We start from the raw sequence: 144,179 nt of genomic DNA on the forward strand, positions 1-144,179 counted from the left end.
GGCTTGGCGCTCTACAAAATGGGCTCTAAAGTACCATTTTACCATTGCCAGTTTATGCGTAAATGCTACAAAGTGGTCTTATCCTCTGTTTTTGTCACAGAAGGAACTTTTCTCTAGTTTCTGCTACAAGACTGACTTTTTTGTTGTGCAGTAAAACCTTCTACTGTGCAATAAAACTTTCTATTGCACAGTAAAGCTTTCTACTTTGCAATAAAGTTTTTTGCACTTTTCTGCAACGTGAATGACTACTCTTCATTTTTTACTGCAGAAATACTTTTCTACTTCCTGCATATAAACAAATCTAAGACCCAAAGAAAATACCCGTCAAGCAAATGTTAGTTTACATGGGTTATTCTCAAATATATACATACATATATTCGTATATGTACTTATACGTATTCACATATACATATATAAAATATATTTTGTAGAACATAAGATACAAGGTATATGTATATATACTTATGGCAGGATAATGATTAGTTCGTGTCAAGAGTAAAACATGTAATAACAAAGAAATAAGAAAGCTTCAACAGAAAAGGTTTAGCTAGTATAATAGCTAACATGGTAAATATAATAAAAATGTGCTACAGCAAAATAACTAATATGGTAAATAAAGATACCACAGCAGGACAACTGATGCAACGAACATGATATAAAACATGCTACAGCAAAATGACTAAATACAGCAAATATAATTTCTAACTAGAAAAATCAAATATATTTGCAATCGAAATTAAGTATTGAATCTTCCTGTAGAATATGTAAATCAAGAAGGAACCCAAACCCCAACTTGAACAACCTTGTCATAGGCTTTTGCCATCAAAGTTGTGCATTTTGAAAAATAGGCCTAAATAGCTACTAGCTATTACTTTTGGGGGACTTCAAAGAGTGGATTTGCTAAGAGAGAGAGAAAATATGGTCTATTGATGCATGAACCTATTTATGCCGTGTTTTCTCTCCTTTTTACTACTTTCTTTCTTTCTTTCTCTCCGTTCTTTTTACTCTTAGTTTCTGACTACTATCTTGTCTTGGGTTTTTTTTCTCCCTTGGGTCTTTTCCCTTTTGGATCCCCCTCTCCCTGGGTGCCTCTCCCCTTCTAAGTGCCTTCCTTAGGTGCTTACTACTCCCTTACCATAGGTTCCTCCCCTTAGGTACTTCTCCCTTTTCATCTATGGCTACCTCTTCCTTTTATAGTGAACTGATTCAATTGGATTTCTCATTTTTGCTCCTAGGGTTTCACCAACTATTTTTGGCTTGTTGTGTACATTCCTTTAGGACTACCCACCAACTCATTAGTTGCCCAGCCACTACCTCTGCTCAAAATACGTTTGCTGCATCACTACTCATTTCATGACAAAATTTCATTTTGTTTGCTCTTGCTATATACCTCTACCTCTAGGTTCAAATGGATAAGGATTGGGCTACCTCACCACCTACCTCTATGGCATGCATCAAATGGTCCCAGCCATCTACTACCTCTTGTGTGCTTGCTCCACTATTTTCTGTTTTTGTCTTCTTTCGTTCCCACACTGTTTCTGCCGTAGTAGATTAGCTTTGTTTCGTTCAACTGCGTGTCTGTGTCTTATTTCTTCATGTGTTTCCTGTGTTTGTCATTTCCTTTATTTTGGCTTTTCTTTTCTTTACTCAATTCCTGCTGTTGACACTTCCTGCTGTTCCTTGTTTCTTTTCATTGTGCTTTTTCATATTAGTTTTCACACCTATCCTTTTATATAAAAGGATTTGGGCTTTTTGTGGGCCAAATAATGTTGACTGGATTTAAAGAGTCTTAGGCCCAATTTGCCTTCATTTGTCAAAGCCATTTTGTTGAAGAATTATATTTTGCGGCAGATCTGTATTCTGTTGCAGATTTGTATTTTGTTGCAGATATGCATTCTGCTGCAGATATGCATTCTACTGCAGATCACTGTATTGGGCCTTTCTTGCTTTTTGGTCTTCTTGGTGGGCTTTTGGGCCTTGTTTTTCATTGGGCTTTCCTCCGTATGGGCTTTTGGGTAGAGATTTGCAAAAATGGGCATCAACAATTTCTTTGCTCTGCCTATTAAAATCATAAATATTTTTTAAAATATTTTTTCAAAAGCATTGCCATGATCTGTAATTTCATTATTTAGTTGAGTATTTTAAACTTTTCAAAAATAATAATATTTCAAGTTCCATTATATTAACTGAATGAAAGTATTTGCTCATGTCCAAAACATAGAGGAAACATTGCTTGAGTGGGAGAATTGTGAATTACACTAAACATAAAGGGAGATTTTTTTATTTTTATTTTCACAATAAGAAATAAAAACACAATTATATAAGACACAAAACCAAAGAAAATTTTGAAATTTGATGCAATTTATTGTGAATCTCCACTTTGACTCAAATTCCACCAGATAATCTCTTTCTTTTTGGATCAACTCCACCTTAATCCAAATAAACATTCTTTGAACATGTTAATCATGGTTTCCACTAACGCCAAACTTGTATGTGCCTAAATCAAAATAAGTGCAAACTTATACCTTTTACTATTATTATTATTATTTTCCATATTGCGGATTCATAGTAGAATAATCTATTTCCCACTCTAGTCACCTCAACCCAAAAAAGGAAAAACCCTGCACCCTGCCCATCACCAATCCAACCACCTCTACTCTAAACCCACGAAGCCAAGTCAGAACAACAAAGAAATAAGATGGAGTGATAGTAGCAATTCAGAAGCTTGGCAAGATGATGAAGATATAAGTGATACACAAAATCTCAACAATGATGACATCCTTACCAATACCATCTTTCGTAGGGGACTGTTATTCAACTAGATAGTGTTTCCCTAGAAAGGAACAGAGCATTATGGAGGTAGGATATCTTCTTGACAGAAGACGTTTCTCTGTAAGAAGAATACAGTCCATTCTAAACTCTGTCTGAAGGCTTAGAGGTAGCATTCGAATAGTAGGTTGGCAAGAGAGTTTCTACATCATCCACTTTGAATATCCAACAAACCAGGAATATATCCTCCGTGAGGGACCTTGGTCCGTTGATGGTGCTTTGTTTGTAGTGGAGCAGTGGACTCCCAATCAAGCCCTAAACCGAATCCAATTAACTTTCTTTACTGCTTGGGTTCAAGTGCACAATCTACTATTGGAGTATCATGACATTGAATTGGCACATTTTATGGGTGATTTAATTGGAGAATATGTCTCTATGAATTGGCAGCCCACTTTCCCTCGAAACATCCGTTTCTTAAGATTGGAAGTGAGGATTGATCCATGGCTCCCACTAGTCGCTGGGTTCATTCTAAAATGCGACGATGGCCAATACATATGGATAGAGTGTTGTTATGAATGCATTTTCAAAATCTGCAAAAAGTGTGGATTGATTGGGCATTCTCATAGCCAATGTCACATGGACATTGTGGACATGGAAGAACTACTTAGAGATCAAGCATATCGAACACGATCTCGCTGCCTTATTAAGTTTGCCCCTGATATCACATAAGTCTTGTACACTGATGACATAAGAGCCTTCAGACGCCATCCTAGCAGAAGAACAACTCAACTCAGATACGAAGCTGAGTCACAGCCTAGCCCAGCAGACCTCCCTAACAACCAACAACCTAGTGTTCCTTGATCTCCAAACAACCAACATCAAACCAATCGTCATCAACAACCCAACAATCAGCCACTTCTAAACAACAACCAACCTTATCCAGGTGAAGACAGTAGGAACAATTCTCAAAGTCAGAGGACAACACTAGGGCACTCGAGTTTTGGCAGGTTCATGGTAAGGGATTTAAGTGATCTGAAAGCTCATAATCCTCATAGCCTTACAAATGACAGCCTCTAGGAAACAAATATCCTTGCTGATACTGATGATGAAAATGATCCTCCAAATGCTGCTTTTAATACTACTACCCAACTAACCTCAGATCAGACTAATAATAGACAAAACCAATCATGGGACCCTCCTGAAGGCTCAAATATCAAATTGGTGGAAGTAGAAGAAGGCTTATGTGGGTTGACTAATGCAGAACTAGTCTTCATGGATTGGGAGGCATCCTACTCCAGCTACCAAAGGGCTATAGGCGAAGAGTTTTTAAGCTTTGATTTTGGGGTGATTTTTGTAGAAAGCCTTGAAGTCACCATGGTTGAGACTTTACTAGAAGAATCAAAATTTTCAAACTTTGAAATAGGAGAAAGCAGTGGGACAACTCATGACAATAAAGATTTACAAGTTATTGGGGGTACTCTCACTAGAATGATTCCTAGGGAGGCTCAATATGAGAATAAAAGCATGAACCATAATCTCACTTGCAACATGTAGACAACACTGTGGGAAACCTAGAGTTTAGCACACACACTTGGGAGATCAGTCCACAACTAGCAGTATCGATCTTACTTTCCCTTTGCTACAAAACTCAAAGCCCTACCTCCCTTCTAAATCACCTTCAAGGGCTAACACAAAGTTTCATGCAGTTAAATGGTCTCTCTATGAGGCAACTAAATGATCCCAGGATTCATTATGATGCTGCTCTGTCCAACCAGCATGCAAGCACAGAGGTCATGTTCTACGACCCCAACTTGTCCTTCAACAAGCTGCAATACCAACAGCCAAAAAAGCCTTCACCCAAATGACAAAGATGTGATGAAGTACAAGGTATAAGCAGTCCACGCCGAAGAAGAATTGATCAACATCAATGGATTCCTAGTACTAAAACTCAGAGGGAATTTTATAACCAAGCAGAGGCAGTGTCTAATGTAGTAGCATGTCTACAACACTCTGGCATTGAAAATAATGAGCTTATAATTAGAATCAGAATTCCAGACAATCCTAGTCAACACAGGGAACCAAACTTCAATTGGAACAGACCACACTCTCAGCAACTATAAGCAAGTTTGATGTTATCACAAATTTTGCACCTTTTGTCCAACCTGGGGCTATCAAAGGCAGCCCATGAAAGGCCTCTGCAGCAACCATGAGGATTTTGGCATGGAACTGTAGGGGTCTAGGCAATCCCTCTACAGTTTCTCTATGCTCAAAGATTGTCCAAGTACAAAGACCATCCATTATGTTTTTGGTGGAAACAAAGCAAAAGGAAGGTAAAGGCAAATATTGGACACATAGATGATCTTTTGAGAATTTTGAAGAAGTGGGTAGGGTGGGTATGTTAGGGGGACTTCTATTATGTTGGTCAAATATTCACCTTGCTGTACTGGATGCATCATAAAATATTATCCACACTAGAATAAAAATGCCAAATGTTGGTTTTGTCTATTACACTTTCATATATGGTCATCCAACCACACAAAAGGAAACATGTCTGGAATCACCTCTTATCTTTTCGCAGCATAGTAACAGGCCCTTGGGTATGGATTGGAGATTTTAACCAAGTCCTTAACCAAGAAGATAACTTTTCTCTTAGGAATCAAGCATGCCTAGGTGCAACAAAATTATACAATTGTCTCCAAGAAGCAAGCATGATCCCCATGAATGCCACAGGAGTACAATACACATGGAAAAATAATAGGGAAGGTGAAGAATTTGTGTGTGAACGGCTTGACAGAGTTTTTGTTAACCTGGACCGGTTACACACTTACGAACATAGTAGTCGGAAAGCTAGGCCAATATCAATTTCAGATCATGCCCCTTTAATTTTAGAAACCCACAAAAAGCAAATCTTTCAAAAAAGACCTCAAAGATTTGAAGCTATGTGATTATTAAATCCAAGCTGCAAAAAACTCATTGAAGACACATTTTAGGAAAAAATATTAGGTTCAGTTACACATATATTGACAACAAAATTTAAGAGAGTGCAAAAGGTATGCAATGAATGGAATAAAAATGACTTGGGAAATATCCATAAACGTCTAGCATAACTGAAGAACCAATTGATGTACTTGCAAAACCAATATTACACCCTAGAGATAGCCAAACAAGAGAAAGAGAAAAGGTAGGAACTACAACTTCTGTTGGATATGGAAGAAACCTTTTGGGCACAAAAAGCAAGAAAAGACTGGATACAAAAAGGGGATAGAAATACAAAATACTTTCATGCCTTAGTAAAGCAAAGGAGAATAAATAATCGTGTAGTCCGCATTAGACAGGACTTGAGGCAATGGTTGGAAGAAGATGAATCTATCAGAACACTTATTAGAGAACACTTCGAAAAGCTTACCAAACGCTAGAAGAGGTGAGCAAGGAAGACATACTAAGGAAGCTGGACAATTACAATATTCCGGGGTTGTCCTTCCTTCATAGGCAAGATCTAGACAAAGACTTCACAGAAAAGGAAGTTAAGGATGCGGTTTTCCAGTTGGGAGCCTGGAAAGCACCTGGACCAAATGGTATCCCTGCTTTGGTTCCCCAAAAGTGTTGGAACACCATAGGACCCACAATTACACAAGCTACTCTTGGGTTTTTACGATCAAGCTTCATTCTCAAGGAACTCAATAATACTTTCATTACCTTGATCCCAAAGAGCCTAAGTTTGGAAATGGTTGGAGATTTTAGACCAATTAGCCTGTGTAACGTTGCCTACAAGGTAGCATCAAAAGTTCTGGCAAACAAATTAAAACCCATTATGGAAGACATCACTCCATACCAAAATGCTTTCATCAAAGGGCATCTTATTTCAGACAAACTTATCATAGCTCATGAATTACTCCATACAATAAAAGCCAAGAAAAAAGGTCGAGCTTGATTTGCAACTATAAAAGTCGACTTGAATAAAGCTTACGACCGCCTGAGTTGGAACTTCTTGGAAGCTGTTCTCCAAAAAATGGGATTCAACCAACTATGGATAAACTCAATTATGCAATGTGTAAGTATAGTAACTTACAGCATCCTAATCAATGGTGCACCAACTGAAAACATCAAACCAACAAGAGGCATCAGACAAGGTGATCCGTTATCCACTTACCTCTTTATTCTTTGTGCTAATATCTTATCTTGTATGCTACTAGATATAGAGGATAAAAGACTCATACAGGGAATCGCTCTACAAAAAGGAGAAATGCCTATATCACATTTATTTTTTGCTGACGACATCCTCTTATTCATGAAACTAAACAAACAAAACCTAGAGCGATTAAAAGAAGTCTTGGAAAGCTTTTGTAAAATGTCTGGGCAAAAAATAAATGATAGTAAATCCGTTATGATTGTCAGTCCAAACTGCAAATCTGAAGAAAGGGAAGATTTGCAACACAAGTTCAAGATTCAGATAAAAAACATGATTGGGAAATATTTGGGGATTGCCATTGACGCATGTACCAAAATGAAAGACATAGGAAATCAAATCATTGACTGAATTCAAAGTAATCTATAGAACTGGAAAGGTAAGTTACTGTCCCAAGTAGGCAAACTCACTTTGATCAAATCAGTCATGCAAGCGATGCCAATTTACACAATGTCAATACATCTTCTGCCAAAAGATACTTGCAATCGAATTGATAAAATAATGCAAGATTTTTGGTGGGGTGATAATATTGAAAAGAAAAAGATTCAAACAATCGCTTGGGAAAAGATTTGTCAAACAAGAAGCAATGGGGGACTTGGCATTAGGAAAACAGAGACTTTCAATAGAGCCTTAGTTGCAAAACATTTCTGGAGGATAGGGCAAAATCTGCAATCATTACTAGCCAAAACCTTGAGAAGCACATATTATCCCAAGACCAACCATATATGGGAAATAGATCGAGTCCCTGGAAACTCCCATAAGATTTGGAAAAACATATGGCAAACAAAGAATTCCTCACTATCTCAAGCAAAGTGGCAAGTGGGAAAGGGGGACAGCATTGGACTGAGAGACTCCCTTTGGCACAAGCCAAGGAATGTAGACAGCTTAGATCATCTTCAACTACAGCATGGTACAGTTAAAGATCTTATGGATCCAACATCAGGAAATTGGAATAGAGAATTGATAAACACTGTTTACAATAGGCCTAAAGCAGAAGCTATCCTAAGCACGACCTTCTCCAAATTTGGAAACATTGATAAGGTTATCTGGTCCTTCTCTAGCAGAGGTGAATACCAAGTGAAACAGGGCTAAAAAATATTAACGGCTATAATTCAAGAAAATGCTAATCATAATCATACAAGTAAAAAGTGCTGGCTTAATTTATGGAAACTAGGGATTCCTTTTAGGGTGTCTATATTCTTGCGGAAAATCCTCCACTATGGACTACCAACAAGAACTGAATTATCCAAGAAGCAAATTATCACGGATGAGAATTGTGCGGTTTGTGGAGAATACCAGGAAACTCTAGACCACCTGTTCATGTCATGTCACTTTGCTAGAGCTATATGGTATGGAGCTGTGCAAGGGCGAAGAACTCACTTGACTAACACAACAGATTTGGTTAACTGGATGAAGTCACAAATTGAAAAATGTAACATAAAAAATCATGGGGAAATAGAGATATTGACAGAATAAGGGGCGATTCTTTGGACAATTTGGAAGACAAGAAATAGAGCCATTTTTTTATAAACAAGAGCCAAACATCCATCAAGCTTCGCATACAGTCCAAAGATTAAAGGGTGAATGGATGCAAGCAATATGATATTCCAAGAGCAACACCACTACACCCCACCGGAGAAAAGACATTACAGAAATTACTCAAACTGTAAGGAATGGCAGATTTTAATTATCATAGGAAACAAAAACCATTGTGGTAAATCAAATTGGGATGGGGGAGCCTTTGTGATTAAAAATCACTTAGGACAATCCGTCAAGAAAGGATGTTTCTCATGGCATCTGAGGAATAAGAAGACCAGCAATCTTTTAGCTATTCGCGAGGCACTCTACACTACTTGGAAGGAAGGATATAGAAAAGCCATCTTACTTGTTAGCTCAGAAAACTTAGCGGAAGAGCTGGAGACTATAAATACAAACAAGAAGGAAGCAAAGATTCTCCTAGAAGATATCCGAATCCAAAAGAGAATGTTTCAAAGTCTACAAATCAAAGTTGCTCCTGAACCTTATTCCAAGAAGCCCAGAAATTGGTGAAGATGGCAACCCAGTCCTTTGTGCACACTCTTTGGCACTAATTTTTTTCATTGTTACCAAAAAAAAAAAAAAAACACCTTGAACTTTGGTACCAATTTATTAAAATTTAGAATTAGAATTTATACCCATGCCCAACTAATAAGAACCCCATGGGAAATTGAAGATTTGAATTCCTGCCAAAAGGGAAAGAGGAAAGAAAGTTCAGTGTTTAACAACAGAAATTGGGTCTAATGAAGTGTTTTGGCTAACTGCTGCTTTCTCGCAATTTAATAGTCTTAAAATAACATCAAATGGCAACTGCATTTTCAGTGATCTTCAGTCTTATGATGACTGTACACTGTATCATTGGCACAATTTTTTTCTTTTTCCCATTTTAGCTTTGCATCTGGCTACCACAACCCGCCAAGCAAAGGGGATCCAATCTGGATATTGCCCTGTAATTCTAGTGTGTATTGCCTATTACCATCCACAATGAAGTAAATAAGTAATCCTTCCAAAAAAAACTTCCCAAGTAATTAGTCACAAAATCAGCTTCTAGTAACATCCTGTCAGTAAGATTTAACATTCTATGTCTGAATCTCTGATGGAGTATTCTGTTGCTGGTGTTCTCTCTGTTCTACCTCTTCTTGTTGTTGCAATGGCTGCTGCTCTTGATGTTGTAGAGGCTGTTGTGGGTACAGCAGTTGCTGTTGTTGCTGCTGATAAGGTTGTTGCAGTGAAAGCTGCTGCTGCTGATTGTATTGTAACTGTTGTTGCTGAAGCTGTTGCAACTGCTGCTGCTGCTGAAAGGGATTTTGTTGCAGTTGATGGTAATGTTGTTGCAGTTGCTGCTGATACTGCTGTTGCTGGGGATATTGCTGCTGCTGTTGCAGTTGCAATTGTTGTTGTTGTAGAAGAAACTGCTGTTGCTGGTAGTAATAATATTGCCACATATGATTATTCTGAACAGGCCCATACTGCCCATCACTTTGTATTACATACTGAGAAGTCTGCGAAGCAATAGGTAGAGCAGGCAGCTGAGACTCGGATGCAGTGGCAATACTCTGTTGCTGCACATTTTGCACTTGCCAGGCATTGTTAGTTGTTAAATTAGTATGAGCAGCTGCTTCTTGAAACTGATTTTGTCCTTGACTGCTTTGCTGAACTTGTGCATTTTGAGAAGACTGATTGGAATAACATTGACTTGAAGGCATTTGAGCATCCATTTCAGCCCTTGGGTACTTTTGTGGAGGCTCCTGCCGATGTTGATGCATTTTTCGTTGTGAATGCCCTCGAGACCCAAATTTAAAATTTCTGCGAACTCTATCAGAATTATTTCTTTGCCGCCAATTTCCACCACTATTTGCAGTAAACTGTGGCTGCCTAATTGTCTGTGTTGGAATAGGATTTTGATGGCTTGCTGAAGCTGAGGGATTAACCACTTCAATTTTAGTTCTGGAAGAAGCTTGAGTACCTAATGGGCTGCACAATGAAGCATTGGGACTAGCACTACAACTGCTCTGTAGCATGCTTCTATTCAACATTTGGGTATCTTCAGAAGATTCACGCGTGTGAGATGTAGCGGGAACCGATTTAGGAGATCTATCATTCTGGGTGTCCAAGGAGAGATTCTCCAACAAAGGTGGCTTCAGGTCTTGTTCAGACTCATGGTCATACTGTTGCTGAACATCAGGTTCTTTCAAGCATTCTTTTGAAGATTGTAGAGATTCAGCTCCATTAGCAATATCACCAAGTCTGTCAACAGATGACACCATTGGTTCAGAAATATCTTCTCTAGGCTGCTTGGAACCTTCTGGAGCCACCTGTTTTACTTGTATCAAATTTAAAGATGACACATTTGGATCAGGAGTATCTCTTCTGAGCTGCTCAGGAACTTCTGGAGATACGTGTTCTTGTACTAAATCTACAGATGGCACACTTGGTTCGGGAGTCTGGTCTACAGAAGGCACACCTGGTTCAAGAGTACTGTCTACAGAAGCCACACCTGGTTCGAGAATATTGTCTACAGAAGGCACACCTGGTTCGAGAATATTGTCTACAGAAGGCACACCCGGTTCAAGAGTATTGTCTTGGGGCTGCTCAGAAACTTTTGGAGATGCCTGTACACTGTTGCCATCTTCTCTTGATTGGGTCTGGTCTACAGAAACCCGCTCAATTTGATTATCATTATTTTCAAAAGATGGAAGTTTCTGTTCTGATATGTTAGTTGGAGCCTGATCAGACTGGGTATCATACTTTTCTAAAGGTGACATTTTCTTGTCTTGTAAAGTGAGTTGGATCAAGAGGTTAGAACTCAAATCTCCATATTGCTGATGAGGCTTAGAGAGTGTCCTTAGAGAGTTTGGAAATAATCGTATGTGCCGGTTCCATGCCTTCCTCAAGTCATGGATGGTTCCACAGAGGTCAACAAACTGCTCCCATCATACATGAATTAGTAACAAGTGGATTCTGATAGAATTGCTGAGATTTTTTAGATAGGAATGCATGTAAATAGGAAATTGTACAATAAAGCATGAGTGTGGAGATGCAATTTCAATTAACTCATTAATACGCACCCGCGCGCCGGGGGGGGGGGGGGGGTGTGTGGTGTGGGGAAGAGGGATCCTTAGTCAACATATAGCATGAATGAGAAAAGGGCTTTCAAATGAAACACATTAAGCGACAGCATATGGAAGAGAAAGATACAGACTCACAAACCAGGAAGAAACGGAACTTCCTCACCAAAACTAGAAAAACAGAAAATGAAATGGGGAGAGAGAGAGAAAGAGAGAGATCATCACCACTTTATACTATATTGCCCAAGACCAGATTGATGGATACCACATCATCCACATTTAATATCCTCTACATCTTGAAATAAGAGTTTAAAGAGAATTTTTACCTCTATATATAAGTTTGAAATATCCTCCGCATCTTTCCCATTTAATCCCTGAGATATTCCTGGCCCTGGAGATATTGCATTAGCTATAACACAGTCTACCACATTTATGTGCCTTGGGCCTTCATGCATCATTGTGAAATTTACCAACTCCTGTAGAAATTAAAATAAAGCATCTGAAGCAACAACTAACTGTTTAATAGCAGTTAGAACACGATTATAATGCTGCAGAGTCAAGGGTTCATAATTTAAGAAACAAACTGACAATTTAGCATTAAAACTTGATTGTGACCATTTATGCAAGCCTGTGTATGTTGCAGAGACTGTCAATCATTTTTGCTTCAGGATTTCAGAAATGTAACAAATAAATTGAAAAATATAAATTTAAATTGATACAATTCAATGTTGACATATTGTCATTATTTTCGACAAGCATATAATGTGGGAAGCAATAATATGATTAGATGGAAAAAGGGCAGAAAACCTCTAATAGTAATTTGCAGTGAGGCAAATTTTTGATGCCATCTACCAAGACATTTATGGCAGCATCTGCACTACCAGAACTCTGTAGTGTAAACCAAAAAAAGAAAGGAAAAATCAGTAACCATATCTAATGTCAGCATTCAAATGTAGAACAAACACAGAAGGAATGACGAATTACCCAAAAGAGAAAAAGAAAAAGAGAGGAACAGTTCATATTTGCAAAACAAAGAAGCTACAATGAAGAAAAGGTGCTTCCTAAATGGCCAAACTGGGAACGCACATTTACTCTCCCTTACCAGTTTTATATCAAATCAACGGAATTCAGCTTTACTTGGTTCAATGTATAAGTATCTCAAACACAAACAAGCATAAAAGCACACAATAGCAAATAGAATGTTTTGAAAATTTTGAATATGATCTTTTCATGTTGAAGAAGAAAGACTAATTTTGGGAAAGCAGAAATAAAACAATAGTAAGACTCTCAAACAATTTAGCCCGAGAAATCAATCAATAAGTAATTGACAATTAAAATTTTAATTTTTTAAAATAAATCTGGATCTACAGACAGTGCATGTAAAAATTGATAAAATTGCAATGTTGAAAAGTTGGGTGTGGATATATCACCTACCATATATTTAAGCCGAGAAAAATGCACATATAAAATGGAAAGAGTATGCGTCATTTTCTTCATGGCAGCCATTTCTAGTGCTTCTTTGTACACATTGGAAGCTGCTTCAAGATTTCCCTGATAGTGTTGGAACACAAAAGCATATGTAATTTATTAAACTAATTATAGACAGTATAAAGTCAAATTAGCTTTCATTTTTGAATGATAAAAGAGAGGATCACACACCATACGTTTTTCCATGTTAGCTTTCATTTTAACATTTTCCACAAAGTTGGGACCAGATTCTGCCTCGCATTGAAGAAAAGCAGCCTGGGCCCCACACACATCTCCTATTTGCTCCTTAAACCTGGATTTGAAAAGATGGACCACTGGAACTCTCTGCAACGAACATATGAGGAGGGCCATAAACACCTCCAGTCATGTATAAAGCAATCGAGTCAAAGTATCCTATGAAAACCAGCAATCAAAAAAGTTTCAGAGTTCCATAAGCTTGTCTTGTAGTTAATTAGAGTACTGTAGATACAGGAGGGAATTCTGATTTAGTCCATCTGCATAATGTCATTCAAGTTTTCCTCGAGGGTATTCAGGACAGCTTAGCTAGTTCTTAGATAGCATTAAACAATATTCACACTGCCCAATATATGATATTGGTACAAAACATTATTTCGTGATAAAGCTATAATAATATCACTATGCTCAAGTAGTTTGAATGGTGCTAAGATGGTTTCACAGGCAGCATATTCCCACTATTACACAATGGGAAAATTATTTCCAGTAGTTCACTTTTTATGTATAAGGTAAACATAAGAAGGTAATACATCTATAGGAGTCAAGATTGTGGATACCTACAAGAATTGTCGTATGAGGAATTACCTTTTAATTCAAACAAAAATTGCAAAAGACATACTCTCCAATCATTTAACGTAATGTTATCTAACATATCCTCATAGGTGGTGCCGGGAGCAGGTCCATTATGACAGATCTAAAAAAATTAAGCTGTCAAACTTATAGTCTCTATAAAATACAAATATCTACGCAAATAAATAATAATTACTTTCTTGATCACTCTATTATGTAAACGAGGGTACCTATGCTCCAATCATTTGTGTACAAAAATTCAGTCATTTTTGTCCACTAGTAACCTCTATTTCTTCCACTTCTTTATCCATTCATATTTTGATTGTATTGCATGACACATATTATCTGCAGTAACCCTCCAATAAACTATAATCTTAGGACATAATTGAACTAAGATTTGATCCCAATTTATTGGAATTGGCTATTGATCCTCGTCAACTTGGGAATGGCCACGTATAACTTCTCTGCTATTCTATCCTATCAAAGTCATATTCTTTTTTACAACCCTAATTAACGCATCTTCACTACTTCTGTAAATGTTATTTTATGCCTCTCTATTTCTATTACTTCCTCAACTTAAATTAAATCACTCCTGACTAACATACTGATTAGTCTTCACTACAAATACTGCTTCTTGATAAGTCTTAAACACAAACATTTTTTCTTTGACAAAGACGGGGATCAAACTCTGGAAAAAGACCTCACAGAGGAGGTGACTATATCATCAAGCCATAAGCCAATGGACAATCTTATGCGACTTACCCCTATCTTCTCATCAATAAGAGCCAATAGCTTATGGGAGAACTAGAACATCCTGGTGATTCCAATGAAGACATCCAAGGTTCAAATCTCCCTTATAGCCAATAACCTATAGGAGTCACCCATACCTTTGAACAGACCATTTCATTTCTTATCAATCCTAGCATTCCAGTCCATCTTAATATTCACACCTTGGCTGCATTCATCATGTTTCTTTTTAACAACTTAAAAAATTTTGCACCATAGAGCATAGCTGGTCTTCCGATAATCCCATCAACCTATAATTTTAGGAGTAAATACAAAGCACACCCTCTAAGTTTGGGGTAATTTTGATTTTAGTCTCCAGTATTTAAAACTTCTGATTTTAGCCCTAAATATTTGAGTCTGTTTTTAACGCAGTCCTTCTGCCTAAACATGTTAATAATGAGGCAGTTAAATGCCACCTATGCCTGTAATTTGCGCTAGCTGGTACAATTAAAACGATATTAATAATAATAACAGTTCTTTAAAATCAAAGTATAAACTCAAAAATAATATAAAATAACTGGATCAATCTCTTTTTCTAGCATGTTTTCGACATCCAAACAAAGAGACTACAACCCAACCCTACCACCACACCATCAGCTCACCACCCATCACATATCATCAATGTGTGTACGATATACCCAATTGAGAAAAGACCAGATTCAAAGAATTTGCAATTTCAGAAAAAGAAAAAAAGTGAAAGTCAAAGAGGAGCTATTGAAGGGAGGAAGTGCCACTTGAGCTAGAGCTCATTGGCAACATGTTTTCAATTTATACGGAAACCAATGGGCAAAATTAAAACGATATTAACAAACAAAATCAGTGTACTTGAAATGGAAGAGAAAAAAAAAATTATTTATATATATATGAGGAAAATACCTTCAGAAAAATTAGTGTCGATCGGTCCAAAGCATTATTGGCTATTTCTCTTCCTCCCTTAGATTCCATAAACTCCACATAACGAATCCAAAATTCCGGGTAATTAGCACATGGAATCAAGCATCTCTCATAAAGTTTAACAGCCTACCATCAGGGAAAGAAAAGGGTAGGTATTAGAAATCCTAAGAGAAGGGAGTGAATGTAAAGGAGGAGAAGGGGGGGGGGGGGGGGGGGCAGGCATAGTCCACATAAGCACAAGGATAATATTTTACCCAGTCAAAATCCCCATGCATCTCAACAAAGTCCAGATAGTTATGCCAATTCTCCAATTGACTCGAATCTAGTGGCTTCACATGGAAATAAGACCTATGAATATTAGCTTCAAAATGACGAATTTGATCATCTAATTGGTGTGCTTCTTTATAGAACCATTCTCCCACAGACAGATATTTCTGCAGTGCTTTAGATCTAGCAAAGCCAGTGGATGGATCTAGCAGGTCTTTGATGATACAAGAAATCTCATCATCCTTAAAACATATTGGCTCTTTGCTTTCAAGCACAGGTTCTTTCTGTAATTTTTCAGTAGCAGAAATGCTCTTGCACTTTATCTCCTCTTCCCAAAAAGCAACCAACTTCTTAAAGCTGAGGAAAAACGGAACTAATAAGATACAATTTAGATGGAAAACAGAATCATGCTAAAACACTGTGGTAGTATCACAATAAAAGAGAATGCAATGGAAACAAAAATTAACTGCCTTAATAAATTATGGTTTTTTTTTTTTTTTTTGATAAGTAATAAGAATATATTAAAAAGAAGAGGGGTGTCACCTGAGTATACAGGAAGTATACATCAAGGACAAAACAAATCAAGTGCATAAAGTACAAAAGTCCATGAAACCATGGACTGAAGAAAAAGAACGAAAACCAAACACTGTAACCCAATCTAGAAGAGTCTTAAGGAAGAAGAGTTTAAGATCTGCAATTGATCTCTCTAAGTCCTCAAAATGCCGGTTATTCCTCTCCCTCCAAATGCACCACATCAAACAATGGGGCACAGCCATCCAAATAGCCGAATTCCGATGCCTCCCCAACTTTCCTTGCCAACAAGCCGACAGATCCACCACTGTTTTCGGCATAAACCAATGAATGCCAAAAAGAGTAAACACCATAGACCATAAATCAAAAGCAATAAGGCAATGGATAAGGAGGTGGTCAACAGATTCCCCATTTCTTTTACACATACAACACCAATCCAAAATCAAAATCTGCTGTTTCCTAAGATTATCAATAGTCAAAATATTCCCTAAAGCTGCAGTCCACACAAAAAAAGCAACTCTAGAGGGGACCTTAGACTTCCAAACAGTCTTCCAAGGGAAAGATTGATCGACACTATTAGTCAGCACCTGGTAATAGGAACGAACAGTAAAACCTTTACCCCTAGCAGGTTTCCAACACATCTTATCGTCCCCAACTCCTTTCAAAGAAACTCCATAAATCCTAGACATTAAACTATAGAAGGATTCCAAATCCCAATCTTTGCTGTATCTTCTAAAAGTTAGATCCCAAAAAAGAACACCATTTGGGAACTTCATCAACTCAGACACAGAGGCCTCCTTATTTCGACTTAACGAAAAATGTCTTGGGTAGAGCACACACAAAGAATCGTCCCCACACCAAATATCCTGCCAAAATCTAACAGTAAAACCGGCCCCAACCTCAAATTGGATGTGACGAACAAAAGATGGCCAACCACGACTAATAGACTTCCACAAGCTTACACCATGAGGGCCAATAACAGGAAGAGTGCACCAACCTCCCCCTTCACAACCATATTTTGCCCCTATCACTCTCCTCCACAAGGCCTGACGCTCATTCCCAAATCTCCATAACCACTTTCCAAACAAGGCTTTATTAAAAGTTCTCAGACTTCTAATAGCTAAACCTCCAGAATGAAGAGGAGTGCAAACCGTGGCCCATTTCACTAGGTGAGTTTTCTTAACATCCCCCATACCACTCCAGAGAAAATTCCCTTGAAGTTGCTCAATACGGTTCGCAACCTCCACTAGGATAGGAAACAGAGAGAGAAAATAAGTTGGAAGATTGGACAATGTACTCTTAATAAGAGTAACTTTACCTCCTTTTGAGAGATACATACATTTCCAACCTGCTAACCTCCTCTCCACCTTCTCCAAAATTAGATTCCAAACAGATCTATCTCTAACATTAGCACCCAACGGAAGACCTAGGTACTGCAATGGAAAGGAGCCTTGCTTGCACCCTAGCACATCCACCATATCTACTATGTTAGGAACCACACCCACGAGAACCAATTCAGATTTGCCCAAATTAATATTCAGCCCAAAAACTACTTCAAACCAAAACAGCACCAGTCGGAGAAACAGAATCTGACCGAGATCAGCATCACAAAAGACCAAGGTATCATCGGCAAATAGAAGATGGGACACCTGCAAAGAGTTCCCTGTAGGACCCACCCTAAAACCAGACATAAGCCCATCCCTCACTGCCTTATCCAACATTTTACCAAAAGCATTCGTAACAATGACAAACAATAACGGGGACAATGGATCACCTTGTCTTAAACCTCTAGAGCTATCAAAAAAACCACATGAAGATCCATTAATGAGAATGGAGAATTTAACAGTAGAGATGCAGAAGAAAACCCATCTTCTCCATTTATCATGAAAGCCACAACGATCCAACATATAAATGAGAAAGTCCCAATTTACATGATCATAAGCCTTCTCTACATCCAGCTTACACAACACCCCAAGAACTCCTGACTTTAGCCTACTATCCAAGCATTCATTGGCAATAAGAACATAATCTAAAATTTGTCTTCCTTTGACAAAAGCATTTTGAGATCGTGAACAATATCCTCAAGCACCATTTTCAACCTGTTAGCTAAAACTTTAGCAATAATTTTGTTCACCCCTCCAATTAAACTAATAGGCCGAAAATCCCTTACCTCCACTGCATCAACTTTTTTAGGAATTAAAGAGATGAAAGTAGCATTCAAGCTTTTCTCAAACTGAGCATTATCAAAAAAATACTGAAAAACCTCCAAAATATCAGTTTTGATAATGGCCCAACAAGCCTGAAAAAACGCCATAGGGAATCCATCAGGTCCAGGAGCTTTATCACCATCAAAATCCATGACCACTCCAAAAATCTCAGCTTCCTCAAAAGGTCTTTCCAACCAGCCAGCCTTATCCTCAGAAATCTTCGAAAAATTCAGCACATCTGGATGAAGGACGAATGTGCTTATCTTCCGAGTAAAGACTTTTATAGAACCGAACAGTACCCTCTTCAATAACTTTCTGATCTGATGTCAACACTCCACCAAAGATTAAACTGCCAATACTGTTACTCCTATTAGAATTAGCTATTTGGTGAAAGAATTTCATATTGTAGTCCCCCTCCTTTAACCATAGCACCCTTGATTTTTGTCTCCAACTAATCTCCTCCAACAACACCATCCTCTCAATCTCCAAGCGAATTCTCTCTTTATCGCGCTTCTCATCATCAGAAAGAGATACCCTCTCCTCTTTAGCATCCAGGGCATTCAAATCATTCCATAGATTAATTCTCTTAACGGAGACATTGCCAAACTCGGTTTCATTCCACTTTTTTAAGTCCCCCTTTAAAGCTTTCAATTTCATGGCAAACTTGTAACTAGGAGTTCCAAGAAAATGATACGAGTCCCACCAATTTTTCACCTTCTCCACAAAGTCATCCACTTGAAGCCACATGTTTTCAAAACGAAAAGGCCTACGACCCTTACGAATATCCCCGCCCTCCAAAGAAATGGGAAAGTGGTCTGATAGAACTCTACCCAACCTTTTTTGATGGATATTTGGATAATGCTCCTCCCATTCTGAAGAAAAGAGGAAGCGATCTATCCTAGAACCAGACAGAGAGTTTGACCAAGAGAAACTACCACCCTCCAAAGGGATATCCAATAACCCATTACAAGAGATGAAATCAAAAAAATTATACATATCCTGAGTGAAGTTCTCTGCCCCCAAACGTTCGGAAGGAAAACGAATTGCATTGAAGTCACCACCCACACACCAAGGCAAATTCCACCAATTAAAAAGACCCGCTAACTCCTCCCACATCAGCCTCTTCTCCCTATCAACATTAGGACCATACACTCCAGAGAAAGCCCATTCAAAATTATCTCCCACATTCCTAAATCTACAAGACACCGAAAAGTCACCCACAGCTTCTTCCAACTTCTCCACCACCCTCCTATCCCACATGACCAAAATCCCACCTGATGCGCCTACTGAGCTCAAGTAAACCCAATCAACATGATGACAACCCCAAATACTTTTAATAAAACCCCTACTGATAAGCTTCATCTTAGTCTCTTGCAAGCAAATGACATCAACCCTCCAAATTCTAATAAGGTTCCTAATTTGGAGTCTTTTATCCTTATCATTCAGCCCCCCCACATTCCAAGAGATTATCTTCAAATTCATTGGGACACAATCAGAGCACTTTTCCTATTGGAACCTCTAGCTTTACCAGATGCAAGATCATAATTAATAGAACTCACCAAGCTCCTCAACTCCCTTAAACCCTTACCTTCACCCTTTGTTTTTTTACTCAATGCATTCGCTGCAGCCCTTTGTCTAATTTTCTCCTCAACAGCTAAGAGAAAATTAGATGCAAGTTCTTCCAAACCTTCAACTAGAGTCTCCAAAAAAGAGCCAAACTCCTGAAACTTGCTCTGAAACCCTGGTGACAAACTAGAATGAATACTTTTCTGACCATCTTCCAAACAACCAAATATGTTATTGACTTCTTGGGTCTCATTAGATTTCGACATAGCTAACGGAGTCACATATAAAGGTTCTGAAAAATCCGAACCTCGTCGATCAAATTCAACCATCTCACCACCATCTGACCAACTCTCCGAGTCTACATCCTCCACCATCACCCCATCCCCCTCAGATTGTACCGTTAAAGGCCTCGAAGAATTTCCTGAATAATCCATGGCCACAAGCTCGTACAAAACAGAGCCCTTAAAAAAGCCTAAAGGCTGTCTCTCGATCCCCATCGGCACCACCACCCTCTTCCCATTACCAAGTTCTAATCCCCACTTGTCTGAGAAGCCCCTTGAAAAATTCGAGTCCACAGCATTATCAAGTAAAAGATGCTTGAACTGTTGCTGTACTAGCCCACTATCGACAGCGAAATTAGACTCCGAAGCCACCATAACGGAGCAAGAGGATATTTGTGGAGTGGAGACTAAATCAGCATGTGGGTTTTCAGATTTCTCAAAATTACGCACCTCGCTGATCAGAACTGGTTCCGAAAGAGGGGTGGGAGCAGGATTAAGCACTTGTGGTTTCAAAAAAACAAAACTAACCTTTGGGTTTTGGATTGCAGACTCAGATTTGCCAATATCAGAGCATGTAACAACATCGGCATCTGAAGAAGTCACCACCATGTTCATCGGCACCACTTCAGCAAGGATAAGAGACTTGGGGTCAACTTGGGAGTGAGATGATGTCACACGGCACAGATGAAAGCACATCTGAAGGACTACTCATGTGATTTTCTTGAAAATAAGAGGCTGGCTGCTGGGCTTTGGGCTTTTGAACAAACCCAATATGGCCCAAGAAGCTGCCACAGGGCTTCCAAGCAGGTTTAAATATGGGCCTGTTCTCTCTAGTAGGGGCTGGCACTTTAGTAGGAGCTTGCTGGCCATTGGGCTTTAAGCCCACTTCCTTGACCTCTGAAAAAATAATATCCCACTTCCCCTCAGACCCACGTTCCACACGGAGGCAAATATCCAAAGTCAGCTTACCTTTAATACCATTGGTAACGATGCCATTAATTATAGACGTGACTTCTGTCCCAAACCCAGCAGTTTCTTTTCCAAGAAGATCATTGCTGAGATCACAAAGATTACCACTGGAAATTGGGATTTTCAAATTTTGAAATTCCGTAAATTTCTCCTTCCCTTTATTCACAAACCCATAGTTCCTCTGCCACCCCTCTGGCACCACCACAGCAGGAAGCTTGTGTTCACCGTTTCTGATTCCAATGGTTCCAAAGTTTTTCTGCCGCCCCTCCTGAACCACCACAGCAAGATGCTTGGGTTCACTGTTAATCCTGGAATGTCCCTGCCGGAGAAGAGAATCTTCTAATGTCTTCCTTAGGTGAAGACCAAAACCACCCCACCCTCTCCCTAATTTTCCTTCCGGTATCAATAAGGACCCTCTTCGTCGTCCATGAATGAGTTCAGAAACAAGCAGAAAATTTCCACGAGCATTGGACCCCAACTGAATAATAAAAATCTTATTTCCTTCCCTAAATGTTCTAGAGAACTGCACAGGTGATTGCTTAGACGCCAACTCTTCCACGTTAAACAACAGCCTCTTGGCACTCTCCTTCCCCAAAGCGTGAAGAATCTCGACCTTTTTCAATAATACGTAATGAATAAAAAGTACCACCTTCTTCGACAGAAAATTCAAAAGCTTTGGACTCAACAAAGAAAAACGTGGACCCTCCCATAAATCTCTCTGTTTTAGCCTCCACAAAATAGAGCACAGTGCAACTACTGTAATTTCTACGCCCAAAACTTACTTTAAGATCTCAATACTTATGGTTTGTTGGTCACAAGAAATTCAAAATTCTTACACAAATACATAAAGGTACCACAAAAATAAATGTGTAGTCACTGAAGAACCAAACGTCCGATTGATAAAATCATATACGATTCAATTCAAGTAAAAATTTGGTGAATTGCTAACAAGAAAGTTCAAATATCAGATAAATCAATCAGCTCAGTTGTAATTGGTAGGATGGGCATGGTTTAGGTATCACAGATTTGCAGCTTGAAAACAACTAATAAACTCAAAATTACTGCATATAAGTGTAATTTTGGGAAGAGTTACTGAATATTAAAAACAAAATTTGAATAGTAAATTGAAATTTTTTTTTCTCTTCTTTTTCCCTTTTTTTTTTTTTGGGGTGTGTGTGTCATTGCATATAAGGTAGATGAAGACTAATAACATCAGTAGAAGTGATGCAGCACAAGTAGGAAATATGAATGATAAAAGAGCAACAAAAGGAACAACTGGACAAATCCTAGGCTTCACCACCTAGAACCTGCCTGCAAACCCTAGGCATCACCACCTAAGGGTGTTTGGCATCACCACCAAACAGAGGAAAACAAAGGAGGAGACATTTCTCAACTCATAATAATCATATTCTTATTCAAATTCAACTGCCTTTCACCATTACAAGAGTGCTAGTTAAATAGTTTTAGGGATTAAACTAATATGGAAAGCATCTAATCAAATCCCTAAAACTGTCTACATTAATAACCAAATTCAAAAACAAAATTGATTGCAAATTAGACAAAATCTCGGTTCCCTGCATCAAGAAGTAATACAGAAAAGAAAAGAATGTGCAACCTCTTTTTAGGTGAGGCATGCAATTTTTTTTTTTTTGAAAAGTAAGAAGAGAATATTATTAATAAAAGAAAAGCAAGAGAAACACAAAGAGTTCACGGTAGTGAACAATGGAAAAAAGAAACAGTAAGACAAAAACAGCCCCTAATCTATTCTAATAGAAGAAATAAAATCCCTAAGGGTAGAACAATCCGAGAAACCCCAACAACGAGACCAATCAAAGAGGGTCCTCTGGCAAAACTCTAATAACTGAACCACAGTTTTCTCCTCATCCTCAAAGGCCCGCCGATTCCGTTCAAACCAAATAGTTCACATTAAACAGCATGCAATCTTATTGGCCTATCACGTGAATAACAAAGATCTATATCCAGTATATTACTAATTTACTTGACTATCATTATAAGTTAAAATCACTGAAACTTCCAACGCTAATAGCTCTAATCAAAAGCCATCAATCAAATAACATGGTCAATTAAAATGAGTTCAATCTTAATGTTTCTCCTACTTAATAATTTCTTTTTATGATTTGGGTGTTTTTGTTTTCTTTTGATAAGAAAATTTCACTACTGAACGATACAAGTAATAAGAGATCCATGATGTATCATTTGTTCACACAACTTACTAGAAATGCATCAACCAGCCCATGTCACAGTTGGGACATCTATCATGTTTTCATCAAAATATGATCTAATATTTGCGATATCCTGACTTAGTCATCAATGTAGTTATATATTGGTCCATAATCTAACCCTATATTTGGATGGAGGATATAAGTATAACAGGAGAAGAGAAGAGTATATTCCTGCCACCCTTCCCCTCTCCCCCACTCCCTCCAGCACCCTCCATTCCAAACACACTTTAGATCAGAACAATGCCATGTGAAATAGGGTAATGCCTAAAGGTTAACAGGAAGAGGAGATGAACTATCTGGTTTTAAGCACTTTAATTAGTGTATTCCAGCCACCCTTATCCTCTCCTCTCCTCTCCTTCCATTTCCCACCATTTGAAACATACCTTTAGAAGCAGAACAGTGTCATGAGGAATACGGTGATGTCTAAGGTCAACTCAAAGAGAAGGTGGACTACTGCTGGTTTTGAGCTCTTTGGTTGATCATGGAAGAGTTCATATGAATAAGAGTGAGCAGTACATAACGTTGGAACAACTAGCGTATAAAAGGGAACATTTTGGTTGGTTTTCTAGTCATTCATAAAAAACGTAATGGGAATGAAATAAGAATCACATTTGTCATTAGGAACATTATTTTAAAGGGTTTATATAGCAACATTTTCTTTTTTTCATATCTCAAAAGTTTTAGTTTTTAAAACTACATTATGGAATTGGGAAAAGAGAAATCTTTTTTTTTGATAAGTAATAAGGATATATATTGAAGAACACTACCTTATGCAGAAAAACATAAGGCAGAGAGCAAAATACAGAAAGATAGGATAAAGAGGAAAGAAAAAAGAAAGGAAAGGGAAAAGAGAAATCTAGAAAAGCAAGACATACCAATTATAATAATGACGCAACTTTTTGGTTGGGAATCGTAGAGCTTTGATGTAAATGTGTGTTAGGGAACTCCACTGCTGTTGAGAAAGCTCAAATTCAATGTATTTGTCCCACAAAGTATGGCACATGTAATCTTTTCCAACAAAAGAGATACCTCTCTGAAACAATCTGTCAAAAAAATAAATAAGAAACCATTAATTGCCTTTTGAATGGCTACATGTGTTTCATCAATCAAGAAGATCCAAGGTATTGAAAAGTACTGAAATCTTTAAAATAAAAAATAACAGAATTAAATGAAATTTAGAATTTTTTTGATAAGTGAAATGAATTAGAATATGCACACTTAATCATTCAGCTTTCAGAAGAAGACATTCAATTGCTGAAGCATAGATTACTTCATCATAAAAATAAATTAAATGAAATTTAGAATATGCACACTTATTTACAGCTTTCATCAATAAGTATTGTTCAGATAGTTGTGAGCCAGAAGGTAAAAATCCTTCCGCGTTTATCACTCTGGCATTACTACTTTTTAGTATTACCATCAAGTAAATACCTAAAAATAATAATAAAAAACCCATAAAGTGAAACTGGCAATGGACATTAAACTAGACTCAATAATAAAAAACCCATTAAGTTATTTCTATTCTATATGATAACCAAGATTAAAACTAGAATATTACTCTCTAGCCAGGACTTCCACAAGTACAAAAATAACATGGCAAATCAAAACTCAATCCATTAAATACAGGGTTGTCCAGATCATACATTTAAAAGGGTGGTACCAAGTCTCTTGTTAATGTGTTTGACTACAGGAAATCGTGGAAGAAACAGTCCACACCAATGTTCACTTCCTCTAGCTTCCCAAATACTAAACAAAGCTTGATATCCAAAGAAGCTTCATTTTTTTAAAACCCACAGATGACCTAGTTTTACTCAAAATCACTTTTTCCAATAAGAAATGGAACATTCAACCTTTTCTGATTGGGTGTGTGTGTCTATAATATATATGGCATTCATACTTGGAGAGGAGGGACAGAGATGAAAACTGAGAAACCAAGATGATACAAAGTGTTTTTCTTTTTTTGTTCAAGTTTGTAGTTTTGTGTTTTCCTTTTATACTAGACTATCTTCATCTGAAGCAAATCAAGTTTGTTGTTTTACTTTTTCCCTGTTTATACCAGACTATCTTCATCTGAAACAATCAACTTTTTTGCGTGGAAATCTTTTAAATAATTGGACACCTAAGAAGGCAAGAACTTGTCCGTCTAAGTACAAATAAATCCTTTCACCAGAAATTAACTGCACCTGAATAACCAGGCTCCAAGGTGCATTGTTGAGATGATAGATAAAAACTGCACACAAGTTAGAAAATAAAACATCCCACTATAATAGTGTGATTAGTGTCTGAGAAGCAACATTTTCAATTAAATCCTTTCATATTTCTAAGTGGAAACTGTTGTAGCATGGTTCAATTTCCAAGAATATATCCATATAACTGAGAATTCTTACAATATATATACAGCAAGCAATTGTTGTGGAAGCTAAGTCAAATTTTCTAACTATTGATATTACCTACGGATATCAGATGAATCCTCAAAAACTGACATGCTGAATGTACAATAATCAACCCACACACCAACAGAGTATGTTGCTGACTGGACAGCTCGTTCAAAAATTTCAACAACCTTGTCAACAGTGCATAATCGTGTCTTATGATCAGCATACTTCCTCCAGTATCCATAGCACAAGGGGAACTCGGACAAGAAGGAGTCATACACTAAACATATTTTTTTAATGTCATCCTGCAGTAGTTGCACAAAATACCTTATTTGCAGTCAGCATACAAATTAATCTGTGAGCAGCAAAAATTAATAATTAAGATTTAACCAAGGCAATTGCAGTGAAGTAGACAGACTAAACAAAAAGTACCACTAGAGCTAACTCATCGAAGTAGATTTGTACAAACTTTCTTAATAAATCATAAACACATAAAGGAACTCCTTAGAAGAGCAGCATCCAAGTGCCCATGATGTGCAAAAGAACTCTACTCCTCAAGGGGCATTAGCAGATATAAGACAAAGTTAACAAATCAGGACAAAAATTAGAAGAAAAAAAACAAAGAGGGAGACAGAGAAAGAGATAAACATAAACATAAAGTTCCAGAAAAGGGAAAAAGGGTCCTAAGAAAGTCAAATTATATCCCCTGAATGCATCAGTGTCATTTCTGTCAAAAGCTTGCCTACTTCTCTCCATCCACTTAGTTCCAATCATGCATAGTGGCAATGTTCTAAGAATCATGCATCTTTATTCTCCAAATATCTGATTCCACCACATCACCTGATGCACAGTGAACATTATGAATTCAACCACCACATAATTCCATTTATGCATGTATGCATCAGTGTCATTTCTGTCAAAAGCTTGCCTATTTCTCTCCATCCACGTATTTCCATTCATGCATAGAGGCAGTGTTCTAAGAATAATGTGTCTTTATTCTCCAAATATCTGATTACACCACATCACCTGATGCACAGCGAACGATATGAAAGTCAACCACCGCATCTCCTTGCTAAACATTTTAATAGGAGATGGTCCACCAACTTGTCAGAGCTTCTATACATGCAAATCAAAACGTGGGTATCTCTATAAATCGAAAATTTTAATTTCAAGAATGCCACAGAGAAGTGATGGCTTTCCTTAAATATAAGTTCATTTTACAAAAATAGAATAGTGTTGTCAAACATACATGATATATACAAGAGGACCTCCTAAAAGAAACTCCAAAAAGGAAAATTATGGAAGACTGCTGAGAACAGTCATTCAGTCAACATAAAAGTGGTAAGCTCTATTATGTTAAAAGTTCAATTATTTAGTTTATATTAGAGTATCCACATTACATTATAATTGCCAATTTTCCATACACACTTTCAAGCAAAAGTGCAAAACTTAAGTAGGGATACCAGCACGTGACTTCAACTCAAACTGTCATCCCCTTTTAGAAGCATACAATTACAACTCTTGCATCTAGTGTGGCACCAACCCAATGTATCTCCTCAGAATTCACTTTTGCTTAATGTGGATAGTCTGGTATGAAAGACCAGTTACACTGTAGTGTTGAATTCAAGCTGTGGAGCTTTGTTTTTCATTCCGTTGGGTTTCAACAGGTGTTACCGAGCATGGTCACTGATCTCTTGTTTGGATGGTGTAATTGGATAGGCAAGCAGTCTTCAGATATTTGGATTTTGGTTACATTATGTTTGATGGGGACATTTTGGTTGGAATGTAACCGTTGTGTATTAAGGAGTTGGAAATTTCAGGGACACATTTGATAGAATTGTTTCCTAGATCATTGTTTGATTGGTCTTGGGCATGAGGTTTTACTAATTGTAACTTCTTTCTTGAGTTTTTAGCATCATCGTCTTTCGGTACATGACATTTTGAAATTCTTTAGACTCCTTTGTGTTCATTTCAATGTGCATAAAGTAGTCTCATTCAATAAATTATTATCTAGTTATCAATAAATAAATAACCACCACATCTAGCTCCTAGTTATTTTTTGATTGGTAAGTTATGCACGCACCTGGGGTCTTAAACCCACCATCTCACCCTCAACTTGCTCTTACAAGAGGAGGAGGTGCCATTTGAACCAGTGCTCATTGGCAAGTTCAGCTACAAGTCATGGAAGGCTCTCACAAACTTGGGAATCCAATGAATAACACACCCAAACCAACTCATATAACTCAAAACTACAACATTTTGCTATACTGAAATGTCAAACAAATCAGGGGGAAACCAACAGCAAAGGGCTCTTCTCTACACCAAACAACAAGCCAAAAAAGGGTCCAAATACCATCACCAAGAATCAAGAAGACATGCCAACCAAAATAATCCCTGCATCAAGATCCATATCCAAAACCTGACATCATGCAGCCTATTGACACATGAATGTACCTAATTATGAATTGTGTCTCACAACCACATGTTTCACACTTGCCACCAGTCCTGGTGAACCCCAAAACCACTTTCCTAAAAGAGCCTGACTAAACATAGACACTTGCCTAATGTCTCTCAACCACCAGTTTTAAAGGAAAGAAAGTCACCCCCCCAATAAAACAAGTGACACCTAAACTCCTCCCTGACATCACTCCAAAAGAAAATATTGAATAAGAGATTATATTTCAAAGATTTAATGACCTCTTTTTGGCAGGACGTTACTTTCATTGTAACTTGTGTCATTTTCATCATCAATGAATTAATTAACCAAAGAGGAGAGATATTTATAAAAAGGAAATTAAATAAAATTGAAAAAGTTGTTTTTCAATTCTTCCACGTGTTTTGCAACATGAGCCTCAGGAACCTACTGATTGCTTGGGTTGCAAATATTTATACAAGTGATCATGAGAACTATTCAGTGTTCAAAAGGAATAAGGACAACAGAAATTTAATAATGAAAAAAAAATAACAAAAATATAAACTGCTTTCTTCGTAATTTTTGACAAGTAAAAATATTGAGTTTTATGATTTCTCCTCCGGAGGTAAGAAAATTAGCCAACAAAAGTTCAAAGTATCCAGGAACCCTAGAAAGCTCATAGCAGAAAAAGAAAAAGAAGTCAAAGTCCAATCATAGAAAGTCTTCAAGAATAAGAACTTAAACTTTGATAAGTTCAAATCTTTCCCCTCGACGCAACAAGAATTTTTTTTCTCTCAAAATACACCACACTAATCACAAAGGAACAACTTTCCTAATCTCCCTATAGCTTCTCTTTTCGAAACATCCCTTCCAATACAATAAGAACAACACAGGATGCCAGTCATGTTGAACCTAAGATTGCATCTGATCTTAAAGATAAAGTCTGTGTTTGGAGGCCTGCCAGCTCAGATCAGCTAGTGGACATACAAAGCTAACTGCACCTGGTTGAATTGAAGGAAGAAGATAGAGTCTTTTGGTCCTCATCCCAGAAGTTTGTGAGCGCTGGAACATGGAATAAGGGAGCTAAGGTGGATTGGTTATTGTGGTTCAGTCTAGCTATTCCCACTTCCAGGCATTCTGTCATAGGCTGGATGGTTGTGCTAAACAAAATCCCAACCAAAGCTAGATTAATTCAATGGGGAATTAATGTAGACAGCTTATGTGGGTTTTGCAGGTCCGCAGGGACCATCTTTTCTTCCAATGCTCATTCACTAAAAGAGTGTGGGAATCCATCATAAGGTTATGCCTAATCTCTGATTTTAACACCAGCTGGCAAGAACTAGTTGATTGGAGTGTGGTTCACCTACAGAGGAAGGGCCTGAGAGCTAGACTCAGTAAAATAGCTTGGTGGGCAGCTATATATCACCTGTGGAGCCAAAGAAATGCCATCCTTCATGTTAAGAGGCTGTATTCTGAAGATCAACACTTTAGAATAATAAAAACAGATGTTAGAGGAAGAGTCGAAGGCAAGCAGATGTTCAAGAATTAAATTCTGAAATGTGTACTGTGCTGTAAATGGGGGATAAATGCATCACTGGGTTTGTAAGGACGCTTGACCTTGTCTATTTAGAGTCTTTAAGTTGGGGCTGATAGGTGTCCTTTTGGTGGCTGTTTGATTTGTATTTTGTTGGTTTGACCTCAGCTGAATCCTATATATGCTGGGGTTGGATATTTTGCATCTGATTGTAATCTTGCAGGCTTTGGTTTTTTGCTCTCAATTGGGCTGTATTCTTGTGCAAGTATTAACCAAACTAGGAAGCTCCCAACCTAGGAAGCACATATAACACCAATCAAGAAAATAAGAATCACTTGCACCATAGACATTAATCTATCTCAAGAGGTTGTTGACCTTCTTGGTCTTGGATATATAGCACTTAGCAGAAGCTCCCTCCCTTGAGTACCACTCTCGAATTAACTTTCTCTTAGCACCCTTGTATCAAGGTGAATAATTGATGACTTCTTGTCAATTAACTTAATGCCATGGTTCTTTGAAATTCAGGTTTTATGGAGTTATAAGTTCTTGCATATTAAATAAAAAATAATCCTAGATAGTTTCTAAAGCAATAAGTTCTAACGGATCTTAATCACAGATAAAGCTAGATATTTAACATGGTTGAAACATATATAGAGTTGGAGTAAAAAACTTTCCAATATGCAAAGTTTTTTTGGGGAGTAAGTAATAAAATGTTGTTAAAATGAGAAGCCATATCATGTACATAGGATGTGTACACAACAATCTCCACAGGCAAGGAAAAGTTTGTATCTAAATTGCTGGGTACAGCCAAGTCAACAATTAAAGATGACTTTTAGAGCACATTCAAAAAACCAATAATTGAAAGAGTCCAACAAGATTTTGAATTGTGGGAATGGAACTTACAGGATACTTTTTGTCAATCTCCGAAATAAGTGATGTCCATTCATGAAAATCTAATGGACCTTTAGAAATAACTTCATGAAGTTTGAGCTCATCAAAATCAACTGCAGAAAAAACAACATGCTTATGAGCTGCTTTATTTGGCTGGTGAATTGCTAGCATCACATGATGAAGAAATAAGCACCAAAAGCATTTGACTTATCCTATATAAGCAGATTTCTATATCTTAATCCAAAACAAATACTTTTTTTTGATAAGTCTGAAACAAATAACACTTTAAGTTTCTAGGAGTTGCTCAGGAAAAAATAACTACTTATTATTAAATTAATCAGCAGCTACGAGTCAACAAATGTAATAAAAGTCTCATTAATGACTACCAACTTTAAAATTTAAAATGCATAAACTTTCAACATTTTAAAATATATATATATATATATAACCTTTCAACTTATGTAAGGGAAGAAAGTTACAGAATAGGGTAATGCTTATATACCATTATTTACGTGTTATACATTAGGTTCCCCCAAAAAATAATTGGGGGTAAGACTGCCTACCATGGCCTCTCCCAAACCCCGCAAAAGTGAAAGTTTTGTGCACTTGGTACATCATTAGGTTACCCAATTAAATTCAAACACATGGTAGCATTGAACAATAAAGCATAAACATTGCTATCTTTTCCAAAGACAATTAAATTCAATGCAACTATGTGTTTTGAATTTAATTGAGAAATCTAATGTGCGCCTAAGGAATCGTATCTAAGTTTTACCCTACAAAATAAACATCTTGTGCCTCACAATTACAGTATACTTCTTGCAAAAACAATGGATATCTAAGAGCTCAATGAATGACATAGAAGCCTAAATTGAAATCATTATGCATGGCATAAACTCTATAGATACAATGAATTCCAAAGAAAATTAACCAACCTTAAATACATAAACTCTATGGATACAATGAACTCCTTAAAAACAATTTGAGCAATTTTATAGCTTGTTTGCTTTCAGCCTGGTGTAACATATCCATCCATTGTCTTCCTATGTCACCATAAAATTAGACCATTTCACACATCCATTTGAAGAACATATTCTTGTTGTCATCAGTACAATTTTGGACACCTACACCTATCCTGTCACAAGACTCACAACATACTTGCACAGAATGTCGAACAGGGAGTGGAAAATTCAAACCCATTCTTGAACATTACTTAAACATAGTCAGCATCGGGTTAACCCAACACGACTAGTTACACTAATACACCCACTGTTTACGGCCATATCCACTGGCACGACATACGCTAATAAATTAACACCCACCGGGAGTTTCGAACCAGCAATCATTTATAATCCTCTAATCAACCTAAACAATTACGCCTCTTAATTAGCAGGAGCTTTGTGCACTGAGTACAACCTTTTTAAGATGAAACTAAGCTACCCTCAAACACCACTCTTGTCATATCTACAGAAAAGCTAATTCAAGCTCATTTGCCAATTAAAGGCACAAGCCTCAAGATTAATTTTTAGCTCAAAAATTTCACTAGAAATTCCAGAGCAGTGCGGAGATGACAGTGACTCTAATTTTGCTTGCTTCTCAGTGGAAATAAGCATATTCCACCCAAGATTGAAAATTGCTATCTGGGCTAAAAACCTTAGCTCAACCAAGCCAATTGAATGCACAAAGCCCAAGCATTTTTTTTGAATTACTATACGTTGTGAAATTCTGATTTCTTTTCTTAATATCCGAAACTGAAATTGCATTACTAAGCAAAGGAATTAGGTACAGAAAGAAACTTCCAAGAGAGGGAAATTTACCTGAAGACTTTGATTCCATTGGGGCTGGCTGAGCACTGGAAATTAGGGTTTTGATTTGGGCGAATCGATGCCGTCAGGGAAAATTTTGCTATTTGGGTAATTTTTAATTTATGCCAAAATTTGAAAATGGTTATATTTTAACGAATAATATAAATATAGTACTTTTTTTTTTTTTTTAAGTGTCATGCCTTGCAAGGTTTTGTTCATGAACTTATATATAATATAATATTTTGCTCAAAAGAAATATATAATATAATTTATTTGAGAAATGATAAATAAATGAATAGTTATTACTTCCCTCATCATGATGAGACTTTTTTTTTTTTTTTTTTTGAGGTTTAGTTATATTTATAACCAATTTTTGTTTACGTAAGAGTTATCTATTCACAAAATATGTAGTTGAGAATGTAGAATAAATTTTGGTAAGAGGTTTACCAATTTTGACATGAAAACACTTAACTATTAAGAAGAATTCAATATATGAAACCGAGACTGCGAAAGAAAATAGTGTTAGATAGAAATAAGATGAAAGAATAGAGCAGAAACTAAAGGAATGTTGTGGATTTGTAGTTTAAGAGACCACACGTGAGAAAGGGGAAGAGAGGAACAAACGAAGGACGAAAATTTTTTTTAGGAAGTTACAAACTTACAATTGGTTTCAGTGGGGTTTTTTATTATTTATTTATTTATTAATTATTATTTCTATATGTTAAGAGAATTCAAAAAGTTAACATAGCCTTTTTGACTTACAAAAATATTCCTAATTTAGTTCACTTATTCTTATTCCGAAAACATAAGAAATGAGGTTAAAACCGTAAATAAACAAAAAAAAAACCTATAAGCTAAAAACTCTCCACTAAATAGTAGATAGATACAAAGTTGCTACCCAATGTTTATCACAAAAAAAAAAAAATGAGTAAATTGTAAATTACACACCTAAAATTTGAGGGTGTGGGGCCAGAGAACTTACGACCCAGCCCACTTTCCACTAAGGCCCAGGGCCCGTGCCGAGGAGGGTAGTTGCTGAGGACGAGTAGGGAAAGACCAAATAGCCTAGAGACGCAGCCGAGAATGACCCAGTTCTCGGCATCCCAAGACTTCAAAGGAAAGAGCGACATGTCGTCAAAGGCAGCCTCCAAAAGGTCCCCAGAAGAAGAGACGAGTAGAATAAGACTCACGTGGCGGTATGGAATGGAAGTGATTCAAGATAAATACATCTCCTCTGCATTGAATGTGCCCACAAATGTCTTAGCCATATTAATGAGAAAAGACGCCTAAACAGTGTGATTTCGGTTAGTGCAATTAACAAAAAGCAGGGGGAGGCGGCTGATGGGACAGGTATTTGAATAGGTACCTGCCGGATCAACAGGTGGAAGGTCAAGATCAACCGAGAGGGGCTATATAACGTGAAGACTTATGCGCCAAAAAGAGGAGGGGACAACCTGTCTCCCAAACCATGGAGTCCTAGAAAAAGGAGGATAAAAAGAGCACAAAGCTCCATACACTCCTCGGAGGAGGTTCAGTGACCGGAGCCACCCAAACCGTTGTCCGGTGACCAAGACTTAGCCTTTTAAACCCACGCTCTACAAATGATATTTTTTGGGCCCTTTACGTATGAACCCAACATTACTTTGGGGTCGTTACGAATTGAGTCCTTATAATTTGCGCCGTCTGTGGGAAGACTTGTGTGTTGGCACAGGCGGTGGGTCGAGAAAGTCCCCCCATCACTTCCAACAGCCTGTTGTAGTGCCCTAACATAAAGTTCCATTAAGGGCTACGCTTTTCCATCAGGGGCTACGCTTCGAAGCGTCAGTAGCGCAGATAGTTCTAAGGGCTTGGTCGAGGGGCTAATCCCCCCAACTACTTAAAAATCTAAGTTTTTGACAGAACCAAGGTATTGCATGGTCATCGGACTCAAACCTATAGGGAAACCAACTACTTAAAAATCTAAGTTTTGGACAGAACTAAGGTATTGCATGTTCCTCAGACTCAAACTTATGGGGAAACCAACTACTTAAAAATCTAAGTTTTAGACAGAATCAAGGTATTGCATGGTCCTCAGACTCAAACCTATGGGGAAACCAACTACTTAAAAATCTAAGTTTTGGACAAAACCAAGGTATTGCATGGTCCTCAGACTCAAACTTATGGAGAAACCAACTACTTAAAAATCTAAATTTTGGACAGAATCAAGGTATTGCATGGTCCTCGGACTCAAACCTATGAGGAAACCAACTACTTAAAAATCTAAGTTTTGGACAGAACCAAGGTATTGCATGGTCCTCGGACTCAAACCTATGGGGAAACCAACTACTTAAAAATCTAAGTTTTGGACAGAACCAAGGTATTGCAAGGTCCTCGGACTCAAACCTATGGGGAAACCAACGGGAAACCAACTACTTAAAAATCTAAGTTTTGGACAGAACCAAGGTATTGCATGGTCCTCAGACTCAAACCTATGGGGAAACCAACTACTTAAAAATCTAAATTTTGGACAGAACCAAGGTATTGCATGGTCCTCGGACTCAAACCTATGGGGAAACCAACTACTTAAAAATCTAAGTTTTGGACAGAACTAAGGTATTGCAAGGTCCTCGGACTCAAACCTATGGGGAAACCAACTACTTAAAAATCTAAGTTTTGGACAGAACCTTAAAAATCTAAGTTTTGGACAAAACCAAGGTATTGCATGGTCCTCGGACTCAAACCTATGGGGAAATCAACTACTTAAAAATCTAAGTTTTTGACAGAACCAAGGTATTGTATGGTCCTCGGACTCAAACCTATGGGGAAACCAACTACGTAAGGGAAACCTAGATACCAAGCTCGGCCTCACAATATGCATGACGTCTCGGGTGATGCTTGTACCTTCCTAGAAGTGTGTTTAGACACAAATGCAACGTCCTATGGGTGTGGGTAAGTTAGAATTCTGGGATATGATCCCAAATATATCATATGCACAACCATTCATACGTGTAAAGATAACTAGTTCAAAAATCAGGAGATCTGCAACAATAGTAAGCATCAGCAAGGGCAACTAACATGTGATTTAAAGAAAGAAAAGAATTTCATATATATGGTTAATAAGTTCAACTACAGTCAGACTATAAAGTTTTCAAAATAAAAGGGAAACGAGTTAAGTAATTAAACTGGAAAAAAATACAAAGGTCGGCCAGGGCTGCTACTTTTTCGATGTCGTCTTGTCCACGTCCTCGGAAGGCAGAGCAGGACTAGCATCGGGGCCCAAGGAGACATCCCCTTTTTGGGAAGGCTGAGCGGGATTGGTTTCGATGCTCTTGGGGACCTCAGTAAGGGGAATTGCCTGTAGGGGCTGAGCGAGGATGGGTGGCTCTTCGGCATCGGGGATCTGAGCTCTGACCGTAGGCTCGGCACCCTCCTTGGGCATCTCGGGATTCATATCTCTAGGTGCTTCCATCGCATCATGAGGCTCTCCCCTTTCAAGCGACTCGCCATGAGGGACGATGATTTGTGTAGCTTCTGACTGAGTAGCCCCTGCCTTGTGTTGATCGCTCACCGCCTCGGAGCTGGCAAAGGCGGTCTCACGGATGACTGGAGGATAAAATATGCTCTCTGCCTTCCACAAATCAGACAAAACATCCACCCCAGCTCATTTTAAGGCCTCTTCCCAAACCTGGGAGCAGTATAGTCTGCATACTCCAGGAATTTGAGTTTTAAGGGAGGCTTGAGTTTCAGCTATCCCTGTCTCGTAGCCCTCCTCCTCGGCCTTGTCCCTAGCAGCTTCGGCCTCATTTCTGGCAAACTCAGCATCCTGCTTGGCCCTCACGGTTTCGTCTCGGGCATACTCCGCCACGCCCTTAGCATTGTCTGCCATGATCAGTTTCTTCTTCAAGTCACTGATCTACTCCTTAGCTATCTGCAGCTGCTCCTCGGCGACGAGTAGGCACTTTGTCTGTTCCTCGGCTTGCGTTTGGGCGCCCTTTAAACCCGCTAGGCACTATCCCTGTCTCGTATTCTTCAAGTCCTCCCTAACCTTCCTGAGGTCAGTCTCGGAAATTTTGAGGGTCCGCGCGGCCTCTATGCGTTTGGCACGTTCACCCTCGACGACCTTACTCTGCTTATTAACTTCTTCCTCCATCCTATAGGTGGCCTGGAGAGCCTGTCAAGTGAGATAAATACATTGTGAGTGAAAGTCCGGGAGCAAAAGTTAATAGAGTTTTAGGTTTCAAGAGTCTTACCATACCCAAGTACCTCTTCGCGCTAAGGAAAACCTCTTGCATCCTCATGTTCTTTAACTCATCCACATCAGTGGGAAGCAGCATGATTCTCCCTAATGCGTCGGCCACATAACCGCCCTCGCCATCTCCAAGGTCCCTCATGGACGCGGTTTCTAGCAATGGCTCCCCGTGGAGCATGGGGGCGGGAAGCCAAGCACTCAGCGTGGATTGGTCTTCGATCCCTTTCCCCTTACCTTGGGCAAATTGGACCTCGATCCCTTTCTCTTTGCTTTGGTGCCCAATCTTTAGCTGTTTTTGGGCTCGCGAGGTATCATCCCTCTCTTGAGAGGATTGGGATTTTCCCCCTCCATGGGCTTCTTTCCCTTGGGACTCCTCTTTCTCTTTGAGTCCATGGGCTCTGGCCGAGGAAGCAGAGCTGATTGAGGAGGAACAGGAAGTTGGGGACGAGGAGACGATGGCTGCGACTTGGTAGATGAGGACCTAGTCTGGATGGGCTGAGGCTGAGGCGGGGGAGTTGGAACACTGGATTGTGGTTTTCCCTGTGCACCCTTCCCCGGTTGACCCTCAATAAGGTCGAATAGGCTGGTTGGGGGCTTTCTCTTAAGACCCATCTTGGCTCGGGAGGATGTTCCTACCGACGACAATTCCGCTTCGGACAAGGCGGGGTCCCCTAGATCACCAGAAGGATTCTCGGACGGATCGGCTTGTTCAAATGCCCCAAACCCCTCCTCGGACAAATCCAACTCACCCTCACCTTCCGCTGCCTGAGGAGATGGGGAGAGGTCCACCAATGGGATGCCCTCTGGGACAAGAGATCCCTCGGAGATCAGAAACCCTTGTTCGACTACGGTAATTTTCAGAAGCCGAGGATGGTTAGCACTAATCACGTGCCTCGGTTCGGTGAATGACTTTTGGAGGGGAATGTACCCTAAGATTTTGTGATCGGCTCTGACTTGACCATCCTCGTCATTAACAAAAATTGCCGCTTGAAGAACAGTCTCCAAGTCCACTCGATTAACTAGGTGAAAGTGTCGGTGAAAAGCGTTTGGGTCTGTGAGCAAAACAAAAAAGACATGTACATGGTTAGTAACCGAATCACATCGAATTAAAACGGCGCAAAGGGTTGACACCCTTCTACTCTCTATACCACACTTGGTTCTCCCTCCACCATTGGGCATGGAAGGCCATCGTGCCATTTCCAAGATACGATAAGAAAGTCTTTGTTCAACCCCTTGTTGGAGTCAGGGAGACACTGAATTAGCCGAACCCTTTCGTCTCTGGTCTTCATGTAATAGATTTTGCCCTTTAATTTTTGGAGATTGTAGTACCAATTCACGTCATGATGGGTTAATCTTAGCCCCATTTTCTTATTTAGGGCATCCACACAACCCAGAATCCTAAACATATTAGCGGCGCACTGGGTGGGAGCTAACCGGAAATGCCTAAGGTAATTCTTCATTACTGGCCCCATGGGGATTCTCATACCCCCCCTCTACGAAGACGAGAATAGGAATTACCACCTCGCCCGTCTTTCTTAGAAGATGCCACTCCCCCATCTTACAGTGCCTCAAACTCACGTTGGGGGGAATTCTATAATCGGCGATGGAAGTTCATCGCCTCTTCAGTATCAACCAATTTCCTCAGTCTCATTTTAACTATCTCTAAGAGTTACTAAACAAACTCAACCAACTACGGGAGAAGGAGATGAACAAGAGGAAAATAAACCCGGAAAAGAAAAAGTACGAGTTAGTGGAGGCAGGAAACTTACAGAAAAGAGGAAAGGTGCCTCGGACGGGTTTTTTGTGCTGGAGATAGACTTGAATGTGGATGAAATTTTGGATGAACCCAGAATATGTGTGCTAGAACTCTTAAGCGCAAAAGTGAAGAGACCAGTCAATTCCAAAAATCATTTATACCTTCCATCGACAGTAACTGCACCAATTTTCCCACTCATAAAGGCAAGGAAATCTCTACCGTTAGATCTCCATCGCGCCGTTGAACGTGGGGAGCACAGAGCCGCCCGCATTAAATGAGGACACGTTTCACCTTCCAAAGGCTCTAAGAACGTGTCTAGGGCAGACGAAGAGTCTTGGGAACCGATAGGTGACAAGGATTGACAAGCATTGACAAACGCCTGATGTCATCAAAACCCTCCTATCCGTCCGAGGAGTCGGATAGCAGGATTTTGAGGAGCTGTTATGGGGCCAGAGAACTTACGACCCGGCCCACTTTCCACTAGGGCCTAGGGCTCGTGCCGAGGAGGGTAGTTGCCGAGGACGAGTAGGGAAAGACCAAATAGCCTAAAGACGCAGCCGAGGATGACCCTGTCCTCGGCATCCTAAGACTTCAAAGGAAAGAGCGACATGTCGTCAAAGGCAGCCTCCAAAAGGTCCCCAGAAGAAGAGACGAGTAGAATAGGACCCACATGGGGGTACATAATGGAAGTGGTTCAAGATAAATACGTCTCCTCTGCATTGAATGCGCCCACAAACGTCTTAGCCATATTAATGAGAAAAGACGCCTGAACAGTGTGGCTTCGGTTAGTGCAACTAACAAAAAGCAGGGGGAGGCGGCTGATGGGACAGGTATTTGAATAGGTACCTACCGGATCAACAAGTGGAAGGTCAAGATCAACCGAGAGGGACTATATAACGTGAAGACTTATGCGCCAAAAAGAGGAGGGGACAACCCGTCTCCCAAACCATGGAATCCTAGAAAAAGGAGGATAAGAAGAGCACAAAGCTCCATACACTCCTCGAAGGAGGTTCAGTGACCGGAGCCACCCAAATCGCTGTCCGGTGACCAAGACCTAGCCTTTCAAACCCACGCTCTACAAATGATATTGTTTGGGCCCTTTACGTACGAGTTCAACATTATTTTGGGGTCGTTACGAATTGAGTCCTTACAGAGGGTGTTTGGATATTACGGGTCTGTTTGGATAGAACTTATTTTGCTGAAACTGAAAACTGAAAACTGAAAACACTGTAGCAAAATAATTTTTAAATGTGTAAATAGTATCGTGGGACCTATTTTTAATGAAAAAATTGTAAAAAAGTGAAGTTTGTGGGTCCATAAACAGTAAATGGGACCCACTAGTGTGCACTCACCATTTATTTTGCTGTGAACAGTATACAAGTTGATGAAAAGTGTACAGTAAATATGTTGAAAAGTCAAAAACTACGGCAGGGAAAAAAAAAATAAATAAATAAAGAAACACAAAAACGCAAACGCAGGGAATAAGCAGAAATAAGTTGGATCCAAACTCTCTCTACATCTTGAAATTTGGAGAGTAAAGATTCAAACACAAATAAAATTTAAGGAGTAAAATTTAAATTCTGAAACATTAGGGTATAAAATCAAAATACTCTCAAACTTCAGAAGGTTAAATCTAAATTTATAAACTTTATAGTGTAAAATCCAAACGCTCTCAAAATTTAGGAGTATAATTTGCTATTTACCAAAAAATATATTCCACCTTCTATCAAAAAAAAAACCACAGCATATTTTCTATTAAAAAAAAAAAAAATATCCCAATTTCTGTCAAATGAAAAACTACCCCATCTAGAGTGGTTTTTTTAGAAGGTGGGATAGTTTTTTCTTTTTGACAGAACTTGGGATAGATTTTTTTTTTTTTTTTTTTTAATAGGAAAAGGAACTTTGTATCTTTATACTATCTTGTGGATAGTTTTTGCCCTATAGATTTTTCACTTTTTGGTTTTTAATTTTTATCTATTCATGGTTTTAACCTCATTTCTTATATTTTAGGAATAGGGATAAGTTTTCAGTTTAAAAAAATAAATAAATAAAGATAAGTTAATTAAATTAGGGGTATTTTTATAAGTAAAAAATGTAATATCTAATTTTCTAAATTCTCTTAATATATAGTTTAAGGGCAAAATTTGGTTGCAAAGCCCAACAATGAAAAAGGCTAAGGCTCAAAGAGCCCAAAACAATGAATTTGTAGAGAGTGAGCTAGAAATTAAACTCCAGTGAGTTGGACAACAATTATAGTACGTTAAATGATGCTTAACAGTATGAATAAACAGTTTTGTGCAAAGAAAATCCTCCTCGGCAAAGTCTGAGAAAGGTAATTCTTATATATTTCTATTGGGCTTATACACATTAATGCGGTCAGAGAGTTAACTGTAGAGCATTCAATGCAGTGGTAGCAATTTTCTTCTTAGATATTTCTTAGTTTTCTTTTGTCTTATCCCAATCTAATGCTCATCCTTACCAGTATGTCTGTCTAGTGCCTTGTTCTTGATGAAAGGTCGAATCTTTGACCTCTACTCTATTTAGTCAAGGAGGTGTTTCTCATCGAATTATACTCCCAATCCCTCATGACTGGACTTCTTCCTTGGACTACTAGCTTGTATGCTCCCATTAGTATCCATCTGCCCACGGCCTAATATCCATTTCTGGGCCCTTTATCCCTACATATAGAAATCATGAAATTTTAGAATTCCCATCTAACGCATCAAATAACTACAATGAAGTAATTTCTCACTATTGTTTTAAATATTTTAATAATAATAAAGAAATTAAAGTAATACATCTATTATGTAAAATATAAAAATTGTGATTTTTTTCTTGATTAGTGCTTAACTAGCTAAAGTCTTGTGCGTTGCACTGTTACTCATCAACTTATATACCATATAATTTATTTGAGAAATATTAACTAAATGAATAATTGACACATATATATATATATATATATATATATATATAAATAGAGAGAGAGAGAGAGAGAGAGAGAGAGATTTCATATATAGTTTCAATTAATAATCACAATGATGTGATTAAATCTAAAATTAGGTTATACATGAAAAATTTGATCGTATTATCTTAATAAGGTTAAAAGAAATTAAAGTTGTACCTTGTGAAAGAGATTAACCAAAAAAAAAAAAAATTGTGATTTTGTAAGATATATCATATATAAGATACAGGAAAATACACTGGGCATAATAGTGAACCTCATAGTTTAAGCATTATAGAGAATAAACTGTAATAACTTAGTAGTGTGCAAATAATATTTTCTTGGGTGTGTCCGATACTTGTTTCAAGATTAAATATAGAGACAATGAGAGATAAATATTTGAAAACAATCCATGTAATGATTCTCAAAAAAAAAAAAAAAATCCATGTAATTGTTTTTGTTTATTGGATAGGTTGGAGGCTTTTTTTTTAGTGTGAGTATTGCTACAAAGTCGTTGATGCTATGCTTGCAAATTTACTAAGGGAAGCTATAGGTTAGTAGAATGAATTCTAAGTAAATAAATTAGCAGATATAGCAAAATAATCACTTGAAGAAAAAAAAAATATAGAAAAAGAAAGATAAAGGCGAAAACACCATTATGGCCCCTACATTTTGGGATTACAATCAATTTGATCCCTACATTTTGGTAACAGCCAATTTGGTCTTTACCTTTAGGTCACTAACAGATAATACTTACGTGGCAAATGGTATGTTTTGTTGGCACACTTGAAGCTGACATGGCAACTAAAATAATAATAAATTTTTTTTATTGACATTTGAAAAATGCCACCTCAAACTTATCAATATTTAAAAAAAAAAAAAAAAAACTATTAAAAACCAAAAAATAACATGAATTTAGATTTGAGAAGTGGGAACATAGATTGTACATGAACTCAAAGAACATAAGCCCCAAAAACTATATAATTAAATTTATTTTCAAATGGGAAGAACACAAATTTTTTTTTCCATTTCGCCTTAAATTTTTTAAAATTTCGTTAGTGGTGATTTTTGCAAAACAATGTGGAAAAATAGCATCTTGAGATAGAATTCGAGTCTTAAATGCTTGAGTTCTAGAGCTGGCAAACAAAAATTATCCAGGTGGAATCCACGTAGAACTCGAGTTTATAATACTCGAGTTCCTTTGTTTTTTAGTTCTTCATCTTCTTCAGTTCTGCATTCTTAACTCCAACTCCAAATCCAAATCTCTGTTCAAATTGTCAGCGCTTTCCAGTTCAGATTGTTCTACATTCTCCACTCCAAATCTTTGTTTTTCTTCTTCGAATCTGCGTTTTTAAGATCGTATCTTCTTCTTCCTTTGGATCTGTTTCTTCAGTTCTTCAGATCGGCTTCATCTTCATCTTCATTCTTCGGCATTTCAAGGTAATTAACCCTGATTTTCAAACATTATAATTAGTAGGTTACGTTTTCAAACTATATTTTTTACTAACATCTCGATTCTAAGAGACTCAATTTAGGGCCTATAAATCGAGTCTCAAAGACTCGATTTTCATGGGTTGATCACGTCTGATGTGGCATTTTTTCCACGTGGCAACCACCTGGAAATCGAGTCTTTAAGACTTGATTTATATAATGTTTTCTCTTTTCCAATTCCCAACACGTGTCTGATGGGTTCCGTTCCTTATTATTATCTTCATCATCTCACATTTTCTTACCCAGCAAAACATTTCTTGGTGCTACTATCAGAGCAGAAGCCGCCTTCCAAGAACATCAAGCCTTGGACGATGAGGTCTAGCCTAAACATCAAGCCTTCCAAGAGCAGGGCTGACGTGGGTCGCACAGGTTGCAGCAGCGCGACCCAGGTCTTTCTCTCTCTGATTTGATGGGTTCTTTCTCTCTCTGATTTGATGGGCTTTTGGGTTTTTATTTTTTTATTTTTTTTAATCTGGATTTTAGATGGTTGTTGGGGGTAGATTTGGTTGGATATTTTGTACTGGCTGATCTGTGTTTGTGTTTTGTACTTGCTGGAATTTCATGAATGATTTAAAGAACAAATTGAGTCTTTAAGCGTCGATATATAAATCAAGTTTCTAAGACTCGATTTCCAGGTGGACAAACTGCCACCTCGGACCCGATCAGAATATGAAAATTGACCCTCAAAGACTTGATTTATAGTTCAAAATCGAACCTCTTAGCCTTGAGATGCTAGTTAAAAATATAGTTTGAAAACATGATCTACTAATTATAATGTTTGAAAATTAGGGTTAATTACCTTGAAATGCCTCGTTCTTTAGATACTTCTCAAGTCTAAGAAACTCGAGTTCCATGTAGATAAATTACTCCATCTCAGCACTAAAACTCGAGTCTTTGAGACTCGATTTTGTCACCGAACTCGAGTTTCAAAGACTCGAGATGCTAGTTTTCTAAATGCTTTCAGAGCCTTCCTAACTAACGATATTCTATCCCCTCACTATGCTAGTCTCCAAATATCCCGAAGAACACAAACCAAGTACATACATATTTGAACAAAAATTTCTTTATAGGTTCAATCCAAAATTTTTATTTATAACAAAAGTTACAAAACAAGTCAGGTCAAACTCAGTTCATTCACAAAACAAAGGGATAATATCAAATAATTAAAAAAAAAAAAAAAAAAACAAGAAGCACAAAATGGTTTCTCTCCCTCTCTTTACGATTAAGACCCATCTCTACCCCACCTCCATGTTTCTCTCTTCCTCTCCCTCTCTTTGTCTCTACTCTATATCTCCGTCACACCTAGATCTCTGTCACTATCCATAGCTGCTGTCGAGACCAAGATTTGCTCATCTCTCAATCTCCCTTTTTCTCTCCCACTTCCGCTTCGTGTGTGTTTGTGCCATGGCCATGGCTCAAGTTCGTCACAATGAGCTTGTCATCTTGTCCCTAGCAACTAAGTTTAATGGAGGTGGTGGGGGAGAAGATGAAGTCGGGCAAGAGCACACCAAGTATTGTAAAAAAGCTGATTTTTTATTTGGGTGGGTTAGTTGAAAAGAAGTTAGAGATCAGAGGTTGATGTGCGAAGGAGAGGATTTGAAGAAAATTTAGTGATATTTTGAAGGGGTTTCAGTTTGATCTATGTTTTCCAACTTCCCAAATCTTAATTCATGTTTTTTTTTTTTTTTTTTTTTGGTTCTTAATATTTTTTTTCCTAATATTGATAAACTAATTTTTTTACTCAGATGCTGAGGTGTAATGACAATAAAAAATTTTATTATTATTTTAGTTGCTACATCAGCTTCAAGTGTGCCAACAAAGCACACTGTTTGCATGTAGGCATTTTTCGTTAGTGACTTAACAGTAAGGACCAAATTAATTGCAAATTGAAAATAACATAGACCAAATTGACTATAACCAAAATGTAGTTATCAAATTGAATGTGATCCCAAACTGTAGAAACCAAAATGGTGTTTTCGCCAAAAATATATATATATAGTTCTACGCCTGAGATCAAGAGAGGAAGAAAAAAGAGCAGGATAGAGATAACTAATGAAATACTAATGATAATATGGAGTAGAACTTTCAATGGATATAGCTTTCTCAAGGTATGGAGAAACAATTGAACTATAAAATTGTCTAAGAGGGCTGGGATCTTTCAATTTCGGTTTTTTTTTTTTTTTTTTGGTTGGAAAAATGGTTTTGTAGTTCAATTGCTCAATATATGTTTAGAAAATCTTAACCACAATTTATAATTTTCAAAATTAAAGTAGACTAGTTGCTAATTTGTGCAATGTACGGGATATATTTCACTTTGCTTGAAGGTACAATAACTTAAAAATGAAAAAACATAAATAATTCCAATATAAAAAAACTTGAAAATGAAAAACATAAATAATTCCAATACAAAATAAATGTTGAAGATAGATTAGAGACACTGATAAAATATACAATAATCTTTGCAAAATGTTATTTGAGAATAAAATGATCATCAAAATGACAAATAAAATTATTAAAAAAAAAAAAAATCATGTCCAAACAACTCATCAAAGTGGAATTTGGTTATTACTAAGATCCTATATGTAACTTACTGAAAAGATATCATGTCAGTCTTGATCTTCATTCTCTTTTGCATAGTAGTTATAACATTTAACTTGTATGTAAAATTTTGCTTTAACTCAATTGTCATTTTGGGATAAATCTATAATCATTTCACCTTCACTACTGGTACTCATCCCACGTCTTTCACCATTGTCATCCTTTCTTCCTTTCTTCGTTTAAAAACTTTTGCAAAATCTGAAAATTGAATAATCCTCTTTTTTTTTTCATTTGCCATCATCAATATTCCTAAAAGACCAAATTTTGCATGCTCCTGCAAGAAGTCATACTTATGCAAATAGTAATTTGTAGTAGAAAGAGAACTCAACATGCAAACACAATTATGGCTTGTAGGGACTACTAAATTGGTAGATCCATGGGAAGCTTTGAAATCTAAGGAGATCCAAGCAAGGCTCTTCTATCTTGAATTTTAAAGGTAAAAATATATCGTTTTATAACATTGATGTTTCAAGATCTTTTTTGGTAATAAATGATGCATTTAATTAAAATTTTAAATAACCAAAATAGAGTTCAGGACAGAGCCTGTCATAATTGTAATACAGACCCAAGGAATCATAGAAGACATAAAGACATCAGTAGGGGCCTATCAAAACACAATCTTGTTGTAGATGTCTATTTTCTTGCAAGAGCATCTGCACTCTGTAACTCCCCCCACCTTGATCAAAACTACAACTGTCTCTTTGAAATTCAAAAGCAGAGAGTAGCAGAAACATATTTGCTGATGCTGCATCATAAAAATTCCCACATGAGAATGAAACCCTTCCAGTACGAGAATTGTACCAGCTAATCTGAGTAAATAAACATAACCTTCTATACTCTAGCATAACTTTCTACTTCTTTCTAAGTATTAGGAAAAACAATAACCGAATAAACTTGAATATAGTCCCAAAAGTTGTTGGTTAGGACAGGTAATGAGAAAACAAAAAGAAAAAAGTTCCATCATTATACTACTTGTCACATACCTTCAAGAATTTAATACTTAATATTCCATATTAAAGAGGAATGTGAGGCATCAACTGCATACTTTAGTTGAGGTGGCAGTGGCACACTTGTAGGTATTGTATGTTCTAACTTATTCCTTAATGAAGATATCAACTGTTTATGCCGTGATTCTTTTCTCTTCAATACTTGTATATATGCATAAAATCCAAGCCACTCAACTTCTTCTTCCTCCAACTGAAGTATTGGCTGGACATCAGAATAATGGCATGCAGAATGCATCCGTTTCTTTATGAGCTTGTACATATACCTAACAAGTCAATCAATAAAGACAAAAGAACTGAAAAAATAGTAGAAAATAAGTAACTTTAAATTTGATAATTACATTTTATAGTTCTTAAAATTTAAAGATTGTGTATACTGCACATGGGGCTTCAACAATGCTAAAATATCAACTAAAATCAGCACAGAAAAACTGCTCTCAATAAACCAAGTTTATTAACCACATACACTGTAAGATAAACAAGAATTACATTCATACCTCAGAGATCTTTCAATAATGTGTAAATAGAATCCCGCATGAAGTTTGCATATGCACGATAAGTCACAAACATAGCAATGAAACTTCATTGCACATACCAAGAAAGCCTGATATATATTTAATCTGATAACAGCTGCAGAATTAATATTTGAATCAAAGAATATAGGGTGGCATTTAGGTCTCATAAAGCTACACAGCTTTGCCCTCAGATGGCGGCCTGGTTTACTTTGCCAGCTGACGGTAAGAGTCGAACTTAAATGATTATTCAGATACCTGTTTAGCATATGGAACAAGTTAATTGGGGAAGAAATTGAACTTTCACAAATTCTGGCTGGAAAATCAATAAGAATTAGAATTAATAAATAAAAATAAATCAAGCGACAGCCAAAAGGAAACTCTCAAGTATAATTGTTTGGAAGAAAGAAGATATACAGCCAAATAAGAATGCTAACATACGATTTTGAAAGTACCAAATGTTAAGGCCTTAAGGGCAGTACTTATACATCAATAATTTTTTGATAATTTGATAGTTGGGGAATCAGGGGATTTGAACCCTGGATGTTTAATGTTGGAAACACCACGAAATGCTAGTTAAGCACATGGCTCTTGGCAATATACATCAATAATATTTAGACTATAGACTACAGTCTGTGCAGTGTCATGTTATGTACACTTCATGAGTAGCCTGACAATGATTTGGAATGATTTCAAAGGTTCAAATGATTGTGTCCCAATCTTAGCATCTGAAGCTGAAGCCCACCAATAAAACAAAAATGTTGATTATCCATCAAGACACCACTAGGTAAATTCCAAAACAGAAGATCATAAGATATATCTGGCAAGTAGAATGACAACAAAGTAAGTAAAATGTATATACGAAAATTAACTTAGTGTAGTCTGCCTGAACTTCTAAAGTGCAACAGTTGAGAAGCAATCCACACCATCGAAGAAATGAAATGCCATCTTCACCCACATATGCCCTGCTTGATGGAATCCCTGATAACTGTCCAATATCAAAATTATGAGAAAATTTGCCATCATTCATGTAGCAGTTGTACTCACAAAATCCTCTTTGCAGCCTGGAAAAGTAGCTAGCAGCCTGCTTCTTTGAGGTTGAAATGAAGAGATGGTCATCAGTAAATCTAAGAAGTATATATCTATCCCCACTACTTTCCTCTGCAGAAGCATCCATAGAAATATGTCTTCTAGATATATCTTTACTGGCACCTTTACTAGTTTTTTCAAGAAATGGAATGATCAAATTCCTTTCCAGATGTCCATAGTATAATGAGCAAAGCAGAGGTGACAAAGCACTTCCTTGAGGAATACCTACACCTTGCACAAAAAACTTTTTATCGAATTGCAGTACATTGTACTTAACATGTTCCTTTAAAATGAAAAAGAACTCTTCTTTTTTCACATGCCTGCTCCACTCCTGTAAGAAGAAAAAATATTAAACAAAACTTAGCTTCCTCAAAAGAGATGATTTCTTTACAAGTATAACGATTCAGAACAGAGGCATTTCATTTTTCCACTTTAAAAGTATTCTGTCCCATTCGGTTGACATCTACTTGTGGAGTCCACTAGGATGATTTGACACTTAGTTTATTGAAATATTAAGTGATGTCTGTTGCTTCAAGCTAATAGGAATATCAATTGATAGGGAATGAAGTGGCATTTACCTTTTCAACTATAACAATCATTACATCTGCACAAGTGAATGAAAAAGATACATTCAGATTCAATTTCTTTTTAAAACATAATTCTCAGATATCATTGAATTATACTTCCACCTATACTTCACCAAATGCAGATTGGAGGATAAAGGGCATGAAAGATCCCCACTAGAGTTCCGTGTATAAGGGTGTGAAAGAAAAGTGCAGTGACATGAAATTGCATTTTATTAGTTCAGGCTCGATCAAATTAATCCCTATGCATAGGGAAGTAAACGATATATTTTCATTAAATGTAGAAATGATGAAAAAATCCTTAATTGTGTATGTTGGTAACATGTAGTGTGCTTAAGGAAATTCACAAGTCAAGGACCAAATTGAGAGAGGAGTTTGAATCAAAGAGCAGCTATGCTACGTAATGGGCAGAACTGACCAAACTGGAATAGAGGCATGGTGGCAGCTCTTCAACAAAATAGATCAATTTTCACTGTCAAAATTTTCTGGAAATGGGTAAATTTGCCACAGGAACTTCTGCATGGCAGCTGCTTTTAGTCTTGGGCTGTTAGTGATGCAAACAGCAAAGTTTTCAAAGAAAAAACAAGGTTAAATACCAAGAGATTCATGATTTGTGGTCAAGTTTTGATGTGGGCCTTCCTTGGCATCTTTCATCATAGGTTACTTTAATTATCATGGACTCTTAATATTAAGTATTTTTAGTTTAGAAAGTTGTTGGTTTAGTTTTGATAGTTTTACTTGAATAAGGGCAATTTGGTAATTTCCAGATTTAGAGAATGGGCTGTCCTTGGTTGTACTGAAGGCCCATGAGTCTTTTTTATGTTTTCAATCCTTTCCTATTTGGTTTAAACATTCTTAAGTCTTTTTTGTTTGTTATTAGTAATAATAGTAGAGGAATAGCTTATTTAAAGTCTCTAGGCAAGGATTTAACACTCACCAACATAAGGCTTTATTGTAGTAAATAATAATTACAGAGAGTTTGATTTTAATAAAATTTCAGCATCTTATTTGAAGCTTTGAGGGTGTGACTACCTTCTCATACCTAAGTGTGATTGCTAAGGAAAACCTATGAGTGGTTGTCCTAGTGTTTTTTTCATTCTTTATTTTAATGTTATTTTCATCTTTTTTTTTTAATAGCAAACAGCCATCAACCATTCAAGATCTAATCAAGAATCTAATTTAATATTGAATTTCTAAAGTCCCTACTACATCGGTTAGGATAAAAGCTTGATGACAGTAGTAATATGGAACAGAAAGAATACTACCTAGTCATCACAACATTGATGCATCCAATAATCTTATTACAGCACATAGATACACCACATGGGCTACAAATACTTTATTCTTTATCTTCTTTAATGTACATCAATGCATAGCTGACATAGGCTGCATATGCTTGGTGAACGAGAACAATTGGGGGACTGAGGAAAGTTGGTTCACTAGTCAAAGCATAACTGACCTAAGACTAAATCTAAATAACCCAAATACATTTTTTAAGACCAAAGTACCCTTTTGGCCCTTGAAGTTTTGGTTTGGTTTCATTTCAGCCATTTACATTTCAAAATTTTCATTTTGGCCCTCCATGTTTTATTTCATTTTCATATTGGCCTTACCATCCATTTCTGTTAGTAATCTTTTTCACTCTCTCTTTTTTTTTTTGGTAAGTATTAGTAATCTAACCATCCATAATATGTTATTTTTCCTACAATAAGGAAATTACTACATTCCACAACATTATAGAGCTAGTATTTCATGAATAGTTAAATACAAAGGACACTTAATGATTAGATTACTAATGGAAATGGATGGTAGGGTCAATATGAAAATAGAATCCAACATTAAAGACCAAAATAAAAATTTTGAAACTTATTAAAGGGTTAAAATGAAAACAACCCCAAACTTTAAAGACCAAAAGTTATCAGTAAGTAACACATGTATCCAACAAATCTTGAACCCACAACCTCACCCTCCACACTTTACCGTTACAAGGGAAGATGTGTCATTTGAGCTAGAGCTCATCGGCAACCCAAATACACTTTAGTTGACGACTAAATAAGAGTCACAACCAACTAACCAGTTCCCCAGCCATGACAAAATAGACAAGAATACCCTTGTCATTCAGTACAAAAACCAAATGAGTGCCCGTCAATCTCTACAAGTACCAAAATTACCCAAAGGGTAGCACAATCAGCTGGGCCTAGGAACCACTCAAAAATCTCTGCAAGTACCAAAATTATTTTCATTTGGCAGAGAGCTTCATTTGAACATCAAAACTTCTAGTACTAAAAGCTATGATTTGATCTAGAAAAAAAGGTAGTCCCCACTATTTTGCAAAATCAGTGACAAAAATATAAAGAATAAAAGTCCGACTCAATAAATTGCTTAAGGTGCTTACAGGATTCTAAAGACTATTTGTATATTGCAGGCACTATGCGTGAACGTGAAGGTAGTAGTTAGAACGGTAGTAAGAGCTGATACTATGTGACCTAGCTGATAAAAAGCAAAAGCAGTAATCCTTAAAATATTCAATGGAAATAGAAAAGATCTATAAGAAAACATATCACCAACTTTGATTGACTTTAAATAGTTACCTGGTTAACAAAGACAGTATGCAGTAAACGGTAAGGAACAGAGGATGTGACTTTTGGAGTGCTCATATTTTGATCCATCAAGACAAGGTTCTTATGAACCCACACAGATTTCTTTGTGCAGACTACTTGATGGGACTCTTTAAGAAGATATTCATCTTTCTGTATGATATCTTTCATTACAGTAAGCAGCTTATCCTGATCAATAGAATCAAATGCTTTTCGTACATCAGAAACAACAACAAATGCACCAGGCATGGTTGCCAACCTATTTTTCAGACCAATTAGAAATGGACATAACTTTCTGTAGACGTCATTGTAATCAAAAACTGATGATCCCAGCTTCTCAGGTTCTTCCAACATTCCTTTTAAGACAGCGTGTGTATCACGAAGAGCAATATTTACAGACTTGAATTGATTAAATTTAACTTTCTTTGGACAAGGTTTTCCTTTTCCATGCATTCCACATGATTGATTTTCCAAAGAGGATTTTTGTGTTGGCATTCTTGATGAGGCTTTTAGATTTGCCAGCATCCTCATATCATTTCCTTTGGGACGAAGCCTTAGCTTTGAGAAGCCAAATTTTCTGTTTTTCATAATATTTCTAACAGTCACATCATCCAAGTCACGATAGCCCTGATCTTTCAAGCAAGTGACGGTGTTATTTATCAACTTCTCCCAAACTGACTTCCTATAATAATATATATCTTGATTCCCATGCTCAGTTTCAGTGACATAGAAGTTTGCTTGCACCAGTGGTACTACTAGACATGAAAAGAGCCAAAAGATCCAGCTTTCTAGAAGTTTATGTCTCAAAGCATATGCAGCATCATCCAATCTTCTGGATCCCTTATGCATGTCAACACTCTCCCCTGTTGCATATTTTTGCTTTTGATTACTAAAGCAACATGAAATATTTTGAGTTGATAGAAATGGGAACTCTGATACTTTTAATTTATGCACGCATTTCTTTAATGAGAACTTCTCAAATCTTCGTAGTTGAATAAACCAGGTAATATTTCTTCTTAATATTCTCCAGTTAGAAGGAGTTCCTAGCAATTCTGTAGGAACTATACTCCTAATCATTGCCCATACAAATGACACTACCTGACTTCTCAAGCAATAGCAAGTATTTGCTTCAAACTGAGGTTCAGTTTCCTTGCAATATGCAGTATGAAAACCATGAGCTTTCTCAGGAACATTTTTCTTTGATTCAGCCTGAAATGAAAATTTCAGAAGTATTATATTTTTCTTAGAGGAAGCAAGACGTGATTAAATTAGAGTGATAGCTTAAAAGATGTGCAATGCAGTGTGCAATTCTATGATGAGCTCCCATTTAACAAACCCCCCTATCCCCTCAACTGAAAAATTCAGAAGTATTATATTTTTCTTAGAGGAAGCAAGAAGTGATTAAATTAGTGAGATAGCTTAAAAAATGTGCAATACAGTGTGCAATTCTATGATGAGCTCCCATTTAACAAACCCCCCTATCCCAACCCCACCCCGCGCGCCCAAAAAAAAAGGCCAACCACCCCCCACCCCCACTAAAAAGAAGAAAGAAAAAAGAAAATTGCATAGTCAATCTCAGTTTCCACAGTTATCAAGGCATGGATATTATGCACTACGGTGTTCAAAATGCATAGGAAACTGAGCAAGGTGTAACCTCATAATGTAAAATTGAGAATGCTAATTATGCATTCACACAACTTGTACATAACAAAATAGTCCCAATACTTAACTTAAAGTTGGTGCTAGATTTTCCAGTATCATTTAATTCTGGAACAGCACAATGCTTATCCAATAATCTCAGATGTTGGCAACACTGTGTCCTGCGTACGACCCTCTTAAACAACTTAACAAGTGAGTGGTACCTTCAGAACCAAAAACAAGCAGTTAAAGCAGAACCACCCACCAAAAATAAAAAACTGATGTATTGGCTTCAAGTGCAATTATTTAATGCCCTAATATGATCATAAACATGTCCATATTTTATACGTCAGTAAAAGTTTTCATGTATCTGTGCTCTAAGACACAGTATGGCTTCCATCTGAAGAAGCTCATTTTAATGATAACCATCATTTCATTCCAGACTTTAGTCTAAAGTACGAACATTGGCTATAACATTGTTGTCCCCTTTGACCTTAATCCCTTTCAGAGCCTTTAAACTGCAGTCCTGGTACTTGTTGAGCAAACATTGTCATTACTCATGATTGAAAGTTTGGAACTATCTCATGCATAAGTCTCCTATTCTATCTGGCAGAGGAGCTATTTAACGGTTCCATATCTAAGAGCTTATAAGAACTATGTAATCAATATTATACAGTAAGAAGAAATTTGGATTGTAGAGATCAAATCATTAAATTGAAATTAACATCCATGCCACTTCAAAAAACAATAATTGTGCCATGACAAATCAATAAAGCCCTATAAGGTATCATCATACAATTAAAAAAATGATCCACAACCAAAATATATGAATATGCCACTTACATGCATGCTGATTTGTTGACACAGAAGCCACTACTCTGGCAGCATGGCATTTCCTGAGTTGCATTTATCTCAGATAAGCCAAAGATATTGCCAATAAGAAATTTTGCACCAGCAATATTGGACTTTAGAGAATTTAGTATATCTGAAGATTATTAAGGTACTGTGTTCTTTTGCACCAAAGAGAAAGCATGGCAGAAGCTCATAGCATCACAAACTTTAAGGTCAAACTGTGTTTCTTTGGTAAATAAAATGCATAATTGCACAACAAAAGAAGAAATAAAAAAAAAAATACAAGGGGTATTGACAACCAAAGTACCATTAGTTGCCGATCATTCAGTCTATCAAGTCAGGTGAAAACAATGGAAATGAAGGGCAATTTTATAATGGAGAGAGGAAAAATTAGCTACATGTACATTTAAAATTGAACTAGAGGATACGTTTTACTGGAAACATTGATGAAGAACGTTCCATGTCATAAAACATGGATTTCCGATTAATATAAGCCCCTTTGGCGACTACCAAGGGCTTAGGAGCTTGTGATACTGAAAAACAAGGCATCTGCAGAATAGATCATATCCAAAAGGAAAATTTTCAAAGTTAAAAAATAAATAAATAAACAGTAAATATCAGGGAGAAATGTCTATCATTGCATTGAACAAATCTAAATGTTCACTAGGAGGCATAAAGTGATTCAATCTTCTTAATATGTGTAATGTGTATAGATCAACCAAAATTTAGTCTCTCTAACCCTCTTGAGGCAAAGGATCTTTTAGTCACTGACAATCACATCTATCTCAGAATCTCCATGCCAACAAACACCATTCTAGCCATGTATGTGTTAATATTGATTATGGTACTGATATCTCCTAATTGATGTTCTACTTCCAGCTTCTGTTACTTTCTTGGAGATGCTCATTAACCAGAAGAGTGAGCCTTGACATACTGCATCTTGTTCTCGTGCTCAAGCAGGCACCATGAGTAAATAGCCACAACTACCTGCTGAGATTGTTTGGTTGTATGTCTTATGTTTGCTACTTTGTTGGGAGATTACTATTTCTGCACCTAAACCCTTTATTCTGATAATAGAATGGCAATCACTATTAATCCAGACTTTCATAATGATAACACAACAGTGACACTCAGTTTGTCATATACAAAAGAAAGCAAAAAAGGAAATCAATGTAGCTGTAAATGATTGAAATGTTTATATACAACGTAATACACAAACTCCATTATCAAAATTCAATGGGATGTTATCATGTCACGCTCCAAAAATCTTTGATAACAATTTACAAAACTAACAGAGTTTGATGTTTAAAGTATTCCATAATGTGTTGAAATGAAGGTACAATTCAATTATCAATTCATGTGGGGATCATTAATAAAAGTGTAACCATGCTAGGCACACAGAGCATATATCTAAAAATTCTTCTAGATCAGGCCACAATATTAGGTTTCATGTACTAAAAGAACCTTTCTCTTTCTATTAGTAAGTTACACGGGCATTTAGTGAGCCTTGAACACTCAAACTCACCCTCCAACCATTATTGTGGGAAAAGGAAGTGCCATTGAGCTAGAGTTAACTGGCAGAATGGAACCCCTCCAACATATCAAACCAAAATTGAACTTGACAGAAAGATCCTTTGTAGGGAATCACCTTTTCACAACTATTTAAGCAAGAATTCACATCATCCTGGAGCCTCCCAGATACGCTATCTTTTTCTGTAAGAATTGTTGCAGAAGAGGTCTTAATGCTGGTTTCTTCAAAATTTAAATGCCTTCGCTTTCTATGACGCAGCCAACTAAATGGCCTTGAACGCTTTCTAGACTTTGCCACTATCTGATTTGAGATTTTTGGAAGTTCCTCATTTGAGTCCCCTTCAGTATTATTGGTACCAGTTCCAATAATTGGTGTGACTTCTTCCAATAAACTCGTTCGAGAACACTTGTTTCCATGAAGCCGACTAAATGATCTTGAACAACGCCTAACATTGGAGCCAACACAATCTCTACTGAGTTTCTGTATTTCTAACATTGAGTTAGCACAGTCAACTAAAGCCCTCTTCTTGTTGGATCCTGAGAAAAGTTGGGAAAAAATCAGCATTTGGACTCCCATCAATCTTTAAGAAATGAGATGTTATATAATGACTGAACTATCTAATGCAAATACAATAACCACAAAAGCAAAAAGTAATAAGGACAACAAGAAAAGGGAAAGACCTATTCGAAATGAATGCCCACAAAATGATGGGAACAGGTCAGGTAAGAAAAGACCAAGAAAGAAGCAGGCCTAAAGTCAGAAAGAGGCTACCAAGCAGAGGACGTTTGGAAAAAGGCAGTTTATTTTTGCTATTATTCATGAATTTCATTGTACTTTTTGGTATTATTCATAAGTCTTACTATACTGTTTCAGTTAACTTTTAGTTTTATGTACAGTACTTTCAACAAAAAAAATTTAATTTCAACTAAATAAACTATTCTCAAATGAACTTGTAAGTCTATGACAGTTGCATTTTATCCCATACAACAGAAGTGCTTAAACTTTAAAAAAGAAAGGCAATATATACCATCAGATTCTATTTATTATTTATTTAAATTGTAAAATTGATGTGACTGTGTATAATTATCTGATTGTATTAGAGTGTTCAAATGTGAACATGGTGGCATTAAATATATTATTTAAAATTTAAAATAATTTGTATTCACCAACCCTTTAGTTCTGCATTGGATATTTCAAAAAACTTCATTTTACACATTAGGCTAAAATATTAACATAGCATTTTGAAAAATTAGAGGTCCGTTTGGTAATATTGTTCTAATAACGTTGTTTAAACGTTATAAAAATACGTATAAGTAAAAAAATATTGTAAAAATTCTTATTATATTGTTTAAATAACGAAAACTACCAAACAACCCCTAAATGGTACTTATGGTGAGGTGTGTAATAACATTATATATAAGGGAATTTTGATGCAACCAACACATGTTTACAGAACTTGTACAGGTCATTACCACATTTATCAAGTGAAGTAGGTTGATCCTGAGGCTCCAATGTTTGGCTGGAAAATTTGAGGCATAAATCACTTATAGGAGGCCCTGATACCTGATAATGTTTCTTACAAGGAACTGGCACAAATATTGATGTGTACTTTAAAAGATAAAGCATGACATCATCCCCAACCTGCATAAAACAAAATGCAAGTTTCACCTTAATTCATAGTAAAAATAGGTAGCCATTGATGTAGATGTTAGTTAAAGGAAAAAAAAAAAAAAAAAAAAACAGAGAAGAAGTACCCTTTGTAAGAGAAGACACCAAGCTGGAGAGCATAGAAGTTCCATAATGGGGGTTGAATGATTAATCTGTAAACCCCATTTCCCAAAAAAGGTTGATAGCAGAAACATAGTAAGCAAAACAAAGAAAGAAAGAAAGCTTGCCTTATCATAAGCATTGCAAATAACATTAGAAGACATGGGTTGCTCAGAAATCAGTATTTCAATGGTCCTTTGCACAATCTGAGATTGGGACCAGCGAGAGTGGGGGTTGAAACGCGAGAGAGGAGGCGCATTTTCAGAGACCACAAGGAAGCATTGATTCAAGAGCTTCCGGTACTGTGGGGGGTCCTTCTCGTCTCTCACCAATGACGACATTGAAGAAGGCAGCAGCGACTCGATTGTGCTCGCCAGACTCCGCGCGCGCTTGCGGAATAGCCGCCATAGCACCTCCGGAACCCTCCTCCGTTTCTTAGTCTTAACCATTTTTGTTACCAACACCAACGCCAACACCAACAGGATTTCTCTTTTTCTTCTCAAAATCACAAAAAGATAAGGAAACTTGTTTTTTCTATGCTTGCCGCTTCACTGCCTCAAATCAAATGTAATAATAGCAGCTAAAGATTTCAAATTTTCAATCCATCGTAAGTAGTGCCATTGAAATGACATTTTTCCCGCCATCAATAACAACGGCAACATTGTCTCACAAAGATGATTTGTTGTGAAAGTCAACATAGAAAGAAAAGGATCCCGTTCCTCTCCATTTCAAAGTGAAATGGAGAGGGTCCAGTTCACGGTGGAGATTTTTCTAGAAATGATCCACGTTCATAAACGCGCCACGTCATAACTTAACCCACTAAACCCAAACCACACTTAACTACGCTTAAACTAGAGACTCTTTTAACTTAACCTGATCCTTCAGCTACCCAAAAAAGCAAATAACTCCCTCTTCCTTCAGATCTTTCTCTACCCAAAATTCAAAAACTCTCTCTCACCATTGCTCAATCTCCATGGTTACAGCTAGCAGCCACTGCGTCCTACACCTTCACTACCGGCGGAGTTCCGGTACATTCCTGTCTCTCTCCTTCGGCCGCTGGAGGTGTTATCGTCGGTGCCACCACCATTGGTGGCCGTCGGGTCCTCCTCTCTTTCTCTTTATTGTCGTTTATCTTTTATTTTTTCTTTTTGTTTCTCTTTTCATTTGCCTTTTAGAATTGACTGAATCCCTTAGAGTTTTGTTTAGTGATTGGGTTTCCTTTTGAGTATAAAGCTTGATGATGTGCTTTGGGTTTGAAAAATTGGGGCTTTTGGATACAGCCGAATGTGTTTTGATCAAGTATCTGCCTGTAGTTGTTGTGTGGTGTTGTCTTTGACATCAGTCCAAAAATTATGTTGCTTGGTCATGAGCTCATGATGTATGCTAAAAATCATTATGAAATTTCTCCCTTTTTTTTCCTAATTTTTTTAGGTATCTGTTCTTTTTCTAAATTTGGATTGACTATGCAGATGGGTATTTTTCTAGTGGATAATATATTTTGTTTCTTGTAGTTCATTTTAAAGATATAAACTGTGGCTCTTGATAGGTAATGAGGTACAGTGTTTGTGAGCTTAGAATTCTTGATTTGTTATGCACAACTGGTTTTCTAAGCTATATTGCACTCTTATTTGCTTATCAAAAAGTTTTTTCCCTCCTTTCTTGATTTCTTTTAGTCTGAAGGTTTTATTATGTCTTTTCCAACTAGTGGTATATGTTGATTTAGTGCTGACATCTAGAGATTTCTATTTATGTAGGTGTTAGAAGTTGACAGTAAGAATGTAAAAGCTCTGTACAGGAGAGCACAAGCATACATACAACTTGTTGATTTGGATCTGGCAGAACAGGATATCAAAAAGGCTCTTGAGATAGACCCAGACAACAGGTATGTTCACTAATTTTGTCAATAATGGGCTATGTTTTCTTGTCAACTGGAAAAGGTTGTGTTATCTTCAGTACAATTCACTCAATTCAGGGTTTTAGTCATTTACATTAGGATGTTGGTTGTGTTGTCAGGGATGTGAAGCTGGAGTCCAAGATTTTGAAGGAGAAAGTGAGAGAGTATGACAAGAAGAATGCCCAGTTTTATGGCAGCATCTTTGCAAAGATGAACAAATTAGAGCAAGCAAGATCAGCAGTAAGTTCACCAACCCCAACCTTTATAAACATTGTCTTTTGTCTGGATTTATTACTCTAGTTTGATATGTCTTTGAAGTCATTCATTAGTGATTGCTTTTGTGTCTTGTATGAGCAGAATACACCGCAAAAGCAGGAGCCAGTGCCAATGATAATTGACAGCAAGGTCTAAACAGCTACAGTTTAAGAATTGAGGTTGTGGTTTTTTTTTTTTTTTTTTTTGAGAAACAATTGAGGTTGTGTTAGATTCAGTGAACAGTTATGGAATGTAGATTAGTGGAGTGGTACCAAATTAACCAGTGAGATGTATTATCCTTCTAATAAAAGTGGTCATTTTATGCTTGCAATGGTCTACTTGCATTATCAGTTTGTCACTGTCCTCACTACAATATAAGAATTGAGGTTGTGTTGGATGTGTTGAAGCCTGGTTTACCCTTTGCCTGAACATTGTTCTTGTTAGAAAGCACCTGATGTCCCTTGTTTGTTTCTTTGCTTCAACTTTTCTGCTTTCATTTTTTTCTCTTTTGAAACCCTTATTTAAGGGTAAAATACAAACAATGTTATCCTTTTCAAAGACAGTTGAAAAACCTTAATATTTGCCCCCTGTTAAGATGGACAAAGTATCACATTCAAGTTTCAACCAGAATGTCCCGAGTAAAAAGTAGCACCCCAATAGCACTAGAGACTAAAAAAAAAGGCAGGGGTTCTCCACAAACTTTGATAGGGCTTTTGTAACATTTGACTGGCACAACTCGATGGTCTTGACTTGATCTTGAACTACAAAATTTGATATAGAATCCGTTATTTGCAAGCAATATTTGCCCCCTGCCTTGATCTTGAACTATAAATTTGATTTAGAATCCGTTATTTGCAAGCAATATTTGCCCCCTGCCGTATGTCGCTGATTGCTTGCTGCACTCCTAAATTTGGGAAATCAACAGCAAGGTTCTTCCCCTTTAATCAAATTGGTCCAATAACAACACTTCTGCATGTATGAAACCTATAAGAAGGGAATCTAATTTACAGATCTTTAGAGTTCACGTTTGGAACAACTTATCATGCAGAGCAAGTTACAATTCTTGTCAAAGCATATTGTCAATATCTACTATTTGCATTGAATCACATGAAGCAAATGCAATACTTACATTGAACCACTTGAATCAAATATGGTATCTAATACCATGAGACATCCAAAAGGATAAATGAATCAAATTCCAATCCAATTCTAAACATTTTAAAATTGGAATTGACAATCCAATTGCAATTTCAACTCCAATTCCCACTCCAAATCACACCCCTAAGTTAAAATAATGTTACGTCTAGAATATATGGCCATTCCCAAAGTTTAATTTATTAATTCTACAAAGAACGACAACCAGGTGTACAATAATCAGTAAAATGCTTGTGGTCAAGATGGAAAGGAATCAGATTATTGCTACAAATATTGAGCACCACTCAAGCCTAAAGAAGAGAATTGATAATTTTGCAGTGTAAAAACCGATAAGAACAAAGCCATAGTTGCCAAAATGTAGAGGGGATGAACAAAAGCATTAAAATTGGATATAGAGGTCTGGGTTCTAAATTTTACTATAGGGAAAAAGTTGCAATATAACTATTACAGGAACTGGCAATACCATGAAAAGAGCACAGCTATAACAATAAAAAGAAATTCTACTACAATAGAATGATGGATAAAGAGGGCAGCACCCAACAAGTGCTATTTTTGCTTAAGTCTGACTCTTGTCAATCACAAACTAGTTAAAGCATCTAATTTGAAACAACTAAACATGCCACAAAATCTTCAGAGATCCATCAATAATGATAAACATTGGCCCATCTAGGCAGGTGTAACAAAAACAAGTTGCAAAAAGACCAAAACTATGACTAATAAACTACTTAAGCTGCGGCACCCTTCCCCTTCTTCCTTTGGATCTTCTTCATACAGAACTCAAGTTCTTTTCCTTCCAAAATGTATCTGATAGAAAAAACAAATTGGTTTGGAAACAGAATAAGACGACACAAAACTGAATACAAAAGAAAAAATGTAAAAAATTTTGTGCTCACCCATCAGATCTACCACATTGTCCTGGTCGAGAAGAGATGCATGCCAACAGCCTACCGCCCCCAAACTGCTCTTTGATATGTGCATCAAGTGTATGACCTTGCTGATGCTTCTCTAGCTTCCTGGCGACATGGTTACTCTTTTTTGTATAACTCTCACTATCTGATCACTTGCTAAGCTTCACATCATGCACCTGCACTGCACATGCCTCAATATAGCCAAGTACACGCACCCTTTATCACCACAACAGGCACACCTCATCACACTACTAGGCACCACCCACACACTACTAAGCACAGCACACACACTAACTTAACAAAGTTTCTACATATATCCAAAACATATATTTTTCTACAAGATTTCACCAAAATGGTAGAACTTGTATAAAGAACTTATACAAGAGTGAGAACATGTGGTCTACACTAACAAAAAACAATCTAAAATTTAGCACTAATCCCCCTCCACCTCCAACAGCTGCCTTTTCTCGCTCTTGGTGATAGAACAATTAGCTCATAAGGACCGCCATTGTATAACCATTCATCAACGGCAGCAGCTTCCCATATTGGGTATAGCATCCATTTAATCATGCCATTCAACCTAACAAAATAACAAAGAGTGATTTCAATGATAAACTGATAACCATATATCAAAATTTCAAACTAACAGCAGGCACAAATGAAGCTATAAGATCACTATCACTACTAAATATGTAAATTTGTTGAGGGTTTAGCTTAGGAACTTCCACATTAAGAACTCAGCTAAAGGACCTTACCATACCACTGTACAGAGCTTTTACATTCTTACTGTCAACTTCTAACACCTACATAAATAGAAATCTCTAGATGTCAGCACTAAATCAACATATACCACTAGTTGGAAAAGACATAATAAAACCTTCGGCTAAAAGAAATCAAGAAAGGAGGGAAAAAACTTTTTGATAAGCAAATAAGAGTGCAATATAGCTTAGAAAACCAGTTGTGCATAACAAATCAAGAATTCTAAGCTCACAAACACTGTACCTCATTACCTATCAAGAGCCACAGTTTATATCTTTAAAATGAACTACAAGAAACAAAATATATTATCCACCAGCAAAATACCCATCTGCATAGTCAATCCAAATTTAGAAAAAGAACAGATACCTAAAAAAATTAGGAAAAAAAAGGGAGAAATTTCATAATGATTTTTAGCATACATCATGAGCTCATGACCAAGCAACATAATTTTTGGACTGATGTCAAAGACAACACCACACAACAACTACAGGCAGATACTTAATCAAAACACATTCGGCTGTACCCAAAAGCCCCAATTTTTCAAACCCAAAGCACATCATCAAGCTTTATACTCAAAAGGAAACCCAATCACTAAACAAAACTCTAAGGGATTCAGTCAATTCTAAAAGGCAAATGAAAAGAGAAACAAAAAGAAAAAATAAAAGATAAACGACAATAAAGAGAAAGAGAGGAGGACCCGACAGCCACCAATGGTGGTGGCACCGACGATAACACCTCCAGCGGCCGAAGGAGAGAGACAGGAATGTACCGGAACTCCGCCGGTAGTGAAGGTGTAGGACGCAGTGGCTGCTAGCTGTAACCATGGAGATTGAGCAATGGTGAGAGAGAGTTTTTGAATTTTGGGTAGAGAAAGATCTGAAGGAAGAGGGAGTTATTTGCTTTTTTGGGTAGCTGAAGGATCAGGTTAAGTTAAAAGAGTCTCTAGTTTAAGCGTAGTTAAGTGTGGTTTGGGTTTAGTGGGTTAAGTTATGACGTGGCGCGTTTATGTACGTGGATCATTTCTAAAAAAATCTCCACCGTGAACTGGACCCTCTCCATTTCACTTTGAAATGGAGAGGATCCGGATCCGAAAGAAAAATGCAATTTACTTGTTTTGAAAACTTTTTACAAGGAAAGAAAAAAGATTTTTTTTTTTATTTTTATTTTTTACAATTTTATATCAAATAGAAAAATGACAAGGATATACACATACTCATTCCCACACTTTACTTATGTGTCAACTCTTAATTAGATTTCAACATTTTCACATGAGTCTATCGCATGTACTTGAAAAAACTGAAATCCATGAAAGATTTGAAACATAAACAAGGTGTGAATTTGGATTAATGAATGGGTGTATCCCTAATTATTTGAGTGTAAGAATGAATGAGTCCCTAGCATTTTTCCATAAAATATCATAACACATTAACGCCCCATTTTATTGCCTCAGTCACTCCCTCTCTCTTTCTCTAGTCATTCTCCCTTCTAAGTATCTCTTCTCCAAAATAAATCAAACCCCCATGCTTCTCTAACCAAACTAAACCCTCATTTGGGAGGAAGGAATGGAATGGCAAGATTTAGCAAGTGGAGCTCTCAAAGGCAAGAAATCGAAGATTGATTACTTGGGCTCAAGGATGACCAAATCCAATGGGTAAGGGGTACCCAACATGATCAAACTTGAAACTGCTAGGTTTTTCTAATATATCATGGGTAAAAGGAATCGAGTCACATTTTCCTTGGTTAGGTTCAAGTATTACTCAAATTCAATTCTTTTTTTTTTTAAGGTCTAAATTTAAAATAATACCGCGCCAGTTGTATCAAAATCTATACTTTATAAACATAATTGCAAAATAATCAAATCAGATATTTCACCACTACTCTTATGGGTATTAGTGGGGTGGTTATTTTTGTGCATATATTTATTATTTATTGAATTTTTTTTTGTGCACATATTTATTATTTATTGAATTTTGATACAATTGAAGTGGTATTATTAATTTTGTGTATGTAACAATAGTCTGAGCATTCTGTTTAGCTCACCCTGATTTTTTTTTTTTTTTTGGTAAACAGAGAGAAAAATATATTACATAAAATCAGCAGTTACAACTCGAGTGACTCGGTTATACAAAACAGCATTAGCATCATTAGATAAGACCTCCATAATACCAAAAGGGGGGGGTCATATAGTAAACAAAAGGTTCAGACAGACTATGGCCAAGTTTAGCAAGGAAATCAGCGGCTTTGTTGGTCTCCCTATAGCAATGTTGCAGCTGGACCTCCTGGAAAGCTTGAAGAATGGTCCTGCAAGTATCCACAATGGGTTGGGTTAGCCGATTGGTGGCTTTAGTGTTAGCTCACCCTGATTGCAACGTCACACTAGTCTACTTTAATAGCATTGAAATTTGTGGCTAACATAACATGGTCTTTGACTCTTGTTGCACGACTTTAATAGCATTGAAATATGTGGCTAATCTTTCCCTCCAAAAAAGAAATATGCGGCTAACCTCTTTGACTTTTGTTGCATGTAGTGTAACGCTGCAATCAAGGCGAGCTAAAAGGAATGCTTAGATCATGGAGAATGCTAAATCCAAATGTAAGGAGACTTTGGCATTTTAAGTTTTAAAGTGCTTTGCATCAGGGAATGCTAAACCCAACTGTTGTAATTTTTTTTGCAATACTGCTACAATTGCACTATAACAGCATTCTAAAAAAAAAAAAAAAAAAAATTATTCCACCTTTTTCTCCTGAAATTTCTCTCTCTTTTATCTCATTATTTCAGTTCTCTTCTCTCTCTTCCTTTTCTGTTTCTCCATCTGCTCTCTCCTCTCTTTAGACCCAAACACCATTCTCCTCCTAACATCAACATCACACATCACAGTGGCTTATTTTTCTGGTGGGTTGCGATTCGGCGGATTTTGTGGTTGCTTTTTTTTTTTTTTTTTTTTTTTTTTTTTTTGCTTTGCTTTGACCGGTGCTTAAAGGAAGAGGTGGGTATGGCTGAAGTGGGTTGTTGGTTGTGGTTGGGTCATGGTTGGGTCGTGGTTGGGTTGTTGGTTGTCGGAGATCGCCAGATCGGCGTCATGGCGAGATCAGCGTGGGTCACGATGATGGGTTTGGTGGAGATTGGCGTGGGTCACCGCATGGTTGGCTGGTTCTTTTGGGTTCTGCCTTTCCGACGGCTTTTTTTTTTTTTTTAATATTGGTTTTTGTTCCGATGGGATTTTGGTGGGCAGTGGGCAGAGGTGGGTATGGTGGAGGCGTGGTGGTGGTGACTGGGCAGTGGAGGTGCGGTGATAGAGGTTGAGGGAAGGTGGAGGAAAAAATTGGAAAAAAACAAAAAAAGAAAAAATATATTTTATTATGTAGATATATTATTTTAATGTGTAGTATGGCAAAATAGAGTTTTGGGATGTTGGGTGTGTTGTAAAATGATATGGTATAATTGATAAAGTAATTTTTTGAAATGATAAAATGGGATAGAGTAGCATTTCCTGATGCTAATGCTTAGAGTGGATTAGGATTCAGAGCAATATCCCAAGCTAAAAGGAATGCTTAGACTGGATTAGGATCGTGCAAATGGCGGCTCCAAGTTAGAGTCAGGGTAGTCAAGACTACCCTAGCCTAGAAAAAAAATCATTATTATATATAAAATTTAAAAATTTTATGACTTTTTTACCTTAAAATAAATGTGACCACCCTAAATTTTTTTAGGTCCAATATAATTAAACTTTGGACAAAATTTAGCAACAAACTTGGTTGTATATTAAGATTACAACTCCACTCAATATTTTTTTATTAAATATGAATTTTAACAATTCCATAATTAGATTACATTTTTTTTTCCTTATATCCTCCATGTTTACAAAACTTCAAGAAGATTAAAGATAAATAGCTTATGTCATCAATCAAATGTTTAATTTTTGAGTTTTTGTAATCTAAAATTATACACAAAAAATAAGTTTATAGATCAAATAGTAAATAACATTCGATTGACATGAAACTTGACATGTGTTTTATGAATATAAAAAACATACAATTCAACGGTTAGATTTTCAAAATATGTAATCATGTTAATTTGTTTAGTGAAAGCTGTAGTTTTAGGTTACAACTAAGTTTGTAGTCAAATTTTGGTCATTTTAACAATATATTGTACAAACAAAAAGAAAAATCCAAGAAAATTTTTATTTGACTAAAATTTTAAAAGAGGTATAGCTTGCAGCATTGATAATGAGATATAACTATCTTTTTTATTAAATATTGTATAATTTAAGTTTCTTAATGACCACATTGGAAAAAATTCATAGAGCTGCCACTGGGTGCAATTCATCATTTCCATTCACAAATTTTATTCACTTTTTACCTTTTTAATTTTCATTTTTTACTTCTTTAAAATTTTTCTTAACTTTTTTGAATTAATGGTTGAGATTGAAAGTTGCTTTTTGCAACTATTAATCTCAACCATTCAGAGGAATTGCATCAGGTTAGAGTAATGTTGCACCAACTTTTGACACCAGCTTTTAGGGAAAATTATTGAATACTCCGGAAGTATCATAAATGCGTACTTCCTCCTCTCACATGAATTGTGGGTTCCACCATAAATTTAATTAGTGAGACTCACAATTATGTGAGAGGGGAGAGTACGCATTTATGGTAATCCAAGAGTACCTAATAATTACCCAGCTTTTAGTATTAGCTTTTAGTTTTTATGTACATCATTTTAAAACTTTACTTTTTCCTGCATTTTCTCAAATTTTCAAGATACAAGTATATTTTAGCAAAAAAATTTTAACAAAAAGCTAAATACGCTGTTTCTAAACAGATATATTAGTTAGGGTTGGGTTTTTAATTTAAGTTGATGAACTTTTTTTTTTGTTGGATCCATTTTTTTAAAATAATTGTTTTGTGAAAATGAGAGTCCATTTGATAAGAGATTTCTAGTAACGTTGTTTGTATTTATTGGAAATATGTATAGGTGAAAAAGTGTGTGAAAATACGTGTAATGTTGTTTAAACAACAGTAACAAACAAGCTCTAAGTTACCAAAAACTATAAAGTTTGTCTCATATTTCAGTAATAAGCTACCAAAAATTATAAGATATTGAACAAACACTCAGTTAAAGAAGTATTTGCTATTTATTTTTACTACTTTTCAATATAGTGAGACTTGTTGGATTGTTTCATAAACAATTCATTCACACACCCTGTACAATATATATATATATATATATATATATATATATATATATATATATATAAATGGCGAAGAAACAAATTTTGAAATATCTTGATTCCATTCATGACTAAAATCTTGAAAATTTTAGAAGTGTTACAAAATATTTGAAACTCGTGAGAAATGTCAATTATTATAGTTTTTTCATTGATGTGTTTGATAATAATATTTCCTTTTAAATTCTAAAATTATTTATTTATATACACTTTTTAAAAAAATACATTTTTAGAGGACAAATATTCTTTATGAACTTTCCAATGCAACAAGTAAATCTAATAACTTTCCAAAAAAAAAAAAAAAAGAGGAAAAAGAAGTAAATCTAATTAATAAGATTCTAAAAAAGTTCCTTCTTAAAAAAAAAAAAAAAAAGGTTAAGCAAAAAGCTACGTCTAAAATGGCTGATATTACTGTTTGGTAAAGGCGTAAAGTAAAATAGCCTAGTAAATAACTCCAGTTAGGTCTATCTTCTCACCCGGATTAGGATTCAGTGCAATTCACCCTACCATGTCTCACAAAAATATTTTACTTTTTACTTTACTTTAATTTTTTTCTTAACTTTTTAAATCAATGGTTGAAATTGAAAGTTGCTTTTTGCAACTATCAATCTCAACCCTCCATCCAAATAAATAAATAAAAAATCTCAACCCTCCATAGCAATTGCATAAGGTGCAATACCTAGAGCATTGCACCTGATCTCAATCCCTTCTCACCCACTGTGTACTACTGTGCCGGTCTCTGTGTACCACTGTACCGGTCTCTGTTTGGCCATATAATTATTAACTAGTTCATAGCTTTAGTTAGGGGTGTACAGCCAACCCACCAACCCGCCAAAACCGACCCGACCCAACCAAACCCATCGGATTGGGTCAATTTTTAGGACTTGGTGGGTTGGGTTGGGTTACAAAATTTTTTTTGATAGTGGGTCGGGTTGGGTTTGTGTCACAAAATTCCAAACCCACCAAACCTGACCCGACCCACCCATATATTTAATATATATTTAAAATATATTATATAATTAATAAATTTTTTTAAATAACTAGCTCTTCCTATCCTATATAAAAGTCAATTAGTACACACAAACCCAAGTAAATTACTATTGTTGTTTAGTCATTAGTGTTGTTTGCCTTTAAAGAGTTACATTGATACTAATCTTTGGGTTTTTTAATATGTTTATATTAATATTTTTTTCTACTCAATTTAATAATTAAAAAAATTGTCAAACCCATGGGTTCAACCCAACCCATGTGGGATGGGTTGGGTTGGATTGAGTTTTTTTTAACCTGTCATGGTGGGTTGGGTCAAAAAATCTCTTTAGTCCAACCCAAACTGACCCATGCACACCCCTAGCTTTAGTGTACAAGTCTAAGTCTTTTTCACCATTAAAAAAAAAAGTCTAAGTCTTTTTCTTTTTTAATTTAATTTATGGAGTATTTAGTTTTTACCTTGGTTGATATATGTGTATTACAGTACCACTACTGCCACAATAGGCAATAGCTTTAGGCTTTAGGCTTTATCTACTCTTCCCTTTAATGTTTTAATAATATTTTATATTAGATTTTAATTTGAAAATAGTGGTTTTCTATTTGGTTACTTCGATTTTAGTAAATTAAAATTTTCTTTTTAAATAATAAGTAAGAGCATTCTTATCAATAGAGTTTCTCTCCCAGGTAGGAGTTCTCTCCCTCTCCTCTCAAAAAAGGAGTTCTCTCCCTCTCGTTTTTTAGTATCGAGCACTCCCTCCTTCTTTCTCCATTTGGGTTTTTTCCTTGGGTATACCCATCACCCCTTCCTAACGTCGCCATGGAACAAGCGGTGGCAGAAGGATTACTCAACCTCCATCTCACAAAGGAGGAAGAAGAAGAAATCTCAATAACAACAAGGAGCAAATTAGAGCTTCTAGAGGAATGTGCTTTGAGCCTCTTTGGTAGATTGCTATCAAACTGACATCAAAACCAAAGGGCACTGAAGAACATGCTAACATTAGCATGGAAAATGGGCTCCGACCTGCAGATTGTAGATGTGGGAAACAATATACTACAGTTCAAATTTAGCTCCGAGTACCAACTGAAGTGGGCTGAAAAAAATGGGTCATGGAATTTCGACAATAATCTCCTATTACTGTGCAGATGGAAAAAAGGTCTCTCAGATACAAACATCACTTTCACCCACTCCCTTTTCTAGGTCCAGATTTAGGGACTCTCCTTTGAGTACATGTCAGACGAGGTAGGTAGAGACCTTGGAAATAGTTTGGGGAAATTCATTGAGTCAAACCGAAGAGCAAGACAGATAGATCAAGCAAAATTTATTCGAATCAAGGTGGATTTACAACTTGATAAACCTCTTAGGTGTGGGGGTAAGGTAGTTAGTGCAGATGGTGAAAAATTCTGGGTAAATTTCAAGTATGAAAGGCTTCCTACCTTCTGCTTCCACTGTGGTAGACTGAGGCATGATGACAAGCACTGTCCGGAGATCACGGACCAACAAAGCTCATCCAAACAATATGGCAACTGACTCTGAGCGTAGGGAAATTCGAAGTGGGGGACGGAAAAATCAAGATCCACTAGTAATGGGGGTCGGAGTGATGGTAATGAAGATAGAGTAGAGGAAAATATTCAAACAACAACAAAAAACTCCTACGCTTTAGCAACAGATGGTGGTGAAGGCAGCTCAGGTAGCGACGGCAACTGGAGAAAGAAAAATTCAAAAAATATGGAGATGTGTGATGTCGCAAGCTTCAAGGAAAATCAGTTAGCAAGAAATCAGAATGGATGGGACTACTCTATGCGGGTGGTACACTGCACCACGTAACTGTCAGGGGCACATGATGAGGCAGCTGCTCCCTCCAACGGTCCACCAAGAGATTTGAAAAAGGACAAAGAAGCATTGGATGCCCTTTCTCTAATGGGCCAGTAGGCCCAAGCAGGAACAGAGTCTATGGAAGTCTCCAACCCACTCAAACTCATGGCTGACCCAACCGAAACTAATGAAAGAAATAAGGGAACCGAGGGCCCTGAAATAGAAAGGAAAGTGAAAGCAAAGGCCCAATGGAAGAAAATAGCAAGAGAAAAAGGGAAAAACAAAAGCCCAAAAGCTGAAGTCCAACCACCAATTGCAGGGATTAAAAGGGTGGGAAAGCTAATATTTGAAGAAGGGGAAGAATCATTGCAAAAAAGGAGATGTACAATCTCTAATACAAGTCAATCTGAAACTGAAGAGGGATCGGTGGTGGCTGCAAGGTAGCACCGCTGGGAGCCATGAATCCCTTAAGTTGGAATTGTCGGGGGCTTGGGAACCCCCAGTTAGTCAGAGTGCTACATGACTTAATGCGGCGTTAGGATCCCAAAGTGGTCTTCCTTATGGAGACTAAATAAAAAACTAGACGTATGGAAAGGATAAAGAATAGAATTGGGATGGCAAATGGCCTTATTGTTCCCTGTATAGGCCAAAGTGGAGGACTTGCTCTCTTATGGGTAAGAGAAGTTGACTTGGAAATTAAAAGCTTCTCAAAGAACCACATAGATGCAACTATCATAGAGCCTGGCAACAACTTCAAATGGAGGCTAACCGGCTTTTATGGTCACCTTGAGACCCATCGAAGGTATGAATCTTGACACCTTTTAGCATTTCTTCATAATCAGTCCCAACTTCCTTGGCTTTGTTTAGGAGATTTTAACGAAATTTTATCAATTGAGGAAAAATTAGGAGGAGCTCCTAGACCCCAACAATAGATGGATGACTTTAGAAAAGTAGTAGATTATTGTGGTTTTCAAGACTTGGGCTATATAGGGCCTGATTTTACTTGGTGCAACATGCAAGAGGGGGAAAACAGAAAATACTTGAGGCTTGACAGAGCTTTTGCAACTCCAGAATGGATTGGAAAATTTGGGGGGAAGAAAGTACACCATATAGTTGATTCCACTTCTGATTATAGTGCACTAGTAATCTCGGACTCAACATCCAAATGCCACACCCAAGCAAAGCAGTTTCATTTTGAAGTAATATGGACTAAAAATGTTGACTGCAAAGCTATTATTGAGGCGTCATGGGGGATGGAGGATGATCTTAGCACCCCAGAAGGAATAATGGAGAACTTAAAATTATATGTAGCTGAGCTAACTAAGTGGAGTTCAAAGGTTTATGGGAAAATTCCAAAAAAAAAAAAAAAAACCAGGCCAAAAGGAACGCCCTAAATAGCATAACCAAACAAGACAAGGGAGGAGACATGAGCACCAAGATTAATAGCCTAAGGAAAGAAATCAACAAGCTTCTGGATGATGAGGAAATCTATTGGGGGCAAAGAGCTAAAGCTCACTGGCTTAAGGAAGGGAACAAGAATACTAAGTTCTTCCATGCTCAAGCTTCTGAAAGGCGTAAGCAAAACACAATTTTGAGAATCTGGGATGAGCAAGGCAGATGGTGTGATGAAAAGGAAAGCACTGCCCAAGTAGCCATTGCCCATTTTGAAAATATTTACATAACAGATAATCCAACACGGGTTGAAGAAGTAACTGCAGCTATCCCCTCTAGAGTGACTAATGAAATGAATGCAAATCTCACTTGGGACTTCACCAAGGAAGAGGTATCCATAGCTCTCAAACAAAGCCACCCTACCAAGGCACTTGGCCCCGACGGTATGTCTGCCATATTTTATCAAAAATATTTGAATATTGTGGGCTGTAGTATTATTAATATGATTTTAAATGTTCGTAATAACAATTTGTCCATGGCAGAGCTGAATAAAACAAACATAGCCCTTATCCCTAAAACAAATAATCCTAAAAGAATGTTTGAGTTCCGCCCCATCAGTCTCTGTAATTTAGTGTTTAAACTCATTTCTAAAACCCTTGCTAGCAAACTTAAAACCCTCCTCCCTCACATTATAACGGAAAATCAGAGCGCCTTCACCTCCGATCGACTCATTACTGACAATGTGCTTATGGCCTTTGAATTAATGCATTTCTTAAATCACAAAAATGCAGGTAATGATAGTTTCATGGCAGCCAAGCTCGACATGAGCAAGGCCTTTGATAGAGTTGAATGGTGCTTCATCCAAAGGGTTATGGAAAGAATGGGTTTCAACACTAGGTGGATAAATTGGGTAATGCAATGCATCACCATAGTCTTCTACTCAGTTCTTATAAAATGGGGTAGCGTGGGGAAATATCACCCCAACTAAAGGGCTTCGCCAGACCCCCTCTCCCCAAGCCTCTTCCTTCTTTGTGCTGAGGGCCTCTCTGCTCTCATACATGAAGCTGCACGAAACCAACAATGGATGGGCATTTCAATTTGTAGAGGTTGTCCAAGAATCACCCACCTCTTCTTTGCGGATGATAGCACTCTCTTTAGCAAGGAAAATGCCGAAGAGAGTCAAGAATTAAAACAAATCCTTCAAAAATATGAAGAAGCATTTGGCTAAAAAATTAACACAGACAAATCCCCAGTGTTCTTTAGCCCAAACACACCTTAGGCGGTCAAAGAAGAGATTTTTGCCATCCTTAGCCCCATGCAAGACTCAAGACATTCCAAATACTTAGGTCTCCCATCGTTTATTGGAAGATCCAAGAAACAGGTATTTGCTACCTTGAAGGAGAGGGTGGGCCATAAACTAGCTGGTTGGAAAGGTAAACTACTCTCTATGGGAGGTAAGGAAATCCTCATTAAGGCAGTTGCTTAAGCAATCCTAACGTCTACCATGAGTTGCTTCCAACTACCTCAAAGTTTATGTGAAGATTTGGAAAATATGATGAGGAATTTCTGGTGGGGTTAGAAGCAACAAGAATCCAAGATGTGCTAGATCAATTAGAAAATGATGTGCAATTTGAAAGCTAGAGGAGGAATGGGGTTCAGAAACTTGCAAGCTTTCAACCTAGCCATGTTAGCCAAGCAAGCATGGCGTATCCTCTCAAATCCAAGTTCCCTTGTTGCCCGTGTTCTTAGGGCCAAATACTTCCCCACAGGTGATGTTCTCAATGCCAAGCTTGGCAATTCTGCATCATACTCTTGGAGAAGCATTTACAACAGCCTCGAAGTCTTAAGGGAAGGTAGGCAACGGAAAAAGGATCCATATATGGGATGACAGATGGATGCCAAATTCATCCACTTATAAAGTCATTAGCCCTCCAAACAGCAATCCAGAATTCCTAATGGTTTCCTCGCTCATAGACCCTATCATAAAATGGTGGAAAATTGATTTGGTTCGAGCGACGTTCCTCCCCTTCGAAGCTAAAACAATTCTCAGAATCCCTTTGAGCCATAATCTACCTAAAGATAAAATAATATGGTTGGGGAATAGTCGTGGTGAGTTTACAGTCAAAAGCACGTACTATATTGCCCATAAATTAATGGACGCAGGGGAAAAAGAGGAAAGCTCCCCAGGGGATCCCTATAGGCTGCTATAGAAGAAGCTTTGGCACCTAAACCTCCCAGCAAAGATGAAGATTTTTGCTTGGAGAGCTTATGTTAATGGGCTGCCCACAATGGAAAACATGAATATCAGAGGCATTACTAATAGTAGAACATGCCCAATTTGTGGTTCTGAACCTGAAAATATCACACATGCCATCCTAAGATATGATTTCACCACACAGGTTTGGAATTTATGGGCTGAAAATCCATTAAGAGCCAGTCAAAACAGCTTGAATTTCCAAGACTCAGCCATGCTTATCCTCACTCAAAAGTATACCCAAGACCTGGAAACCTTCTTTGCTGTAGCCTGGGCCATTTGGTACATTTCATTGTGGACAACCTTATTTCTGTTATACCAGATGGCCCAGGCTACAGCAAAGAAGGTTTCCAGACTTGGCATATGGCAAAAAGCTCAATGGAAGACTATTCAAGTGCTACTGATTCGCACCTTTCCTATATCATAATCTCCCCCACCAGATGGGAACCCCCTCCACAAAGAGTTTACAAAATAAATGTTGATGGAGCTTTGGATCAAAACAAGTACTCTAGCATTGGGGTCATTGTAAGAGACAGCAAAGGTCAGCCAATTGCTAGTCTCTGCAAGTTTCTACAATCCAGTTATTTGCAGAACTCGTGTAGATAATGGCTTTGGAGCAAGGAATCCTGCTAGCTACGGAATTGCAACTGCCTAGAGTTATTTTTGAATCAGACGCACTTAATGTCATCCAAGCCATTAATGACAAAGCTATAAGGAGTAGTTTTGGCCACTTCATTCAGGATTTCATCCAAGCTCGGGATATGTTTGAATCATGCTCATTCAAGGATCTAAGCCGCGACCTTAACAAGTTTGCCCACAAGTTGGCCCAATATGCTTAGAGGAGTGCAAGTTCGCATATCTGGAGAGGAGTCACCCCCCCAATGGTTGCTTATTTAATTCAATCTGAGATGTGTACTGTTTAGCTATGTTGTCTGGCTTGTATTTGAACTCTCTTTGTTGTACTCTTTGTTTGGTTATTAATGACATCTTATTTCCTTCTAAAAAAAAAAGAGCATTCTTATCAAGGATACCATAATGCTAAAATGCTATATTTGACATCCAAAACACCAAAATACCTTCTACATCAAACATGCCAAATGTTAAAACCAAATATCAATTTTTTAATCCCCACCCACGCATGCCACAAAGTCCTTTCTCTCTTTTCTTTTCTTTTTCCCTCAACCCACGCCGGCAAGCTCCCTTCCAATAATCCATGCTCTGCCCTTCTCCCTCTAACCAAACCCAAAAAACCCAAGCTCTTCTCTTCTTCCTCTACGGTGCTAGGTGTGGCTGGGCTACAATGGCTGGGCTGCAGTGGGTTTTGTGATTTGATATCTGTGGGTTTTGATTTCATGGGGTTTGATGGATTTCGATGGGTTTTGATTTCAGTGGTTTTTAATTTTGGTGGTTGGGTTGATCGAGGTGGCTGAGAGGTGGGTATGGGTTGATTAATTCATGGTGGGGTTCTGATTTGCAGGTTGTGGGAGGCGGTGATGGTGGTTTTGGGTGATTATATATACTTTTTTTTGGATGTGGTAGGTTGCAATTTGTTGTGATTGTGGTGGTTGGGGGTGTGACAGTGGCTGAACGTGGCTGAGGTAGTGCTAGATATGGCTAGATATGGTTTTTTTTTTTTTTTTTTTTAATGAAAACCGGATGTGGGTATTGTACATTTTTATGAGATATATTATTTTATTTTTATATTATTTTAATGTGTTGTATGATAAAATAGAACCTTTGATGTTGAGTGTATTGTAAAGTAAGTTGTTAAAATAAATAAAGTAGGTTTTTGAGATACTAAATGCTAAATTTTTTGAGATCCTCAATGCGAATGCTCTGAACCAACTATGATATTTTTACTAAAAAAATCAACTATAATATTGCTATACTTATATATAGTTGTTTATTTATTATGTTTGCTTAGAATTTAATATTTCTTATTTAAAAATAGATCACTATATTTATTTGGGGAGTATTTTAGTCCATTTTATTTATTTTTACTAATTTATTATATTTATTTATATTTATATAATTATTAAATTAATTATGACTTTATTACGGTTCAACCTCGACCCAACCTTAAAAATCTTGAACATTTTTTTTTTTTTTTTTTGATTTTATAAACGGTACAGGTTTCAAAACCATGCTTTCTTGCTTTGTTTGATTATGGTTTCTATTATTCTCGGTTAGGATGAGGCTAGCCAAGGTGGATGTCATCTTCACTCTTGCCCATATGATTTTGTCTTGCTTTATTTTCCTCTTACTTTGCAAAATTTTACTTCACGTTAATCTGTCACACCTCGCGCTACACTTATTACAATTTTTTTTTTTAATTTATAAATTTTTTTCATTAATATAAATATAATTAAAATTACCGTTAAATTTATTACATCAAATCAAACTAATTTTTAGTAAGGATTAAATAATATATTATCCAAAATGTTTAATAAGACAATATCATAATAAAATAAAAAGTTTTAATATTCATGCATTTAAATACTTAGTAATACAAACTAATTCTTTAACACTAATAAAAGTGGGGTAGGGTTAAAAAGCCTAAACCTATCCATACCCTACCATCTTTGCAAGGAGGGGAAAATTCACGCGAGGCAGAGCGGGGTGAGGTGGGGAAAAATTATCATCCCTCTTATATTATTTGGTTTCCATTCTTGGCTTTGAATCCTACTTGGAGGTGACAATTGGCAATATGTGGCTCGATGCAATAATTTTAACTAAGGTTTTTTCAATACTTTTTTTGGGTCGGAATATATGTTATTTGGCACTTTTCATTTTCTTATAATTATTTTTTAAAATATTTGTTATGTGTATTACATGCTTGTTTATAATTATAATTATTTTCATTGTTATTTTTATATTTTATTATCTCATTATGTTCAAACTCATTTGGAAACTTTTACTCATTTGTGAGATTTTTACCTATTATTTATTTATTTATTGTTAGTAACAAATTTGTCAAAATATTCTTGTTAAGATTTGATTAATTTTTCCATTTTATTTATATTTCCAATAAGCATTCATAATATATATATATATATATATATATACACACACCGGCCACTTTTAAAAAAATAAGTCAATAAATATAAATTTTATTTTATATTTTATTATTATTATACACCTTGCTCCATTTAGGGAGTTTTAGACAATGGGATGTCTATTTCACACAGTGTGAGTTTTAGAAACTGAAATATAAAAACTCATGTGTGACACACTATATACAAGAGGATTTTTACTTTCAGACAATTGCAAATGTGCCTTACCGAAAGAATTGAAACAGCTCGGCCCTAGAAATTAAAGTAGTATCTTTAGGCAAGGATCCTTTTCACGTCTACGTGATATATCTATATTTATCATTTTCACATGTAGGTAAAACTCGAGTTATCATTTTCACGGCTCAGTCATCATTTTCACATGAGATGATTATGTGAGACAAAAACACCTATCCCATGAAATACTTTCACACGTAAATATCAAAATGCTGATAATACAAACAAACGGAACATTATTATAACTAGAGTAATGTGTTACTCTATGTGCGGGTATAATTAAAAATAAATACAATTACACAGTTTAAATTATATATTATTTGAGAAGAGATTGAAATTGTACATGACATTAGTTTACACATTTTTTAAACCATATATTTCTAAAATATATAATGATTTCTCATTATTTATGTAGGATTAAGGGCCCAAATTATATATTGGACCTTGGGCCTTGGCCGAGAGTGTGAGTGGTCTGAGGAGAAACGAATGGTAATGAACGGTTTAGACTCAGGATTTAATGAGAAAGATACAAATGGGAAGGTTGTCCGAGGAGGAACATCTCTTTGGATAGGATAAGTACAACTCAAATATGTATTCCAATGATCAGAGTGACCTTTCATGTAGCTTCAGTGATAGGGACGTGCATCATGAACATACGAGAAGGGGGGGAACTCAAAAATATCTAAGGAAAAACTGATATCACCGTATTGAATGCACTGCAGTTACTTTTCTGGTCACATTTATGTGGAGAAGACCTCTAAACAGTGCTGCCTTGGCTACCACAACTCACAGAAAGCCAAAGAAGGTGTCTGATGGGACAGGTACTCAAATAATGGCTCAAATGACCAATAAGTGTAGGATTAAGATGGTCCAAAGGGAGTTATATAATATAAGAGACCCCCCGTGAGGAAGGGATAGGAAAAATAGAAAGTGAACACTGTAGCCATCAAAATTATACTTGTATTCAGTCCAGTTGATTTATATAAAGACTTACCTCGACGGACAATGAATTGATTCAGATCAGTGCTTCTTGTTCTTATTTGATCATCATTTAAATCCATACTAGCCGTTGTCAAATTTATTAGGGCCTAATTCTTTAACCCACTTTCTACAAATTTATTGTACTGGGCTCACTGAGCCAAGATCTCATACATCTTGAACTTGGGCTGCAAAACGTGTCCCTACAATTTATTTATATATTGGATTTAGACTTTTTGGTTTTGCACCAAATAATTCACTTGCCACAAAAAAAAAATATATATATATATATATTATACTAAAAAAAAAACATTTTAAATTATTCTCACGAATATAAATTTTCCGATTTCATCCCATGAAAGTCTTAATTCTTAATAACCACTGCAATTCAAATATATACAACTTAAAAACAAAAACAAAAAAAAAAAAGAGAAAAAAAAAAATCCTAGCTTACAAGTCCTTCTGTTTGCTGTCTCTCCCTTCTCCAGCAAGCTCAAGCCTCCTACTTCAATAATTTTGCAAAATTTTTACTTCCTACCTTATGCTCTACAAAAATTTCACAAGCAAATACCAAATGGTAAGTAACTAAAGGCTAATACCAAATATTTTATTTATATTTTTCCTTCTTTCTCTCCCTACGGTTTTCTTTTGTATTTTCCATTTCATCTCACACTAGTTGATACCAAAGTACATGTTTAATATTGTTAAAACGATATAGTTCATGAACATAAAAAAATCCTAAAAAATCAAAGAATTAATCCCACAATTCAAATAACTGTAAATTGTAAATCATCTTGAAGATAAAATCCAAATAATAATAAATGATATAACCCCACAATTACAAGACCACCACCACCACATACATCAACACATCCGTGTACAACAAAGTAAATCATGAATCATCTCAAATATTAAATCCCAAAAAATAAAAGTAAAAAACAATATAATCCCACAATTATAAGGCCACCACCACCATGCACAAACTCACAAAAAACTCAACAGTTGTGTGGATGAATGAAAAGGCTCTACCTTGTTAGGCGGGAGTTGAGGATGCAAGAAAAAGCAAGGCGTAGGATAGGCTCTAGCATAGAAGCTCCTTATGGTCTCCTTGAAAAAAATTAGGCATTCTAGGGTTTTTGTGTTAGGAGTAGCGTGCTTGTTCTCCTTTTCTTTTTGTGAGAGAGGCCAATCGTGTTTTTTTAAGAAATAAAATAAAACTTACTTGAGAAAATAAAAAATGCTGATGTGAAAAATTGTGGAACTAATAAAACTGATGTGGCAACATTTATGAAGTTAACATAAAGTCAAAAAATTCAGTTTTATAGTATATATAGATGACAACATCACCGTAAACAATCCATTATTCTTAGAGTTATAAGGTTAAAAATAAAAATAAATCAATGAATTACTGTAAGATACATAATAAATAAGATACGGGTGAATAAAATAAATAAAGACCATTATTAAGAATAAACTTCCATGGTGACAATTAATTCACACCTACAAACAATTCCTTGTTTGGTTCATTAGATGAAAGAGAAATCCTTCATGGGTCCTCCACAAACATTTTATTTTCTCTCTTTACTTCTTCTTCCTAACCAAACAAGGGAAATGAAAACATCCTCTTTTTTTCTTCACAGAAGAAGATTCATCAGCATCCCACTCGTCTAATAAACATTCCAGTACAGTTCCACCAAGACCCCCAGTGAAAAGATGTAAACCCTCCAGGAACTGAACAATTTGTGACATCGTGGGGCGTATCTTATGATAGACCACGCAACGAAATATCAACTTTGTAATTGCTACTCCATCAAGAGCATGAAATCCAGGTTCTCTCTTCAGGCTCTCATGCACGAGTGGACAGTCAATTGGTTGGAAGCCAGAATACTTGTATTTTGACCAAGCCCATAACTCAGGTAGTTGATCATAATATTTCCACTTCTCCCCACCGAAGGCATGTTTACATATGAGTTCAATAAGTACAATAGCAAATGAAAACTGATCTGATCTCGGCCCCCACTCTCCTGTTACAAATTTTTTTGGTAAGTACTATAGTAAAATTAAAAGAGAGGGGGAAAGTACAATTGGAATGCCAAAAGACTCATGGGTCCAAGCTATTATTCTACGGTAAAACATAACTTTAAACAACAAACAGAGACAGGAAATAAAAGAGAACAAAAGGGTAAACCTAGTCTCACACTCACAGTCAGGCTTCCTAATCACTCCTATGGTTTGCACATCCGAGAAATGGTTGCCCACTAAAGAATATAGAACACTATAAATCTGATACGTAGACTCCAAAGAATATAAATTCCCAGCGTTTCTCAGCAAAGTAGGTCATCAGGCCTTTCATCAACGCTAGTGTTCAACCAAAAAGACAAAACCTTTACATCCAAGTTAGATAGAATATTCAAACTTGTCACCTAGTGTTCATGTCGCATAATTAATTGACCTAGCTAATATATATACATAAGTAATAAACATTCTCTAAAAGTGCACAAAAAGTGTGTGCCACCCTAGTACACAGAAGGAAACATGAGAAAAAAAAAAAACCCTACTAACATCTATTGTTTTATAGCTCAAAAAATCCAATATTGAAGAAAAAGTAAAGCAATTAGTAGCAACTATCAATTTGTATGAAGTTACAGTATTAAGAGCTTAATATCTTGCACTGTAAGTTCACCTTTCAAATGTACAGGAATTCCATTAATGCCAAATACACCACTAAGTGCCATTGGCCCAATGCCACATTCCAAATCATCATAACTGAATTTAGTTGCCCAGTTTCTCTGGCAGGGCGAATAGGGTTAGTGTTTAACGGTAAAAATAGGTGCACTTGGATTTAAAAGTCGTTGAATCAAGCAAACATGGCTTGGGATTGAAACAATCAAGAAAACTCAGATTTTTGGTTGCAGTTTTTGAAAGCTATAACTATTACTTTTGAAAGCTATGACTATTACTCTTGAAATATTGTTCTGGATTTATATGTTTGAATGCTAGTTGAAGGGGCAATGAGTATTTATCAAAGGCTTCCTAGTTTTAAAAAGTATGTAAACAAGAGATTTAGCTTTTTCATATCATGTTAGGATATGAGATAGTTAGAGCTTAAACAAATCACAAGGAGGCTAAAATAGACGAGATAGAAGGAAGAATCTGAAAACAAAATGATAAGAGGACAGAAGGTTTGAAACTAAGAAGTCATCAGGGTTTCAGTTTCAGCACCAAAGACTTTATTAAAAGGACTGCTGACAGGCTGGTACTAGAAATTAGGTGTTAGAAAATTGAGAAATTAAGTGAGGTAAAGCTAGTTAGTTGGTAGTAATTAGGTGTTAGAAAATTGAGAAATTCATACTATAAATTCTCAGGGCATCTCACTTGATGCTTAGACGTTAAAGTGAAAGAGCTTATAGGTAGAGAACAATTGAAGTTGCTGAAGAACAACTTGAAGCTGTAAAACAGCAAATATGAAGTAAAGAGATGAAGGAAAACAGAATAAACTAGGGTTCTTAGGCATCAAACATAATGAGGGGATCCGATACATCTTGCACCGAAATTTTAATAGCACCATACCACAACGTGAGCATCACACAAAGCCAAAATAATGTAACTTCATTCATCTGACTCCAGATAAGACAATTAATGCGTCATTCATTTCAAGTTCAACTTGACAACCAGTCAAAATCTATGATGGTTGACCAAGACTTATTATAGTCCGGTTTGGATAGTATGTTCATGTTTACGTTTGTTTGTAAGATTTGTGCGTTTTCAGCTTCTTCTTCTTTTTTTTATTTTTTTTTTATTTTTTATTTTTAAGATGATTTTGTTTTTAAGACCAACGCCTGGTGAGCATATTTAAAAATTATTTTACTATAATATTTTCAATTTTTAATTTTTAACAAAAATAAGTTATATCCAAACAGATCTTATAATTAGAAGTCAAAAAGTCTAACAAAACAAAAACGTCTACAACCAGAACGCAAGTAATTAATGCCTCAAAAAAGAACATGCACAGCTTTAAATACTGAAATACATTAATACAAAAATGGAGATACCTGTCTTGAAAAAACTGCTGTCTAAATAGGGAACATCTGAGATTAACATGACGTCCTGGTTCAGAAGATGCTGCTTTTCACCAAGAGCTCCACCAGTTAGCATAAAAAAGTCGAATAGCACTGGATTGAAATCCTGTGAAACAATGAAGATCAAATCACACCAAATTTTAGAATCCTTTTGCTCATAAAACAAAAGTGAGTCTATTGAAAGCATGGAAGAAAACCAAAGATGACCTGATCAAGCATTATAAGTGCAGGGTGAACAAAGTGAAGTAGGTAAGGGGGATTCTGACAATGCAAATGCTCAAGCACACGTGCAATCGCAGATGCCACCTGCATTCTTTGTTTCCATGTTAAATCATCTGCAAATGCAATTAAAGCACTTTTCATTTAGTCTTCTCGATGGAAATGGGCATCAATGGTTAAAGTTCATACGTATGTAATGCATGAGTCAGATGAACAAACAGCTAAAATGTCACAATACACGAAGATTATAATATATATATATATATATATATATATACACACCTAATCTTACCTTTGTCAGTGAGGTTGATAAGAGTATCCTTTGATATAAGATCATAGACAACACCAAAGTGGTGATCTTCAGCTTCACAGCAATATCCAATCAATTTTACCAAATTGGGGTGATTTACAACATCTGGATGTGTCAGAAAAATGCATTCACTCTACAAAAACAAGGATGAAGCAAATCAATTTAATTTTCTGCAGTTCTTCTTTTGAACATAACATGTGGTAGCGGTAGTAAATAATAAATGAAAGAAACATGCGTAATGTATATACATACCTCCAGTCTGGTAAGACCATAATTAGCATAATGTTTGGCAATTCTTCCAACATCAGGGTGAAGCCATATCTTGACAGTAACTTCTTGACCTTGCTGAGTTTTCCCCCTATAGACTTTCCCGAAATTTATCTTTCCAATAAAGTTTTTTTCGCTAAAGGAGTTGGTTAGGAGTTCCAAATCCCTCCAGCAATATTTTTTTGGTTTGCAGTCAGCAGAAAAATCCATCTCTGCATAATTTTTTTAATCCAATATTAATGACTTAATTAAGAGTACATTTTTACAGTATGATTATAATCCTAGGGCACAGCTAAAAGGAATAATATGTCAACTTGCTATTATTATTATTATAATATATGTGTATATATATATATATATATAAAAGTATGCATTGGGCAACAAGTCATATTAATGGAAATTGTCATACTAGAAACCAATCACACAACCAAGAGCCCTTTTAGTCTTTCTCAAAAAAAAAAAAAGAAAAAAAAAGAGCCCTTTTAGCTCAATTGGCACCGGTGGCAGAGTTAGAAATTTTTTCCAAGTAGGGCTAAGGTAAATATAATAAATTTCTTAAGTGAAAAAAAAAAAATTCTTTAGTTCATAAATTAACTTTGACTCAACAAAGTTGTGCCCTGCACTCCTTCTTGGCATTAAAATCATTTATAATTGATTCTAAACTAAATTACATGACAATCCCTTTATGGGAACAATATTTATTTATTTATTTAGGTTCAAATCTTTGAGCTATTCTAGGTGTTTTAGCACTTGAAGTTTCAATATTTGATATGAAGGATTGAGCAAAGTTTGTAACACTTTTTCTTTTAAAATATGCATCAATGATAGATGATTCTCCATAAATTATTCACAATTTGAAAATTTGAATATTGTATTTTGTAATTTTTCAATTTCTTAATAAACAAGTCTATAACAATAATTTAATTTAATTGGTCCAGCCATTAATATCAATTAAACAAATAATTAACAAAATTTAGTATTATTAAATTATAATAAATTGCTATAATATTGTCTAGAGAGTCGTTGCTTAGTTAGAAATTACACAATTGTTTGGTAGTTTGTAATTGATTCTAAACTAATTTTTTTTAGTAATTTCTATATGTGCAGTTAGACAAAACCAAAGAATTGTGTAAATTTATCTCAATAAAATAATCATACATGATACCTGATCAAATATAATTATATAATATAATAAACAAGCAGATACCAGTAACTTATTCTGGGAAAAAAAATAATACAATTACTCAAACCGTTGTTATCAAATATAAACATCAAACCAACCATAACAAGCCAGCCACAAATATCAATTTTTTTTTAAAAAAAATGTAGATTATAAAAAGATGCTAGCTGTTGACTATTTATTTATATTTTAAATCTAATAAACAGGATGTACTACAAATATCAACTACTTGCCATTTATAACAGTCTAATAAACTTGAGTTCCCAAAAAATGCTATATAACTAAATAAGTTTGACCCATACTTTTTTCTAAATATTTTCTAAAATTATGCTATTTGGCAAAAAAGGCCAAACAAAAACTCCTAAACTAAACACAAGCACTCAAAACATACCAACAGAGAGAGATACAACGGCCACTTTCGTTGAGTCTGCCTATAGTACAACCAATGAGTTGAGTTGTGGAGGCAAAGTGTTGAGAAGCTGCAGCGACGTCTGGGTTAGAAATTTTTTTTTTTTTTTTTTTCCAAGTAACATTAGATCTCTCTCTCTCTCTCTCTATATATATATGTGTGTGTGTGTGTGTGCGCGCGTGTTTGTATTTGGATGAGTACTCATTCCTGATTTACATAGAAGAGGAATCCTAATTTTGAAGGGATTCTTTTTCTTTTTCCTTATATTGCGGATGAGATTTGGTGCTTGGATTTGTAAAGATGATTATGGGCCGGATTGTATTTTATATGGGTTGTTTCAACTATCAATTGAATTTTTTTTTTTTTTGGATATTTTCTTATCTCAGAATTTGGGGGACTGGTAAGTTCATTTCCCTATCATAAAATTTTCCCATTTTATCGGCAATATCAATGGAAAATCACTGCACACATTTGGTGCGATGGTCACTCTAAGTATAAGTGTTTGTGGGATGTGGGGGCATAGGTCGGGATTCAAGTCTTCAGAAGAGAGTTTTACATATATATATACACTTAAATTAAGTTAGAGTTGAATTTCTATTTTATTTTTAAAAAAATCAGTGGAAATTTTGAAAATTTAAGGAGCTATAGCCTATGATAAATTATTAGGTCTACCAGAATTACAATGCAGACCATTATTAAAAAAATCATTAGGTGATGTCACATTTGCATGAATGATAGCATTTTATTAGTTAGGAGGACGTACCTAGCATGGACATTATCTATACTACTATTTATCTACTAGCCTCATCACACGTGTTTCACGTGTGCGATGAGGTTTTTTTTTTTTTTTTTTTGGTTTAGTGTCATAATTTTTCAATCATTAATTCTAATTTGAGGTTTATATGTTTTTTCACGAAAATTGCTCATTTAAAACTACTAATATGGCTAGAAGTGTCATAAGGCTAACTACAAAAAATGAATGTTATTTTGATGTTCAATTTTTGTAGCTAGCCTTATGACACTTCTGGCCGTATTAGTAGTTTTAAATGTGCAAGTTTTGTGAAAAAACGTATAAACCTCATATTAGAATGAATGAAAAATTATGACACTAAAAAAAAAAAAAAAAACCTCTTTGTGTATTTGTTCAATAAAATTTATGTAGCTGCTAACCACCAAAATAGTTAAAAGTGTAATGAAAACTAGCACCAAAAAAAAAAAAAAAAACTATGATAGTATTGAAGTCATTGTGTAGGTACTTTTACTTACAGGCCTAAGAAAATAAATTGCATTCCAATTTGAACAACAATTTGTATTATTTGATCTCATCCTCTATCTCTATCTGTGTGTATGTGGGGTTTGACAATTTAACAATTTAATGACCACAGTCATATTTATAATATATATATATATATATATATATAAATATATTTATATATATTCTATATTTGATTTTAAAAGAAAAAAATGTTAAGTAAATAACAAAGTTTTATCCATCATTCCTTGCATTTTATCTTAGTGGCAATTTCTAATCCCTGTGTGAAGCATTGGATTTGAATTCTGCCCCACTTATTTTCTAAATTTGTGTTTGATCAACTATAAAATAAAATTTAAAAAAAAAAAAAATTGCTTAGTGTGCGTTTGGATAGTGTTGAAAAGCACTATCTTGCGTTTGTGTTTTTTTTTTTTTTTTTTTTTTGGAGAAGCGTGTTTCAACAAAGCCAATGTACTTCCAGTGGGTCCCGTGCAAGGACGGAGTTGTGTTGAAGGTCCCAAAATTTTGAAAATTTTTAAATTATATATATAATTATTTTAATATTTTCAAAGTTTAGTCTATAAAAATAAGAGTTGGCCCTCTCAAATATTTGAATTAGTCCAATGATGTTCTTAAAAAAAATAATTGGTCTAATAGTTATAGAGATATAACTTTATTTTTCGCAATTCTATTTTTTATTGTAAAATGTACTCTTATATTTGTTAAATATTTGATAAAGTTTGGCAGCAAACATGATTGAATTTATCTTTTTTAACCCGTTATGTGGCGATTAACAAGTCATCGACTCATTAAAAAAATCTTGTCACTAAAACTACACATGAAATGTCTTTAGTTGACACATAATAAGTTAGAGTAAGATAGCTTTAAATATGTTTGGAGCCTAACTTAATTATTTTAATGTCTTTAATTGCATGTTTTTGAAATTTTCATTAGTTCAATTGAAAGATTTTTACTTTAATATAAAATTTGATAATTTGTATTTAAAATGAAACTTTTTAAGAATTTCACTATGAATATGGAAAAAATGAATTTTATTTTATAAAGATCGTCATCAAACATAACTTTCATTGAAAATACTAAGTTTTTTTTTGGGTGGGTGTGTGTATATATATATATATATATATATATAACTTATCAAATAAAAAAGCGTGTATATATGTGTATATATAATAAAAAAAACATGTGTGTGTATATATATATGTATATGAGGGTTGTCTTGATAAATATATTAGTGCCGCAACTTGGCCCCCCCAAACAAAAATTCTTGGCTCCACCCCTGGTCCCTAACATTGTTCACGGGATCCACAAACTTTTTTTTTCATCAAATCTTTTATTAAAAATGGGTCCTACGTTACTATTCACGCATTTTAAAATTATTTTGCTACAGTGTTTTCAGTTTTCAGTTTTCAGCAAAATAAGCGGTATTCAAACACACCCTTAGTATGATATTTTCGGATAAAGCTTTAAATATAATCTCTCAAACCTATTGCAATCATGTTTGCATCTTCAACTGCGTGCCCAAAGACATCACATACAAAGCAGAATTAATGAACTCCAATCTCTCTTGCAACCATTTTTGCATCTTCACTACTATGCCCCAAGGATATTACAAAGTAACGAATGAACTACTAAATTTATTATTATTTTTTTAAAATTCCTTGTCTAACTTTGTTAAAGGTGAATTCTGATTGTTGGTGGTGCATGAACTCATCATCGCACTATTTGCGTAGTTATTTAGCCAAGTGTTAGTGCTTGCACTCCAAAGGAAACTAATCAAAAGATATATTAAGGAAGCAATATAAATGGAATTGATTAGAGGATTATCTCTCCTATATTTTCCTTTAAGAGTAATTCTTAGGTACTCTTAGAGTATGGAGAATTGTGCACCCTCTTCTCACATTCATGGTGGAGTTCGTTCATTAAATTCATAACAGGGTCCATTATAAATGTGAGAGGACGGAGCACTATTTATTCATACTTTGAGAGTATCTAAGAATTTTCCTTTACCGGAGTAATTCTTACCGGAAAAGAAGTAGAGAGCTAGATCCAAAAACTTTCCTTTCCGTTTCCTCAAAAAAGATAAAACTTAAAATACTAATTTTTAATACCCAGTATGAGATGAATACAGTACAATTCATAAATTATTTTTTGTGTAGTTAATAATATACTAATGATGGGGTTGGCTTAAAAAAAATCAACTAAAAAAAATGATGGAGTTGCGATTCATTCATTTTGGAGATAAGATTTTATCTACTCTTAATAATAATAGGATTAAATGAAAATTTTAGATTGTAATCAAATTAAGATTTTTATCAACTTAGAAATTATAAGAGAAAAAGATAAGAACAAATAAATTTATATCTATTTTTTAAAATAAAAAATGTTCAAAAATTTCTGTAATTTAGTGTTGCCACTTGGCGCAACTAAGACTTCTAAACTTAACTTTTATTATATAGTATATGATATGATATGATATGATTTTTTTTTTTTTTTATGTACAAAAATTTCTTCAATTTGGTGCCGCCATTTGTCGCAATCACGACTTCTAAACTCAACTTTTAGAGAGATGCTACGTTTACAACATTTTCACAACAAATCATAGGTAGTTAATTGTTATTGGTTCTAATTTGAATTTACCACTGAAATTATTTTTCTACCCCACCAATAACAACTTGTAACAACCTGCCACATAAGAGTTGCTGTGAAAATATTGTAGATATAGTATTTCTCCAACTTTTATCATATAATATAAGATGATATGAAGATATGATGTAAAATATAATAATATAAATATGATGTAAAATCAATTACTTTCGTGCTAATATGAAATCCCATTTGGGTGCCCACAATATTTATCCCTTGCCTTCATTTCCGGTTCCTTTAAAATCCTCTCAATATTTTGGCTCTCCCTTTCTCCATCTGAAACTTTGCTTCCCTGGCTAACGCTTTCTCCCTAGCTCTCAAAACCGTCCTTCTTTTTCTTTTGTTTTTGTAGAGATTTCAATTCAATGGCTAACAAAAACAAAGATCAGGACAACGATGCCACCGGAGTTATAGAGATGATTCATCACATAGAAAATTTGCTTAGAGAGTTAAGGATAGCGATGAAGTATCTTATTAAAAGTACCAAAGGAAGTGAAGCTTTAAAGGTGAGACTTGAGTCACTGAAGAAAGATCTTGAAGTTATTGGGAAGATGTTCAATGAGTCGATGAAGGAGTACTTTGAAAAAAAAATGGTGTGATAATCTTGAATTTGGTAAATCTCTCAATATATGAAAATTCCATGAGCGCAAGGGATCACTCTCAGTCACAGTCAACCATGCAGAGTCAACTAGTTAGAGTCAACTCTGAACAATGCACAGGGAATTTTTTATTTTTTTTTTGAGGAAAACCATGCACAGAGATATAATTCTTGCACGAGGTTTCTTCATTTCTACCACTTATATTTACGTTTATAGTTAAGTCTCGTTTATATTTATGTTTATAGTTAAGTCTCATTTATCTAATAAAAAATTTTAGTGTAAATTGTGAAAATGTTATGAACACTACTTAATGAATTTTAGGATAGTTGATTCTTTGAACCCGCTTCAAGCTAGGATGACATGACTAATCAACCAATCTTGAGGTAAATGGGCTCTTCTTCTTCTATTTATTTATTTCATAGAAATCCCAATCTCCAAGTTATCGAAATGAAATAAATAATAGATTAGAACCCACCACAATTAAAAGTAAAGGTGTTGATTGTGTTTAACAATCAATATATATATATATATATATATATAAAAGCAATAAAGTTTGCATTTATATCAAAGTATATGTTCATTAATATCTATAGTTGTGCATTAATTATTTATATTAAATGAATTTATATGATTATTTTTATAAACTTTATGTAAGAGATAATTTTTAGTTGGAATAAAAGAGTTAGAATATTACATTTTTACCCATGTTTAGTTACTTTGACAACAATTGACACAAAAGCCATAAAAATTAAATATTTGTGAATTCATTAAAATTAATCTTAATCCTTTGATTAAATTTCCTAACTTCTTTATATATTTATTTTGTTATAGCATGATGAAATTTTAATATCATTTTTTCTAAGATTTATATGAGAAACTTTTTCTTTTTTTTTTTGGAGAAACAATTGAAACACGATATCACGCAACAATCGAAGCGAAGTCCAACAAAAAGGGGAAAAATTAATAAAACATAATTAAAAATTTAAAAAAAAAAAAAAAAAAAAATTGAAGGATATATGAATTTTTTTAATAGGCATGAAACATGCTTATCTATATTAACCACTATATCATGCAATTTTCAATTTATGAACGCATGTATATAGTATGATCAAATCACTACACTATTCTGTGTCTTTTTATTTTGTTTATAAAATAACTAAAGATTAAAATTTTTTACTAGGAAATTTATTGATTTTTTTTTTAATAGTTGGAGGATCTGAATCATGAATGTCAGCATTAGAATTTCAAGTGCCAACAAGTTAAGCTACAAGATTTTTGGTAAAATTTATTGAAATATTAGAAAAAACTAATAATAAGTTGCACCACACATCATGTAATCATGTGAGAATTCAGCTAGTTAAAAGACAAGCTTGAAAGCAAAGTTAAACACCCAATTTTTAATTAATATATATTACAAAAAAAATAAAATAAAATAAACAAATTTTTATTTATTATAAGAGTAATAATGTTAATGTAAAATGTAATTTAGTTTTTTTCGTTTAGTGTAGTTTTTCACATTTAGTCTCAATTTATTAATTGAGAGTGAAAATTTTTAATTCATTATATTATTTAAAGTAGTATTTTTTATTTAGTCTCAATTAATAAGTTGAGACTGAAATTTTTTAATTCATTATATTGTTTAAAGTACTTTAAAGTAACTGAATACGGGAGTGTTAACTTTACAAATGTTCATGTGGGAGGTTCGAGGACCAAAGAGGATCAGAACACGGAATATCTTGCATAAATCCTACCTGCAGATCTTGCATAAATCCTACCTGAAGAAGTATATCAACTCCGAGTACTTTGCCATCTCGAGGATGGGAGTGGAGATAGGATAGCTAATGTTCCAAGAAGACCCAAGGAGAAGAGACAAGACCAGGGACGGAGCCAGGACTTTAAGTTAAGGGAGGCGACTTTGACCTCTAGTTCAGCAGCTTCTTAGCCGTAGGGTTTTTGCTATTGGTGATTTTTGTTGTTGCACAAATGTTTTTGGGCTAGTATATGTTGTTTTAGATTTTAGATCTATAAATTTTTTTAATGGCCTTTAAAATGAGGAAAGCACTAGAGGTATATTGCTGATATAGTGAGTGATTATTGATAAGTAAAAAAATGATACAAATAATAGGCCCAGATGCGAACTAACAAGAATTTGTACCTCAACAGTTTATAAAATTATTGTAAATAATTTTGTAACTATAACGTTATTCTAAAAAGAATCAATGATATTGTTGAGGCAAAATGCAATTTTATAGAATAAAATTGCTAATTCAGCAAAAAAAAAAAAAAAAAAGAATAAAATTGCTAAAATTAATGCATATATATACTAATATTTAAAAAAAAAAAATAGGTGGGGCCATTGCCCCCCTAGTCAATTAATGCCTCCGTCCTTGGACAAGACCATATGGGGGGCAGAGCTGGTGGGAGGAAGCTTCCTAAAGGGCATACATATCCTCTCAGCATTGAATGCTCTGTAACAACTTTATCAGCTACATTAATGAGAAAATGACACCTGAATAGTGATTTCACAACTAACAGGCCCTTCTACCACCTTTAGTAGAGCTTTGATGGGACAAATATCTTGAGAAAGGCTTGGAGACATACAAGTGGGGGGTTAGGATGTAACTAGGAAGGATATATAAGGGGGGAAGCCTCCTAGACGAGGGGATGACTAATTCTAGAGAAAAATAGAAAAAGAAGGAAATAAACAGTGTACAATTGGCCTAGAACTTGTAATATTTATAAATAAGAAATTAACCCTCGGACCAACTAAAGAAGAGCATTACTTCCATTCACTATTCAAATTTCTCCTTTCTATCACTCTTGTATCTTCGGCTGTATCCCAAGATTAAGTTTAAAAATCGCACTTGAAGTATCTTTCTCACTCTCTTAGAAATTTTATTGTTGTGCTTGGTATAAAGGGCAAGGTACCACTATTTTAAGTGAGCTTGAGCCTTTATTTTCTGAGCACTTACAATTCATATTTGAAGAAATATATGGGTGATTTAAAAAATAATAATAATAACTTTATTAACATAATAATAGTGATATTCTTTATCTAATAAAGAATATCACTCTTACTCTTAGTGAAGAGGGTTTATGTTTATCATTTTGTTGGGTTTATTATATTTTGGAGAAAGATTAGGATAAGGATTAAGATTTAGCTAGAGTGTAATTATTTCTTTATTAATGTAAGCTATTTGTATGGCCTGCTGAAATTTAGATCGATGAATAAATCATTTCATTGTGAAAGTGTTGACATAGCATTTATCTTATATGTTTATGGTCATGGTTTTGAAACTTGGATTGTTCAAAGTATCGAAAAAAAGGATGAGTTTCAAGATTTTAGAAAAGTTATAAAATATAAAACTATGAATATATTTGAAGTATTTTAATTATAATTATTTCTATATATATTCCTCCTTTTGAGATGGATAATTAAAATAAATGATATAATAATTTTTTTTTTTGAGAATGAATAAAATATTATTAATATTGGTTATATAGTAATGAAAGTAAATTATTCTTATGGCTTTCTTTTAAATATACTTCAAATAAATTAGTTTGCCGCAAGTAGTATAAATAACCAACCATAGCCTAGTGGCTAGGGGGTTAATTAAAAATAGGTCTACTGGTCTGGAACACGTAGGTTCGAGGAAATCCCAATCTCCAAGAGTTATCATAATGAAATTTCATGATAGCCCAATTTATACAGATTAAAAATTCCTAAAATGTTTGCTTCTTTACTTTTACTTATACTATATATAGTTATGCTAAACCTATTTTATCAAAATAAATCATGTGCTAAACCAGTACAATGAAAGAAATTTCACTCTCTCACTTAGCCCACAAGCCACAACTAAACAAAACAAAGGGGAAGAAATAAGGCATACGCTAATTACCCACACATTAAAAAAAAAAAAAAAATACTAAGGCATTATATTTATATACTAAGCCATTATCGATTTCTGAAAATAAAGGTGGTTATAGATTTATTAATTACTATATACTAAGTCATTACGGCTAAGGTGCTGGTCCCTCGTATGACAAAATAATAAAATAATAGACTATAACCCACCACAATTAAAAGTAAGAGTATTGTGAAAATGTTATGAAAATTTGTTGTGTTTATAGAATTTCTCTTAAACAAACAATATTCTTATATAAACAAAGTATTCCTATATAAACAAAGGTTGGTTTAGGAACTAAGCCAAGTGGTAGCAAACTTCAGGTGATGAATTGATGATGCGAATGCGTAGTGTCAGTGTAGCCCCTAATCGGGCATACTCTTTGTACAACCAAGCGAATAACTAATAATAATTAATAACACTCACAATTCATGTAAGTGACAAAATTTTTTATTTTTTCATTTAAATTAATGTATTGTATGATTCTTTTTAAATATTATAAATCTTAAGTTATATCCAATATTACGTTATTTAAAATTTAAATAATGTGATGTTTTGTACAAAGCCATACTGAAAATTAAATATTAATCATGAAAAGAGTTCTCTCTATTTCAACAATTCAAATGTATGGAGAGGATTCAATTTTTTTAAATATGCTAAGATCTTATTTTAGGGAGTCAAGATTAAAAGACAAGGCTGAAAGCAAAGTTAAACCCCCATTTAAAAAAAAAAATTAATATAGATTAAAAAATGAATAAAAATTAAACAAAAATTTAATTGTTATAAAAATTATAATGTTACTGTAAACAGTAATTTAGTTTTTCACATCTAGTGTTAGTTTACTCAATTGCCCTTGTCAATTTATCAACACTAAATTGAGAGTAAATTTTTTTAATTCATAATATTGTTTAAAGGAATAAACTGAATACGGGGAAAATTAACTTTACAAATTAAATGTTCATGCTTGAAGGAATATGGCCTTACTCAAGCTCCACTTTCAAGCACATGGCCTTACTCAAGCTCCACTTTGCTTCATCAGTTTATCCCTTGAACCATTCAACACTATGAGAAGAAATCTCCATCTCTGTTACACTAAAATTATTTTTCATATTATCTTGTTCTTCTTTGAAGCCTTCTGTCTCCTCTTCCATTCTTTCATCTTCATGCAATATATCGCTTGCTGAGGTCCTTCAGTTTTAACCAACGAACTCAATGAGCCTCGTCTCAACATTATCTTCTTCTTTCTTGAACCACTTGATTTATGTCTTCAAGACCTCAATTCCCTCGCTACTGTTTCTAAAAGCTTCAAGATTGTTGTTTTTGTGCATCCACCCGCAAGACCTTCTCTTTAAATATTGTTGCTCTTTATTCAGTACTTTGATCCAAGTCTTTAGAAGCTTGATTTGATTCTCACTTTTTGTGTTGTTTTCTTGCATGATCCATTTGTTCATCTTCAGGTCCATTTTCTTGAGAATTTGTGAGCAATGTCATAACTGTCTTTCTTAACCATTGTTGTTCCTTTTGTAAAGAACAAAGAAAAGATAAATAGTACATCAGAGACTAAGGGAAAAGAGAGGAAAACAAAGTTAAAAGAGATAAACAAAGAGTACCTTAATTTTAATTCTCAATTCTGCAAAAAAGTTTGGCATCTTTCTTCATCCCTTCAAGCTCCTCTCTACTCTTTCATTCTCAAAACGTTGGCAACACTTGACCAATTAACAATTCATTAAACCCATATAGAGGGCCAATATCACCACAGCTGGAGAGTTTCAACTTAAGAAAAAAAAAATGATCATAAGTAAATATATGCAAAACTCTTTTAGGGGATACACAAGGAGAGATTGACTTGCAGCAAAGGACCAAGCACACATGCTGCTAATACAGTCAACTTCCAAGGAATGATTTATAATTTATTGGTGAATCTGTCAAATATCTGCCAAATTTTCACAATCACTAAATCAGTTCTGCTTCTGACCATTATATATTAACATTTTATCCTTTAAAATAGTCAGCATGCGTCATTAAGTTTACTTCCAATCAACAAAAAAATTCGTACATACCTCATTATGAGACTTCCATAGGAAACATGGATTAGTAGAACTCCTGTTTATTGCAATGAGAATTCCCACTTCTTATGCCCATCACCACTGTATAAATTTTTAATAATCTGATGATGAGGACTATCTAGGAAGAAGGAAATTTCCAGCATGGAACAATTTCACGTGGACTCATCATATAAGCCAATGATAGCTACCAATAATCCCCACAGGAACAGTTTCCATTCCTGAAGTGATGAAAGCGGCTAGAATCTCTTACAATGATCTCCCGCCCAACAATCTTTGCTATAAGCTTAATGGCAGAATGGCAATCGCCGCATACACGAAGATTCTTCATTACTGTTATTGTACTCCCCTCCACAGTATTAATTAACCCAAATCCAATAGCAAGCCTCTCACTATGATAAGATAATGCCTCTTCCTTTTGTTCAACCTCAACATCATGCAAGGCAAACTTCTGATCAGGAACATATCCCAATTCCTTCAGCTTTCCTCCCAACCAGTCCAGTTTTTCATATATTTTTTCACTGAAGGGGTGGGACCTATCTCCAGAAAGAAATTCATGCCTCAGTCCCTTTAGAGTAACCCAACTGGATCCTGCTTGTTTAACAACTCCACTATGTTTCATCTTCCCCCGTATCCTAGAGACATCACCCCAACTATTTGCAGAAGCATATAAATTAGATAATAAAACATAAGCTGCACTGCAATGTGGCTCTAAATCAAAAATGTGCTTTGCAGCTCTTTCAGCCACATCTATGTTTGAGTGCATCCTAGAAGCACTAAGCAAAGCTAGCCATACTGTGTAATTTGCTTTTATGGGCATGTCATTTATTAGTTCTTCTGCTTCTTCCAACTTGCCACATCGACCTAAAACATCAACCATACATGCATAGTGCTCAAGCTTCACCATGGATTTATCTCGACTGAAATATTTAAAAAAGCATCTCCCTTTTTGTAACATCCCAGAATGGCTACAAGCAGAAAGCAACCCAGTAAATGTGATTTCATCTGGATCTACCCTTGCACGTATCATTCTGCTAAACAGAGTCAAAGTCCACAAGCCATACCCGTGTTGTGCACATCCAACAATGATAGAGTTCCATGAAACAATATTCTTCTCAGCAATATGTTTGAATATAGCTACGCCATCACTTATATTTCCACATTTCATATACATGAAAATAAGAGTATTACCCACAAAGACATCGGTTTCGAAACCTAACTTAATACCTGTAGAATGGATCTCTTTGCCCCTATCTAGAGCCTCTAATCCACAACATGAATTTAAAGCACTAGTCAAAGAAGACTGATTTGGCAGGACGCCTATCTTTATCATATCCCCAAAAACCTTCAATGCATCCTCATGCTTACAATTTGAACCATATCCCGTTATTAGAGCTGTCCATACTACTACATTTTTATGCATTCTCTCATTGAAAATCTTGCAAGCATTCTCTATTTGCTTGCAATTTGCATAAAACGTTATAAGTGACACAGATATAAATTCATCCAAATGGTACCCCACTTTAACTATCTGTCCATGAATCTGAACACCTACATGAAAATCTAATATATTTGCACAGGCTGTCAATACACAAACCAATGTGGTTGAAGTGGGCTCCACACCAGAACCCACCATCTTCCCAAAAAGAAACAAAGCCTCATCGCTCTTCCCATTCTGGTCAAGCCCACCAATCATCGAAGTCCACGAAATCACATTCCGACGAGGCATCTCCTCAAACAACTTCATCGCATCTTCAACTCTACCATTCCCACAATACCCATAAATCATCGAATTCCACGCCACCACATCCCTCGCCGGCATCTCCCGAAACAAGCGCTCAGCCACCTCAACTCTCCCAAACTGCAAGAACCCACTAACCATCGTGGTCCAAGAAACAACATTTCTCTCAGGCATTTCGTCGAACAGCTTCCGAGCCATATCCAAATCCCCACAATCCAAACACCCTTTCACCATCGAATTCCAGCAAACTATATCTTTAACGGGCATTTCATAGAACAGTTCCAAGGCATCGCCAAGTCTACCGTTTCGCGCATAACCCGTAACCATCATGGTAAACAGAGTCACATCCGGAACCGGGATTTGATCGAAAAGCACACGAGCTTCGTCTAATCTGTGGTTCTTTAGGTGATGGGAGAGCAATGACTTATAAGAGGGAGTGCTGGGCTGTGCGTGATTCACCATACCCATGAAGCATTTGGAAAAATTAGAGCGTGAAACAGAAGCACGTTGAAACTTGAATTTTCGAAGAGAAATTGCGCGAAATATTAACATGGCTAAGCGTTTGTGTTACTGTTAACGGTCAGAGAAGAAAAGCAGTGTCGTAGAGGACTTTTTTGTCTTTTTAGCACAGTCAAAGGCACTGTTTTTTTTTTTTTTGCCAAAATTGGAAATTAACATTGTTTGCCAAATAATATAATTAGTAGGCACTGTTTCAAACTATATATATTACTAACATATCAAGTTTAAAAGACTCGATTTAGAGCTTATAAATCGAGTTTCAAAGACTCAATTTCCATGGTCTGATCACGTCTGATATGGCGTTTTTTCCACGTGGCGTCCACTTGGAAATCGAGTCTCTAAGACTTGATTTATAAGCCGACCCTTTATAAAGAACACCATTCTATGTTTAGGAAAAAATAAAAAATAAAAAATTTAAGATAAGATTAAAAACATCTCTCGGCCTCTCTCTTCTCTCATCCCTCTACTTCTCTCACATTAACCACCAACAGTGACCGCAACCACCGCATCCACACAAAACAAAACAACCACCGATCCTAATGCTACCATAAGCAACCTACAAACTCACTAATTGCAACCCACGAAAACCTATTAACTGCCAAAACATCAACAACCACCGTGATAGACGAACCCCAAAATCCAACCCACCGTGACCACTGCACATAGCCCAAACACCCATATATACCGCCGACCCAAAACACCCAACTTGCAGACCCACAGTCTTGAACCCACGACTGACTAACCAGCAGCCAAAATCAATCGCCGTCGCCTCCACAACCCCACCACCACCAAACCAGTGAACCGAGTCGACTCAATGGCTGGGTTTCTGTAGTTCGTAGTTGAAACCGCCACCTAGCAACCGAGCATCTTTGGTCTGTGCTCCTAAAAGAAGAGAGAGTAGACATAGTGAAAGAAGGGAGAGAGGACTGAGGTGAGGAGAGATGTCTGAATGATTGGGAGAAAAGAGACATAATTGTGCATTGATTTGTGCTGTACAGCTTGCTAGCATTGATAATGTTTGAATAATATATATTTTTTGACTGAAAAGGTAGAATTTGGATTAAAATAATGAAATAAAAGTACAAAGATGTAAGTAAGGCTCCAGGGCTATACATACTAGCCTGACACCCAAGATAAAGAAAAAAATAAAAAAAGAATATCATCATTACACCTATCCCTTCAAATAGCTAATGTGTCCGTTGGTTTGCCACTAATGTTTGATATTCATGTAGAAATGACGTAGCCTCGCGAAGGATAGCCTCATGTCTAGGCTGGAAGTCCTTAAGTATAAAGTGTTTTGTTTTGTTTGATAGCACATACAAATCGATGCTTAAAGGGTTGGTTTATAAATCGAGTCTTAGAGACTCGATTTCCAGGTGGACGCCATGTGGAAAAAATGCCACGTGGAAAAAATGCCACATCAGATGTGATCAGACCATAGAAACCGAGTTTTTGAGACTCGAGATGTTAGTAACATATATAGTTTGAAAATAGTGCCTACTAATTATATTGTTTAGCAAACAATGTTAATTTCCAATTTTGGCCCCGTTTTTCTACTTTCCTGGAGTTTTTTTTTTTGCAATTTAACACCAAAATATTAACAGTTTTCTTAATTAGCATTGTTTTCAAACTATTTAGGAAACTAATATCTCAAGTTTTTGTGACTCAATTTTATTGTAGCAACTTTCAAACTCGAGTTTTATATGGAACTCAAGTCTTTGAGACTCGAGTTCCTAAAGAAAAAACGTAGACTTCAATAATGAAAAAAGAAGAAGGTAGAGATATTGAGAAAAGAAACAAAGACTCGAGTTCCTAAAGAAAAAACGTAGACTTCAATAATGAAAAAAGAAGAAGGTAGAGATATTGAGAAAAGAAACAACGCAAGATCGACAATGAAGAAGAAAGAAGCAACAACAACAACAAAGAAAAGAAATGACATAGAGATCAACAACGAAGAAGAAAAAGGCAACTCAGCAGAGAAGCAATGATGCAAAACCTAGCAAACTAGAGAAGAAACAATGAAGCAACCTAGGCGGTGAAGCAATGGTTCGAATTGAACCCAGGCGGTGAAGGCTTCAAGCTGTGGTGGTGGCAAAGGCTCCAGGCGAGGGAAATCAGCTTAGATTGAACTTCTCTACTTCAAATTCTCTCTCTCTCTCTCTCTCTCTCTCTCTCTCTCTAAACCAGATTTGTAGAAATTCAATCCTTTGGGTTTTGGGTATTTTTTGAATTTTTGATTTTGATCTAGAAAGAAAATTAGATTCTCACACACACACTTTCTCTCTCTAAACCAAATTTACAAAAACCCAAGCCTTTGGGTTTTAGGTATTTTCTAAATTTTTGATTTGGGTCTTAAGAAAAAAGAAGAAGGAAGAACAGCAAGAAAAACGAGAGCTCAGTGGAGGAACTGGAACTCGAGTTCGACATGGATTTTAAATGGAAATCAAGTCTTAGAGACTCAAGTTGCTACAGTAAACTTGAGTCTAAAAGACCCGAGATGTTAGTTTTCTAAATAATTTGAAAACATTGCTAACTAATGAAATTGTTAGCAAAATAGTTTTATTATGCAAAAAAATCCACTTTTCTTGGGTTTTTAACTTTAAAAAAAAAAAAATTGAGAAGATCTTGGGTTTTTGTTACTTTTCATCCCTATATGACTATATGTACTCTATACATTATATATTAAGAGGATTCATAAAATTAGTTATCACTCCAAAAATTGTCAAAAGTATCCATAATCTAATTAAATTGTCCTTATTCCTAAAAAATAAAAAATTGGGTTAAAATTGTAATTCAGAAAAATTAAAAAACCAAGAAATTTTCAAAAAAAAAAAAAAAAAACTTCCCACTAGAGTCTTCTCCTCAAAAACTTCCCACTAGAGTCCTAGACAAATACAAACTTCCCACCCCACCTACACAAGCAAAACCATCCACACAAGTGCACAATCAATTGCAACTTCTTAGTAAAAACTTCTCCTTTTAAATTTCCCCCGCTTCCCTAGCTACTTACATCCAGTTACCCTCCATCCTTATCCTCTCAAACTTGAAAATTTAAGAAAAAAGCAGTTTTTAGAGTTGGAATTTTTTTTCCTGTCCATTTGTTTGTATTTTCCATTCTTCTTCAATCACTCATCTCTTCTGAATAATATATTGTTCCTTCAAGTCTTCAACCTTTTTTTTCTACCCAAGTCTATTGTGAAGAAATGTTGAGACTATTCAATGCAATTTTTTAATCACTCACAATAGAGATTTAAGGAGCAACGACTTTTGGATTTTTATGAGAGAGTCGCGAAGGAGTTTCAAAGGGAGGCAGACAACAAACTTGAAAAAACAAAAGGTATGTCCATGAATGCAAATTTTTAAGCCAATTTTTAATAGAAATTTAAGAAATCTTTTTCACACCCTTATTTTTCTTTGTGTTGGTTTGTTATACTGTTTTCAACAAAGAAAGAAACTTAACTCTGGAAGAGTGTTATGTTTCCAAAAGTTTCATCGCAAAGAAGTGCCATGTTTCCTAAAAATCATTTTCATTGTTTAAGATGCCCAAAACTAGAGTAAAATAAAGAAGCAAATGGAAAAAGGTTTCAAGATTGTGAAGCCTAAGGAGGATGGGGGACTCGGAATCCAAGTAGCCAAAGCTAAAAATTTAGCCTTACTTGCTAAGTTGAATTGGAGAATGTATCAAGAGAAGGATGCCTTGTGGGCTCAAGTCATCTTGAAGAAATATTGCTCCTCATCAAGAGTGAGAGCAAGGGATCCGGATGCTCTCCCGTCTTCCCTTAACTGGAAGGCCATTAAAGCGGGATTCACTATTTTCTTTAGTGGAATCTGTTGGTGTGTAGGGACTAGAGCAAGAACTAAAGTTTGGCTAGATAGGTGGCTGAAGGGAAAATCCCTAAGAGAAATGATTCAGGGGCCTCTAAGCTTAAGGGATAATTCTCTTACTGTTGAAGAGTTAAGAGATGTGGGTGGCTGGAAATGGGATTTAATATCCTTTGATTTGCCAGATATCATTAAGAATAAAATTAAAGCTCTTCCTTTGCAGGAATTTGGCCATAGAGAGGATTCTCTTATGTGGAAATTTACTAGAGATGGAGAGTTCTCCACAAATTCAGCCTACTTACTAAGCATTGAGAATGAGCCTACTGGAGTCCCTTTTATGGGGTAATGGATATGGAAAATTGATATATTGCTCAAAATTATTATGTTTCTTTGGTTGTGTTTCCACAATAGTGTTCCTGTTAAGAGTATTCTAGTAGCAAGTGGCATAAATTGTGATGGTAAGTGTCCAATTTGCAGGTCCCATGATGAATCCATTACTCATCTTCTCCGTGACTACGAGTTAACTCGCAAATATTGGAGAAGTATTGAGGTCCCTCCAGAATGTGTTAACACTTTCACTGGTAGTTTAGAGGGTTGGCTACACTCAAATAGTGTGAATTCTGTTTTACACAAATCTGGCATCCATGGAGCACAGTCTTTTTATTCACTATTTGGGCTGTTTGGAAAAATAGAAACAAGATTGTGTTTGACAATTCTATCCCCAACCTGAAACTGCCTAATGATTGTATTAATCAAGCTAGAGAGTACCATTTTTGTGTGAGTAAAGGAAAGAAAACTAACGCAAAGATTGTAATACCTGTTGGTTGGAATACGCCAAGAGAGGGGTGGTTCAAACTTAATTCAGATGGTGCATCATTTGGAAATCCGGGTAAGGCAGGGGGTGGAGGGATCATTAGAGATAGTCAAGGAGCATGGGTTAAGGGCTATGCAAGATCATTGGCTTTACCTCAAGCATCATGGCTGAACTATGGGCTTTGAGAGATGGGTTGAGACTTGTGGATCACCTTGGAATTCGGCAACTGGAAGTAGAACTAGATGCTATGGTGATTGTTGGGCTACTAAATTCAAAAAAGAATCCTAACTCAGCTTATGCTCCTCTGTTATTTGATTATAGATACCTCCTGGACAAGTTTCCTCAAGTACAGGTGGTTCATGTGTTTAGAGAAGCCAATAAATGTGCAGATTGTCTAGCAAAATGGGGCTGTTCTATGCAGGAAGACTTTGCTATCTTTGATTTTCCTTTTACTGCTGATCTAGAAACTTTATTAGCTAAGGACATTAATGGTTTGTACTATTGTAGACTTGCTGCTGCCAGTATGGCTTCTGTTGTTGTGTAGTTTTCCTTTTGTGTTTAATAATATTTCCCTTTTACCAAAAAAAAAATTAAAATTAAAATTACTAATCTAATTTTCTTCAAATGGGTTTTTAAAATGAGAAGTGCTACGTTCACAATATTTTCACAACAAATTATAAGTGGTAAGTTATTGTTTATTCTAATTTGAATCAACAACTTAAATTACTTTTTGCCCATATATAATAACCTATAACAACCTATCACTTAGTATTTTTTTTTTTGATAACTTATCACTTAGGATTTATTGCAAATTTGTTTTGAAAATATCGTGGACATAACATTTTTCTTCTAAAATTTGCCAATTTGGAATTCATTTCCATGTTTCTATATTCTCTCTTACTTGCTTATTTGCCATGTTCACATTGATATATATATATATATATATATATATATGTATAAAAGTTAAAGTGTAACACTTATTGCTACTACGCTTCTATTGAGCCACCTCATCCACCACATTATTATTCTTTTTCTTATTTATTTTTTACCTATAATTTTTTTGACAATATTAAATACTGTATATAAATATATTGGCTTTACAAATTTATCTTAGTCGGTTTTAATTTTACATATTTGTCTACTTTAATTTTGATGCTATAGCTAAATAATAAATCAATGAAAAATAAAAAATAAAAAGGAAAATTACAATTTACCTACTTGTGGTTTGGGCATAATTTAAGTTGCCTACTTGTAGTTTGAAACTTAACGCTTTACCCATCTAAGGTTAGCTTAGTTAGAGTTTTGTATCTCACTTATGTTAAAAACATGGTTAAATATGTAATTTTGCTCCATTTTTATGTTTTCCTTCTCCAAAAACACACCAAAAAAAAAAAAAAAAAACATAAAAATACAATATCAAATAAGATCAAAAAGAATCCAACGGAACACTTGCAACATTGGATTTCAAAACATTGGTAGGCAACTTAAATTTAGGTCAAACTTCAGGTGGGTAAACTGTCAAATTTTAAACCACAGATATGCAACTTAAATTTTGACCAAACCACAAGTGAGTAAATTATAATTTGCCCAAAAATAAAAAAATATTGTTTATATATATTCATTTTGGGTGGTTTTAACTTTACATGTTCATCTACTTTAATTTAGATATTTATAATTGAAAAATGAAGTTAATTTAGATATTCACACTTGCTTAATCTTTGATGGTAGAAAAGATATAACTTGATAAGTGACAATGGCCCCATAACAGGAGTCCAAATCCAGCGCATTATAGATCTCCTATTAGTGATTCGTACCCCCATTGTCTAATTATTAACTAATTTATATGTGTTTGTTGATGCAAGTATTTTCTTTTTCATTTTATTTACAACACTAAATGATTTTAATGAATGTTGTTTATTGTTGACCTGATTTTGGGAGAAATCATATTAAAATATGTTATATTTTGTATTATTGTAAAGTTTTAGTTCATTTGGAAAATAACCAGATATATTGGACAAACCACACGACCGCACCTAAACCGACCAAAATTGCCTGCAAAATGAAGTAATCGCACTGCACCGCAAGTGGTAATGAATCATACCACTCCGCACCACATTGTGTGGTGCGGAGTGCAGTTTTATAATGAGAAAATTGTACCGCACAACACCGTACCTATATATATTTATTTATTTTATACTAGCCTCATTACACACGCTCTGCATGTGCGATGAGACCCTTTTTTAAAAAAAAATTGAGTTTAATATAATTTTTCAATTTGAATTTATATATAGTTAGTGAGAATACACAGAAATGGATTTTTAAGAAATTAAAATTTAGAATTTGAAATGGAGTAAACTGTTGGGTTTAGTGTGTGCTAGTTTTTAGGGAAAAATGTATCAAATGTGCATAAGATATATTTAAATAAAGTATGCTAATTTTTAGGAAAAAAATTTCTTGGGTAGTTTTTTTTTAATTACAATTTTAACCCTATTTTTTATTTTTTAAGAATAAAGATTATCTAAATTGATGAGGGGTATATTTGACATTTTCTGAAGTCATAATTAACTTTCTAAATCCTCTTAATATATAGAGATTAAATATATATTAATAATTTAATATTGTATGAAGTAAGGGACTAACCTAGCGTTAGTGCATTCCAGTTTCACGTTAAAACGATATCGTTTTAGTTAAATACAAAATAAAAAGCTTTAAACATCATTCACTTTTCCATCTCACACTCTCACTCTCACAAAATCATGAGTTCAAAAGTTTAATATTATTTTTTTGTTTTGTATATACTATATATATTTGTGTTACTTTTTTTTGTTATACAAGATATATATATATATATATATATTTTTTTTTTAACTTACTATCATATTGTCATAATTATTAATAGTAAATTAGAAATTGACCATAACATATTGAAAAATCATCCCAAAACCAACCCTACTGCACCTTGTACACCGTACCGCACATATGACTACAAAATTGAGGTGCAGTGCTGTTAAGGTTTTGCCGTTTTGGCCAAATGCAGTACTTATAATGGCCCAAAACCACACCGCGAACATATAGATAGTATAATTTCATTAATAAATGATAATTGCACTATATATAACAAACTATTTTATGAATTCCAATTGCAACAAAAATATTCTCACAAAGGTAAGACAAATTATACCTTTTGTCAACTTTTCCCTTCTTTTTTTTTCAAGTTATTTAATCTTTTTTCTGTATTCTATCAATCTTCTTTTCATTTTTGAAGTTATTTTTCTATTTTATTTGACGAAGAAATTAAATAGAAAGTAGTTAATTTTTCTATTTTATTCATTTATATAAGGTTGTTGTTGATGATGTTTTTCATATATAGGAAGTCACCGAGAAACTAAACAAATTCTGAAGTCATGTAACAGAGAGAAACAAGGAAACTGTGGAATTTCACTTCTCTTTACGCTGATGAAGTTCTATTATTTGTTGATGTTTTTTTGCTTAATTATTTTTCTCATTCTATTATTTAAAATTTATTCTTTCAAAGTGGGAATAAAAAAATATAAAGTAATCAAATTTAGTTACAAATTAAAAGAGGACAACATAAGATAACAACAAAAACAATAATAATATTAATAATATTTTCTTTTAAATGAAGAATACATTTTTTTTCATAAGGAGTTTACTTATAATATTTATAAATTAATAATTAAAAAATCGTGCAAAGCATGGGCCAATAACTAGTCAATCAATCAATATCAATATATATATATATATTGAAAGTTCAAATAGTGTATAAAACACCCTTGAACGTTTAGACCCCCAATTACAAAATAATCAATTCAAGTTTTATGACAAACAACAAGTGTGCGGAAAATGAACACAAACTATAAACAGAATTGGTAAACAATTTAAGCCAATTAAAATTACATCCACAGCAGAAAATAAAAAGCAAAGATTAAGGGAAGAGAGATGCAAATACAAGGACAACATAACGATGTGTTATCGAAGAGGAAACTGAAGCCTTCGGCGTAAAACCTCTTCGCCGCCCTCAAAGCGGTAAGTAATCTACTAGAAAATGTAGTTGGGATACATGAACAGCAATAGACCCTCAAAGCCTAATCTACCTAGTGTACCTAAGCCCTCCAAGCTTCTTGCTCTAACGAGGTTGCGCCGAACCTATTTCTTTTCTAATTTCCCGAATTCCGCTATTTGACCATAGCATCAACCAATGTGAAATTGGTTCCTTCCTAACTGCTTCCCAGAACACCAAACAACCCTCTCACAGTAATGGATATGGTGAGAAAATGTTTTGGTAAAAAGCCTCTCAAGGATTTAACAATGGAGAGGAAGAGAGTAGAAGAATTTGAAGAGTCTCTTATGTAAAGATTGTGAATGAATCAATCTTGTTTTTCTCTAGGGTTTCTCTCTCAAAATTCTCTCTGGAAGCTCTCTTTCTTTCGTGGGTATAAGGGGTATTTATACTAGGGTGAGAATGGAATGTGAAGAGTCAGGTTTTTCAAAACAAGGCTGGCTCGCAGCTTGGCCTTGCGGCTTAACTGAGTCGCGAGATTCAGCCACGAGATAACTGAACGGCCAGTTGTTCTGGCGGCTTGCAGCCGCGAGTCACTTGCGAGATCCAGTCGCGAGTCTCTGTTTTTCTTGCACACTCTTGAGCATTTCTTCACACTATCTCACTCACTACACTTACAAGAATTCCACCTAAATACATAGTTACTAATTGCTGAAATACAAGCAAATTTGGCACGGAATAAAGCCAACAAGATTGTTGATTAAATTCAACCTTACATATATATATAAAAGTAGAGACTTTATGCAGGAAAGCATGAGATCTTGCCATGTGGCACTCTAATTTTGAATTTAGCCTTTTTAACCTCTTTTCATTAGCTTTTTTTTTTTTTTTACAATCACCCAAAAGATCAAGTTAAATTCTTTTTATTGTTATCTAAAAGATGGGTTGCTATTAGAAATTAGACCAAATCAAACCAAATCTTATGAAAAAACCTAAGCCCACTTATTCCCTTACATATTATGACACAAGCATGATCATTTCACATGTGTAGATGAAAACCAAGACCCTAACCCACTTACAAACTCTCTTTTTCCTCCCCCACGTGTAGATGAAACTTGAAAGCCAAAATCCTCACTCACTTAGAAGCTCTTTTCCTCCATACAAGCTTCCCTTTGGACTACACACTCTTCAATTTCTTTGCAAACAACGGTTTTGTAGTTTGAATTCAGTGATCCCATTTGACCAAACCAATTTTCCTACTCATTTTTCAAGTCTTAATTTAGTCCTTCTATGTAAACTAATGGGGATTTACGATTAAGGAAGATATACAGTCTAATCTCTCTCTCTCTCTCTCTCTCTCTCTCTCTCTGGTATATTAGGATTCCCCAAATTAAAGATAATATTCAATTTTACCAATGGGTGACACATTGAAAGGATTGTCTTCTAAGATAATGAATGCTTCTCTTGATGTGTTACAGAAAATGTCAAATGGTATGTGATATGGCATAGGCACCAATAGTCATATTGCATTAACTATATTCATATTAAATTTTGAGTTGTCTATGATGCAATTGTATTGGGTATGAAGACCAATTTGTTAATATGACTTTTGATATACTCCTATAGTTGATTAAGAAATTCACAGCAAATTGGACCAAATTTTTGTGATTTCTTCAAATTGTAGATTTTTTTTTTTTTTTTTACACAAATGAATGAAAGTGGTAGGTCCATTATAAGCATAAAGATGATCATAAATTCAGATATTGATAAACAATTGAAATACTGCGGTTATAAATTCTGATAACATTTGTCCCTTTTGAAAATCTAAACAATTTATAGGATCCTAGCCACAAATGTTTGGCATATAATCTATAGTGCAAAAATATAATTGGTATCCCATATAGTAGAAACTAGAGAGGACTATAGAAACTTTTAGTTAGATGCACACTATTTTTTTTAATAAGTCTTCATGTCATATTTATTATTTATGTTTGAGACTAATATAATTTAATTATATTTTCTATGCAAAGCTTGAGACCAACATACTTTTAGGCAAAAATTTCTCGTGCATCACACGAGTTTCTGACTAATATATATAAAAGTAGTGACTTCATGTGAGAGGGCATGAGATTTTGCCATGTGATGCATTCTTTAAGATTTTCTTTGTTTAGTTCATTGAATTAGCCAATCAAGTAAATACATATATTAAATATCTATAATTGCGCATTAATTATTTATATTAAATGAATTTATGTGATTATTTTTGTAAATTACATATAAAAAATTATTTTCATTCGGAATAATAAATATTGATTTAGAATTTGACATTCTTCTTCATGTTTAGTTACATTGAAAACAATTAACACAAAAGCCATAAGAAATTAAATATTTTTGAATTCTCTAAAATTAATCTTAACCATTTAGATTTCCTAACATCTTAGAGTGACATGTAATATATATGAACCAACATTGTAGTATTTACTTTATATAATTAAAAAGATTACTAGGATAAATACATATTTTGTTATATTAATTATTTTAAGTTGTGCATTAATTATTTAAGAATAATAAAATTTCGAAATTATTTTTTCTAAGATTTATACAATAAGCAATTAATTTAAAATATGATATTCTTGCTCAAATTTAGATACTTTTAAAACAAAAAATCAAACAAAAGGGGAAAATGACACACAAACAATTTTTTATTTTTTTTATTTTTTATAAATGATTGAAGAATATTTGCATTTTTATTTTATCAAAATGATATTTGCATTCTTGAGTGGGCATGAAACATGCCTATTTATCAATCACTATTGTGGGGACTATGACCCAAAATAATGTATTGAGCCTTGGGCCTTGTCCGAGGACACTAACAAGTCCGAGGAGAGAAACACGACTTAGATGATCTACGTTACAAGTCTCATCAGTGGAAGACAAAGAGAAGAAAGTCCGAGGAGGAACTCCTCCTCGGACACGGCAGACCCAGACCAAGTGTATACTCAAGTAGTTGAAGTACGCTCCCTGAACACGTGAAAGGGAAGAAAACTCAAAATATCTAAGGAAAAGCTGTCACCACCACATTAAATGCACTGCAGCTGCTTTTCTGGTCGCATTAATGTGGAGAAGACCCCTGAACAATGCTGCCTTAGCTGCCGCAACTCACAGAGGACTGAAAGGGGTGTCTAATGGGATGGGTGCTCAAGTGGGGGTCTAGGTGATCAACAAATGTAAAGTCCAGATGATTAGGAAGAGCCTATATAATGTGGAAAAGCCCCCATGAAGAGGTGGCAGAGAAAAAAGAGGAAGAGAATATTGTAGCATGTAAAAAAAACCCTAATGTGGTGATCTGTATTTATTAGTAAAATTCTAGTCTCCTCGGACGGAAGGTCCTTTGATCATAATAGCTTTTATTCGTGTCTAATTGCTTCTTAATCCCATGCAAGCCCTTGCTCAACTCATCTAAACCTAGTTCTTTGACCCATACTCTACAAAATTCATTGTATTGGGCTTTTTGGACTAGGATTCCATACAGTTCGGACTTGGGCTCCCCAAACTTTGTCCCTACAACTATATCATACAACTTTTAAATATTTAAATTTTAAACACATATTGCATGTTCAAATCACACTCGTATTGGCTTTCGATTTTGACTATAAAATAAAATACTAAAGATTATAAATTTTTGCCATAAAAATTATTGAAATATTGGAGGAAACTATAGATAAACATATCATTATAGAATAAGATATTAGACACAAAGAAGAAAAAATTTAATACCATTCAAATTATCCATATTACAGAACCACTTGCCCCAAATTCATACACAAGAAACAAATGGATTTTCACCATACCAATAGCCAATTACTTTTATCTATCACAGAACCACCTTCTGCAAATTCATACACTAGAAACAAATGGCTTTTACAAGTATATACACTGAAGCCCCAAAAAATAAACGAAGAATGTAGAATGAAAACCACAAAGAGTACCACAAAGAGTACAGGAGTATATTATACACAAAGAAAGAATATGATATAAGTTAAATAAAACCTCAACCGTCGCGGTTTTTTTTTTTTTTTTTTTTCAAATTCAGAGAGCAATTGTAAATCACACTTACATGAATTAACATATGTAGTTGGTAAAGAGCACAAAGAATACCAAAAAATAAATGAAGAATGAAGATCACAAAGAACACGAGTATGATATAACGTGTAAAAGACTAAAAGTTAGAAACATCAACAGTGTTGCCGTTTTCTCTTTCAAATTCAGAGAGCAATTGTAAAACTTAAATGAATTACAAGATTGAGTTGCTTATATAATAACATACGTAGTTGGTGCACTCTTTTTTGGCATGCAGGCTGTTCCAAATTTAGGTTTTTAAAATTAATTTGCTACTTATATTAATAAAGTGAGAAAAATCAAATTCAATTAAAAAAAAATTTAAAATCAAATGACCTCATGTCTCAAAACATATGAAGGTATCATAGATTTATCTAATATATTTAATGCATTTTGTGTTGCATTTCTACAATTCACACTAATCTATGTTCTTTTATATATTAATAATTTTAATTTGCACAATTGACTCAATATGAATAGCACTTCCTTTTCTTTTCGTCTTCTTGTATTGGATTACGATTTTTCACTTTTATCTCATATCAATTTTTTGAAATATTTTAGGTTTGAGGCCTGCTCTAAAACAAATTTTTGTGTTATACTGGTCTGCTAGACGAAATTATAAAATAAAATTTTGAGTTTCATTTTTAATGCTTAAATGTTGCATAAGCCATAACTTATAATGAGTATTATAGGACCATGTAACACTTGATTTCTTTCAATCGGATTTCTTAATGCTTCAAAGATTCTACATTCACAACAAAGTTCTTCTAAGGGATTTAGCTAATGTTCAGGACACCTACAATTAGGAGTTGAAAGTATAAGACTTTGTACTTCTGTAGTTATCAAGTTTCCTTGAGTTTCTTCTCCGTACACCATGTTCACGTTTATGTAGTACAATCCTATCCAGACTGTATTATCATTTGATTGATGGATATTCCTTGAATTGATACTGCCAGGAGTATCATGGAACTAACTCAAAAAATAAACACATTCATACATGAAGATATGATTTAAATGCTTTTTTAGTGTTCATTTTTTGGAGTTAGCCTCATGACACTCTTCGATATATCAATAGTTCTCAAATGCATAAACGTATAAACCTCAAATTGGAATGAATAAAAAATTATGACACTAAACTCAAGAAAAAAAAAAGCCTTAAAGCACACACGAAGTGCGTGCGATGAGGCTAGTCTTCCATAAATACCATCCAATTTTTGTGTTGCTTCTAATGTGATTTTTAATTGATTAATTTTTGAAACCTTAATATAATTTGAATTAGAATTTGTAGAAAAATACCCAAATTGGGTGGTACTAACTATGGGTGTGCTAAACCTTCTATTCTTTTTATGGGGTATTTTTTTTTTTTTTTTGTTACTTGTTTTTAGTCACATTCGAAACTTATGCTTTTCTCCACTGACATGACTACAATATATAATGATCTCATAAATTAACCGGTATATATATATATATATGTGTGTGTGTGTGTGTGTGTGTATGTGTCTGGTGAAGAAGATTATGATTCAATGTATTTTGTTGAGCCTTCCAATTGTTTTGTAGCAATATTTGTTATTAACCTATTATGTAAATACAAAACTAATTAATTTTGTGTCAGTGACGGATACTATTTATAATTTATGCCAAGAGGCAATTTGGTAAATATGTGAATTCTTAAGAATAATGCTAGAGATATACAAATTATTTTACAAATTGTTGATGTGGTGATGAGTGATTATTAGTAAATGAAAAAGTGATATCCAGTATTGGGCATATTGTTAAAGACTGCATGTCGTTTATGGGTTGGTTTCAATCCTGTTCTTTCTCTCACGTGAGGCGGCAAGGCAACGGAGTTGCTCATGCTTTAGCTAGGAGAGCAAGAAATTCTTCACCTTTGTCCGTTTGGATGGAATCGGTTCCGCCAGACATTTCTTATTTGGTGTATGTTGATGTAACGACTTAAAGTTGGTTTTCTTAATAAAAGTGGATTCATTCCTTTCTCAAAAAAAGAAAAAAAAAAAAGAAAAAAGAAAAAAAAAAAGAGGTTGAACACACTAACATATTGTAAAATAGTTTGTGGCTATAGATTGTAGCATTACTCAATTCTTAATGTCCGTCCTTTAGTTTTATTTGAATCTATTATACTTAAATTACGGAATGATCTAAAAAATTGTAGAATAATTAATTTAACTATTTCATAGTTCTCAAATACATAATATTATTAGATATTCATGTAAACCTCAAAAAAAAAAAAAAAAAAAAAAAAAAAAAAAAAACCTCAAAGTATGTGTAAAGTATGTGTGATGAGAGTCATGAGACTAGTCATTAGCTTTTAAAAAAAAAAAAAAATCAAATCTCTTATGTGGTTTTGAATATAAGGCTTAACCCATATGTGGTTTTTGTTTTATACCTAAATTATTCGCTACACATCCATTATAATAACAATGAATTGCTTATGTAATAATTTATGTTTATATTTAGAGTTATACTTTTTCACATAAAACAATATCAAAGAGTTTTTCTTTTTGAGAAATATATCACATGAAGTTTTGTGTTACATTGTTTCTAAAAAAAGGAATTTTTTTTTTTTTTTTTTTGTTATGTTAAAAAACCTCAAGGAGTTGTCTTACATTTGTTTTTGGGGAAATCTCAATTGGGGTTGTGCATTTTTTTTTCCCAAATAAATAATATATCTCTATAGTATTCATGATTTATGTATTTTGATCTGCAAATGTTGTCTTAAGAAGTCAAAAAAGTAATGAAAAACATATGAGATCTCATTTTAGAACGATCAAACAATGCAAGGATAAAACAATAGCTATTGTTACTTCTACAATTCCACTATATTGTTAGATGTTCAGGGAGATATTATTTAGTGTTTGCGTCTTTGTGTTTGATTTGGGTACCATTTTTTTTTTAACTTTTATTTTATGTAAAGGTATCTCATTTCATCCATAAAACTATCTAACAACAAAGAAGTATCTGTTTGTATCAAAAAAAGAAAAAAGAAGTATCTGTTGTGTTATAATTGTAGGTATGAATTTTATACAATAAATATACATAAACAAAACAATCAATACATTATCATCAAAAACTAAATATAAGAAATTTAAACACGTAATTTGATTTTATAAAATTTAATTAAAAAATAAATCAATATATAAATGTTCATATTCCCCATGGGTACTTGAGAGGTGGGCTTATTAGTTTGAGATCTCACCTAATCATCTATATAATAGTATGACCAAAGGCTATGGTATCACTATATGTATAAAAACAAAAAATTAAATTAAAAAAAACTTCGTTATATATATATATATAAGTACAAATATTTAAAATTGTGATAATATACCTTACAATTTTCAAAATCTTCGTACATATCTTGATTTTATTTAGAAAAAATTTGGTTGGGTTTTCATAGTGTGTCAGTCGGATCCCCTTTCCACGCATACCGACACATAGCATATATTTTTACCATGTAACATGGCTAAGATCATGTGTAGAGAGGTTAATGGATATTAGGCCAAGTGGCAATAACATTCACCTTATGGTAGTCTAGATCCGACATATATCATGTAACTTTCATCGAGTGATGATAGAAAGATTGCAAATTTTACTACATAAACAATGTTATCAATTAAAAAAATAAAATTTTTTTTTGTGTGATACCAATCATATTTATTAACACATCAATTTATTAGTTTTTTTATAATAAAATTAATAGTAACTTTAGCATTTTTTTTCATTCATGAAGAGAGGTCGATGGCCTTTAGGCCAAGTGGCAATACGATCCACCTATTGTGACGATCGAGATCTGAGGGTTTCAATCCCTTTGTCTTTACCTGGTGAAAAAAATAAATTAATAAATAAAGACTAATTCATTTGTTGTAGATGATATAAATAAGACACATAAGGTCCTTTAGCCTTTAGGACTGGCAAAGAATATTAGGATTGGCAAAGAATATCACTTTCCTCTAGGGAACAACAAACGGGACAAAGCCTAGAAGAGAATGTACCATTCCAAAGACTTGTAAATGTTGGCCAGGAAAGAATCTTTTATATATATGTATATTTTGGCTTGCCTTGTATATTAAGCATCCTCTTTACAACCCCACATTACACTTTGTATACAACAGCCTTCGCAAGCAAAGAACCCAAACCTACAGACCATTCCATATTTATATAAGACCCCTTCTTGCACATAACACATATCAAGTACTGATTTTTCCTGCATTGCACTTTTAGTGTCCTGAAAACTCTTAATTCTCTCCTCTTCCAACAACAGCTTTTCATTATAAACCATATAGTACAAAGATGGCTGCTGGGCAAATGAAACAAGTTGCCAGTCTCCTTTTGCTCCTAAATTTCTGCATGTATGTTATTGTTTTAGGCATTGGTTCTTGGGCTATTAATAGAGCCATTGATCACGGTTTCATCATTGGTATCTCTCTCTCTTTCTCTCTCTTTCAGTTCCTCTTATTTGTGTTAATGTTTTGCAACTTGCAACTGTCATTCATGCTAATGCTTTTTGAGAATTGTAGGACCTGGATTTGATCTTCCAGCACATTTCTCACCCATATACTTTCCAATGGGAAATGCTGCCACCGGGTTCTTTGTCACATACGCTATGATTGCCGGAGTCGTTGGAGTGGCAGCAGTAATATCTGGAGTCAACCATATTCGTTTGTGGACTGCTGATAGCTTGCCATCTGCGGCTTCAGCTGCTGCTATTGCTTGGTCTCTGACTGCCCTTGCTATGGGGTAAGCAATTACTGCTTATCACTTTTCCTCTCTATATGTCTCCAAACAGCAATAACAAAAGGACAATTATTCTTAACACGCTCTTAAGTGTAAATCGTCTGTACACATCACTTCTTTCACATTTTATATGTAGACATCAATAAAAAATATGTATATCACACGTGAAATTATGGATGTACGGAGTATATAACAACAAGTGTAAAAACAATATTTTTTGATAGCAAAATGCAAAAGAGATGTAGTATAGCTTTTGATCCTAATCAGCTAAATCATTTTTACACAGGTTTGCTTGCAAAGAGATTGAACTCCGACTCAGAAATTCTCGTCTGGTAAGACCCAAAAACATTCACCACACTTTTTGACATTAAATTTGCCTAACACTTCTACATAGAAAATTGAAACACCTCTATTGTTGCAGAGAACAATGGAGGCATTCCTAATTATCCTTTCAGTTACGCAGCTTCTATACATAGCAGCCATTCATGGTGCTGCAAGTACACCAAGAAGATAAACTTGATTGAAAGTTGAGTGGCAGTGTTTGTGTGGCTTGTCTTGTTTTTCTGCTATTTTTTCTTCATTTTTACCACTTGACCGTGTACAAAGCTGGCCAAAGATTTGGCAGCTCGTTTGCTTGGTGTGATTCCATTTGATTCTATTTGATTTGTATCAACCAATAATAAGAAATGATTTGCAAAAAGCATGCTACATTTCTGTATTTCAATGCGCCACCATCCACCCTGCGTGATTTGAATTTTCACATATTTTTTAAGATTGACAAAATTTTAGAAAAAAGGTACGTTTTTAAACCATGACTAACCTAACACAACAGCTCTGCACCTTATTGACAAAAAATTTGATTTGTCACAAACATAATGTCCAAGTATTAATTTTTAAAATTTTCAAGAGCCAAAATAACACTCTTATCAAGAGTCCAAGGATAATATTTGTAGGCTACAAAACCCTGGTTCATTTAGAGTTTTAGACACACATCAGAACCAACCATATGGCCCTTGTCCGATCAATGATCATTCAACCTTCCCAAAAAAATAAAGGAATCCATTCCTGATGGCACCCTGATCAATGAAAAGAAGCCAAACATGTAGTACAAGAACTGGCTGTACTACATGTTTTTTATTTTTTTAATAGCCAAAAAAAAGAAGAAAAAAGAACTGGCTGTATCATTAAGAGAAACCCATACCCCAAACCAATGACAACCAAAAGCAAAACTCAAATTGTTGGAGTAAGCAACTAAGGTTTTGTGTGGCTCTGTTACAGAGCTTTCAGAACAAAAGAAGTCTAGAAGGAAAAAATGCATTGTCTGGTAACTCTCCAAAAAGAGCTTTATACTCCACTAAAACTCTATTAGAAAAGGCAAGAATTTGGAACTTTGCGAATTTGGTACAACCTTTTTTAGAAAAGACAAGAATTTGGAAATTTTTGGGTAGAGAGAGAGGGTAAAACAATCAAAACGGTAAAGAACTTTGCAGTTAAACTCTATATCACAAAAGCTCTACTACTACAATTATAGGTTTAAAACACTACTTCCTACAACAATATCAAACTGGCACAAAGCATCCATCTATCCATTCAAAACACCATGACAACAATCGAGTGAATATTGATATTATAGATAAACTTGTAAAATCCAGGTCACACCACTGCACTACCCAACACAAAAGAAAATAAGTACAACAAACCACTTAGAAAAAACACTATACTACAAAATTAACAAGAAATGTACTGAAGTCTAGGGACACTAAGCCGCCTAAAAATTTGTCTATCACCACAAACCTTAAGACTGTTTATATGATCAGGCCTCTTGGCCATTATTCATAGGGAAAACACAAGAAAAACTCTTGTTTGAAATATCAAAAATTTCTCCAGATCAAATCTTTTTTTTTAACTTTCACAAGCTTTTCACTACTGCACTGAAGCCCCTCCAAAGCTTTTTTTCTGCATCAAAAGGAAACCATGGAAAACGTCAGCTACAACTCCATTTAAAAGGGTGAAAACGATAATGTTAACACCATTACTTATTTAAACAAGAACATCAACAAAGTCCAAGGCATGAGATGAATTCATTGGTTGGTTAAAAGTCTCCATACAAGCATTGCATCCCTCATGCTGATTGAGAAACAAAGATAAAATTTTAAAAAATAAAAAACAAGAGCTACAGAAGAGCATTCATATCACAAGGCATGAGACAGGCTCTACAGAGTACAGACCATTGTGACCCTATGAGGAAGGAAAAAAAATCCCTACACTTTCAAAATTTCAGGTCACCAACCCAAAAAACAAGGCAAACAGAAAATCTAAAAGAAATTTGTAGGAATTAGGGGTTACTGTTGTCTATTCTCCAATATCAAACCCACAGCAAAGGGCAAAAACACTGCATGATGCAGACTTGAAAAGGCTCAAGAAATAACATAGGTTAGAACAAAAGGTCAGAATAAAGAAAGTGATATGGGGCTCACTTCCAACATCATACTCACAAAGGTCCTTCAAGTCAAAGGCAGGATAATGCAGAATAGAAGAGGCTTAAGAAATAACACAGTTCACAGTCTGATCCTAATTTTTTACATTTCTATAATATGATATTCAGCAATGACTCTTCTAATACAATTTGAAAAATCTCTATCTCAAACGCAATTCCTTCTGCACTACGTTCCACACTTGCTAAGGCATCACTGCACAATTTGTTTGCGGTTAAATGCAACTAATTGCAACAACCTCAATTCCTCAAACCTACAAAGATGTTCATGATTGTCCAGTCCTATCCAGGACTAATGTCCACACTCACTTTGAAATCCAATATCGTCTTGACACAATCAATTATCACCTTAGCACATCATGTTTTTAACCAAATCAAAAAACAGAACAAACAAACAGGTTTTAAAAAATAAAATTAAAAAAATCCCAAAACACAAGCTAAAACTCATCAAAAATTAAATGAATTGAATGAAGAAAATATCTCAACGATCAAGTAGCACCCTACTTAAAATAAAAAGAAACTAAGAAATATGTAGAAATTACACAAGGGGAAAAAAAGAAGTTTCTGGAAGGTCAGAGCTTTAGCTGAATGCAACTTAAAAGCCTCTCGAGTCAACTTTAGTAGGAAAGTCGGAGGAAATTATCAGATTCCAGGTAAGAGAGACTAAAAGAAACAAGAAGATTGGCCTCATGATCTTATCAGGCCTTGATGTGACTAAAGATACTATATATGAAAATCCTTTTTGCTACCCTTAAAGGAAATTTGGCTCCAATTCCATTACAAATAGGTGCCTCAATATTTTTATATACTTCCACAAAATTCATGATCCACTCAAAATAGACTTATATCATCATAATAGGAAAATGGGAATTGAAAAAAAAAAAAAAAAAAAAAAAAAAATTCATCCTTTGAAAGAATAATCTCAATAGAGAGAAGAAGAAATGAATGGTTTGCCATCCTTAATCTTGAACCCTTGGCACCAAATGCAGGTGGTAGCACCATGTATGGAGAGAGGGACAAAAGTAAGGATATTGTCCCATATCTCAAGGGCACTGTCTCAAACACCGCAGCCCTTAGGGTTGAAAATCAAATATATGGTACATTGGTAAGAGATAAACCTGAACATTACTTTGTGTGTGTGTGTGTGTGAGAGAGATGCCAGTGGATGCTAAATTAAAATAAATTCTGAATTTGAGAGACAAAAAAAGGATGGCCAAGTTGCAATACCCTAACTGAAAGCAGGGGTTATTAGCATTTGACAACCAATGATTTCCACTTCCTAACCAGGAGATAGAGGGGGGGAGATCACTTATGATTTAATGGAAGATAAGGCTGCAACATAACTAAATGATTAAAAAGTACTCTGATAGCACCCCCATGTACTTAAGATTTGGGCTATATTGATTAGAGTGAAATATTTAAAAACTATAAGGAATTCTTGGCCAAGCTATATTTTTTCAAAAGTAAATTAAAATATACCACAAGCAATTGAAAACTTCATGGACTCAATGCAAAGCATTAAGACCTATTCTAATTGCTCTGTGTAGACTAACTAAATTGTCTCATCTATTGTTTCTTATCTTTTCTCAAGGGCCAGTTTTTTATTTTATTTTATTTTTAAGCATCAAGAACCATAGATCCTATTTTCTCATTTCACTTTATCGGCCAGAATGCTAAGTTGCACAATAAGCGATCAAGTTTTATCTCACAATTCTGAGAATTATTGACGAAAGACAAGGGAAATGAAGCCAAATAACATTTGGAAGTTATGGACAGCTAGGATTTTGAAGAATTAGGGTTAAAGTTTGGTGAGAAAAAAGCTGAAAAATAATAAGGAATATTGAATTTATAATGGTGGAAAAATAATAGGATTTGGGATGAAACAAAGGTAAAAACCTAAGGTTTAGGTTTCTGTTCCAGAGCTGTGAACAGTAACACGAACAGTTATTTGAGGCTATTTGATGGATGAGTGATTTTGGGTTTTGAAGTTTTGGGTTATAGCGTTTAAAGGTGACAAGTCAAATCTGTGATTGGCTGATTGCTAGTGATCAAGTTGCTGGAAATTTAAGGACAAGGGAAAAAAACAGACAAACTTCTAGGCATCACACCTAGGGTTTTCTTGGCATCACACTCTACAGAAGGTTGTATCATACAAACCTCAAATAAAGTTTAATAGCTCTGAAAATTTGGAAAACATATTTATCCATTGAAAATCAAGCATTACATCCATATAAATAGACGAATTAACCAACCAAAATACGACTTTTTAATTTATAATGTGGCAGTCCTTAAAGGCTTGAAACTGGAATTTAATTAGTCTTACACAAATAAACTGATGGGAGAAGACACCGATTCCTCATTTTGTGGGCAACTCAGAAACTACTTTTATATCCCTTTGCAAGAAAATAGCAACTACGAAATCCCACCATCGATCTTCACAATTTTCAAATATTTCACTCTTAATTTCCTTAAAGTATCTTCTTCAAACATATCTTGCTAACCCTCTAATTCTGGAGCACTTGTCCAAAATTCCAACTTATCATAAAACTCTACCCATATCTCAAGACCACCTGTCTGAAATGTGACATTTACATCATCAAGCAATTGATACATGCCATGGAGCCCTTTCTTTAAGGTAAGTAATGCAATTTTATTAATAAAGAAAGAAAACTTTGCATTCACGATGATGAACAAAAAGGATCATAAGAATAAAAATAAATCATATGTGATGGAGCCCTTTTTCCTATCCTATTTTCCTTCAATAAAAAAAAAGAACATCCTTAAGAAGAAAAATGGAAACATGGATTGCAAAGAAAACGTTGGGTAAAAAATGCATGGCACATGTATGTTATTTATTCCATATATATCCACTAGATAAACTAATTTGGCCACCAAAGGACATTTCTTTGCTATAACAAGACCTTTTCATAATTCTTGTAATCTGTTTGCCATATAAAAGACTGAATGTATTTTCAACACAAGATACTTACATGACACTAAAAAAAAAAATCCAACCAAATGGTCTAATTCAATCAATCATTAGCATATACCCCCAAAATCTCTCATGAACAGTAATGAAATTCTCCTAATTACCCCTTTTTTTTTCTCTGTTATGTTATGGGGGGAGGAGGCAGGGGGGGAAAATCAATAAACTATATTAGAAAATCCCAACCTGAGCTTATCTTCCAGAGCCCGTTAGCACATCAAACAATCCACAGCAACCCAACCAGGAACTTCTTTGCACTACTTGTGGAGCTGGTGCTACCAGAGGCTACATAACAGTTCAGCAAAAGTAAGCACGTCTAATTTCAATGTATTTTATTGTAAATATATAAGTGAAATTGCAATCGAGAAAAGTAAGGGAGCAATACCTCGTTTTCAGAAGATTCAGGAATCTCAGGATCTTTAACAGATGCTGCATCATTACTAGTTGCAGCAACAGGAGCACTTGATGATGGCAATGTTTTATCCTCATATCCATTTGACACAGATTCCACCACAGTCAAGTGTGCTTGAACATTTTCATCTGATAAAGGAAATACTTTATCCTCATTTTTCTCCAATGCCAAATCTGTCACAGCTGTCGGGGCCTCATTTAATTTAAGTGAAAATTTTTTCTCAATTTCTTTTGATCCTGATTCAACCAAATCAGCAATCACTAGATTCTCAACTGGAGCACTTTCAGTAATGTGAATTTTCTCCTCGGACACAGATACCAATGACTTAACAGAATCAACAATGGGGGCACTCTCTGCAATTGAATTAACAGAATCAACAATGGGGACACTTTGTGCAATTGAATTAACAGTCTCCTTAACCCAGACCACCTCTTCTGGACAAGAATCAACTGGCTTCACTTGATCATCATGTGAGCTTACTTCCAAAACTGAATTGTAAGCTTCCTCTTTTGGCTTCTGCTCAATGACTCGGGTCTCATCATCTGAACTACTACTGCTAGAGCTCCGATCATCCCCATCACGTGATTGGTTGGCGGACTTGATATGCTCAAAGGTACCATTTTTGCTCTTGGAATTATCGTCAGATTTAAGTTCCCTTTCAATTTTAACAGCACCATCATCCTCTACGACTATTTTCTGCTCACCCTCATCAACAAAAGTCCCTCCCTCCATAGACTTGTCCTCAGCAACAAATGACCGAGTGGTTGATGTGTCTCTCTCCTCCAATTCCTCATTCCCCTCATTGAATGGACTTTGGTCGCTATCTTGGTCCTGAGAAGCAGGGGTACTAACATCACCACCATCACTTTCCTTCCCATCTTGGGATTTCAGATCTTCATTTCCTAACATAGTTTGGTTCAACCAGAAGATTCCCAATCAAAATCAAACAAAACAACAGACTCTGACAATTACTTATAAACCAATCTTGACCATGAAATCAATACAAGTTAAAATACATATAAATCTTATCATTTAAGTTGATTAAGCCACAAGAATTACAATAAAAATTCAAGTATTTTCAAACACCTATTTTGGCCAATTCAACACAAATATATGAATATATATACATTTTTTTTTCTTTAATAAGTTGAAGCAATCACAGAAATCACAATCAGAATCAAGCAAAACAAGGACAATAACAAATACCCATTACCCAAATTGACCCCCAAAAAATGTGGGTGTATAATTGAAGAACAGATAAGAAAGGTTTGAATTGGTCTGATGGCGTTGAAATCAAGCGAAACAGAAAGAACAAACACCCTTTAACCCAAATTGACCAAAAATAAATAAATAAATAAAAACAAATATTGAAAAATACAGAGTTTACAATTCAAAGATGTATAGGTATATAATATGGGTAAAAGTGTGGATAGGTCAGACAGAGTGGAAATCAAGCAAAACAGAAAGCATAACAAATACCCATCTGCCCAAAGTGACCAAACAACGCATCAAAAAACAAAGATTGATAGAAAAAGTAGAGTGCATGATTTGAATGACAGATGGGTCATGTGTGGATTGGTCTGATGGGACCTAATTCAAAAGAGAAAACAGCAAAAGTTGGAAACTTTAAAATATTGTATACCTTGTCCTTGAGGATTTTTGGTTGAGATTGAGAGGTTAGTGTTGGTGTTGGGGTGGGCTTCCTTCTTTTTCTTTGCAGCTTTTCTCTTCTTAGCACCTGATGGCATGATTGGATGCTTGGGTGGGTGCTAATCTAATATGGGTTCCTCACAGATCGCGTAGGTTGTCTCTCTAACTCTCTCTCTCTCTCTCTCTCTCTCTCTCTGTGTCCCTCTCTGTCCCTGTGTTTCTCACCCATTCACTCACTTTATATTTATGTGTACATGTTTGAAAATTTCACTTATAGCAGTGTGGGAAGAATATAGGCTTTAGTACAGTACTTTTATGGTCCTATTGGAATTTTCGGGAGTAAAATTGTTACAAAGGCTTGTCTTTGGATTATGAATGTGAAAGGCTGTCTTTGGATTGTGAATGTTTGTTGAAGATTCCTTCTTTTATTTGGGCTCAATACTACTGGATTTTGTCTTCTTACACAAACAAAACGTTGGGAAATGGATTGGACTGGTGGGTGTGGGTATATATCACTGTGTTTTTTCTTATATGGCAAGTGTCATTTTTTTTGAAGGGTGTGATGTGGTTGATATGTGAATTTGTGAAGTTTGTTTTTTTTTGGTTGTTGTTGTTTTTTTTTTTTCCCTACTTCACGTGTGGAAGAAAGGGAATTTGGGAAAATGGCTGAAATGATTAGGAATGTGGGGAAATCAAAATGAGTGGTGTGTGCAATTTGCCAATGCTTGTGTCATTGGGATTAATAATGATTCCAATTTTTTTTTTTTTTTTTCTAAAAGGATTTTTTTAAGAGTGTTATGATGGATTATGAATCAATGTCACATCCAATTTATTATAGTTGGATTTATCAAGCTCAAAGCTCCACTGCAATTCACACGATGTTGGATTTATTCAGTCTTCTTTTATATTTTTCTTTTTTTGGAATAGAGGATTTCTATTTAGATAATTACATAAATAATTGAGGAAGGCTTGTCCAAAATAGAATGGAATACAATACTTATAGAATGAATTTGAATTAAAATAGAAGTGTTATATTGAGATAAATATATAAATGATTTTGAATAATTCGGAATAACTTGAGGAAGGCTTGTCCGTAATAGAATACAATACTTATAGAATGAATTTGAATTAAGATAGAAGTGTTATTTTTGGTAGGGGAGAAAAGAGTCAAAGGAGGATGGTTTTTCAATCCAGTTCTTCTAAGGATTGTTGAAATATTTGGCTGTGAATCGTGGACAACTCATCATTTTTTTTTTTTTCCACCACTCACACTGATATAATTTATGGCAATAAAGGTATCCTAAATTTTCTCTTTTCTATATTTGGTAAGATGATGGAAACCAATCTATATATATAAATTCAGATTAGAATTTCAAATTAGAGTCTCAATTTTGCGCAATGTGTCTTAAATTATTTATTCTTAATATTTATTAATTTTAGAATCAAATGTGAGATCACATCATAAATATTCATTCAAGTGAGTTATTAAATACAAAAACCAAAGAATCTAAAATAAATTAATCGTACAAAAAAAAAATGTTTCACAATAATTTTAAAAAAAATAGACAATTTACATTTTATACCTAATAATATCCTTACAAATTTTTTTAAAGAGTTAATAAAATATAAAAATGACTATCAATGGTATTTAAATTATATATATATGAATTATATTATGCATTTTATTGTATACCTTTAAGTATATCCATACATATGCATAAGTTACAAGTCAGTAAATAATGATGTGAGAGGGCCAAAGATTTGGTCATAGGATAAATGGATAATGAGCGTGGGAAGGCGAAAGGATGTAAATAAGGCGAAAGCAACCGATGATACAACTTTTCTCCTGTACACAATATGTGAACTTTGAACTTTGAAGTTTCAATGACAACGTCTGATTTATAAATTGGGGTTTGGACATTTTTGAGCTCACTTTCCACGCTTTGAATACTGTCAATGACATGATACGTGGCACCCTGGCCTCTGTATCTCATGTCGAACTCTTTCTCGCGTAGTGAAAGCAAAAGCAAAAAATATCTGTAGATTAGTTACTCGGAATGATTACACTGTTTAATCAATTTTAGAAATTTTTTATGGAAAAATGAAAAAAAAAAAAATCACTAACATTTTTTTTTTTACAGTTTTTTTAATTTTACATAAACAAGTTTCCTAAAATGGAAAATAACAGAAAATATCTGAGATTGAAAGGCTGTGGAATCCAGAAGTTGCAGAGGTGAAGAACAAGAGAAGATGAGCAAGCTGGCCTTTTTATATCGTGTAGATTAAAAACAGTGTTGTCAGCTCAAGTTTACTGTCTAGATTTCAAAACGGTGTCGAGCCTTAGGGTCCGTTTGGATTGAGGTTATTTTTGCTGAAACTGAAAACTGAAACTGAAAACACTGTAGTAAAATAATTTTTAAATGTGTGAATAGTATTGTGGGACCCATTTTTAATGAAAAAGTTGTTGAAAAGTAGAATTTGTGGCTCCGTGAACAGTGCACGAATGCACTGCTCATAGTTGATTTGGTCAAATAATGCGGCTGGAACCAAAAATAAAAATAAAAAGCTTGAAAACGCAACAAAACTTTCAGCTACTTTCAGCTCAATCCAAACACTCTCTCAAATGAAAGAGTCCCTTTTAATTTTCTTATTTAAGTCTTACAATTGCAGTTTTGACGCTGAGCTGGAGTATAGCCGTTGGTTACTGTTCTTCCCCTTTCATGTTCAACGTACATCTTGTTTCTCAAAAAAAAAAAAATTGTTCAACTTAGGGTTAGCTATTTGGAAAGGTATGTTTTTATGAGAAATGGTGATTTATGAAATGCGGTAAGCATTTGATAAAACTTGTGAATAAGATTGTTTTTGCTAATTATGTGTTTGGATAACATTGGTATAAAGTGTTATTTCGGATACAAATTATAACAAAGAACTTTTTTTTTTTTAGAAAGAACCCTCCATGTTTTAGTTTTTCCCCCCTCAAGTTGCATTTTAAGTTTTATTAATTATTAAATTAATTTGTTAGGAATAATCATTAGGACGGAAGTTATAGGTTAAAATTATCTTTCAAAAAAATTATTAAATCAATTTGTTATTAATTGTTAAGGTAAAGTTCCTTGAAACAAGAGATAAGCTAGGAGCTACGTGTATGTACCAACCGAATGAGTTACAAAACACTTGGCCAAAGCATAAGATTTAACAAAAAAAAAAAAATTAATTTAGGTCAAACTTTATCATTTTAGTTTTAGAAATTTAAATTGTACCCCAACTAAAAGTCTAAATAACTATACTTATCATATAAATTAAAGTAATTTTTTATTTTATTAAAATTAGTTATGTGGGGCCCAATAATTTGTGGCCCTGGCCCATTTGTTCATTGGGGCCCAAGGCCCGAGCCGAGGAAGGTTATAGCCCAGGCTCGGTAATACAAGTACAAAATAGCCTAGGGATATAGCCGAGGACGATTCAATTCTTGGTATGTCCGAGATCTCACCGGAAGTAAGGGCAAAAACGGTATAAGACCAGCTTGGAAGAAAATCTAAAATATCTAGGTCAATAGAGAAGGATACGCTGGAAAGTATAACAACCAGGGAAAGCTGCCCTTACTGCCATTCAATACTCTGCACCTGATAGAGCCATACTCTTCAGCTTTTATAACCACCCCCAACCACTCTGGGCATGGGCTGATGGGACAAGTATCAGTCTGGGAAAAGTCGATCCTACACGTGGACGAAGGATAAGGAATACATGCGAGTATAAAAGGAAAGAAAGGGAATCCAGAGAGGGGGCTGGGAAAAATAGCTAAAAACCAAAGCCTCCCAGCCCGCCTCCAGGAGAAAGACTTCCAGGGCGAACACGATTTAAACCATGTATGAACGTTACGAAAACCCATCGTCTGGTGACTAAGGCCTAGCCTTTCAAACCCACGTTTTATAAATGATATTGTTTGGGCCTTTTTACGTGCGAACCCAACAGTGTTACAGGTCGTTACAGATCGGGTCCTTACAATTGGCGCCGTCTGTGGGGAAGGCTTATGTGTTGGCATGGGCGGTAGGTCGAGACAGTTCCCTTGTCATTTCTAACAACCGATTATAGTGTTCTAACGTAAAGTTTCACTAGGGGCTATGTTTCTTTACTAGGGGCTACGCTTTGTAGCGTCAGCCGTACCGATGGTTCTAAGGGCTCGGCCGAGAAGCTAATACCTTAAAACCAAGGTCTCATGTCATAGCCGAGGGGTTAATAGTATTAATCAAGTTTTGGACAGAACCATGGTATTGTATGGTCCTCGGACTCAAACCTATAGGAAAACCAACTACTTATCAGTATTAATCAAGTTTTGGACAGAACCATGGTATTGTATGGTCCTCGGACTCAAACTTATGGGGAAACCAACTACTTATCAGTATTAATCAAGTTTTGGACAGAACCATGGTATTGTATGGTCCTCGGACTCAAACCTATGGGGAAACCAACAACTTATCAGTATTAATCAAGTTTTGGACAGAACCAAGGTATTGTATGGTCCTCGGACTTAAACCTATGGGGAAACCAACTACTTATCAGTATTAATCAAGTTTTGGACAGAACCATGGTATTGTATGGTCCTCGGACTCAAACCTATGGGGAAACCAACTACTTATCAGTATTAATCAAGTTTTAGACAGAACCAAGGTATTGTATGGTTCTCGGACTCAAACCTATGGGGAAACCAACTACTTATCAGTATTAATCAAGTTTTGGACAGAACCAAGGTATTGTATGGTCCTCGGACTCAAACCTATGGGGAAACCAACTACTTATCAGTATTAATCAAGTTTTGGACAGAACCAAGGTATTGTATGGTTTTCGAACTCAAACCTATGGGGAAACCAACTACTTATCAGTATTAATCAAGTTTTGGACAGAACCATAGTATTGTATGGTCCTCGGACTCAAACCTATGGGGAAACTAACTACTTAGATGAGAAAACTGAGTTTTGGACAGAACCAAGGTATTGCATGGTCCTCGGACTCAAACCTATGGGGAAACCAACTACTTAGATGAGAAAACTGAGTTTTGGATAGAACCAAGGTATTGCATGGTCCTCGGACTCAAACCTATGGAAAGGTCGGCTACTTAATAAAAATTCTAAGCTACTCAATCCTCGGGTCAAATACCAGAAAAGGGTGAAGCTATGAAAGTTGTTAAGAAGATGGTGAAATACCCTATTACTCAGCAACCTGGAGGGGCTGTTCGCTTCTGGGCTATATGTCTTCGGATGATTACCTCCTACACCGCACCGAGCATTCTGTTGTCATCTCGGCTATTTTGGGGTAAGTGTTGTTGTCTCATGTTGGCATTATTGTGCTAAACAACTCTATTAAATTCATGATAATATCTTTTTCTTAGCAAGGGTTATGACCCTAAGTGTCATTTGTTCAAGTCGGTATTATTGTGCCGAACAGCACTCGTAAGTTCATAATAGCGTCTTTTTCCTTGATAAGGGATTTTGTCCCTAAGTATTGTGCTCTCAGGTCAACGGTGTTGTGCCAAACCGCCCCAATAAGCTCATTATAATATCCTTTCTTTTTCTTCTTAATATGGGTTTCAGCCCTTAGTATCATTTGTTCGATTCAGTATTATCAAGTCGAATAGTTTCCATAAACACCGAGTAAGATCTTTTTATTAACTAGGATTTCGGTTCTAAACATCGGCCAAGGTGTAAAAATAAAAAGAATTCACAAGATAGTACGTCTATTCACAGCGTAACCATTTCAGAAATAAAGAGATAGAACATGTGAAATAAAGTAATAATGACTTTTATTAATATAAAAAGGTATTACAACGTACAAAGAAGGGTTTAAACAAGCCTATACAGAAGGTGGATTACAAAAACAATTAAAAAAAAAAAAACGACAACAATAAAGCAAATAAACAGTCAGATGTCTTTTTAAACTCATCTCCGAAGTCCTTCCAAACTCTGCCCCAGTGGCGCCCATATTGAGAGAAGGACCTTCTTTAGAGAAAGAAGGAGGAGAAGAAGAGAAAGAAGGAGGAGAAGAAGAGGAAGAAGGAAAAGCACCAGGATGGATCTGGTGGTGGAAAGAAGAAGAAAGAGAGGCAAAAAGAGGAACCAGTGAAGGAAGAAAGGAAGAAGCAGGGATACTTTGTCCCTACATCAGTCCTGACTCCTAACACGCTGGGTCTAGGTTAGATATGCTCATAAGGGAGCAGCTGGTACTGATAATGGGTGATCCCAGCTCAGCCGCACCAAAAGTTTGACGTAACGAGCCCCTGCTTCGGATTTTGATTGAAAGGAGGGTGAGAAGTATCTTGAGTCTCTCCCATCCCTACCCTGACCGAGCCATTTTTAGCTTCGCAAGAACGTAGCATTTCTGGGAAAGGCATGGTCTCTTCATTCCCACTCTTATCTTGGACTTATTATAATTTAAGATGTAAACAAGCGGATAAGGGAAGCTCTGGGGGAGGCTAAGGATTCTCAGACTTCAAAAAGATTAAAAGGGTCTCTATACAAGAGAAATAACCTCTTGCTTTTCTTCTTATATGGAGGGCAAGACGGAAAGTATTTAATTCGTCCAGATTTCCAAGAGAATCGGTAAACGAGAAAATACTCGTTCCACTTCCCCACATCGTCAATAACCGTCGAATTTAAATGGTCTCGTAAGGGGAAATCATTAAAAGCGCGTTTTAGATAATCAAACGATAGGAGCGCATTGTGGGTGAATTCAGAGAAATGTCTCGTAGCCCAGTACGTTTCCTGGGTAGATGAAGAGACACCAGCATTAATGAAGGACAGAGTTAAACGAGCCATAATAAAGGCTTGGCATCACCAAATCCCTCCTCTCCAACCAGGAGGTCGGATAGCAGGAATTTGAGGGGCTATTGTGGGGCCCAATAATTTGTGGCCCTGGCCCATTTGTTCATTGGGGCCCAAGGCCCGAGCCGAGGAAGGTTATAGTCCAGGCTCGGTAATACAAGTACAAAATAGCCTAGGGATATAGCCGAGGACGATTCAGTCCTCGGTATGTCCGAGATCTTATCGGAAGTAAGGGCAAAAACGGTATAGGACCAGTTTGGAAGAAAATCTAAAATATCTAGGTCAATAGAGAAGGATACGCTGGAAAGTATAACAACCAGGGAAAGCTGCCCTTACTGCCATTCAATACTCTGCACCTGACAGAGCCATACTCTTCAGCTTTTACAACCACCCCCAACCACTCTGGGCATGGGCTGATGGGACAAGTATCAGTCTGGGAAAAGTCGATCTTACATGTGGACAAAGGATAAGGAATACATGCGAGTATAAAAGGAAAGAAAGGGAATCCAGAGAGGGGACTGGGAAAAATGGCCAAAAACCAGAGCCTCCCAGCCCGCCTCTAGGAGAAAGACTCCCAGGGAGAACACGATTTAAACCATGTATGAACGTTACGAAAACCCACCGTCTGGTGACTAAAGCCTAACCTTTCAAACCCACGCTCTATAAATGATATTGTTTGAGCCTTTTTACGTGCGAACCCAACACTGTTACAGGTCGTTACAGATCGGGTCCTTACAAGTTACTTATTTTATAAGTTATTATTACTATTCATTTAATAATTCAGTTTTAATTATATTTAAATTTCTTTAATTTGGCTTACACATGTGTGGGGTACAAGAATTTAAATAAGGTACTTGCGCCACATGTCATACCCATGGCCGAGGAGGTCATTATCATGCCGAGGAGGTCACACGCTCGAACAGTAAGGCCATGTCAGTGGCATGTTACCAGAGGATGTCATATTATAGAGAAAGAGTTTTAGGGAGGGGGCTAGTCCTGACATGACTGAAGGGATGATAGTTGCCACCATATTTAATGCATCCCACCAAATCTTCTAACTACATTTATGTGGAGAAGATCCCTATACAGTACTGCCTTGATTACTCCAACTCACAAGGGTTTGGAAAGGTGTCTAATGGGACAAGCACTCAAGTGGTGGCCTAAAAGATCAACAAATGGAAGGCCAAAATCATCTAAAAGGAGCCATATAATGTAAGAAACCCTCCAAGGAGAGGGGATCGGAAAAGTCTGCAGATAACACACTGTAGCAATAAGAGTTGAAATTGTATCCAAGTCCAAAAGAACTAAATTGAAGAATCATTCTCCTCGGACTTCGCTGAGGAATGATTTCCTTACTTTAAACATGTCTTTCTTTACTGTCTTAATATCTTTTGATCCATTGTACGCGTTGCCCGATTCATTGAAACCTAGCTTTTAAGCCCACTCTCTAAAAATTCATTGTGCGTGACTCTTTGGGCCTTAACCCATTCATCTTTTGGGCTTAGGAGTCGAAACTTGCCCCTACAACATGAATCTTCATCAATTTGTGTATCATACAGGAATAATACTAATATACCGATAACTTCATAGGAGAAATACATTAAAATTTTCACAACACACAATCCACACTAGCCAATACATTTTAGTAAAAAAAAACTCTAACCAGTACATAAAAATAGTCTAAAATAATTATATAAAATACTATTTTTAAGAGCCCACAAATTAATCGAGTTGTGTTGTCATGAATAACTTTCATCTTTTCATTGTCTAAATTCTCTATATCTATATCTAATATAAAAGTGAAATATTTGACTTTTTGTTGATCATTTCTTATTATGCCATGTGGTTATATAAATTTATGCCATGTATACATTTAAAAATACTGAACAGTTGTGTCTTTTCATTTTTCAATAGGCACATTTTGGTATATCTAATATGAAGTATTATGACCATTCAATATGCATCTTTTGGTAAATCAAATTTGAAGGGTTATGACCTTTCAATAGATACCTTTTGGTATGTATATTACATCTTATCTTATATATACCTATATATACAACACAAACTAAACTAGAGACACAATATTTTGTCTCTTATTACTTCCCACAAAAATTAATAAATAAAACAACATTGTTTTCTTCTGCCTAATTATTAAAACTTTGTATTATTTCTTTCAATATCATTTTTTTCATGCACTTTTATTTACTACTCCAACTCAAAAATAATGGTTTTTTTTTTTTTCCTTGAAACTCATCCAATAACTGTTTCCGTGCATCGCATAGGTTAGCGACTAATCTATATATATAATAATAGGTGAAACTAAGAGAAACTCAAATTAGAATTCCAATTTTGCGCAATGTGTCTTGAATTATTTATTCTTAAAGAGTTTTATTTCTTAATTTTAGAATAAAATGTAGTACCACATCATAAATATTCATCCAAGTGAATTATTAAATACAAAAACCAAATAGTTTAGAATAAATGAATCGTAAAAAAAAAAAAAAAAAAAAGTGTTTCACAATAATTTTTTTTTTAAAAAAGGACAATTTACATTTTATACCTAATAATATCCTTACAAATTTTTTCAAAGAGTTAACAAAATATAAAAATGACTATCAATAGTATTTAAATTATATATATAGGAATTATATTATGCATCTTATTGTATTTCTTTAAGTGTATTCATGCATATGCATGGAATTACAAGTTAGTAAGGAAATAAAATTTGATAGATATCACTTTTCACTTGTCTATGTAGACCTTATGAGTAAAAATTTGACGGAGAAAATTGAGTGTAGTAGTATAAAAAGAAATAGTTTAGAATTTTTTTTTTTTTTTTTTTTTTGAGAAGATAGAATCTACTGTTTTATTTGGATTATCTTCATCTCAATGTGTTTGTAACAATATACAAAAATGAATGATTTTTTTTATATATTATTTTAAATATTTAGTTTCCAAATATTGAGTTTAAATTACATATTAAAATATAAAATTCAAACATTGAGTTTTGAAATAGAGGGTCATTCTATAAGCCTACCAGGGTGGGTACGGTACCCAATTAAAATTTCAACCGTTGATTTCATTTGTTTCAATCCTAGTCGTTTATTTAATTTTAATGAAAACCTGTTACTGGTCAAGCATGTTCTATATAAAAGTAAAGTAAATATACAGAAAAAAAGAAAAAAAAAAGATGTCTCTGTATCTCTCGGGTTCTCAAAAAAATCAAAATGGCTTTAACATAGTTGAATGTAAGTATCAAAACAACAAAACCCTAACTCATGCAAGCTGTAAAATATGTTTTGTTTCTCCAAATTGTTTGTTAGTTTTTTGGATGTTGTTTTGCTTGACGAGTTATATAAGAATAGATGTTATGCTTAAAGATTATTAAATCTTGGAACATTCAAAATATAATTAGGCCCTATCAACTATGCTATCTGTGTTTATAATTTGGATTTAATATTTTGGAGTTGTATTGTTTGTATTATAAATTTTAAAGTTAGCAATCTTAGTTAGGTGGTCTTTGAAGGACTCTGTGTGTACTAAAGTGGCTGTGTCTATGGTGCTTGTTGATTCTTACTTCTTAGCTAGCTTGCGGGGTTAATGATCTATTGTTTTTTTTTTTTTTTTTTGTCAGTAGTTTCTACTTTGAGTTTGTATCGGGTCTCCCCTGTTATTGTGCAGGGGTTTATTTTGCTTTTTGGTTGGCCTTTGTGATTTAGAGGCTGATGGTTTGTTTGTTTCATTTGTAAGGTCTGATGGCCTAGACTTTGTAAAGTTTGAAAGAGATGTCCTATCAATTAAACTGGAGAAAAAAGGCCTAAAGCTTTCAAAATACATTATACAAGTGTTGATTATGGACCCAAACCATCATGAGTCATCACTACTAATATTAATACCTTACCACTAAATGTTATCATATATCAACATCCATGAAAAAAGCTACAACAAAGTATTGAAAGCGAATGGAATGTAATCTAAGATAGCTTGATGGATGAATCTAAGATAGTGGGTATGGGGTACGGTACCCACCCAAATCTTAGCCATATATTTTTATTGTTTTAATCTTGACCGTTTATTGATTCCTAATACATTTTCTACACATGTATATGGACAGTGCAATCATTCATCAGGCAAAGTTGAAACCTTCAAGGACAAGGTAGACGCCATGCATCCATCGACAAGATATTTGTGGACTTGGTTGTTAAGCATATACAACTTGTGAAAGAACAAATTACTTTTAGTTGTTATAAAGTATTAGTTGTTGGAAAAATGGAGCTACAATGTGAGGATGGAACCTTTGACGAAAAAATAGTTGTAGAAATATTGAATGTAATTGTTAAATATTGATAACATTGCATTTTGGCAGACTTTGAAATCTAAAATTATTTTGAAATGTAGTTATAGCTTGCTGCTAGTTTGGTGTATTTTTGCTTTTGCTTGTTTGCTTCATTTTGTTATTTCCTAACAAAAAAATCATTAGCTATTTTCATTAGAATGCATAATTTATTTGCTTCTCAATTTTACACCCTCTTTCCCTTCATATTTGGGATGTCAAGTTTTTCAAGAACACGCTCTAAGGCCTAAATTTGTTTTATGTTTTAATTTCAAGTTCTTCAAGAAAACACACTGAGGCCTAAATTGTTTTAGGTTTAATTTTTTTTTCTTCTTTAGAGTTCACAATTACAGGATTGTAGGGTCTAAATATATAGCTTCTTTGAAATCATTTAGAGGATCAAATGTTTTCTAACAAATAAAGTTTGCTTTGGATTACCTTTTTTTTTCATTGAGAAAATTTAATACCATAAAGGTATCAAAAAAGCTTATAACCCATGAGATGTCAAAAATCAACAAGTGGTCTTGAAAACCTCTAACATGACCAAAATATCTTTACAATTACTATAAAATAAAATAAAATAAAATAAAATAAAAAAATCCAAGATATCACTCTAACATGGCAATACTGAGTGGATTGAATGCTATAACGGTAAGTTTCAAAATATCTAGTATTTTAGTCATTCTAGGTATTTTTAGCGCTACTTTGTTCATTTTCGGTGTTTTTTTTTTTTTAATTATTAATTTTGTAAGTTTAAAAATGTATTTTAGTCATTTTATAGGTTAATGAAGGTATTTTGGTAATATTTGAAGCATTAGGGTATTTTAGTAATTTCATATATTTTTAGGACTATTTTTTGAAATCCTTAATTTCTAGGGTATTTTTGTTAATTTTCAAGTTTATAACTATTTTGGGAAAATTTCTTGTTAACATTTTAATTATTACCAAGATTGTTATGAATCGATAAAAATACAGTTATATGTGATGTTGGTAATGCCCAATGTGACGATAAAACTGTCAAATGTGAGAAACAAATTATAGAAAATTAGGGTACTACCGAATGTGACAAAAGTACAGTCACATGTGAAACTATTATGACCGTACTTTTAGGTATTTTTGTTATATATATTCGTCAATTATTAGGTAATTCAGTGGGGTTGGGTTGGGTTGGCTATGCCTAGGGGTGTCCACGGGAACCCGGGAACCGACCCACCCGTCCAAATCGCCCAGGCCGACCCAAAAACAGGCCGACCCGACGTCGGTGACAGTCGGAAATGGGTCTCCGTCACCAAAAACCGACTTAGGCGGGAAAGATGGCGGGTTTTCTTCATCAAAACCCGATATACCCGATCCGACCGACGAAACCCATGAGAAAAGGCCAGAGTTCCTAGATCCGTTCAAATTCATCAGTATTCCGGTGAAAGTTTGGTAGTTTTTGGTTAGATCTGGTGAAGATCTAGGTTTTCTTGCTAAGATCCGGCAGTGAGATGAAGATTTTGCTCGGATTTGCGCGTGCTTTTGCTTCGATTTTTCTTAGATCCGGCGATGAGAAGAAATTTTTGCTCAAATCTGAACTTGATGTGGGGATTTTTGCTTCAATTTTTGTTTAGATCGGGTGATTTTTGCTCAAATCTGAGCTTGATGTTGTGGTTTTTCTTTGATTTTTGCTTAGATTGGGTGATTTTCGCTCAAATATGGGCTTGATGTGGTGATTTTGAGCTTGATCTGGTGATTCAAACTTAGATCGAAACCAACCGACCCGACCGTTGTCCACCAGAGACCGATCCAACTCAACTCGAGGTCGTCGACGGTCGGCGGTGGGTCGTTAAGCCGTTCACCCGATTCCGGCAGGTCGGTTCCGGGTTGGGCACAAACCCGACCTGGACTGACCCGTGGACAGCCCTAGCTACGCCCATATGTAATGTTGGTTCTACTTAATGTAATGATAGAATTGTCAAATGTAAGTAAAAAAGAAGAGAACCATTGAATGTGACAAAAGTACGGTCACATGTGATGTTGGTACTACCTAATGTCACAATAAAACTGTCAAATGTGAGAAAAAAATAAGGAACCACCAAATGTGACAAAAGTACAGTCACATATGATGTGGGTACTGCATAATGTGAGGATGAAACCATCAAATGTGAGAAAAAAAAAAGGGAACTACCAAATGTGACAAAAGAATAATTACATGTGATGTTGGATCTGCATAATGTGAAGATGGAACCATTGAATGTGACAAAAGTACAGTCACATGTGATGTTGGAATTGCACAATATGAGGATGGAACCGTCAAATGTGATAAAAAAAATAAAGGAACCATCGAATGTGACAAAAGAATTGTCACGTGTGATGTTGGAACTGCATAATGCGAGGATGAAACAGTCAAATGTGAGAAAAAGTAAGAGAATCATAGAATGTGACAAAAAAATTGTCACATGTAATGTTGGAACTACACTATGTGAGAATGGAACTGTTAAATGTGAGAAAAAAGTAAGAGAACCACTGAGTGTGACAAGAGAACTGTCACATGTGATGTTGGAACTGCAAAATTTGAGGATAGAACCGTCCAATGTGAGAAAAAAGTAAGAGAACCACTGAATGTGACAAAAGAACTATCACATATGATGTTGAAACTGCACAATGTGAGGATGGAACCATCAAATATGAGAAAAAAGTATGGGAACTGTCGAATGTGATAAAAGAACTGTCACATGTGATATTGAAACTGCACAATGTGAGGATGAAACTGTCAAATGTGAGAAAAATGTAACATGGTATAGCAGGTTACCTACTAATGGGTACCGTATCCCCCCTTTTTTGGGGGGGGGGGGGTACGGTAGAATTACCCTGAAATAGAATATCAAGAAAATATTAACCATTATATAAGCATATATCTATACTACCAATAATAAGATTCCTTGTTTAGATTTCATCATTTTGCATACTAAAATATCCTTACACACATTCTTAAACTCTCTAATGGTCTGTTTGGATTGAAGAGGAGTAGAGTAGATTTAGCTCAAAATTAGCCTATTTTTGACCAACTCTACTCTACTCCCCCTTCTTCCCCCCTCCATCCAAATGGGCCCTAAAATACCCTTATCTTTTAATTAAATAATTTTAAATTTAAAAACACAAATTGGTTAAAGAGAATTTTTATTATTTTTTTTTGAAAGTTCCTAAGTTTTAGGCTTTTTTTCCTTTTTTTTCTCCGATTTGAATTTCTACTTTTTATTTTAAATTCAAAATTTTCAAACTTTTATCAACTCATATGTAGAAAAAGATCCTAAAAATTAGAATACTATCTTTATATCATTTTTAAACATTATTCCACATTACCTTACTTCTTTCTTAAATTTTTTATTTTTTTATTTTTTTAAAGTCTCGGTTATTTTATATATATTTTTAGACAAATGACTTCTCCTATTTGAATTCCAATGTTTTTACATTAGCATTGGAAAAAAAATCAAGAGTTTCAGTTTAGATAGTTTCTTCCATTCATATCTGCTTCTAACTCATGTAAAAAAAAAAAGCCTCACCTAGAGAAAGATCCCAAGAATTAGGACACTATATTTCACTTTTAAACATTATGACACTAAACCCAAAGCAAAAAATAAAAAGAGCCTTATTGCACACACAAAGCACATGTGATGAGGGTAGTATTATATATTGTTTTTATATGAAGATAAGTAGTAAGTATAATCAAATGAGTTTTCCTTCCTTCCATCATTTTTCTCTATCAATAATCAAATAAGGGAAATTTGTTGTAAAATAAAATAAATAGAGACAAGACACAAAAAATAAGAATCTGAAAATGAGATAATAAATAAAACTCAATTCTTCAAGTGGTCATCAATACAATATGGATTATTCAATACATGTAAAAACTCAATTGAACTTCACGCACAAACATGTACTCTTTAAAAGGTGGTTTTGGGAGGGAGATGTAAGGCCTTGTTTGGTAGCTTAGTTTGAACACACTTTTGAGCATTTTAAATAACATTACACACATTTTCACACACTTTTTTACCCACACGTATATAAAAAACACCCAAACAGCATTACTCAAACTCCTCTACTAAACACCCCCTAAAACTTTTACTTATAGCAGTGTGGGAAGAATATAGGTTTGGGTACAGTATTTTTATGGTCCTATTGGGATTTTTGGGAGCAAAATTGTAAGAAAGGCTGTCTTTGAACTATGAATGTGAAAGGCTGTCTTTGGATTGTGAATGTGTGTTGAAGATTCCTTCTTTATTTGGCTCAATACTAGATTTTGTTGTGTTCTTACACAAACAAAACGTTGGGAAATGGATTGGACTGTTGGGTGTGGGTATATATCACTGTGTTTTTTCTTATATGGCAAGTGTCATTTTTGGAAGGGTGTGATGTGGTGGATATGTGCATTTGTGAAGTTTGTTTTTTTTCCCCCTACTTCACGTGTGGAAGAGTGGGAATTTGGGAAAATGGCTGAAATGATTAGAATGTGGGGAAATCAAAATTAGGGATGGCAATGGGGCGGGGCGGGGCCAGAGGATGGGATCTTCATCCCTGCCCCGCATGGTTGTTGCCCTTCCCCGTCCCCGCCTCGCCCGCCCCGGGATGTGAGGCATACTACCTTGCCCCATCCCCGCCCCTTGGGGCCTAGCGGGGACCCACCCCGCCCCGCCTCTAATACAATTTTTTATATATAAATAAATTTTTTGCTACAATAATATAAATCACAACAAAACAAAATGTTTTAAAATCCAAGCATTTAAATAAACCAACTGTAGGGCCGAATATATCAACAACACTAAAAGACAAATATATTATAGTCATTTGTTTGAAAAACATGAAACAATGTGCCAAAAAAAAAATTTTGAAACATCTGGAACATGATAAGAAACATACCTACTGCCTATTGGAAGCACTAAGTGAGTAAGTAACCAGCCTTTTTTTTCCTTTCAACTGTGCTCCTTTAATAGCTACAAACAAAAATACTAATTTTAGATAATAAAAAAAGAACCAAAATTCAAACTGAAAAAAACAGATTTAAGAAAGACTAAAACAAAAGGAATGAGATGAACCTAAAAAGTAAAAAGCAACGTCTTGGACTTGGAGACTTGGAGTGGAGTTTGGCTTAAAATTGAAAAATGTGTATAGGCTATAGAGAAGGGAGAAGATTAAGTGGCAATAGCAGTGGGTTTAGAATAAAAAATATTTTATCTAATGTCTTGTGTTTCACCTTAAATATTAGTGATTTAGGGTTTACTAAATTTACAATTATAGTCTTTATTAGTGCGGGCCGGGTTGGGATAAAAATACTAAACCCATCCCCACCCCGCCCCGGGGTGCGGGGACAAAATATTACTCCATCCTCGCCCCACCACCTTTGCGGGGCAGGGAAAACCTGTGCAGGGTGGGGCGGTACGGGGCGGGGCAAAATTGCCATCCCTAATCAAAATGAGTGGCGTGTGGAATTTGCCAATGCTTGTGTTATTGGGATTAATAATGATTCCAAATATTTTTCTAAAAGGATTTTTTTTTTTTAAGAGTGTTATGATGGACTGTGAATCAATATTACACCTAATCTATATATATATATATATATATATAATAGGTAAAATAGAGAGAAAATCCAATTAAATTTTAAATTGAAATTCAATTAGAGTCTAATTTTGTACCAAGTGAGTTAATTTAGTGAAAAAATTGAATTTCAATTAGAGTTTAATTTTGTGCAACGTGTCTCATCTAATTTTAAATTTTAAATTTTGTGCCAAATTAGCTAATTTAGTGTAGAAAATGATGAGTCCAATATAATAAACCATAAAAAAATAATCATATAACTAAAAAAAAAAATCAAATTTATAAGTCATCTATATATATATTAATAGGTAAAACTTAGAGAAAGTTGAATTAGAATTTGAAATTATAATCCAATTTTGCACGTGTCTAAATTTATGTGGGGACTACACCATAATTATCCACTTAAGCATGTGCCATGTGTTTACTTAAGTTTTTTAATCTTTGTGTCAAGTGAGTTAATGAGTGCAAAATATTAAGAATATAATATTAATGAACTATAAAATTAAAAAAAAAAAATTACATATACTCAATAAAAATCATCACATGTTTCTCAAAAAATAAATAAAATAAAAATCACCACACGTTCTATCTTATTAAAAACTAGAAAAAAAGAATGACCATAAGTAGTATTAAATTTAGGTAAGAATTTTAATATGTGACTAATTATATTTACTTTAAAAAAATCATTTGACTAATTAGTTATATTTTATGATAAAAATTGTGTTTAATTTTAAATGTATCTATACATATGCATGAATGCATGTGTTACATTTTTTTTAAATTAATAATTTGATTGATTATTTATATTTTTATAATAAAAATTTTGTTTAATTTTAAATGCATCCATGCGTTTGCATAGAGTTACATGCTATTTTATTATAGTTGGATTTATCAAGCTCAAAGCTTCACTGCAATTCCCTTTGGATAGTGTGCTCAATTTCAGTCTTCTTTTATATTTTTATTTTTTTGGAATAGAGGATTTCTATTGAGATAATTACATAAATAATTTTGAATAACTTGAGGAAGGCTTGTCCAAAAATAGAATACAATACTTATAGAATGAATTTGAATTAAAATAGAAGTGTTAAATTGAGGTAATTATTATATAAATAATTTTGAATAATTCGGAATAACTTGTCCAGAATAGAATACAATACTTATAGAATGAATTTGAAATTTTGAATTAAAATAGAAGTGTGTTGAGGTCTAAAAAAGATCACAATGCCCAAGCCCAAAGAAGTGAGCCAAGCCCAAAAGAAAATAAGCTAAGCCCAAGGAAGCAGGTGCAAGGGGACCACGAAAGAGAAGAAATGGCAGGCCCAAGAGGCTTGAAGCCCAAAAGAAGCATAAAAAAGGAAGAGAAGCCCACATCAAGAGATTGAAGAAGAAATAGCCAGGATCCTCAACAACCACCAAGACGCGTGGATCCTCCTAGGCGCATAAGCAAAGTCAAAGAAAGATTAAGACAGTTCAAAAGGAAAGGAAAAAAAGAAAAATAAGAAACAGAGTAGAAGCCACAAGTGCCAAACGACCCAGCAAGAAAAGAAGAAAGAATCAGTGACCTCTCATGGCGCAAGTGGGAAGCGCCTCGGGGAACCAGAATGGAGAAGTACGAAAAAAGGAATGGCAACGAACGACTTTCAAACCGGCAGAATGGGATTCCGCTCGGCTGGAAAAAAAGGCAAAAAGGAAGAACTGCCAAATGGTGGGATCGAGAAAGGCGTGACCTCAGCATATCCCGAAATAGGTAACCAGCCATGGACTTTCAAAGAAATCAAAGCTGAAAAGAAGGAAATGATGAAAAACAGGGAATAGAACCTGCTGAGTGATGGGCACGGTACATGCCCTGTTAACCAGAGGACAAAACAGGGGAACTAATGGTTCCCCTGGGACTCCAAAATATCACTATAAAAGGGAAGGAAAGGTTACGAAGAAGGCAGAGAGATTGGAGGAGTGAAAAACTATTGATGAAATTCTGAAAAGAAGAGAAAACTCAGGGAAAGTTAGTAACATTACTTCCCGGTATCCTATAAAAGCCACTATTGCACATACTCGGATTCAAAAAGAATCAAACTTTGCAAGTCTTGAAGGTTGGAATAGCCATTCAAGATTGTAATTTTTGAGCTTGCTTGAACCTTGTATCATGTCTTAGTGAGCGTACTGTAACCATAACAAAGAAAATTTCAATGAAATATTTCTCACTGATTTAAGGATCCTTATAACGTTGTTTTGTGCTTTTGTTATTTTGATCTCTGCATTTACCTTGCTGTTTTGATTTGTCTTTCAATACAAATATCCTTGCTTGTCAGTTTACATGTATTGTAGGAAGCATGCCCTGTGCACTACTTGATTCTTAAACAGCCTGTTAGCTGCGGTGAATCAAAGCTCGGTCCATCAAACCACAAACTATTCGGCCCGGGATCCTTGGGCTTGAGTGTCACAAAAAAGGCACTCTCAGAAAGTGTTATTTTTAGTAGGGGAGAAAAGAGTCTAAGGAGGATGGTTTTTCAATCGAGACTCACACTGATATAATTTATGGCAATAAAGGTATCCTAAATTTTCTCTTTTCTCTTTTCTATATTTGGTAAGATGATGGAAACCAATAAGGAAATAAAATTTGATAGATATCACTTTTCACTTGTCTATGTAGACATTATGAGTAAAAGTAAAAAATTGAAAGAGAAAAATGAGTGTAGTAGTATAAAAAGAAATAGTTTATAATCTACCTTTTTTTTTTGAGAAGATAGGGTCTACTGTTTTATTTAGATTATCTCCATCTCAATGCGTTTGTAAGAATATACAAAAATGAATGATTTTTTTATATGATTTTAAATAGGGTAAATTACAAATTTGATCCCTATCATTTACATCATATATCGATTTGGTCTCTAACCTTTCAATTGTCTCAATTTGGTCCTTAACTTTGTAGTATCGTGTCAATTTAATCTCTTCTGTTATCCCTTAGATAGAAAAAACTGATGTGTCAAACGGAATAATATAAAATTACTTTCTAAGCCACATCATCTACCAACAGGTTTGCCTCATCATATTTAAAAAAAAAAAAAAAATTAAAGTAATTGTCTTACTTTCTTCTTCTTTGTTTTTTCTTGAATATAATTGTCTTACCTTCTTCACATCACTTCACTATTGTCTTCCTTACACATCTCCCTTTTTTTTTTTTTTTGCTGAGACCTTACACATCTCCTCTTATTTACCTAGAAACAAATTTTAACTTTTGTGCCAAAGACAAACATATATTCTGAGTGAGACTAAAGAATGACTAATGATCAGAATTTGTACCACAACAAACACACTAAAGGTTCATCTTCCCCCATAAAATAACAAATCTGTCTTTCACAGATCAAAACAAAAAATGTGGGATCTAAATGACTCGTCTAATCAACAAAGAGACAATGAATCTGAAGGCTACTCTTCCCAAAAGACTTTTTTTTTTTTATGGAGACGATGATAAGGGCAAACGGGTCTTATTCGTGTCAAATTCAAGCTCCTCCGACGTGGCCATAGAGGACAGATCCAATGACAATCAAGACTGTGACCCGCAAAAAAATCAAGCGGCATAGTAGCACCAACAAGCTATTCAGGCTCTCGTTCAACGAGAGCAACGACCCACAACCCGTCCACTCTGCCGTCTGCAACTTCATTATCTTGACTCTTCTAGTTCGTGTGAGGATGAGGGAGAAGAGATGGAGTGTATATATATATATATATATATAGACTTCGTGTGAGGATGAGGGAGAAGAGATGGAGTGTATATATATATATATATATATAGACTTCGTTTTGTCTGTGTATTGCATCCGGCAACTCTGTAGCATAGACATAGACATTATTAAAGAAGAAAAAAGAAAGTTATTCAATTCAATTTCTGTATTTGTTAGGAGAAAAAAATAAAAGGCAGGAGAGGCATCTCTGAGTGTGTGTGGTTACTGTGGTATCTCATATCTGCTCTTCACATTATTCTGCATTATGATTGTGAGTAATGAATAATGGTGGTGATGATGATGATGATGATTGTAAAAAAACCCAACAGCGACAACCAGGCGTGGCCGTCCCCAAAGTAAATGTGTGAATATATTTATATTTTACACGACGTGGCAATACAATTAGCAATTGATGTGGCATATAAAGTAACTTTATATAATTCCGTTTGGCACATTAGTTTTTTCCGTTCAAATGATAACGACATGAATTAAATTGACACGACACTAAAAATGTTAGGGACTAAATTGACACAATTGAAAGGTAAGAGACTAAATTGACATATAGTGTAAAGGATAAGAACCAACTTTGTAATTTACCCTTTTAAATATTTATTTTCTAAATATTGAGTTGAAATTACATAATAAAATATAAAATTCTTGAGTTTTGAAATAAAATATCAAGAAAATATTAATCTATATATATATATATATATATAAAACCGAAACTTTTGAAGCTCCCACAATTTTCCACATCAGCACAATATTAAAAAAAAATAATAATAATAAAACCTTTTTAAAACCGGAACCCAATTCTACCACTATTTTATTTTCCTTTTTTATTTTAGGTTTTATAAACTGGAACCCAATTCTACCACTATTTTCTTTTTCTTTTTTATTTTAGGTTTTATACCCTTTCTCTCTTTTGCCATTCTCTCTAGCCTCTGCCTCTCTCAATTCTCAAAACCCCTAAACCATATCCCATGGGCATTCTCTCACTCCTTCAGTGGCAAAAAGTGCCAGCCTCCCACCACCGTCATATACCGCCAAAGCCGCTACTAGTGCAGGTATTTTAATTTTTGTTATCTTAGATTTAGGTATTTGGATTTGGTTTGATTTTCTTTAATTTAGGTATTTGGATAATTGGTTTTGATTAATGTTGAACCCGTGCAAAATCGAAGATATCTGCTTCTTCTTCAACTCTCTCTCAACCTCTCCATCTTTTCCCTAAAAAACACAACACGAACTGACCTCTAACCTCTGGCCTCTAGGTTATTGGTGTTATATACCATAATTTTATTGGTCTTTATTTGTTTAGGTTGATTGAAATAAATAAAATTTACTGGTAATATGTTA

General features: G+C 35.1%; 8 protein-coding genes and 2 long non-coding RNA genes across 17 annotated transcripts; 3 read left to right on the forward strand and 7 right to left on the reverse strand.

Annotated features, from left to right (window-relative positions):
- Positions 1-9,143: 9,143 nt before the first annotated feature.
- On the reverse strand, positions 9,144-32,752 carry LOC115989429 (chromatin modification-related protein EAF1). 6 transcript variants are annotated; one of them, XM_031113106.1, is made up of 11 exons: positions 32,626-32,752; positions 30,821-30,921; positions 26,046-26,275; positions 24,471-24,638; positions 15,786-16,155; positions 15,514-15,657; positions 13,219-13,371; positions 12,994-13,110; positions 12,367-12,447; positions 11,886-12,035; positions 9,144-11,415 (listed from the first exon to the last, which is right to left on the reverse strand). In XM_031113106.1, exons 1-11 carry the CDS (start codon positions 32,642-32,644, stop codon positions 9,571-9,573), a joined length of 3,378 nt encoding a protein of 1,125 aa, XP_030968966.1. In that variant the 5' UTR covers positions 32,645-32,752; the 3' UTR covers positions 9,144-9,570. The 6 variants fall into 6 exon arrangements, with proteins under 6 accessions (XP_030968966.1, XP_030968967.1, XP_030968968.1 ...); XM_031113107.1 differs by lacking the exon at positions 12,367-12,447; XM_031113108.1 differs by lacking the exon at positions 26,046-26,275 and having other exon boundaries at positions 32,626-32,747.
- Positions 18,479-21,717, reverse strand: LOC115989430 (exodeoxyribonuclease-like). Its single transcript, XM_031113113.1, has one exon. It carries the CDS (start codon positions 20,016-20,018, stop codon positions 18,747-18,749), a length of 1,272 nt encoding a protein of 423 aa, XP_030968973.1. The 5' UTR covers positions 20,019-21,717; the 3' UTR covers positions 18,479-18,746.
- Positions 32,753-46,044: 13,292 nt separating the features above from the next.
- LOC115990837 (telomerase reverse transcriptase-like) lies at positions 46,045-57,803 on the reverse strand. Its single transcript, XM_031114609.1, has 12 exons — positions 57,330-57,803; positions 57,189-57,254; positions 56,907-57,075; positions 55,552-55,970; positions 54,332-54,452; positions 53,895-54,036; positions 53,101-53,275; positions 51,408-52,673; positions 48,016-48,563; positions 47,129-47,401; positions 46,611-46,897; positions 46,045-46,372 (listed from the first exon to the last, which is right to left on the reverse strand). Exons 1-11 carry the CDS (start codon positions 57,648-57,650, stop codon positions 46,621-46,623), a joined length of 3,777 nt encoding a protein of 1,258 aa, XP_030970469.1. The 5' UTR covers positions 57,651-57,803; the 3' UTR covers positions 46,045-46,372; positions 46,611-46,620.
- Positions 57,804-57,931: 128 nt separating this feature from the next.
- LOC115991841 lies at positions 57,932-59,819 on the forward strand. 2 transcript variants are annotated; one of them, XR_004092346.1, is made up of 4 exons: positions 57,932-58,301; positions 58,956-59,083; positions 59,215-59,335; positions 59,453-59,819. It is a non-coding gene; the product is annotated as an uncharacterized LOC115991841 (long non-coding RNA). The 2 variants fall into 2 exon arrangements; XR_004092347.1 differs by having other exon boundaries at positions 57,932-58,229.
- A 1,719-nt stretch (positions 59,820-61,538) lies between these two features.
- LOC115992934 lies at positions 61,539-62,800 on the reverse strand. Its single transcript, XR_004092725.1, has 3 exons — positions 62,416-62,800; positions 62,169-62,216; positions 61,539-61,993 (listed from the first exon to the last, which is right to left on the reverse strand). It is a non-coding gene; the product is annotated as an uncharacterized LOC115992934 (long non-coding RNA).
- An 8,823-nt stretch (positions 62,801-71,623) lies between these two features.
- Positions 71,624-72,577, forward strand: LOC115990838. Its single transcript, XM_031114610.1, has 3 exons — positions 71,624-72,032; positions 72,132-72,212; positions 72,381-72,577. The coding sequence occupies exons 1-3, from the start codon at positions 71,624-71,626 to the stop codon at positions 72,575-72,577; spliced, it is 687 nt and encodes a 228-aa protein (XP_030970470.1).
- Positions 72,578-79,551: 6,974 nt separating this feature from the next.
- LOC115993121 (probable serine/threonine-protein kinase PBL21) lies at positions 79,552-84,668 on the reverse strand. The gene is made up of 6 exons (XM_031117398.1): positions 84,555-84,668; positions 82,969-83,195; positions 82,699-82,849; positions 82,395-82,522; positions 82,161-82,293; positions 79,552-80,132 (listed from the first exon to the last, which is right to left on the reverse strand). The coding sequence occupies exons 2-6, from the start codon at positions 83,191-83,193 to the stop codon at positions 79,690-79,692; spliced, it is 1,080 nt and encodes a 359-aa protein (XP_030973258.1). The 5' UTR covers positions 83,194-83,195; positions 84,555-84,668; the 3' UTR covers positions 79,552-79,689.
- Positions 84,669-93,867: 9,199 nt separating this feature from the next.
- LOC115988383 (pentatricopeptide repeat-containing protein At5g46460, mitochondrial) lies at positions 93,868-97,391 on the reverse strand. Of its 2 annotated transcripts, XM_031111922.1 has the most exons (3): positions 95,053-97,391; positions 94,603-94,765; positions 93,868-94,510 (listed from the first exon to the last, which is right to left on the reverse strand). In XM_031111922.1, the coding sequence occupies exon 1, from the start codon at positions 97,346-97,348 to the stop codon at positions 95,243-95,245; it is 2,106 nt and encodes a 701-aa protein (XP_030967782.1). In that variant the 5' UTR covers positions 97,349-97,391; the 3' UTR covers positions 93,868-94,510; positions 94,603-94,765; positions 95,053-95,242. The 2 variants fall into 2 exon arrangements, with proteins under 2 accessions (XP_030967782.1, XP_030967784.1); XM_031111924.1 differs by lacking the exons at positions 93,868-94,510; positions 94,603-94,765 and adding an exon at positions 94,779-94,925.
- Positions 97,392-114,022: 16,631 nt separating this feature from the next.
- LOC115992438 (membrane protein PM19L-like) lies at positions 114,023-115,561 on the forward strand. Its single transcript, XM_031116637.1, has 4 exons — positions 114,023-114,526; positions 114,627-114,846; positions 115,130-115,175; positions 115,265-115,561. Exons 1-4 carry the CDS (start codon positions 114,400-114,402, stop codon positions 115,355-115,357), a joined length of 486 nt encoding a protein of 161 aa, XP_030972497.1. The 5' UTR covers positions 114,023-114,399; the 3' UTR covers positions 115,358-115,561.
- An 891-nt stretch (positions 115,562-116,452) lies between these two features.
- LOC115991677 lies at positions 116,453-122,784 on the reverse strand. The gene is made up of 4 exons (XM_031115517.1): positions 122,378-122,784; positions 120,709-121,637; positions 120,510-120,608; positions 116,453-116,799 (listed from the first exon to the last, which is right to left on the reverse strand). Exons 1-3 carry the CDS (start codon positions 122,481-122,483, stop codon positions 120,516-120,518), a joined length of 1,128 nt encoding a protein of 375 aa, XP_030971377.1. The 5' UTR covers positions 122,484-122,784; the 3' UTR covers positions 116,453-116,799; positions 120,510-120,515.
- Positions 122,785-144,179: the final 21,395 nt, after the last annotated feature.

This window comes from Quercus lobata, chromosome 5 (genome assembly GCF_001633185.2).
Source record: "Quercus lobata isolate SW786 chromosome 5, ValleyOak3.0 Primary Assembly, whole genome shotgun sequence".
Lineage (NCBI taxonomy): Eukaryota > Viridiplantae > Streptophyta > Magnoliopsida > Fagales > Fagaceae > Quercus > Quercus lobata.

Excerpts from the sequence above, each read along its gene's own strand:
- LOC115990837 (XM_031114609.1), bottom strand. The coding sequence starts at position 57,650 with ATGGTTAAGACTAAGAAACGGAGGAGGGTTCCGGAGGTGCTATGGCGG. Across the intron at positions 55,971-56,906 it reads TACTTCACTTGATAAATGTG|GATCCAACAAGAAGAGGGCT; the intron begins GTAATGACCTGT and ends AACTTTTCTCAG. Across the intron at positions 46,898-47,128 it reads ATTATTGAAAGATCTCTGAG|GTATATGTACAAGCTCATAA; the intron begins GTATGAATGTAA and ends TTGACTTGTTAG.
- LOC115991677 (XM_031115517.1), bottom strand. The coding sequence starts at position 122,483 with ATGCCATCAGGTGCTAAGAAGAGAAAAGCTGCAAAGAAAAAGAAGGAA. Across the intron at positions 121,638-122,377 it reads CAAAAATCCTCAAGGACAAG|GAAATGAAGATCTGAAATCC; the intron begins GTATACAATATT and ends AAACTATGTTAG. Across the intron at positions 120,609-120,708 it reads CTGAATCTTCTGAAAACGAG|CCTCTGGTAGCACCAGCTCC; the intron begins GTATTGCTCCCT and ends ACTGTTATGTAG.
- LOC115990838 (XM_031114610.1), top strand. The coding sequence starts at position 71,624 with ATGAGCACCAAGATTAATAGCCTAAGGAAAGAAATCAACAAGCTTCTG. Across the intron at positions 72,033-72,131 it reads CAAGGCACTTGGCCCCGACG|AGCTGAATAAAACAAACATA; the intron begins GTATGTCTGCCA and ends TGTCCATGGCAG. Across the intron at positions 72,213-72,380 it reads GTTCCGCCCCATCAGTCTCT|GTAATGATAGTTTCATGGCA; the intron begins GTAATTTAGTGT and ends ACAAAAATGCAG.
- LOC115989429 (XM_031113106.1), bottom strand. Across the intron at positions 13,372-15,513 it reads CGACACTAATTTTTCTGAAG|AGAGTTCCAGTGGTCCATCT; the intron begins GTATTTTCCTCA and ends TGTTCGTTGCAG. Across the intron at positions 13,111-13,218 it reads CTAACATGGAAAAACGTATG|GGAAATCTTGAAGCAGCTTC; the intron begins GTGTGTGATCCT and ends CAACACTATCAG.
- LOC115988383 (XM_031111922.1), bottom strand. The coding sequence starts at position 97,348 with ATGTTAATATTTCGCGCAATTTCTCTTCGAAAATTCAAGTTTCAACGT.
- LOC115989430 (XM_031113113.1), bottom strand. The coding sequence starts at position 20,018 with ATGAATTTGAAGATAATCTCTTGGAATGTGGGGGGGCTGAATGATAAG.
- LOC115992438 (XM_031116637.1), top strand. The coding sequence starts at position 114,400 with ATGGCTGCTGGGCAAATGAAACAAGTTGCCAGTCTCCTTTTGCTCCTA. Across the intron at positions 114,847-115,129 it reads CTGACTGCCCTTGCTATGGG|GTTTGCTTGCAAAGAGATTG; the intron begins GTAAGCAATTAC and ends ATTTTTACACAG. Across the intron at positions 115,176-115,264 it reads GACTCAGAAATTCTCGTCTG|AGAACAATGGAGGCATTCCT; the intron begins GTAAGACCCAAA and ends CTATTGTTGCAG.
- LOC115993121 (XM_031117398.1), bottom strand. The coding sequence starts at position 83,193 with ATGGATTTTTCTGCTGACTGCAAACCAAAAAAATATTGCTGGAGGGAT. Across the intron at positions 82,523-82,698 it reads TATCAACCTCACTGACAAAG|ATGATTTAACATGGAAACAA; the intron begins GTAAGATTAGGT and ends TTGCATTTGCAG. Across the intron at positions 80,133-82,160 it reads CAGCAGTTTTTTCAAGACAG|GAGAGTGGGGGCCGAGATCA; the intron begins GTATCTCCATTT and ends AATTTGTAACAG.